General features: G+C 46.8%; 3 protein-coding genes across 5 annotated transcripts; 1 reads left to right on the forward strand and 2 right to left on the reverse strand.

Annotated features, from left to right (window-relative positions):
- Positions 1-13,101: 13,101 nt before the first annotated feature.
- SPRING1 (SREBF pathway regulator in golgi 1) lies at positions 13,102-29,110 on the reverse strand. 2 transcript variants are annotated; one of them, XM_070386095.1, is made up of 5 exons: positions 28,924-29,110; positions 19,449-19,605; positions 16,226-16,377; positions 15,729-15,842; positions 13,102-13,679 (listed from the first exon to the last, which is right to left on the reverse strand). In XM_070386095.1, the coding sequence occupies exons 1-5, from the start codon at positions 29,008-29,010 to the stop codon at positions 13,596-13,598; spliced, it is 594 nt and encodes a 197-aa protein (XP_070242196.1). In that variant the 5' UTR covers positions 29,011-29,110; the 3' UTR covers positions 13,102-13,595. The 2 variants fall into 2 exon arrangements, with proteins under 2 accessions (XP_070242196.1, XP_005888365.3); XM_005888303.3 differs by having other exon boundaries at positions 28,860-29,110.
- A 144-nt stretch (positions 29,111-29,254) lies between these two features.
- RNFT2 (ring finger protein, transmembrane 2) lies at positions 29,255-88,429 on the forward strand. Of its 2 annotated transcripts, none has more exons than XM_070386096.1 (11): positions 29,255-29,415; positions 32,536-32,755; positions 33,206-33,264; positions 38,777-39,258; positions 42,145-42,221; positions 45,711-45,811; positions 48,964-49,117; positions 82,100-82,249; positions 83,723-83,788; positions 83,929-84,030; positions 88,141-88,429. In XM_070386096.1, the coding sequence occupies exons 3-11, from the start codon at positions 33,218-33,220 to the stop codon at positions 88,273-88,275; spliced, it is 1,314 nt and encodes a 437-aa protein (XP_070242197.1). In that variant the 5' UTR covers positions 29,255-29,415; positions 32,536-32,755; positions 33,206-33,217; the 3' UTR covers positions 88,276-88,429. The 2 variants fall into 2 exon arrangements, with proteins under 2 accessions (XP_070242197.1, XP_005888366.1); XM_005888304.2 differs by having other exon boundaries at positions 32,536-32,714.
- A 4,611-nt stretch (positions 88,430-93,040) lies between these two features.
- On the reverse strand, positions 93,041-117,733 carry HRK (harakiri, BCL2 interacting protein). Its single transcript, XM_070385589.1, has 2 exons — positions 117,291-117,733; positions 93,041-97,845 (listed from the first exon to the last, which is right to left on the reverse strand). The coding sequence occupies exon 1, from the start codon at positions 117,620-117,622 to the stop codon at positions 117,347-117,349; it is 276 nt and encodes a 91-aa protein (XP_070241690.1). The 5' UTR covers positions 117,623-117,733; the 3' UTR covers positions 93,041-97,845; positions 117,291-117,346.
- Positions 117,734-121,896: the final 4,163 nt, after the last annotated feature.

Below are 121,896 nucleotides of genomic sequence, written 5' to 3' on the forward strand. Positions count from 1 at the left end.
GCTCATTTACACACTTTAAAAACAGCTTTATTGGGATATAGTATAAAATGCACACCCATTTCAAGTATATTTTTAGTATATTTCTTAGTATATTCAGAGTTGTGCAGCCATCTCTACCATCAACTTCAGATCATTTTCATCACCCTCAAAGAAATCCCACATCCATTAGCAGCCACCCTTAATTTCCCCCATATAGTAATCTGCTTCCAGTCTCTATAAATTCACTTATTCTAGACATTCTACATAAGTGGAATTACATAACACATGGCCTTTGGGGACTGGCTTCTCTCACTAAGCATCACATTTTCAACAGTCACCATGCTGTAGCTTGTGCCCATACCTCAGTCCTTTTTGTGGCTGACTCATGTTCCACATTTTAAGCTGTCCACCTGTTGATGGGCATTTTGATTGTTTCTACTTTCTGGTTGTTGTGACTAACACTGGTATGAATATTTGTGTAGGTGTTTTTCTGCACATTCTTTCAATAATCATTTTTACTCCTTTTATTAAAGACTGAAAGTTATAAACACCTGTTCTCTCATTGAACAACAGTGCAAATATTCATTGAAATGACTGAGGCATTTACAATAGAAGCAGCAGTTGGGTGTGGTGAAGGGAAAGTAGGTCGGGAGTCAGGACACAGAATTTCTTTTTTTTTCTTCATTCAATAAAGATTTATTAAAATAGAGTATAAGGCATTATATTGGATACTGAAGATTGCACATCGTAACTGTTCCATCATTTATTAAAAAAAAAAAAAATTGTTGCCCATTCTGTCCTAGAAAACAAAGATCATTCACTTATCTTCCTAGGGCCTCACGCTCATCAGCAGTGGGAACAAGACCTAGACCTGGGTATACCTGGGGGGCTGGGCAAAGCAGGCAAAATGGTACACCCGAGAGAGTCCTAGCCTATCAGGGACTCAACAAACATAATAATTTGACCCAGATGACACGAGAAATGACTTGTATTCATTTGCCTTTCCACACTGAAGGTAAAGAAGTGCTTCCTACTCAATAGTAAAAATGTTCAACACACTGGGAATTGCCTGTAGAATGAGAAACACACAAGCTTTGCTGCCTTATAGAAAACAGGTTCACTTTTTGTAAGTGGTTGAATTTTTAAACATTACCTCCAAAGGTGAAAAGACCTTAAAGCAACAGGAGTAGGTCAGAATGAAAAGAATTAATTGGTACCTGACAATCTGCCATGGAGAAAGGAAAAAGCAAAAAGACCTTCCGTAAAACCTTCAAGTTTCTGGCATTGCACTTTTCCGACTTTGCCAGAAGATGGCGACGTGGACCCACAAGGTTGCATTACTGCAACGCTGGCGATCGAAGGACAGGGACTTAGAGGGCAGCTAAGTTGTGCTGTATGGAGACTTCTGCTCCTTGTCAGTTGCACTGCAGAGGTCTAGGCACCACTAAGCACATTCGTAGGGGAGGAAAAAAGGACATGTGGAACAATGATGTGTTTACAAAGGCTACAGGAATCTAACGCAATTTGCAAACAGCTTGAGGTATAACTCCAGATGTCACCAGAATAAAGATATTGGGGGTGAGGGTGGGCATGACGACACTAAAACAAAGAACATTATGCAATTAGTATCAAACAATTATCTTTTTATGCTACATCTATTCCAAGGAATATTATCATTCATTAAAAATCAATTAGTATCACAATATGACACCAAAACCACAAGCAACCAAAGAAAAATGAAATTGAACGTCATCAAAACTAAAACTTTTATGCTTCAAAGACCACCATCAAGAAAGTGAAATGACAATCCATAGAAATAGGAGAAAATGTTTGCAAATCATATACCTGACAAGGGGCTCGTATCTAAAATACATAAAGAAGTCTAACAATTTATAAAGACAACCCAATTTTAAAATGGGCCAAGAATTAAGATAGACACCTCCCTAAAGATGTCCACGTGGCCACTAAAGTACATGAAGAGATGTTCAGCATCATGAGCCATCAAGGATACGCTAATTCAAAACCCCCAACGAGATACCACTTCATCATCATTAGGATGGCTACAATAACAAAGACAAGTGTTGGCAAGGGTGTGAAGTAATCAGAATCCTCCTACACTGCCGGGTGGGAATGTAAAGTGGTACAACTGCTTTGGAAAAGTCTGGAAATTCCTCAAAAGATGAAACCCATACCATATAACCCAGTAATTCCACTTCTAGGTATATGCCTAGAAGGGAATAGAAATCATATGTCCACCTAAAATTTGTACACAAATGCTCAGAGCAACATTATTCACAAAAATGCCCATCAACTGATGAATGGATAAGCAAAAGAGGGTCTATCCATATTGTGGAATATTTAGCCATAAGAAGGAATGAAGTACTGACACATGCTACATGAGTGAACTCTGAAAACATGCTAAGTGAAAGAGGTTAGTGACAAGAGACTACATGCTGTACAATTCTATGTATGTGAACTATTCAGAATAGGTCAATCAGTAGAGACAGAAGGTAAATTGTTCCCACAGGCTGGCAGGGAGGAAGAATAAGGAATGACTGCCAATAGGTATGGGGTTTCTTTTGGAGGGATGAAAATATTCTGGAATTAGTGGTAGTGGCTGCACAGCTTTGTGAACAGGAAAAAATACTGAACTGTATACTTTAAAAAAGTGAATGAACTGTATATGAACAATTCAACTAGGAAAATAAATTTTTAAAAAAGAACAAAGTACTGATACATGCTATAATTGGACAAGTCATGGAAACATGATGATATGTGAAAGGAGCCAGTCCCAAAAGATCATATATGATTCCATTTATATGAAATGTCCAGAATAGGCAAATCTATAGACTAAGTAGATCGGTGGTTATCTAGGGCTGGAAAGATCAGGGGAAATGGGAGAGTGATAGCTAACAGGTACGGGACTTCTTTCTGGGGTGATGAAAATGTTCAAAAATTGATTGTGGTGATGGCTGCACAGCTCTGAATAACACACTAACATCACTGAATTGTACACTTTAAATGGCTGAACTGCATGGTAAGTGAACCACAGCTCAACAAAGCTGCTACAAAAAATAGAGTTCCAGGGCTGCTGGGTCACACAAGGGGGAGGGGCGGAGGGCTGACACGAAATACACCATTCTGGTACTACTCGAATGATGCCCTCTGGAGTTGTGAAATGTGGGTGTTCACCCATCTCCCTGGATCAATGCATTCTTGGTAGGCAGTGACCCTGGTCACCTAACTCCACAGCCAATCTGGCATGCAGACATCTTTCTCTGCCTTGTGATCACCAAATTAGAGGTCAAAGCCCCATTCAAGGGCCATTCATTTAGTGACAAAATGGTAAAATAGGTTGCAATTTTCTTTTTTGTTAAATATAAATATGTGCGCATGTGTACAAAAAGAGACGTATCACATAGTGGTTATCTACAGATGGAAGAATTATGAAAGTTTTTATTCTCTTTACTTCTTTCTATAATGTAATGTGTCACTTTGTAATTAGGAAAAATGCATATATGGATTTACACATCAACTGTGTTGCTGTCTCACATCTACATGTTGGCATTCCACTTTAAAAGCATCACTCAGTCACATCCGACTCTGCGACCCCATGGACTATAGCCTGCCAGGCTCCTCTGTCCTTAGGATTCTCCAGGCAAGAATACTGGAGTGGGTAGCCATTCCTTTTAAACTGGTTCTACTAATCAGTACTGTATATAAATACATGGCTTCCTCAAATCTTTTCTGCTTTTTTTCATATTTACATTTATTTATTTGGCTGCACCCCACCAGGTCTTAGTTGGGACATACAACATCTTTGATCTTCGTTGAGGCACGAGGGATCTTTAGTTATGGCATGCAAACTCTTGGTTGCGGCATGTGGGATCTAGTTCCCTGGTCAGGGATCAAATCCAGGTCCCTGCATTAGGAGCAGTCTTAGCCACTGGACCACCAGGGGAGTCCCTCCTCCAATCCTTTATAAAAAGAACCAAGCTGACAGGGAAGCCTGACACGCTGCAGTCCATGAGATCGCAAAGAGTCGGCCATGACTTAGCGACTGAACAACAAAGCTATACTAGCGTAGGTCTGTGAATGAGGCAGGATTCAATAAATGATGCTTGGCTGTCCAAGCAAAAAACGCTCTCTGGAAATCCAAAGTGACAGTTTATCCTAAGGAGGATGGTAACATCATCACCTAAGAATGTTTAGGTATTAATACCATGTTCCCAAAACCAGAAGCTTAAGATCAACACGACTTTCAATCCCAGGAGACTCTTCCAGGTCTCTGCCCTCCCTAGCACAGAGCTAGGTAGACAGTAAGTGCTAAGCGAGTACCTGCTGAACGAATGACCGGAGCTGACAATCCCACATCACCCTCATTCGCAGGGCAACAACGCTGAACCCAGGGTTTCTCTACCTCGACCCTGCAGACACTGGGCGGTGGACAACCCTCTGTGGTGGGGGCTGTGCAAGGCACACAGACACACACGTCATGACAACCAAAACTGTCTTCATACATTGGCTTATGTCCCCTGGGGGGCAAAATGCCCCTCTGGTTAAACACCACAGGTTTAAAAGCAGCACTTTTCAGGTCTTGAGGCTAGACCCTAAAACTAGAGCCCCTGAAGGCCAGGGCTGGAAAGGCATGCTCTCAGGCACACTTTCTTAGAAAAGAAACATACTGGAGCCAAGACGACTCCAGCGGTGCAGCTCAGTGTTGCTACCCGCCATGCCATCCTTTGGGTTTGCATGGTAACTCAGCACCATTTCCTTCAAGGATTGTTATCAGTCACCGCAGGCTGCCCTAAAAAGATACCACAGACTGGGGAGCTTAAAGGACAGGAATTCATTCTCCTGCAGTTCTGGAGACCGGGAATTCTGAGATCAAGGCGTCAGTAGGTTTGTTTCTCCTGAGGCGTTCTTAGATTGCAGATGGCGGCCTTCTTAAACCCTCTTTAAGGGCTTTCTCTCCCTCTTAAGGACATAGTCCTAGTAGATCAGAAGCCACCCTCACAGCCTAATTTTAACTTAATCACCTCTTCAGAGGCAGTTTATCTGAACAGATTACACTGTAATGCACTGAGGGTTGGGAATTCAGTATATAGATTTGGGTAGGGGGAAATATTATATTATATATTATAATGGGCTCATTATAAGGACTCTGATCAGGGTGAAAAAGGAAGTTACCAGAGCTGTGCTGAAAGGCTAAAATCCTCTTTCAGGGCATTCTTCAAACACTCTTCCTGGCAGGACCAGCAGCAAGAAGGTGAAACATTTTGCTTAAATCAAAGACGATCCAAATCCTAGACCAAATAGCAAGCTTTAAAGCAAATAACCCCTCCTCCGTCTCGACCTCCTTCTCAGCACTCAGCCCACAGTGGCACTTACATCACAGGGGCTAAAAGTCAAGGTCCTGGAGCAAATAAAGATCCAGGTTCAATCACTATCCTGGTTTAAACTACTAAGGCGATGTTTCCCCAGACAAAGAAATTCATCTCTGAGTTCTGTAGAATGAGGATAAAAAGACCTACAACTTTATAAGCGTGGTTGTTGAGATTAAACATTTCTGGAGTCTTTAGCTCCAGAAATGATTGGAAGACAGTTGCTGCAATCACAAAGTGCCTAGGCTGGGCACGTGTGCACCTTCCGGGGCTCTGAAGCTGGCATCTATAACCTGGAGAAAAATATAACCTGTGTCAGAGCCTGGCTCCTAAAAAGAAGATGAGAAAGAACACCTGCCTCAGGACACACTGCTGTGTGAACGTGATGGGGCCAATGCAGGATGGTACGCTGTAAGCAGTTCCATGTTTTTTGTCAGGGTAGGACCAGTCAAGAGACTATCCTACTTTTCACCTCAACAAATGGGAGGGGAGGAAGAAAGGGACGGTACGGGCCCCCAGCCTGAGGTCTTCAATGGCACCAGCAGCAGATTTCCTTTTCTTTGCAAAAGGATATGCCTGAGTCCCCGTGCACAAAGTCGACGGGGCTCTGGGAAAGAGTCCTGATTCGTCGTCACCACCAGATGGTCCCTCGTCTACAGAACAGCTTCATTGTCTCAGTGAGAGGGAGCCCACGTGGGCACAGGTTTCACGGTCTCCCAACAAGGGCTACGCTGAGGACAGAAAACCTAAGTAACTGGTGCCCCCAAGTGGCACAGAGAGCAACTGTTGGCGTTTGTGCCCCCAACACCTCCTGCTCTCTCCTCTCCCCTTCCTCCCATCTCTCCAGCTTCTCTTTCCCCTTTTTTCCTTGAGAGAGTGCCCATGAGCATCATTTAACTCGGCAGTCATCCTTAAAGGTCGGAAAAGACTGCGATGAAAAGACAGGGCTTTAAGACCATATTGGACTTGACTCCATAGTTCCTCCCTCTGTTAAATCAGGTCAATGAGCTTATTTGTGTCAAATAAATGAGCCTAGCTGACTGCTAAGCGGCTGCAAGACCATTTATCTCAGGCCTCCAAGCTGGCACGCAGCAGGCTGCAGGCAGAGCTCAGGACGGGCACGGGTGTCAGGGCTTGCACTCTCAGAGCACGCCCTGGATTGCTGCCCAGGCAAAAACTTCCTCAGAGAAACTGAGTCCAGCACATGCGAGGGACTCCAGGCCTCTTGAGGCTCTGGAGGGAAGCACAGAGGATGCCAGCTCCAAATAGCAACCCATGGAGCGTCTAGAACATCTTTAGAAACTGACATCCCTCTTGCCCTCAAAAACCATCACCATGGGCCACAAACTTGACAAAACTTGGCTGCTTTAAACTCACATCATCCTTTTCCCAAAGCAGGTATCCAGAAAGATGGTCCCCCTGTGTCCTTCCCAGCCATTTTATAATTTTTTTTTTAATTTCCTTAATTGCTGCACTTAGTGATTCACTGAAATGAATGGCATAGTTGGGGAGATTTAGAGCAGGGCTCCCCCCATCTTTTTTCTTTAGCTCTCTCGAGAAAGTGGGGTTCTGCTGTGACAGGTTTCAACCTCCTCATGCTTCGTGTAGGTCAACTCTGGCTGAGGTAGGATGCCTGTAATTTATTTGTGAGGAACACAAAGACTTGTCTCCCCACTGTGTAAAAATCAGACAAAGAAAAGGGATGTAGAAAGCCAATGCCAAACTTGTGTGCAGTTCTAAAAGGGCTTTCAACCCTACCCTGACTTTATGTTAAGAGGCCGAGATGATACAATTAAAATGTACACTTTTCCCACTCTGTAAATTAATTAGCTATAATTGAGTTAAGCCAACCCAATAGGAACTGTTTATTTTAAAATATTATACAGCAAGATTCTACCTTTATGTACTAAGACAAAATATACATTTATGTACAAAAAAAGGAAAAACTTTACACCAAAACTTTAATTAGTGGTTATCTCTGGGGGGTGCTGGGGATCTGATAATTTAATATCTTTGTAATTTCCTATATTTTGAGATTTCTGCCTAGTGATCCCAAAAGATACGAAAGGGAAACCTTTTACTGAGCAGTGACTACTGCTACTGCTAAGTCACTTCAGTCGTGTCCGACTCTGTGCGACCCCATAGATGGCAGCCCACTAGGCTCAGAGGCCTTAATAGGAATTCCAAGATGCTCTGAGCATCTCAGGTTAAGCATGTCTAAATAATTTAACACTGTATTAAGGTATAGCTACAAACCACGTTCTGGGCCTCTCTGCCAAAAGGCAGCTGTTTTTATGACGGAAAACACAGCAGCTGTCTTCACAGGTGCAGAGCAGCAATACATGATAAGTTGGTCCCAGCAGAGAAGAATATGGTGTCTATTTAATATTTGAGGAGAAAGAGGCAGAAAATGGTGAGCCCCAGCTGAAATCTTCAAGAGAGGAGAAGCCCCGGTCTGAAGAAAACAAGCTCCAGATGGTTGGTCTCCACTTACCCTCTGAGAATCAGAGCCAAGGACCAAGTTGCTGGGCTCTGGTCTTGCTTCATATGTGGCAGGATCTTTGGCACAAAAATCAGAATTTTGGATCTGCAAGATATCTTAATAATCACCTGCCTATGACAAATGACAAAACCAAAGCCATAAGAGGTTAATTTACTTAAGGCCACTAAATGTCTGTGCTCTCATCAATAAAATTAGGATGCTACTCACACACTGCTGTTACACTTATAAACACACATACTCCTCCTCAGTAATAGTGACATGTGGCCACCGTAGACTGAGATCTTGAATTTCACTGATAGCCAATACCACTTTTTCTCATTTAGCAAACATTTCTGACTTTGATAACCCGGATGCAAGCTGACCAGAGCTTCCCTAAACTATGCTCCTTAAAAATATGTAAGAATTTTAAAAGTCCAAAGACTGGAGGAACTACTGCTGCTGCTGCTACTGCTAAGTCGCTTTAGTGGTGTCCGACTCTGTGCGACCCCATAGATGGCAGCCCATCAGGCTCCCCCGTCCCTGGGATTCTCCAGGCAAGAACACTGGAGTGGGTTGCCATTTCCTTCTCCAGTGCATGAAAGTGAAAAGTGAAAGTGAAGTCGCTCAGTCGTGTCCGACCCTCAGCGATCCCATGGACTGCAGACTTCCAGGCTCCTCCGTCCATGGGATTTTCCAGGCAAGAGTACTGGAGTGGGGTGCCATTGCCTTCTCCAGAGGAACTAATGACCCTACCAAAAACTAGGAAAGCACCCACTTACAAATAAAATACACTGATAGCAGTGATCTGGTTTTGATTTTGGTTCCCTCAAAGACACTGACCTTACAGTCCTGGGAAACAATATAGGACCCCTGTTTAAAAGTTTGAATGACAGTTGGGCCCACTCACTTTAAGTGGCTAGATGTTTTCTTTATAATATTAAAGGCTGTACTTCTATTTTTAAAATGTCCACCACTGCAGCTCTACAGCAGAGGTGAATCGAGTCGTACACATGAAGGTATGCGGCGAGGGGCTACCAGGACATGGAGCCAGCTGCACGAACACGATGACCCCCACGGTCCCCACTCAGGCCTGAGGGGGCCACCCGTTCCTCTTCCCACCTGTGAAAGCAAACCAGACGAAGAACATCGCAGCCACGTGACAGTGAAAACAGGGAACCCGGCACCCCAAACCGTCTTCACACTGTGACAACAAACCCTGCAGGAAGAGTCCACACAGGCAAGGGGCTTGGAAGGCAATGGACTGACGACACAGATCAGGGAAAGTGCTGTGCAGGAAAGAACTCTCACAATTCCACCAGCTTTTCCTTTTCATTATTACTATTCACTTATGTGGTACTTTTTTATAGTAGAAGGACCAGTTTTCTGAATGGGATCTGTAGTGACATTTCCCTTCCCCCTTATCCCCCAAAGCCCTCCTTGCAAAGGGCTGCTGCAGGAGAACAAGGACGGGAGGGGGCTGTGAGTAAACCTGAGGTTATTCTGCCCACAGGAGGGTGTCTGTGCTCGGACTGTGTCAGCATGCAAGGGACGCCGATGCACAGTAATAAGCCAGTTCCTGGAGGCAGCACTGGGCTGGTAGAGACCAGTGAGGAAGCCGTGTGTCCTGTGGGATTTCAAGGTAATTTAATCAGCAGCACTTGGGCACAACAGAAGGCAAGGGCAAGGAAATAATCAAGTCAGCTCTCAGCTCCTGGTAGTTTTTTCTCTTTAACTGAAAGGGAGGAAATGTGACCAAGAGTAGGGCCTCTCCACATCGGCACCACTGACGCTTGGAGCCGGATCATTCTGTGTCGCAGGGGCAGTGGGGTGTTTAGTGGTATCCCTGGTCTCCGGCCATCACACCTACTGACCACCTGGCAATCTGGACTTTGCCAACTGCCCCCATTTGCTGCCCTAGATCAACTGGAAAGGTTAGTTTGTTAACAAACAAGCCACTTGCCTCTGAGAAACGCAGGGCTGAAAAAGACAAGAAAAGGGGTTTAAGGTCTCCTTCAGTGAAAAACGCTCTGTAAGATAAAGACCAATGAGAGAAAAACTGGCCAAGGTCACAAACAGCAGTTCACTACATCTGAATGATAAGATGACCAATCAAAATATGGGAAGAGATCAGATAAACATCAATTAGAACACTGAGATCCATCGGCAAAGAGTTAAACAATACCATGGGGTTCTTGGGTATACATGAAGAGACACTCATCACATACATTAGGTGGGAGTATAAATTGGTGAAAATCATTCTCAGATAAACATACAATCGTGCACGTGAAAGCGTATCATCAGTGCATTACTTACAGTAGCCAAAAAAAAGTAACAAGCTAAACGCCCTCAGCAGGAGATTAATAACATTACTGTATATCCATGAAACTGACATGTGATCACTAAAGATTATTAGATAGGCCTGTATGTCACATAGAAGAATGTTCATCAGAGGACTGCTTTCAAGAGGAAAAAGGGTTCTCATCTGCCTAGAAAGTCATGAGGAAGAGAAAAAAACAGGGGCTGATCTCTAGATTGCGTGATTTTAAGTAATTATTACTTTCATCTTGACATATTTCTAAATTACCTCCATTTTAAAAATTATCTTTAGCATGAGTTCTTCTAAAAATTGTAATGAAAACAACACCCAGAACTCTGTAGTTCCCATCCTTCCACCTGAGGGGCCTACCCATTCCCAACCTTGTTGCCCACCTGATGCTGGGCCCCTGATGGGTGGCAGATGTGGACTTTGTGCCCAGGACTGAGCCCTCACTCACGCCGACACCTCACAACAACCCCATGAGGAGCCATCGGATGTGATCCCGTATCACAGAGCAGGGCCTGGGACCTAAAGAGGAAAGAAGACTACCCGAGGCCATGCCTTAGTAACAAGCAGAAGTTACTGACTGCAAGGCCACACTCTCTCCAGCCAGTGAAAAGCAGATTAAAGCAGCAACGTCTCTGCCCATTTACAATTTACCTGCAAATCCCAACGATGGGAACAGCTTGCTCGGAATCTTGCACACAGCTCCCACAGCACCTGTGCAGCCTCACCAACTGAGGCACTCCCTAGACAGCCTCCGAGTCAGTCTGGGAACAGGCTGAAAGCTGCAAACCCTGTTCGAAAATCCTATCCGCCGCTTTTATAAGAGCTGCAGAGTTGTTCCTTCGATACCAGCTCCAGCGCTGCCGGGTCCAGGGCCACCCTGAATCCCAGGCTGCGTTGAGGCGGGTGGCCCTTTCTGTACAGCACCCTTTTCACGGAACGTTTCTTTCCCTATCAGGACATATCTTTACAGCTCCACCAACAAGCACAGCAGTTAAGATTCAGAACTGGGGGAAGTGCTTTAAATTAGCCAATTACCTTTCACCCCAAACATTCAGAATTTAATACATTTTCTTCTAAAGGAATTCTCATTTCATCTTTGATCTTTTCCTAAAACCCAATGTGTATCACACACTTTGCTGAGCTCTGGGCATACAAAACTAAGACAAGATTCCTAATTGTGGAAACTTGCAATTGAAGGAACCAGAAACAAACCAGAGAGGGGAGTAGAGAGGGGTCCAGGCTGGAAGCCTGGGGAGGCCCATGATGTTCCAGGTCCTTGGGAGGCTTCGCTACACAGTCTGCAGTACCCTGAGTTTCCCAAAACAGTTAACACACCTCTCAACTGACTACAGTACAGAGAAACACATTCCAGGACTGAATGAAAATGACCTTTGGATTATCGACCCAATCTGACTACTTATGCCACCTCTCCTCTCTTCTGGCCTGGACAATCCAGATCTATATGCTCTCAGGGGAGTGTTTATAGATGAGTCAGCACTGGAGCAGGCGAGGGGCACCGGGAAGGACAGTGGACCACCGAGCAGCAGATGAAGGTCATGTTCTGGTTCTGTCGTGGAGACCCAGGGAAGTCACTTCACTCTATCACCCCATCTAGAAGGTGGGAACAGACAGCTTAATTTTCTGCTTAAGTTACAAAGACCTTGAAAGCAGTGAAAATGCAAAACATGCACACCAATGTTCAAATACAGAGTAAACAGACACGGCTGACCTTTGATATAAACTATTTCCACAGTAAATCTACTGTGAGTTATTGCTCAAGGGTTCAAATAAGCTCAAAGGAGAGGCTTGTCAGTGACAACCACCAGGAGACAGGCTGGGTTACCAAAAGCAGTGAGATGACGAAACAGTAGACGTACTCACGCTTCCACAGAACACACACAAAAGCCAGAGCCTGATGCACACTAAATAAACTTCCTGGGATCTAACATTTAAAAACAACTGCCAGATAGTTTACCCTCTAAGAAAGTGGACTTAGGGGGACAACTAGCTTGGGAAGATAAGGGTGAGAAATAATGCGAAAGAGTTAAGGGAAATTCCCACTATGCAGACTTCAGAGATACAGAAAGGCAAAGCTCCACTGAAATAAACACGCTGAAAGCGGGCTGTAAAACCTATGCTCTGCTCCAAGGGCAGCAGCTGAACAACCGACAAAGAACAAGGGAGACCTTGACAGATCCAGAGGTTAGTGAAGGGCTCTGGGAAAGAACTGTGTATGATAGCATGACTTCTGAGAGCAAAGAGCTGTATTATGTGACAGTCACGATGTCTTGATCTAAGCCCCAAATACTGCTGGCATTGACCAGAGGGGGTTGTTGTACCAGAAGCACAGGAGGCCCCAAGTAAGCAGACCAGCGCCTGTGCATCCTGAATCCACCGAGGGTAGATGTCTCCTTTAGCACCTTGACAGAAACTTGAGTTTTGTTCTTCGTCTCTGTAAATCATAGAGAAACCAAACGTCTGTACCTGTTACATCTCCTGAAGCTGAAAGCAATAAAAGAGGACCACTTACAGTCAGTTTCGAGATGTATCTTCACTTGGGAATCACCTTAACACTGGGTTCCCATGTCAGGAGAGAAGGAGGCCGCCCCGCAGGTGACTTTCTTGAGACTCCTGATGTTCCAGGGCTGAGAAGACCAGTCATTTCAACCAGGGCGTAGGAAACAATTAACAAAACCCTCCAGGACAACAAGGCAGAATTTCTGGTTAAAACAATGCATGCACATCAGTAAACAAGCATATCCAAACAGACTAGAAAAAAACCTGAGAGCACACAGTGCCAGATGCCAGAAAGTTAGCACAGGATGAGAAGGGAACAGCATCAGAGTTTCTAGACAATTTTAGAAGTCAGGGTGCACTCCTGAAGATGCTGTCAAAACAAAACCAAAAATAAATCAGCTTGAGAGAACATGCAAGTTTTAAGAGGCCAAAGTTTTAGTGGGTGAAGGGACGATTTCACTCATGAAACTCAAGAACACAAGAAAACACCACCAAGAACAACAATCTCCTTGAATATATTCCACTGTCAAGGCAAAACATTTTCCTACAGGAAACAGAATTTTCCCACCACTCCAAAGAAGTCCAATAAATAACTTTACAGTGAAGGGCCCGGGGAGAACACACAAAAGGGCCCACAGGTTCCCAAGCAGCCGCAGGGCTGAGGCGCCCAGAGCGCCGATGCCTCCGCCAGGTCACCCGCCGTTCTGTCTTTCTCGAATTCAACCCGCTGGCGTTTCCAACTGCTTTACGGAGCAAGTCCATCTGGTCAGCCCGGGGGCAAGTGAGGCCACAGAGCACAGCACAAGAAGTGGTCATAATCAAGTCTTCTCTTGAAGACCAGAGAAAAGCTTCAGGCTGCAAGTTCTTCAGCAGCACATCCTCCCAGAGGGCCGAGTCCCCCACAGCGTCACGCGGGGAAGAGCTCGGGAGGGCTCTCTCCGTAGCAGTACTTTGCTATGGGATCCCTATAGGTGTTCTCGTGCTGCACGCTCTGTTGGCAAAACGGAAGAGGAGAACGCTGTGAGAGAGAGCGGGATGGCGGCCAGCATACGCCCCTTGCGGGAGCCCAGGTGAGCCCAGCTCCAAAATGTCACCAGGGCACCCTCTGCAACCAAGGCGGATGCTCGGCATGGAATGCCAACGAAGGGCATGAGAAAGGACAGAGCGTCACAGGACCGTTTCTTTTACACACACGAGTGAGTTTTTTAAAACCCAGCTGTGACTGGGACAACCTGAGACAATAAACTTCCCTCAAATTATTTTAGGTCAGATTAAGATCCAACAGGTGTCTTGCACTTGACCCTGTGCTTCAAAATAATTCGGTCCTTGGCACTGCACCCTGCAGAGATGAAGGAGCTGCACTTCCAATTGCTTCCATCAAGGTTTGTGTATCTAAGGGCTGGCACATGAGCAAAACACCATGGTACCACACAAATGCTTGACCACATCTGGCCAAGCAAATGAAGTGTGACTACAGATAATCAGCCTCAATGACTAATTTTTCAGCAATTTGTTTTCATACAAGCAACTTGAATTTTTGGCTAGTCGAGAATTCATTAATTAGTCTAAGACCAAGGCTAAATATCTAAATTGTAAGTATTAATCCAATTTATAGTCGTGCAGCCAACTCTGCTTCTTGGGACACTGTTATAAAGGCAAATTGGCAACTGGGAATTTTCTCTTTACAATGAAAAAGCAAAGTCAAGAAAGTTTAGCATCTTCAGTCAAGTTTGGTATTAACTCCTGGGTTTTATCAGTTAAGGAAAGAAAACACCTGGCCTTTTTTCTATTTTCCATTTCTCAGAATGAGAGTATGAATCAAAGTCACGGGTTCAAACTTCCTCCACATTTCCTTTAAAGTCCATTCAAATGGAAAGCTCTTTCAGCAAAACAAGGCCATTAGGAATTTCTTCATGTTTCAAATACTCATTATAATCCCTGCAACATTTACCCAACAATGCTAGATGCCGTAAGAGCAGATCAGAGACATACAGAGTGTCATAAAACCCAAAGGAGGACGACAGAAATCTGGCAAAGGGCGTAAGAGTTCCAGAGAATGGCAAATGAGTCATGGATCTCAGACAGAGCCAGGTCAATCTTGGAGACACCATGAAGGAAAGCCAGAGGAAATGTGCTTGTATAACGAACACATTTGGTGATTTTACAGAGAGCCCTCCAACCACCACCCAATCACAAAGGCTGAGAGCAGAGGACGGGAAGTCAAAAGGCAAAAAGGTTCAGACACTTTCAGCAGCTGGTGCCATGTTTAATGCCCAAAGAGCAAAGCATTTAATGACAACATGCTAGAAAGTACTGAAAGCTTAACAACCTACAGATTTATCTGTGTATTTTTCTACACCCACCTGCCCCATGCCCTTGAATCCTAAAATGAACCACATTTTTGTCCCAGAATAACTTAGTACCCACTCTAAATGAGTGGTGGCTTGAAAGCCTTAGTCAAATTTCAGTCAAAGACAGAGGAGAGAGCTTCTCTCAAGAATTTGACTAGTAGGACTTAAAATGCAAACAAGCTAATCAGTCAGGGAACATGCAAGTTAGTTAGACCTTGATTTAAATAAATATAAATATTTTACATCCCTAAATCATATAAATCTCACGTTGACATTCTAAATACAGTCAGCCCTCCGTATCCACAGGGTCTGCATACATGGGTTCAACCAACGGCAGATCAAAAGTATTTCAAAAAACTCCACAAAGTTCCAAAAAGCAAAACATGGCCTTTACACTGTATTAGTTATTATAAGTAATCTAGAAATGCTTTAAAGCATACGGGAGGATGGAGGGAGGTAATATGCAAACATTATGCCATTTTATATGAGCATTTAGGAATTTGGGGTCCTGGAACCAAATATCCTCAGATACCAAGGGATGACTGTACAATCAATCCCCCAAAGTTCCATTTAAATCTCTTCTCCATTATCACCCCACCAAAGGGCCCCCAGTGTGGATTTTCAAGTTTTCTTCCAGACGTTGATTCCCACTGGCCCACCCCGCCACCAGAGGCATCATGGCTTCTGACCTGGGATGAGGTTCTGCATTTAGCCAAACACAATTCAAAGTGATCTTCAACTGCCATGAAGAGGTTCTGGAATGCCACAGCTGCCCGGTTGAGGAAGCGCTCCAGGAGGAGTTGCTGTGGAAACAAAAGTTAGTACCTATAATAAATTCCAAACTCAACAGCACAAGGTAACCTTGGAAACTTCTCCTAAAGTAAGAGACTGCTGATGCAGGGAGGGGAGGGAGAGAAAGAGAGGCTTACATGAGCAGGAGGCTGGTGTCCTATTCTTTAGACATCTGACTGGGAATACAACAGCCCACTCTACCAAGGCATAGCTGGAGGAAAGAGAACTACCTCCTTCCCTTGCAGACAAAGGCTACCTCACAGCAGCCATTTCTGACACCTACACCAGGTTCTCTTCTATTTTCAAAGAATCCCACAGAAAGATTCTAATGCTCAATGTGAAATGCAAGCAGAAAAATGAAAGGAGATGCAGCACAAGGAGCAACTCTCCATACCTTGTTGGGCTGCAGGCAGCAGGAGACACAGTACTCGTAGGCGCTACAGCAGCCACTGGACAAGCAGCCGTCACAGCAGTACTGCTTCGTGCCAGGGACGTTGACGTTACAGCAGCCGTTCACCAGCAAATCTCTCCTCTCACAAACGTAACCTGAAAGTCAGAGACTAACCTGAGTATACACCTAGCAGTCCCCTACCTGTCCACCAGGGGCGATCACACGGCAGCAATCAAAGTCCTGCTCCCAAAGAACACACAGCCAGAGTCTGGAGTCAGCAGCATCCTAAAGACCACAGAGTTTGGAATCAGACGGTGTCCAATCAGAGCTTGCTACCTGCATGCAGCAGTTTATAGGAAACACAGACTCCTATTTTATAAGTAGGCTGCTGCTGCTAAGTCACTTCAGTTGTGAACAACTCTGTGCGACCCTATAGATGGCAGCCCACCAGGCTCCCCCGTCCCTGGGATTCTCCAGGCAAGAACACTGGAGTGGGTTGTCATTGCCTTCTCCAATGCATGAAAGTGAAAAGTGAAAGTGAAGTCGCTCAGTCATGTCCGACTCTTAGCAACCCCATGGACTGCAGCCCACCAGGCTCCTCTGTCCATGGGATTTTCCAGGCAAGAGTACTGGAGTGGGGTGCCATTGCCTTCTCCATATAAAAAGTGTGTGTGAAGTTTTTGTTTTGTTTTGTTTTTAATCTAGGAGGATCTCAATTTCAGGAATGAACGCCTTGTTTTTTTTCCTCTCTTCAGGGAAACAAATGCCATGTGATGATTAAATGACCGCAGACTAAAAGGTCATTTAGGTGGATTAGGATGTATATAGCCTAGGCTATATACGAACAAAAAAAACTTCACACACACTTTTTATATGGAGAAGGCAATGGCACCCCACTCCAGTACTCAGGGAAACAAAGGCCTGTTCTAACCTATACAAGCCAATTTTTCATCTATGCTGGAGAAAAATTCATGCTTTTTCGAACAAAAATCTGAAGAGAGGAAAAAATACAAGGCGTTCATTCCTGAAAATGAGATCCTCCTAGATTAAAAACGAAACAAAAAACCAAAACAAACAAAAAAAAACTTAACACACACTTTTTATAAATACCTTTCATATACTTGCCATTTCACATCTAACCTTTAGAAACTGATTTAGGCTGTTTTTAAGTATACAGAGAAGGGATTCAATTAGCCCTCAGCATTAGGGAATGCCAATACTCGATAAGACCAAAGGAATAAAAATCCTAATTTCCTCCACTCATCATCTAAATACACCCCCTCCAACTCAGTTCATGCATTCATATTCAACTTTAAGAAAAGAATCTCCTCACAAAGGTGAACTTATTTTTCATAGCTGCTAAAAACAATTCTCTACACCCTTCTGGGAGTGGGACAGAAAAATATAAGCCTAAGTCCATGAGGGACACCGCCTGGCCCACGGGCAAACTCCCCGGTGCCGGCCCATGCCCACAGGTGCACACAGGTGCAGAGCAGCTGTCCTCACATCCTTCCATTCCAAATGCCCAGCTTCATAATCCTCAGAGAATGAGACCTCGTGAAGCAAGAGGGTGTTTTCAGAAACCATTCTGGAAAACAAAGTCTGTGCAAACGCAGGAGGCAGCAGTAAAACAACAATGGAAGAGGCAAGAAGGGCCCTCGCTCCATACTAGGGAAACAGGCCTCTGAGAAGCCGATCCCACTTATCTGGGTGCTGGTGCTTCTTGTCGTTGCTGTGGTAGTTTTAACTATGTGGTTTTGTCTGCTAAAATAAGAGAGGATGATCCTAATGCCACATTCAATGTTTCTGGGATTCTTCCTAACTATTCTTACTCATCATCTTCATAGGAATTACAAATTAAAAATCCAAATAAGCCAGCATGTTCTTTAAAATTCTGCCCCAAATGATACAGAGCATCTTATCATGAAATCTGTCAGAAAGATGTAAAATATTACCCTTGTGGAAATGATCTTTCTGCCCTTTTCTCTTTTCCATGTTGTAAGTGTTGGCATCTTAGGTCTTCTATTTTTCCCCAGTACAATCTGTCAATATTTAGCTTTGAAACCAGATCTTTGTAACTTCTGGTGAAAGAAAGCCTATCAAGATTTCTCCTTTTGCATCTGGAGAAGCGCACTCTTACAGACATTATTTCCAACAAGGAGTCCTGTGAGATCACAATCTCAGAGTGCGCTGCTCCTGACTGGGAAACCAACTTATAACCATTGCAAAGTTTCTAACTCTATTGGTTGTCTTACTGAATAAGGTATAACTCTGGCAACACTCATGTTGGTGGCATCTGCTCGCTAAAACGCAAAAATCTCCTGCAAGTTTTCTTTATTACACTTTTTATCTCCTCTTGTGTATTCATGGAGCTAATATAAAACATATCGTTCTTGGATTTTTATTGATTAGTTCTTGGAACTTTTTACTTAAGAAATCTGAGAGTCTTTGTCTCATTTGAATTAATCAGAGGGAAATCATTCTTTTGCTAGCTATGACCAAAGGAAAAGACAAACTGTCATTTATAACCTAATATTAAATAATAAAGTCAAGGCATAAGATTTCAAGCTTTCTCGCTGGATATCATACAAACTAAAGTCTGTAAGAAAAAAACACTGAATTCCAACTTCAGTCCTGGTCTTAGTCCTAGGTCTACCCCTGACTAACTAGCTGGGTCATATTGTAGAAGTAGCTTCCCTTAACTGAACTTTACTCTATTAAAACAAAACACATGTTATTTGCAATTTAATCTGCTTTTTCAATGTAATCCTAAAAACAGAGCTCAACACTGTTTAGTTTTCCTGATTCTTTCCTTTAATCCCAAATAACCTCATATGCTCTGACACCTTTGAGATCTTTTAGGAAAAGTTTTTTTTCTTAATTATTTTACTGGGGTTGCAAACTTTAAAACACACACACATATGCACTGTAGTCTCATTTTAAAGACAGTACCTGTCTTCATTTTGTTGAGCTTCATCATGTATCAATGAAGACTCTAATTCAAGGTTACTGTTATCAATTTCAGCACTGTTAGATTTATAATTCATTTGTTCTGAGACTGAGAGCAAAATTTACTCTTGTAAAACAAACCAGATTATTTGCAAACCACCAGCTGAAAAAGGAAAAAGACCCACAAAACTACTGAGGAATTCTGACCACCATTTGGATAGTCGACATTAAGGAAAAGCAGCACCAGACTGCAGGAGAGGAAGGGAGCCAGCCTTACCCAGTTCATCTGTGATGAGGTGTTTCCCCTGAATGGAGTTACGGCACTGGTTGCTGGGCCGACTACTATTGCCCAAATTAAACTGTACTTTCCATGGGATGGGTTGATCGTGATCTTGGACCTGGAGGAGATTCCGATCTCTCACTGCCCTCTCTTCCTACAAAGAGACCATAAATGAGAAGGTTAAACTATAGTTTCTTGCATTTTCACCAATTTTTCATATAAACTACAGTAACAGGACAAAAACAATATAAAAAAGCTTGCACAACAGGAAACCTCACTTGGTATAAGAAAAGTCTGGGCCAAAGTCATTTTTTAAAAAATGCAAAGTAAACCTGAAGGAAGAAGTAATAAATTAGGGCTATGCTTCAATATTTACATAAATGCCCCTGGATTAAGTACACATTATAAATGTGTACAAAAGCATTAATTTCTTAAAAAAATTTGGAGGGGAAGAGTTTTGAACTTTCTGACAGCAAATCATTTAAAACATTTTTTATGCTAAAGTAAACATTTACATTGGGGAATAGAATGTAAAATCTGAATACATTTTTAAAAGAGGAAATTTCAAAGAAACTTTCCAACTGTCATTTCAGACAATACTGGAACATATCACAGGTAACAAGGTTACTTTAATCTGCAGTGAGGAACAGTCGTAAACTAATGGGAACACTGAATTAAGAGCTTGATTTTAGGTGCAAGAGCATGGAAACTTGTAACTTTTTTCTATGAAAAAATCCTGAGTACATGACCCTTGGGGCCTCCCAGGCTGCGCCAGTGGTAAACAACCTGCCTGCGAATGCAACAGACGTAAGACACGCAGGTTTGATCCCTGGGTCAGGAAGAGCCCCTGGAGGAGTGCACGGCAACCGACTCCAGTATTCTTGCCTGGAGAATCCCATGAACAGAGGAACCTGGTGGGCTACAGTCCACTGGGTTGTAAAGAGTCGAACATGACTGAAGCAACTTAGCAAGCAAGCAATGTGACCCTTAGAATATATATCTTTCTTTACAAAAGACACCCACGTCAGACAGCCTTTACCTGGACACGCAAAGTGAAGAGCTTCTCTAGAGGCAAGAGTTTAGACCTTTTCTCCTAGCCCCCACGCCGCAGTTAGACTTTCCAAACTGCCTTGTTATACTCTTAAGACAAACTAAGTAAGGTGCCCAAGAGCCAAAACACAGACCATGCCATCTTCTGATTCAGGAGACAGCCATCTTCTGAATTACTCAATCTATCTATTGCTGGAAAACAAAACAAGGATAAGACTCCCTCTGAGAGACGCTGTGTATATGGGTGTGTATATACGGGTCCCTAGTGGCTCAGTGAAGAATCTGCCTGCAACACAGGGTTCAATCCCTGAGTTGAGAAGATTCCCTGGAGAAGGGAATGACAACCCACTCCAGTATTCTTGCCAGGGAAGTCCCATGGACAGAGGATAATTGAACCATTCTACCATTTTAATAGAGCTCTGTGGCTTCTGCCATTGAGAATGACCTGTCATGTGTCATTGAGCAAAAGGGACTAAGCTTGAAGGTTGATGACAAAGGTTATACTTTAAGACAACAGAAAAGAGTTATTTTTCTGGGAAGAGTTATTTAATATTTACAACATGCATATCCACATATACTTTGGCACAGCAAACACATTTTTGAAACCTAGCCTTTAGAAAGTACCAATGTGTAAGGGTGTATTAGGATGTCCACTATGGACTGTTTATGTGATAGAAAAAACAAACAAACCAGGAACCCCAACCACAAAGAAATGACTGAATAAACATGGATAGCTATGGCTATTACCAAAAAAAAAATAGACATGACTGATGTGTATTTACTTACAGTAGGAGTCCTTAAACATGACTTGCACATTAGATTATATAGGACACTTAAATTCTGATTCCTGAGTCCAACTCCAGACTGAGTAAAAACCTCTGTGGGTGGGACCTGGAAGTCATTATTTTTTCAAAGCACTCAGATGATATTAATAACAGGGTTGCAGATCACTGATGTCCTTAGTACATTAAGCTAAAAAACAAGTTACAGAATACTGTGCATATTACCACATGTTGTATTAAAATAATAACTGTATTAATGTATACATACAAGTTTGTAAGAGCTGAGATAAAGGCATGGAAAGATACACTACAGACCATTAACATGGAAAGGACTGGTGATTATTACCATCTTTCATCTTTGGAAAAGTTTCATTTTTAATTTAAAGTAAAATGATAAGTTATTAAAAACATGATTAACAATAGGCGACACTAGTGAGGAATCTATAGGAACTCTACCCTTGAAACTTCTCTGTAAACCCATAATTATTCCAAATTAAGTTTATTATTTAAAAAAACCATGATTACCAATCTGAAAGACATAAATATCCCACAATCCCATTACTTAAATAAAGCTGTAGCCATTTCTGCATATTAACTTCTAGCCTTTGACCCCAGCATTTATACTACAAATTAGGATGCTTCACATTCAGCTCCTCTTGACATTAATTGGATGGTAAACGATTCAAGTACCTACATTATCTTGATAATCATTTTCAAGGCTATATAATAATCCATCATGTTGATATGCTGTAATTTAGTAAACACATCCTCTACAGATCAATGTTTCAGCCTGCCCCAGGTTTTTGTTATCATAAACAGCACTGCAATAAAAATGGAGACCTTTTGCTTATTCTCTTGCATCATTTATGGTAGGAATTATTATTAGAAGTAGAGTCAATGCTATAATTCATTTCAGTCAGTCGTGTCTGACTCTTTGTGACCCCATGGACTGCGTGCAGCACACCAGGCTTCCCTGTTCATCACCAACTCCCGGAACCTACTCAAACTCGTGTCCATTGTGTTGGTGATGCCATCCAACCATCTCATCCTCTGTCACCTCCTTCTTCTCTTGCCTTCAATCGTTCCCAGCATCAGGGTCTTCTGACCTGACTGAATGAATCAGTTCTTCGCACAGTGCTAGATAATTTTCCAAAAGTTATATATGCCACTTATAACATTACCAGCATTTAAATAGCACTGTGCCACAGCAGTACTGAATTTTGTTCCTTAATTTACTAAAGGTAAAATAGTCCTGCCAGGTGGCTTTAATTTCTATTCTCCCAGCTGGTAAATAATCCACCTGCAATGCACGAGACCCCGGTTCAATTTCTGGGTTGGGAAGATCCCCTGGAGAAGGGATAGGCTACCCACTCCAGTATACTTGGACTTCCCTGGTGGCTCAGCTGATAAAGAATCTGCCTGCAATGTGGGAGAACTAGATTCAATCCTTGGGTTGGGAAGATTCCCTGGAGAAGGGAACAGCTACCCACTCTAGTATGCCGGCCTGGAGAATTCCATGGACTGTATAGTCCCTGGAGTCACGAGTCAGATATGACTGAGCTACTTTCACTTTCCCCTCTCTTTTTTTTTCTTTTGAACTAGCATCAGCATGAACAAGAAGGGTTATACAAAAACAACATCAGTATTACTTGGTTGGGGGAAGAATGGGAGCTAAATGCAGAAGCCTTGGGAATATGGACAAATCACTTAGGTGCACACTGCTTAACCACCTGTAAATGCATGCTCCTCTGCTCTGTTGGGGCTGTATCAGTTAACGAGATAATCAAGCTATGTGCAAGCTAAACTGCACTAAAATGCTACCCTAGATAAATTAATAGCCATAAAGACTTAAGAGGCTGGTCAAAGTACAGTAAACTGGATTTACAGTATAGCAAGGTTGAAAGTGCTCTTCAAACTACTCTCAAACTTTCCTGTTATTCCTCCTGAAAGAAAACAAGCGTTCACGGACAAGGGCATTCCAGAAGGACCTCTTCCACATTACTATGATCCTGGTAAACAGAAAGGCAATGCTCCCAGCATTTGAGATTGTTTTCAAACCTGAATATTCACAACCTTGCCAAAAGACTGGGTCAGCGTTGTACAACCAGAAAAGACTGTACAAGACAGTGTGTAGGACATAATGACAAGTGTAATGAATTAGCACACAGTTGTTTTTCCAAAGGTCCACTTTTACAAAGATGTGGTAAAGGGGCACTGAAGGGATTCCTTCACTGAACAAGCAGCTTTAAACCTTTCCCCAGCTGGTCCACCTACCCTAACAGGCTGTCTCAATTTTAAACATCCCCTCCCAATATGTATTTTCTCATTTCAGATCCATCCAAAGGTACCAAGTTCTTACAATAACAAAGGTAGCTGGGTTCTCTATTCTCAAAGCGCCTCTAGAATTTTCATAAACTACAAGCAACAATAGAAATGTTTTATTACTAACGTATATTACTTAACCTCTGATTTAAAAGGGGGTATATTGATAACTGGGGCTTCCCAGGTGGCACAGAGGTAGAGAGTCCGCCTTCCAATGCAGGAGACACAAAAGACATGAGTTTTGATCCCTGGGTTGGGAAGCTCCTCTGGAGTAGGAAATGGCAACCTGCTCCAATATTCTTACCTGGAAAATTCCAAGGACAAAGGAGCCTGGTGGGCTACAGTCCATGGGGTAGCAGAGAGTCAGACACAACTGAGTGCCAGAGCACATGAGCACACATATTAATAACTGTCCTATTTTTCAGGAGCTAGCCTAAGGGTCAAATGAGATACGTGTCCCATGTAAGCAGTAAGGCACCTAAGCATAAGGCGCTGTCATTAAAAGAGTCACTTATGATTCTCAAAAGTAAAAGAAAAAAAGGGAGATAAAGGCCAGAGGGAATCCCGAATGTCCAATATTTGGGGAATCACAAATAAATATAACCTGATCATGGAAAATTTTAGTTATAAAAAATTTATACTTAAAGCTTTTAAAGATGGGGAAAATGCATACATGTTAAGTGAAAAAAGAGTATGCCCCAACTATATGTTTAAAATATGAAAATGAAGAAAGAAAATATGCCCAAATATCATCAGTGAATCCCTCTGGTTGCTGAAATTAAAGTTAACTGTTTTCCTTGTCTAGCCTATGCAGCACTTTACAAACTCTGAAAGGTATATGTACTTTCGTGATCAGTAAAAAAAAAAAGAAGAAAAACACAGATTAGCAACTGTCTCTTATGATTTATTATACTTTAGACAGTGTCTAACTTGAAACCAATTTACATACTTAACTACTTAAAAGATGATGATGTTCACATATTCTCAAGTAGTTATGCAAATAGCCCTGACACTTTCAGAAGTGCACTACTTGAACAACTATGAGAACAGTTATTGACATGAGAGGACCTCTAAGGACCCTTCTGCCTCCAAGACTGGGATTTCTTTCATCTCAGCTCAAACGCCCCAGAGTTAGGCCCACCTTGCTGCTCCAGCATAGTACCTTGTTTTGTTTTCTTTATATTACTAGTTGTTGTGTGAAATAATCCTGCTCATTTGCCACTTCTACCCCTCACCCCTTACAGAATACAGGCTCTTGGAAAGTCAGACTCCATCTGCTCTGCCCTCCACGTATCACCATCATCTAGCAGACACTGCCTAGTGCGGTTGGTTTTGCCTAAAACATTTGTTAAATCAGTGTGCCCAAGTCACTTGGCACCCAGCCCTCTCCCCCAATGGCATCCCCACCAAGGTCACTAATTTCTCTTGTGTTCCCATACCTACAATTTAAACTATCCCCCAAAGCATTAATTAACATGAAAACCAAAGAAAAGAGGAATTCAAAGCTGTAGAGAATAATCAACTATTCTCTAGGCAAAAAATGGCTGCATCTGCTCCAAGAGTTCAGTCTCACTGAAGCAGAGCTAAGGATCATATGAAGCTGTGGAGTTTTTCAGTCTCCTCTCAATTAATTCTAACCACTCCCACCCCACCTTCCTGTCCAATAGCTCTGTTACAGATGGAGCCTGAGTCTAGGCAAAACGGAGCCCACTCGCCTCAAGCCACTGATCTCAGGAGTGCCGAAGACCAAAACGGCAGCAGAGAACAGAGCCGGCAAGCAAACTCACAACGTGTGTAAGAGCATCAGTCAGACTGGGATGATGTTCATCTCACCAAAGTCCACGGACCCTTTATACTCTTAAAAATTATTCAGGACTTCAATATGTGGGTCATTGAGGGTTATGGTTATTGATAGTTACCATATTAGAAATTAAAACATAACTTTTTAAAACATTTATTTTAAATAAGCTATTTGTTTAAAAATAACAATAATGAGCCCGTTACATATCAACAGTTTTTCATGTGCGTGTGAGAAAAGAACAACAAAAATATGTATTTGGTGAGATGAGAAAATGTTTTTACATTTCTGCAAATGTTTTTAATGCCTGGCTCAATGGAAAACAGCTGGATTCTCACAACTCCCTCTGCATCCAATCTATTGCAATACATTGTTCAGGTTGAAGTTTATGAAGAAAATCTATTTCATACAGTTGTGCAGTTGGAAGCAGAAAGAATATTTTAGTGGTTTTTCCAGATAATTATGGATAATCTTTGATAGTACATCAAAAACTTGACAAGTATTGTTTCTTAAAAGTTCACTGCAAATGGTATGGCCACTTTGGAAAACAGCCTGGCAGTTCCTCACAAAGTTAAACAAGTTACCCATCAATTCCACTCCTAGGACCATACCCAAGAGAACTGAAAACCCATTTGCAAACAAAACCTTGAGTGTTCATGGCAAATAGTCAAAAACTAGAAACAAGTCAGTATTCCTGCCCTGAGGATTCCATGGACAGAGGATCCTGGCGTGCTACAATTCATGGGGTCGCAAAGAGTTGCAACTAAGCAACTAACACTTGCACTACTTTCACTTTTTTCAGACACAAGGCAAGTCTCCATCAGACAAAATGTGGTAGATGTCTACAACAGAGTATTATTCAGATATAAACTACTCATACATGCTACAAGATGGATGAGCCTTGAAAACACAGGCTTTTAATTGAAGAAGCCAGACACAGAAGACACACAGTACGATTCCATTTATATGAAATGTTCAGAATAAGTGAATCCATGGAGACAGAAAGTTGACTAGTGGTTGCCAAGGGCTTAATGGGCAGAAATAGAGAGATCATGGCTAACATGTTTTTTAGGCCATGGGGTAATTAGATCCAAAAAAATCTACAAAACAAAAACAGTTGTAAACAGTTTTAGGGACTCACAATCATCTCCCCCCGACACATACACACCCCTATGATTGTGGCCATAGATCAAAAGTTAAAAAAAAAACCAAAAAACTATGTACACCAGAGTAAAAGGTAGTTGTAGTGAGAATTCCCTGGTAGTCCAGAGGTTAGGACTTCGCATTTTCACCCAAGGGCCTGGGTTCAATCCCTGGTCAGGGAACTAAGATCCCACAAGCCTCATGGCATGCCCATCCATACCCACCCCTCAGAAAAGGAGACTGTAGGGAAAGTAACACAGTAGACAGCATCTGAGTCAATACAGGAAAATCAGTAGGAGTGTGCTAAACTGGGAAGAAAGAAAGCCACCCAATTATAAAGATTTGATTGTTCAACCAATATCTGAATAACCACGATAGTGTCTGGCAGTATTCTAGAGACTAGGATTCTATGAACAACACAAAGTCCCTGTTCTCCAAAAAATGATGTTCCAGAAGGGAAAGTGAGGGGAGACAGATAAATAAATGATCCAGAAATCCTCAGTAAGTGATTTCTACCACAAAAAAAATAAAGTACGACTATGAACAAGAAACTGAAGTCACTGAGACTGTGTCACCTGGTGTGGCCTGGGGCAGTAACAGTAAGCCTCACCTGAATTAACAAGACTCACCATGCAGAGATCCTGGAACTGAGCCTGGAGTTTTACCTAAATGCAATGGGGACCCAAAGAAGAATTATATCTTTTTTTCTATTCAGATGATCACCCTCTCCTGCTGGTAGAGAAAAGACTATAGGACAAGAAAGAAAGCAGAGACCTGTGGGTGGGCCCCTGCAGAGGTCCAGGCAGGCTGCCCTAGGGTGGCTGCGGTGACAATTGGGAGAGAAGAACAGATTCGGGATCTGCTGTGGAGGCAGAGGAAATGTTTTGCAGGCGAGGAGTGAGATAAAGTAAAGCAGAAAGCATGTATGGCCGGACTACCTGAGGAACAGTAACTAGTGAGCCTGGGAAGACTGGAGAGGAAGTGCAGGTGCTGGAGAATCAGGAGTTTGGTTTTGGACAAGTAAGAGGAGCTGACAATACATTCAAAAGGGACTCAAGCAGGCAACTGGGCAGAAGAACCTGGGGTTTCTGAATCAGCCGAGGCTGGAGTTAGAAATTAGGATAGCCAACAGCATACAGTTGGTATTGAAACCAACGGTGCTAGAGGTGAGCAACAGCAAGTGGGAGGGAGGCAGGGGGCTGAGTCCCTGCTCACCATGGTACCCGTGGGACAGACAGGGGACGGCATGTGACCATGAGAAGGTGTCTGTGAAGTTGTGAAAACACATGTCCAAGAAGCACTGAGTTCACAGGAATGTCACCCACACATCCTAGTCACCAGAGGAAGCTTATAACACAGGTGAAAGGTGGGATACAGTTCTCTAACTTCCCTTTTTACAGCTTCCCCACCAACCTGTTAAAACTAGGGTGACCATCTCCTTTACTGTTTTTTTTTTTTAAACTTAGAAAATAACTGCTTTACAATACTGTGCTAATTTCTGCCGTACAACGTCAATCAGCCGTAAGTATACATATATTCCCTCCCTTGATTAGTAATTTTCTATTCACTGATACATTCTATTTAGGAACTTGACTCTTGAAAATGAAAAGAGGAGACTTGTTTTAACTCCCATCAGAGCAACAGCATAAAGCAGGGTTGTCCCGGTTACCCTCTGAAGTAGGCTCATTCGTTGTGAAAACCCAAACGCTCCTACCGAATTTCTAAACACCCTGCCCGTGCTCTGGGTAACATTTCCCACCAAAGCTCTCTCTGCCTGTTCTCTCAGAAATTCGCACAGAGAAGAAAAACTCAGGGGGTGGAGAGGTGAAAACAAAATTCCACCCAACCCTGTTTTGTACAGGAAGGGAACCGCGGGGATCCTGAAGTGTCTCCCTGGCGATCACTGAGCCCCGAAATTAAATAAAAACCAGGCACACCGGCGCTGGCCTCGCAGCTTGGCTACTTATCGCCCAGGAATCTCCACTTTTTCCAGTCTCCAGGTTCCCCCACTACAATACGGGGACAGTACACCCCCGCATCCCCACCCCGAACCGCCGTGAGGATGAAAGGAGAAGTGTCAGCCCCGCTCAGCCCTGGGACCGGCAGGTGGGAAGCGCTGAGCCTGGCAGGTAGGAAGCCCTGAGGGTGAAAAGAAGAGCGTTAAAGGCCCATCACAGCGGGCTCGAGTCGCAGCTCTGTCCCAGCCAAAGGGGCAGGTCCCTTCTCCCGTCTCAGCCCCGTTGCGCCGGACCCTCGGGCAGCGCGGCTGCAGAGGCAGGTTCCCTCACCCGGGCAGCCCGGGGCAGCACTGACCTGCTTGAAGGTGCTGGTGAGGAAGTAGACCAGCGAGAGCCCGAAGACCAGGGCGAGCACCCACCTCTTCCGCAGGAGCCGGCGCCACACCATAGCCGCCAGGTTCACCATCCCGGCGCGGAGCGGGGCAGGACCGGGGCCCCGGCGGCATGGCCCCTACACGGCCGGCAGCCCCATGGCTCGCGGCGGGCGCCGGCCCCGCGGCCCTCAGCCCAGCCAGCTCCCGTCAGCCACCTCTCACCTCCCACGTGACCCCGCCCCACGCACCGCCTCTGCACCTCTTGCGTCACCCTCCGGGCCTCATTCAGCCTCCTCCTCATTGGTCCCTAGACAGCGGCGGCCTTTTATTGGCTAAATCTCGGGAAGGGGGTGGGCAATCGTGTGCGTGCGGCCGATGGAGCTATGCCCGGGTCTTAGCGCCGGACCTAGCGACCTGAGAGAAAAACCTGAGGAGAGGCCGGAAGCACTCGGAAGTCAGGTGCTCTCCCGGCCTCGAGAGTGATTGGCTTGGAAGGACGTGAATGATGCCGCTGTGATTGCTGAATCGTTTGTACAGGTAAAAAGAAAACGTTATTTTTCCCCCTCCAGTATGGTCAGAGTAATCAGCCCTTGAAATCCTGGGGCGTTTCGCGCTAAACGTTGCTTGCAGGAATGAAAAACGCCCACGGCATTGTATTCGAAGCGCACCTGCCTGCTTCCAATGCAAGTGCTGCAGGAGATGCGCTCTTGCGTGCATTTTTGTGCAGTCATGTAACGGCCCGGGGGTGCAACTTAAAATCTCCCATACACTGTAAACTCTTGGTAAAATCCTTCTTAGGAATGGAGTGCGATGTATTAAGCAGAGGGTAAAAAAGGCATTTCAATCAGTCATTTCAGAAGCATCCCACATGCAAACGTTTTATTCCAGAATTCAGTATGGGAATAGTTATGTACGGCCTGCTGCCAACACAGAAGCTGAAGCCCCTTCGAAAGCAAGCATCTGAAAGTGGAATCTTGGGTATTTGATTTAGGAGACTGTGGCAAATTTGTGAATGGAAACTTGGGTTGTTTTTTTTAAACAATAATTTGACTGCGCCGGGTCTTAGTTTCGGCATGCAGGATCTTCTAACTTCTTTGTGGCTTGCGAGCTCTTAGTTGCAGCAGTATATGGGATCTAGTTCCCTGACCAAGGATGGAACCTGGGCCCCCTGCATTGGGAGGACAGAGTCTTAGCCACTGGACCACGAGGGAAGTCCCGAAACTTGGGATTCTGTATTTTATTTTCCCCAAGGATTTGTAGGTGATGAGGAATCATTGTGGGGGAGGGGGCATTAAGGCAAGATTGCAGGTTCTTGAAATAGATTTATGGGATAAGTTCAGTTCAGTCGCTCAGTCGTGTCCAACTCTTTGTGACCCCATGGACTGCAGCATGCCAGGCTTCCCTGTCCATCACCAACTCCTGGAGCTTGCTCAAACTCATGCCTATTGAGTCAGTGATGCCATCCAGCCATCTCTTCCTCTGTCATCCCCTTCTCCTGCCTTCAATCTTTCCAAGCATCACGGTCTTTTCCAATCAGTCAGTTCTTCGTATCGAGTGGCCAAAGTATTGGCACTTCAGCTTCAGCATCAGTCCTTCCAATGAATGTTCAGGACTAATTTCCTTTAGGATGGACTGGTTTGATCTCCTTGCAGTCCAAGGGACTCTCAAGAGTCTTCTCCAACACCACAGTTTAAAAGTATCAATTCTAAAGCACTCAACTTTCTTTATGGTCCAACTCTCACATCCATACATGACTAATGGAAAAACCATAGCCTTGACTAGACGGATCTTTGTCAGCAAAGTCATGTCTCTGCATTTTAATATGCTGTCTAGGTTTGTCATAGCTTTTCTTCCAAGGAGCAAGCATCTTTGAATTTCATGGCTGCAGTTACCATCTGCAGTGATTTTGGAGCCCCAGAAAATAAAGTCTCTCACTGTTTTCATTGTTTCTGCATCTGTTTGCCATGAAGTGATGGGACCGGATGCCATGATCTTAGTTTTCTGAATGTTGAGTTTTAAGCCAGCTTTTTCACTCTCCTTTTTCATTTTCATCAAGAGGCTCTTTAGTTCCTCTTTCTACCTTAAGGGTGGTGTCATATGCATATCTGAGGTTATTGACATTTCTCCCGGCAATCTTGATTCCAGCTTGTCCTTCATCTAGCCTGGCATTTCACATGATGTACTCTGCATATAAGTTAAATAAGCAGAGTGACAGTATGCAGTCTTGACATATTCTTCCCAATTTGGAGCCAGTCTGTTGTTCCATGTCCAGTTCTAACTGTTGCTTCTTGACCAGTATACACATTTCTCAGGAGGCAGCTAAGGTGTTCTGGTATTCCCATCTCTTTAAGAATTTTCCAGTTTGTTGTGATCCACATAGTCAAAGGCTTTAGCATAGTCAATGAAGCAGAAGTAGATGTTTTTCTGGAATTCTCTTGCTTTTTCTATGATCCAACAGTTGGCAATTTGATCTCTGGTTCCTCTGCCTTTTCTAAATGCAGCTTGAACATCTGGAAGTTCTCGGTTCGCATACTGCTGAAGCCTAGCTTGGAGAATTTTGAGCATTGCTTTGCTAGCGTGTGAGATGAGTGTAATTATGGGATAAACTTTCCTTCATATATGGAGATGGTGCTACTGACCAGTTTTGTTTTGGTTTGTGTTTTTGGGTGATTTTCCAAAAAGAAAGAAGGCTTCTCTGGTGAATTGTTTCTAATCAGCAGCCCTGGTAACACGAGTACTGTCCCCTGAAGAAGGCTGGTCAGGATCAAGAAATCACTCAACAGCCAATTATGGTGCCCTGAACTAAGCCAGATATCATCTTTTGTTCTGGGACAAGAAAATATTTAAGGAAGCTAAACCTATTCATGTAAAGTCTCTGGCTTTTATTTCTTCTCTAGGGTGAGAGGTCAGGGAAGAAGCAGGGGATATATAGAAAGAGGTAAAGTGAGAGACCCATTGATGTTTTACTTGTTGAGTGCAGCTCTGTGCCAGGCAGTGTTCTAAATGTGGAGGTGGAAGGGCAAACTAGGTAGACAGATCCTTACTTTTATGGCATTTACATTCTAATGGGGGACAGAGCATAAATAAATAAGCAAGCATGTAAATAACTGATCAATGCTATGAAGATAGTTGAACAGGGAAACATATGTTGGGTCAGGAGGGTGAGAAGAGAAGACCTCTAGGAGGAGGTGACATTTGACCTGAGGGAGCTAGCCAGAAGGAAAAGCATTCTGGGGAGAGGGAACAGCAAGCACAAAGGCCCTGAGACAGGAACAAGCTGGCATCTTTGAAAAACGAAAAGACCAGTATGATTGAAGCGGCTTGGTTAAAGGGAGAGTGGAGGCAGGTGAGGTTGGGGACAGGTGAGGCCTGCAGGCCAGGAACAGAACTTCGATTTTATTCTGGTTACAGTGGGTCACCTTTGGAGGCCCTAAAACATGTCTGTATTTCCCAATCAGGACTCAGAGTTTTGACAATAGGGCAAAATATGTTCAGATCATAACTGTCCTCAGGAATACTAATGAGGGATCAATGGGAGGCTAGCAAGGGATAAGGAGGCAACAGAACCATCTGCTTATAGTTCCCCGTGAAGCCCTAAGACTTCTTAGGTTCAAGGCATCCCATGGACTAGTCACTTAAGTGTTCTGTGCCATCCAGGATTTGGAATCTCTGGTAAGCTCCTGTGACCCGTGTGTCCCTTTGGAGAGAAGGAAGAGGGAGAGATCTGCTTTCTCTGGAATCCAGTGGTCACATCCCCACCTGGAACCCTGAATGCCCACCTGAGGTGTCGTCAACATGGAGTTCTGAAGTCCATGTGGTTCCTCACAGTGAACCAGGTGACGTGTCTGCATGGGAATTCACATCTTCATTACCAAATGTGAGGGCTGGAAGGAAGCTCTGGGTTCAGACACTCCACCCTTCTCCCTTTGAACCTATGGGGACTCTGAGGCCACCAAGAGGTTACTGACTTGTCCAGGGTCACACAGCAAATTAAGGGTGGCACCAGTCCAGGATCTGTGTCTCCCAAATGTCTGTCTGCTGCACCTCCTCCAGCACCTCTTTGCTTTATAGTTCACTTCTTTCTCCTCATGTGAAGACTTCCTCCACCTTCAAGTCTCATCCTCCTCATCCACGAATGACACTTTCCTCATGGGACAGAATGTTGATTTGAGGGTTGAATGACATAGCAGACTGAAAAACCCAGTTTGCAAAATGTCAGAAAGCTCTAGGGATATAAGATATGAGTAGTACTTATTTATAGTTACCATGGCAATCTAGGTGCTGGGAATGTTGGGAGACTCTGGTTCATGCCTGTGTTGACTTTTAGGTCTTAAGGAAAATGCAGAGACGCCACAGCAGCAACACAGAAAACGTTCCACCTGAAAGGTAGGCATCACTCTCATTCCATCCGAGGCTCTGAGCTTCAGGTGGTCGGGACAACCCAAAACTGGATTGAATATTACCTGCTCCTCAGGGCTGCTTGTCAGAAGGGTGGAGGAGACCTGATCGGAAACTGCTTTGCACAAAGATGACCTTGTATCTTCAACACACAACAGCTTGCTGTTGCTCTTACGGTAATTCTCAAAGCCTGTGCAGCCAGTGGTCCACTTGACTAACTGTGGCAATGACTGCACCCAGGGGATTTTAATTTATAGAGGTGTCTGGGTGGGAACATGGAGAGGCTGATGACCTTGAAAGAAGATTTTTATTACTTGCACTTCCCAAGAGAAAAGGGCAGTCCATCCTACGCAGGGCCACATGGGGAAGCACCAGGGTCAGCCAGGAGACAGAAAGGAGCAAAGGGAAAGCACAGGTCACAGCTTTTATTGTGTTTTCCACACAAAGTAAAGCAAGGCAGAGGAAACAGCTTAGCGTGGACTAGTTTGAATAATGTTGGTGGCCTCTAGGCTATAGGAGTGGTCTCTAGCTGTCTGGTACCTGGCCCTGGGTGATTTGAGGCAGAGGAAATATTGGCTGAGAATGTGAATTAGATAAAGGAGATGGTTGGGGATATAGGCTCTGGGTCACAGGGAAGCTGTAAACAAGTTTGGCCATTAGTTTGACCCTAGAATGTGTGTGTGAAAGTATTAGTCACTCAGTCGTGTCTGACTCTTTGCGACCCCAGTGACTGTAGCCTGCCAGGCTTCTCTATGCTTAGAGTTCTCCAGGCAAGAATATTGGAGTGGGTTGCCATTTCCTTCTCCAGGGTTATCTTCCTAACCCAGGTCTCCTGCATTGTATGCAGATTCTTTACTGTCTGAGCCACCGGGGAAGCCCCATAATGAGTAGATGCCAAATAGACAAATCCAGAACCTAAGAAAACAACAGTTAAAACACTAATGAACTAGGATTTCTATCTACTTAAGCCAAAAAGAGTACAGACCATGAGGCCCTGTTCTCAGGTTGTAACAGCCTCCCGGCCCCAGCCCTCTCACCATGCTGAAACATACACCCAAGGAGCTGGCAGCCAAGCTTTTCCTATTTCAAGTCCCCTGTGACTCTGAGGTTCGCAGCAAAATCACAAAGTACTCATCAGTGCCAGTGTTGAGTTTTGCATGAAGCCTCCCTGTTCTCTGGGGAAAAAGTCCTTTAGTCAGATAACCCTTCGACAAAATCCCACATCAGTCACTTCCCACTTCGGTGCCTTTGGTAAGCACATTCAGTTCTAGGCTTTAGTTCCCCCATCCATAAATGGCAGATAACAGAACTCAGGGTTGCTTGTGAATGAGTGAAAATACATAAACACAGCACCTGGGCTGTTTGATAAGCTGCGCTGTTGGAGCTTTTTCCAGCCTCCAAAGACAGAACTGCTCTCTGCTTTTAAATGAATGGTGAGGTCTTTGGGGGCAGAGATGACACTGGAAAAATAATGGCCACTGTGACTCGTGTACTTTCTTATGTCACCCTTATATTAGCCTGTGGAAGTCAGGACTGTTTTTATCACCATTTTATAAATGAGGAAACTGGGGCTCAGAGAAGGTAAGTAAGATACCTGAAGTCACACAGACAAGAAGTGGCAGGGCTCAGATTCAGGCCCCAATCTGACCTCTGTGAAGTATGTGCTTTGAGACTCCACATTTCAGCTGTCTCCTGTTTTGGTGGGTTCACTGTCCTTCCAGGTTGCTTCACATTCTAGCCTTTAAGTGGTTAAGTTGGAAGCTCAGCCTCTGCTCCCCCCAAGGATTATTCTTTCCCATTTAGGCTGAAATCTCAACTGCATTCTGGGGAAAGGCCCAGGGAAGGGAGGCCAGCTATAAAAAGGCCCTTGGTGGGTTGAGCCTTCCCTGGTTGTACTAGAGGTCCCCTGAGCCCAGTGAGCTCAGAGTGCTGGTGAGCTTAAGGCAGGCAGGAGGTTTTCCAGGGCCCCTGAGATAGTGGGGGAGAGGGTGGCCTCTGTGGGCACCTGCCAGGACTCTTGCTTTCTCAGTTCAGCTTCTTAAAGTGCAGAAAAAGCTGAAGGCCCCTTGAGGATCATAGCCATGGTGTTAGTTATTGTTATTATTATCTTTATCATCATCCCAAGCTCAAGAAACTAGGCCCACACATTTCCTGGGCTTTTGGAGCCAGCAGGGATGGGCCATGGGAGGAGGGGGAATAGGTAGCCATCTTCAAGTTCCCTCCCTTGCCCGGGCATAAAGTTGGTGGTTTATAATAACTTACCCCCAGGTCAAGTTTGTAAGGCTGGTGAAGCCAGCCCCAAGACTTCTGCAGATCAGTATCTCCCCTGCCGGGTTTCACAGATATTCTTCAAGATGTGAGTAGGTTTTTTGTGGAGGAAAATAATCCTGTGATCAAATAAGTTTGGGAAACACTAGGTTTAAACAAAATTAATTTTTTCAATTGCAGGCCTTCTCAGAGCCTTTCAGAGCCTTTAGTGCACTTATTCATTCATTCTTTCAAATAATACTTATTGAGCACGTTCTGTGTACCAGGTGCATTGTGCTGGGTCATGGCAATCCAATGGAGGCAGACAGTCATGGTCTTTAACCTTATGGGGTACCCAGTCTGAAGTGCCATTCTCAGTCCTGAGTACGTGTTAGAATCACCTGGGGGCTCTGAGGGACTAGAGGTGCTGCGACCCAACCCCAGAGATTTTTTTCAAGTTAGAATTAATATTATAACTTTAATGAATTTGTATACTTCTAAGTGTTTCTTTTTCATTGATTGGGCTTTATCTAGCTGTTTCATCTTCTAATGTCCTAGGCACCTGCTTTGGTCTATGCCGCTGGCTGGGCGCTGAGAATAAAGAAGTGAATCAGATACAGTGTGTGGCCTCAAGGAGCTTACAGTCTAGTAGGAGAACAGGCCATGTAAACATATCAGTGTACTATGTTGTAGCTTGTGGTATACTGTCCAACCCCAAAGATTTTTGATTCAGTTGGTCAACGCTAGGTCCAAGGCCTGTATTTTTCAAAAACTCCCCTGAATGATTATAATGTACACGCAGGGCTGAGAGTCACAGGTAAGGAGTAAAATAACTATGATCAGTCCCATTTTGTGCCTGGATGATAGGAGGTTAGGGTACAATGAGGACAGAGAGCAGAGACTGTCATTGTCTGGGAGGTGGGCAAAGGTCCCCCGAGCAAGAGAGATTTTTGGCTGAAATCTGATGGATCAGTGTAGGTTACCTGGTGGGGCCAGCCAGTGAAGGGGCTGGGCTTGGCAAAGGCCCTCCAGTAGGAAGTGCTTGGGTAGTGAGAAAGGGGCACATGGTGAGATTGGAGTTCAGGGCCAGAGATGATCCAGGCTGTCTGGCAAGTTCATCTCTCTGAGACTGAGTCTATGTGCTGTGCTGTGCTAACAGACTCAGTTTCTTTATCTATAAAATGGGAATGATATTAGTCCCTAACTATGGGATTTATCTGAGACTGCAGGAAGGCATTTAGAATGGGAAGCCCTTTTAGTGGGACAGTGAAATAATTGAATATATGTTGGGGTTTTTTTTATTCACCCTGTTCTCTGAGTGGGGATAATTTGTATAAGGTCAAGTGTGAAGGCAGTGTAAAACCTTCCCTGGAGCCTCCCTCAGGGGCCATTTTGTGCCTGGATGATAGCTGCCGTGCATTTATTAAGCACCTACTGTATGCCCTGGGTTGCAGTGTCCAGAGGATGAGTGGAACTCAGCTCTCACTTGGAGTAAACTCGGGGTGTTTTAGGTATACTGAAGGGGTTCTGGCGTGAGAGGAGGAGGAGAGGGTGGCTCTTTGCCCCTCCCACTGACACAGCACATTAAACTAATCAGTTCCACCTGTTCTGTGGACTGATTCCATTTGAAAAGGACAAGTCCAAGAGAAGACATGACATCAGGGCTCTGGGGCCTGGTGTTTATGGGAAAGGGCACCCAGTTCAAGGCTCTCCATTCTTGGAAGAGTAACTCTAGGCTCTCTGCTCATCTGGCAGTGGCTCTGAAAGAGCATCAGCATGCTTTATCTGATTTCAATACAAGAGGCTGTGCTTGGAACTAGAAATGGCAGTTGGCCCTGGAGGTTTTGCATAGGGATAGAGATGCCTGGAGAATCCCAGGGACAGGAGAGCCTGGTGGGCTGCCGTCTATGGGGTCACACAGAGTCGGACACGACTGAAGTGACTTAGCATAGCATAGCATAGAGATAAGAGTTCCCATTTACTTAGTGTCAGATATATTGAAAGAGGTATTCTAAATTTGATCCCCAGGAATTCTATGCATGAATGGTGTTTATACCCATTTTCCAGGTGAGAAAACTGAGTGTAGGCTTGTTAAGAGCCCTAGAAAGGGTGGAGCTAGGGTTCACATGTGGGCTTCTCCAATTAAGTCTTCTTCCCATCACTCTCTGCTGCCCTCCAAATATCAGCTGTAACCAAGGTGGATCCTCTTGGGAACTGGGAATTATTGAACTTGGAGATGACAGAGCCAGGGGAACCTGAGTTCCTGAGGTTATTCTCAAATCGTAGGTCCCTGCGCTCCCTTTTCAGTGAAGTAAAGTGGTTAAGAAAGCAGACTCCAGAGGTAGCCTTCTGGGTTTGAATCTCCCTGTACCACCCCTTACCAGCTGTGTGACTTTAGACAAGTTACTCTTTTCTGTGCCTCAGTTTCTTGATCTGTAAGATGGGGGAATTATTAGTAAGTAACTCACAGGGTTGATAGGAAGACTTAACGAGTTAAGTTAATGAAAAGCACTTGGAAAAAGTATCTGGCACATAGGAAATTTTCAATAAAGATTATAACCCTATTGCTATTATTACTTGTATTAATTTGCGAGGGCTGGCCATGACAAGGTGTTGTAGACTAGGTGGCTTAAACGACAGAAATTTATTTTCTCACAGTTCTGGATGCTGGAAGTCCAAGGTCAGGGTGTCAGTAGAGTTGGTTTCTTCTGAGGGCCTCTCTTGGTGGCTTGCAGATGGCCACCTCCTCCCTGTGTCGTCATATCATCCACCCTCTCTTGTGTCTGTGTCCAGATTTCCTCTTGTAAGGACAAAAGTCATATTGGATTAAAGTGTCAGTCGCTCAGTCGTGTCTGACTCTTTGTGACCCCATGGACTGTAGACCGCCAGGCTCCTCTGTCTATGGATTTCCCAGGCAAGAATACTGGAGTGGGTTGCCATGCCCTTCTTCAGGGGATCTTCCCCACCCAGGGATCAAACCCCAGTCTCCTGCATTGCAGGCAGATTCTTTCCCATCTGAGCCACCAGGGAACCTGGACAAGGGCTGGCACTAATAATCTCCTTTTAACTTAGTCACCTCTGCAAAAACCCTTCTTCAAAAACAGTCGCATGCTGAGGTACTGGGGGTTAGGGTGTCGATGTATGATTTTCCCAGGGGAGGGGGCACAGTTCAGCCCATGACATTATGGATACTGTCATTTGCCCCCCATCCTCCACTGCCTGACTTGGTGGGACTTCCTCCTTTCTGGTCCAGAAATCGCAGCCAAGCGCTTAGCTCCGAGGCGAGTGTGGACGAAGGCGGCGTCTTTGAGAGTCTGAAGGCGGAAGCGGCCTCCCCACCAGCGCTCTTTTCGGGCTTATCCGGCCTCCCGGCGGGCAGCCTCCCCACCACCCCATTCCCGTCCAGCCTGGTCCTGGGGGCCGCGGCCGGCGGCGGGGACGTGTTCCTCCAGATGCCGGCGTCCAGGGAGGAAGGCGGGGGCCGCGGCGAGGGGGGCGCCTACCACCACCATCGGCAGCCCCACCACCACTTCCACCACGGCAGCCACCGCGGGGGCTCCCTGCTGCAGCACGTGGGCGGGGACCACCGCTCACACTCAGAGGAGGCGGGCGATGAGCAGCCCGGGACACCCGCCCCAGCCTTGTCCGAGCTGAAGGCTGTGATCTGCTGGCTCCAGAAAGGGCTGCCCTTCATCCTCATCCTCCTGGCCAAATTATGCTTCCAGCATAAGCTCGGTGAGTGTGGGGGGGGATGCGGGGTCAACGCCTGCCACTTCACCCAAGGGGTTGGGGGGTCTCCATCCCAAGTGCCAAGGGCAGGCAGTAGAGGTCCTCTTGGTGCAAAGTGCTTCAAAGGCCAGGATTCCGCTTCAGACCTGGGTTCAAATCCTGGTCGATTAGCTATGTGACTTGGGGCAAGGCACTCCCCTTCTCTGAGCCTCAGTTTCCTCATCTGTCCAGCAAGGGTTGTGATAGAAACTTCCTCAGCTGGTTGGGTGACTTGAAGGCATGGAGGAGTTCAGAATGCTCTGGTCTGAACCTGAATTCTTCCTCTTCCTAGCTGTGTGATGCTGGGGACATTATTTAACCTCTCTGTGCTTTAGTCCCATCATCCATAAAATGGGAATTAAAATAGTATTTGTACTATTCAGGGGTCCCCAACCTCCAGGCCGTGGAGCAGTACCTCCTGTCCGCTCAGCGGCAGCATTAGATTAGAAGCAAAGTGCATAATAAATGCAATGTGCTTGAATCACCTTGAAACCATTCCCCCCATCCCTGACCTGTGGAAAAATTGTCTTCCAGAAGTCAGTCCCTGGTGCCAGAAAGGCTGGGGACAGCTGTACTAGTTCATATGTTATTATATAGATATCATAGATACACATTTACTATAATGGTATGTTACAGATGCCATTAAACGTACAGCTTCTGGCTTCATAAGATTGAGTAAGGTTAAATGAGTAAACACGTGTTAAGCCCTTAGGCCAGTGCCTGGCAGAGAATAAGTGCTGTGCAAGTGTGGATGATTGTCTTTATCATATTCATTGTTAGTACCTGTAGAATATTTAACATGGAATCCTGCACTTAGCAAGTGCTCAATAAATACGACCTATTACTAGGAAGTAAAATAATGATTCATGAAGTACTTAGCATAGTACCTGACACATACTTAACATTCAATAAACGTGGTCTCTGGTCCACTGTTATTTATTTCTGTTACTGGTATTAGATCATGGTGTTGCTGTGTCCTGGAGAGTTTTAGGCTATTGTTTTTATCTTATGGTAGAAATTACAGTACAAATTATGTCATAGCCTGGTATATCCCACAAGAAATATCTAGAAGAGGTTAGGCCATCATTTGTGTCTTATTTGCCCCCTTCTGGTATGTTCCAGCTGACCCAGGTCACTTCTTCCTTTTTGGGATGCTACCATATCAGTCCCTTCTTTTTTTTTTTCTTTTTGACCAATTAAAAAATGGTGGGTTTTTTTTTGGTTTTTATAATCTGTATACGCACTGGGTTCTGGGCCCTTCAGCACCTCCTTCCAAGTCTAGCGCCAGCTGGACTAGGGCTCCTGTGGCAGTGGTGCCAGTCCCCTTCTTAGGTGTCTGAACTCTTTCCCCAGGTGCTGTGGACAAAGCCTCAAGCGGGAGGTTCTGCCCCTTGCTTCTAAACTTTGCAAGCTACTGAGCCTCAACCTTTGCAGGCCCCTCCTTTCTCCACCCTCCCTTTCTCCTAATGTAGATAAGGATTATACTGTACACCTACACCTTTTCATGAAAGAAAGTGAAAGTGCTAGTCACTCAGTCATGTCTGGCTTTTTGCAACCCCATGGACTGTATAGCCCACCGACTCCTCTGTCCATGGGATTCTCCAGGCGAGAATACTGGAGTGAGTTGCCATGCCCTTCTCCACCTTCCTTTTTATTCCTAGAAACAGAAGCTGGCCTGTTTCTTCTTACCCTGAATTCCAGCAAACTCACCGCCAAGTTTTATTCCCAAGTTTGGTCATATTCCTCCTCAGTTGTCACGTTTGTTCAGTTGATCAAAGAGTATAAGAAGAGATTTTGGGGTTACTGATTATGGTTTTCTATGTTTTCAATAAAGCAACTCATCTTTTATAAAGTAGATCTGGAAGCATGCATGGAATACATGTACTATTTAAAAAGTAAAAGTGAACTGCAAGCATGGGGAATTCTGTACATTGTGTAAAAGCAGAATCCTGTCCACAAGGAACAAAAAGTAGGATTTGAAAATCCCTGCTCAGGGAGAATTCTGATTGCAGCTTAGCAAATTGTGGAATAAAACTCCGTTCTTTTTCCCCCCTCTCCAAAGCTCATGTTTTCCTGTCAGCTAGGAATTCTTTTCCCTTTTAACATGAAATTTCCATTTCTTACAGTGCTGTGGTCTTTTGCTACATACGCTTTTATTACAAATAACATGCCTCAGATTCTTTTTGAAAATAGAAACACTTTGGCTACCTGATGCAAAGAGCCAGCTCATTGGAAAGGACCCTGATGCTAGGAAAGATTGAAGGCAAAAGGAGAAGTGGGCAGCAGAGGATGAAATGGTTAGACAGCATCACTAACTCAATGGACATGAGTCCGAGCAAACTCCCAGAGTTAGTAAAGAATGGGGAAGCCTGGCGTGCTGCAGTTCATGGGGTCGCGAACGGTGAGACACGACTTCGTGACTGAACGACAGCAACAAACTGCTGGAGATTGTGCCCTGTAAGCAGTATCCCTCCTTGAGTTCAGTTCTGTTATTCTGTTTTTACAGAGGAGGAAACCGGGCTCAGAGCGGTGCAGTGACTAGTCCAAGCTCACACGGAGAGGAGGTGGCAGAACTGAGGTTGAACCCAGATCTTGCCAGACTGCACAGCCCATGCTAACTGGTCCTATAAAATACCCTCCCCCAGTGGCCTCAATCCCATCCCTAAGTCAGGGGCCTCGAGGTTCCCAGCAATATACACAGCAGCCCAAATGCCCCAGAGATGGGATTTTCTCTCTCCTCTGTGGTTAGTGTGTTGACTCTGAGGAGGGAGGTATGTGTCCCGGGTCTCTAGTAAGCCAGGCCAGGCCTGACGCATCTAAGTGGGTGGTCTTGGCACCTCCTCTGCCCCGCAGGCATTGCCGTGTGCATCGGAATGGCCAGCACCTTCGCCTATGCCAACTCCACGCTCCGGGAACAGGTCTCTCTAAAGGTGAGTCACCTAGCAAATCAACCCTCCAGCACTGCTGTAACAGATGACCACAAACTCAGTGGCTTAAAACCGCACAAATGGGTTCCTTGTGGTTCTGTAGGTCAGAAGTCTGAAGTGGATCCCTCTAACCTAAGATCAAGGTGTCCACAGGACTGTCTTCCTTCTGGAGGGTTCAGAGGACAGTCTCTTTCCTCACCTTTTCCAGGTCCTGGAAGTCACTCACGTTCGTTGGCTCCTGGCCCCTTCTCCTCTTTTGAGCCACCCACATTGCATCTCTGTGAACATCCTTCCATAGACACATCCCCCTCGACTCTGCTCTTCTGTCACCCTCTTCTACTCTTAGGGGCTCTTGTGATTATTTGGACCAATCCCCAGGATAATCCAGGAAAGTGTCCCCAATGCAGGGTCAGCTAATTAGCAATCTTAATTCCACCTGCAACCATTATCACCATGGAACCAAACAGATTCACAGGCTGCGGGAATTAGGACAGGAACTCCTTTGGGAGTCATTCTTCTGCCTCCTACCCTGGCAGGTCCCCAGAAATGCCACCCTTCTCCCTTCCAAGAGCAACCTGTCCTCTCATGCCCCTAGCCCAGTCCTCTTACCCTCCTGACATTCAGTCAGTTCACTCATTTCCAACCCACCCTCATGGTTCAGGCCACCCCAGTGGCACTTCTGGGTGGCTGGTGGGTCTTACCACCATCATCCCCAGTGCCTGCTGATACGTGCTGAGCACTCAGTGTGTCCAGCACAGAGCTGGACCCATTTCACAGCTCATCTTGGAGATCTATCCCAGCAACTTGGGAGGCAGGCAGAATCACACTTAATTTATTTTTCCGATGAGGAAACAGTGGCCCAAAATTTCTTGGCTAAGATCTAAGTTTTCTGCCTAAGGCCATACAGCCTGTGTGAAGCATGGTGTCAGGATATGAATCCAGGCATTGTGCCCAGAGCCTGTGCTCCCCCAGGTTCAAATCCCAGCCTCTCCACCCTCCTGCAAGCCCTTGGAGGGGTGACCTCACTGATCTCATCCTCAGGTGCCACCTCTGGGCAAGGAATTGCCACACCCAATTCATTCACCCACTGAGAGGATTAAGCAAGATGGTACGTGGAACATGTTTTGTGCAGCACCTGGCTCATAGGAACAACTTAACTGAGCTATTTTTTTTAACAAGCCTGTGTATTCTGCAGCACGTGGGCTTGTATCATAGCCACAATCTTCTCTGACCCTGCTTTGGGGTCATCTGCTTTCTTGGAAGCACCTAGGCCTCCATGAGATGAAAATGCCAGCTCAGTCTTTATTTTAAACAAATGAGCACGTTGAAGTCAGGAGTAGGGCATGGAGTCAGAGGTTCTTCTTGACCCTCAGTCTTGTCTTCTTCATGCCAACCCCTTTCTGTTAGAACAACAAGTTGGGACTTCCCTGGTGGTCCAGAGGTTGAGAATCTGCCTTGTGATGCAGGGGACACAGGTTCAATCCCTGCTCGGGGAACTAAGATCCACATGCCATGGAGCAGCTGGGCCCACATACCACAACAACTGAACCTGCACGTGGCCACAACCAGGGAGTCTGTGCTCCGCAACAAATGACCACACATGATGCAACCAAGTTCCCACATGCCTCAACTGAGACCCCATGCAGCCAAATAAATAAATAAATAAATAATTTTTAAAATCACCTGAAAGAGCAGCAGGTTGTTCAGTGTCATAGTGGGGCTGTTGGGGCTATATCTTTCTCAGAAGCAGCAACATCCTCATGGTGCCTTGACTTTGAATTTTAAGGACAAAGGGATGCCTGTATCTGTGAATAGGCTTCTAGGGGTCTTTGCACCCTTTGAAGACTCAGGTGATGTTTTGCCTACGTGTGCATATTTCAGTGTCAGTAGGTCTACATGACTCTTAGTTTAGGATCTCAGCTTACTACTGGAGAACTACCCCACTTGTCCTCCAGAGTCTGGCTTCTCAGGGCTTTGCTTATTTCCTCTCTCTTCTACTTTTGGTTCGGATTTACAGGGGATTAAGCTGGAATCTATTATTTATTGGCATAAAAAGGGCTGCTGAGTGGATTAATCACATTGATAAGAGCAGTTGGTTGGTCGGAGGTGGTTTCTCGGGCTGTTAACCTTGACCACTCCTGGAATAATGGGTGGATAGAGATGCATTTATTTTGTCTGCTCTATGGAAATGTGTGTTTTAACAGTGTGTGAAGTACTGAGCTGTGTCTGGAGACTGGAGCATTTACCGAAACCACAGGGAAGGTTACACTGGGAAAGTTATGACCTCATCTTATTCCAGCAATGCAGCCGCCCTGGTCCAGGAAGAGACAGGCTTTTGAGAATCTACAGCACGGGGTCTGATTATGTATCCCAGGGTACACAGGCAGGAACACCTTGCTCTACGCTTCCTCTAGAAATTTCCGGGGTTTGCTCTCAGGCTGAGAGACTACTAAGAAAACAGACCGAGAAGGTTTCCCAGCTTGTCTTCCTGGGGACGAATCAGAAACAAGTCTGAAGAAAGAGAAACCGTCTGGATCGCAGAGGGCTTTGACATCGACGTGTACGAAGCTGACTGTAGTCCTACAAACGTGCCCCTACGCTGAATGGTCAGTCCGGAAAGGTTCATACCACAAAAAGTTAGAACAGCAGTTTCTGACTTGTCGATCTGAATCGAGTGGTGGGTTGTAAAGTTGGAATAACAGGTCTTGCCACTTAGTGACCCTGAAACACGCTCCTGTGCCCGACTGAATGTTTACATTTGTCAAATTTACTTAACTCTTAACAGAACCTCACTTTTGAATAAGGGCACCGGACCTTAAAATATGTGCCCCTAAAGGACTTCCTTGGTGGAGCAGTGGTTAGGACTCCATGTTTTCACTGCAGGGGGCACAAGTTTGATCCCTGGCCAGGGAACTAAGACGCTACATGCCTCACAGTATGGTCCAAAAAAAAAAAAAAGTTATTAAAACATGTGCCCTTGAGCAAGAGTTGCTTAAATTCTCTGTGCCTCAGTCCCTAACAGTAAATATAATCTAACATTTCCTATATGCCAGTCACTGTTCTAAATGGTTCATGTACATTAGCTCTCATGACTTTATAAATTGATATAATATGCACCCTTTTTGCGGATGAGGAAAGAGAAATGCAGCGAGTTTAAGTAATTGCCCAGGGTTGAACAGCCCCCAAGTAGCAGATCAAGGATTTGAAGCCAGGTCATCCAGCTCCAGAATCAGTTTTGCTAACCATGGTGCCCTCCTGACTGGATAGTTCTCCAAGCAGGTTCACACATTTCTGTTACCTCCACTGTAACCATTGCTTGGGTTCCAGTGGGATGGAAAGATGCCAACACTCTTCCTTTCACCATGAGCCATGTTTCCTCGAAACCTTTGTGAAAGGGAACATTTGCCCCTTGTTGGGGAGCATTCTGAAATATTCTGCCAGGTGTACCTTTGACATTTCAGCATCCCCACAGATCTCTCACTTTGTCTCCAGGAGAAGAGGTCGGTGCTGGTCATCCTGTGGATCTTGGCCTTTCTAGCGGGGAACACCCTCTATGTGCTCTACACATTCAGTTCCCAGCAGCTGTATAACAGGTGAGCAGAGGAGTCTGACCCTCAGTGGGAAAGTGGGGAGCTTTGTTGCACTTGGGACCCACAGCCCCTTCATTGGAGAATGATATAGTAGCCCTAAGTCACACTGTAACCTTCAGATCCTACCCTGTTGTTAAGTACACACATGCCTTGAGCAGAATTCTTGAGCAGAAATAGAATGCAAGCTGCATGTATAATTTTGCATTTTCTACTGACCACCTAGTGCACGAGGGGAAAGGACTAGCCAGTGACGGTCTCTAGTACAGGGTTGAAACTCAAGCCAAGCTTTCAGATTATGTCCATCTGTTTTCAAAATGGGCTTTGAGGAGTAAGCAGTTTCACCACTTTCTGGGGCCACCCAAAGTTGCATAAAAGCAATTTGGAGAATTCGTTCCAAGGCATCAACATGCCGCTCACACGCTGCATTAGTTGCCCGGCCCAGAAGATCAAGGTCCTGGTGGAGGGTAAAGGAGATGGAGTTTCCCAGAACCTTGGATGAATTTCCAGCTCGTGCCATTTTCTGGGCATGATCACATTCACAGGCTCAGACCTCTGCGCCCTCATCAGACCAGGGCTGAGTCAAACTGGCAGCACATGAAGAGAAAGAGAGTGGCTTGGGGAAAAGCAATAGAGCTCCTTTTTGATGTCAGTGGTCTAGAGTGTGTTTGTGATACCAACAGCTGTTATCTTACTTTGCTTTCCAAGTGAGCAGGGTATTGCTGTTGCCATTTTACAGGTAAGGAAACTGAGGCTTAATGAAACCCTTTTTAGTGAACCTTAGTCCCGGTAGGTGAAAGCAAGTTTGAATCATCCCAAGATTTGAAGTCTGATGACCAGCGTCAGAAGGTCATAGTCCTGCCACATACCAGCTTGTGCCCTTTGGCAAATAGTGGAACCTTTTTGAACCTCCCTAGTTTCTGCGTTTGTGAAACTGGAAGCAAGTTAATTGCTGCTTTACCCACCTGAACAGGCTAATGATTAGAGAGGCCAAATATTAGAATATGCAGAAACTACTGGGCAAACTGTACAACGTTTGATATGTCCTAATCATGTCATGATGTTATTGTTTTATGATGAATTACTGTACCTTTTGGTGGTGGTGGCTACTGGGGTGGAAAACTGACAATAAAATGTATCCGTCCATTAAAGTTCATAGTGTATCTTAGAAATAAGTGGATGTAGTGATCAATCTGTGGAAAAACACTTTGGCGTCTTTCCGGCGTCAAAGCCAACAGAAAAACACAAAGATGATGAAGTAAAACCCAGGTAGGTGAATGTAACAGATTGGTGTCTCTGGGATAAAATGGAAAGTGGATGGCACATCTTCATTTTTTTGCCATCAGAGATGCATGCATAATAAGAGAAGCAGGGCGTGAAAGTCAGCCCGCCAGCCTGGGATATGCCCAGGGAGGGACAAACGCAGAGACGAAGAGAGGAGCCCAGGGCCACCCGCCTCTCCCCATATCGTAACCTGGGTGCGTCTCAGACTTGGAGACGAGGCATCCCATGGAGATGGGGCTCAGATGTGGAAGGACACTGACGGTATCATGAGAGATTGCCAAAATAGATTGTTTTCATTGATTTAGCCCATAGTCTAGCTCTTCAAAGATCTTTATTATAAATAGAAATCGATTTTTAAAAATAAAAGTAAGAAAACAGACCATTTGACTCCTAGAATGCTCTCATCAGGGGACCTCAGTTTGCACTGTTGTCTGCCAGCCCAGGAGAGTATGTTGGAAGAGTTTAGAAAGCACTCAGTCTGGGCTGTGTGCACTGTCTTCTGCTTTTTGGGGGACAGGCAAGACTCGGAGTGGCCTTTGCTTGGAGCCTCTAATCCAGCAGAAAGAAAAGCGAGGGGCCCAGCACAATTTGGGTGCTGGTTCCAATCCTAGCTCCACATTCTAGCTGAGATACTGTGGACTCCATGATGTCATAGAACTCCGGACTCCCCAGCTCAAAATGCGATAATCATAGTGTCTACCAATTAGAGCCCTCGGGAAGATGAAATGACTTGAGACACATACAGCAGGTGGAGTAGGGCCAGCATGATGTAAAGAACCAAGGTATTATTAACATGAACAGTACCGTCATCTGCAGGGGTGACAGACAGCAGTGCTGCTCCACATGTGGGCCATGGACCAGGGTCAGTTTGAGAATGACTTTTTGTCTGTCTCCCGTGAGTGAAGTACAGAAGTTGAGTGTGAGGTTGCCTTACCTGGTCACGGATGGGTAAGAGGAATTACACACTCCAAGCAGCACTACTGTGGAGTAAGGACTGAGGGCGGTAATTGTAGCTAGCACACCTGGGTTCAAATCTACCACTCTTCCTTGTATTTGTAGGACTATGTGCATGTTCCTTTACCTTTCTGTGACTCCGTCTTCTCGTCTGCGAAATGGGTAGGTAACAGTGCCTGCCTCATAGAGATGTGGTTATCATTGTCAGTGCTGCTTGGCAGAGTCTGTAGTATGTCTATTACCTCATCAAATCCCACCAATAACCTGAGGAGGGACAGAAAGATTCCCATTTTATTGATGAGAACACTGAGGCTTATAGAAAGAACATGATTTGCCTAGTGTTCAAAAAATGGAGAAGCCTGGATTCAAATTCAAGTCTGTCTGATACTCATGCCTGTATGCTTAGCATGCAATATGACTTTGGGCAACTTACCTTACCTCTCCAAGCTTTAGTGCCTCATTTATAAAGTGAGGGTAAGCAATGCTTACTGCATAGAACAACAAGATACAGTGAGTAAAGGGGTTAGCACACTGTCACACATCAAAACCTTTCTCCCTGCTTCTGTCTCTCCTTCCTTCATGGTGTTGGTCAGCTTTTTTTCCCTCCCTCCCTTCCTTCCAGTTTCTCTTGTGAAGCCTGTTGTGGACCCATAAAACTGGAGGGGACTTTAACTTATGATGTTCTAGGCCAAGCTCATCATTTAACTCTCAGGGGAACTGAGGCTCAGAGAGGTTAAGATAGCCACCCAAGGTCACACAGCAAGTTAGTAGCATATTCAGGAACAGAACACAGATGTCTGACTCACAGTTTAGTGCTCTTTCTACAGGTAATATTTACAAGGCTGCCAGAGTGAGTAGAAGGAGCTGCCAAGGGCCAGTGATCCTAAATGAGCACTCTGACACTCTGACTCCTCCCCTAGCCTCATATTCCTGAAACCCAACCTGGAGACGCTAGACTTCTTTGACCTGCTGTGGATCGTGGGCATCGCAGACTTTGTGCTCAAGTACATCACCATCGCTCTCAAGTGCCTCGTCGTGGCCCTGCCCAAGATCATCCTGGCCGTCAAGTCCAAGGTAGGCACAGGTGGCAGCCCCCATCACACCAATCATGCAGGGGTTCTGGTGCGCCTCCTGGAGAAAGAAAGGTTGGACTTGAGCAGAGCTGATGTCAGGTCATCAAATGAACAGAACTTGAGCTGGTAGATCCAGTAACCCACCTCTTATCGTTGCTTGAAGCTGCGCATCATTCTTTATTGTCATCACCCTCCTGTCACGTCTCTACTCTCCAAGTGCATTCATTCCCTAAGTTATTGTCCAAAGCTGGCCTTGATGCCGTTTTCATCTAAATTTCTCCTGAGAAGGGAAAAAAGCACATCAACATGCCCTGGGTCCTGCTTTTCCCAGGGAAGGGTGGCTCTCACAGGTCTCACTCTTCGTGGCTTCTGTGGCATGTTCTGTAGGGGTAACTGAGGCTCAGGAGGAAAGAACTCTGTGATCTATGAGTGATGCCTGCCATGGCTGGGGGAAGAGAACTGGTGACAAGGATTCTTTGCAGTGTCATCTCAGGGAAAGGTCTGCAGCAGGTGTTGGTATGAAGAGATCTTGGGGGATAATCATTGTAATTCAGAGAACTGGGCACTGTTAGGAAGAGACATCATCATTAGGTCAGAAAGCTCAAAATTTGTCCCAGGCCTTGGTTGGCAGAAGAACAAGTTGGAATTGACCATTCGTTTTCAGTGACAGCTGGTCAAATCACTGGCCAGGTGTGTAGGAAAAACACACTGTTGTGTTTCTTCTGTACACACACATGCTCACTACCTCTGACACCAGACATGCGGGTTTTCCACACATCATGTAATTCTCTGACACCAGCTGGGTGTCCAGCAGTTTATCTAGTTCTGACACCATCCACCTCAAGATAGTATCAGATCCCACGGGAGAAGGGCTTAGTCCCACCAGACGTCTCCTGTCCCTTCAGATGGCCAGTCCCAAGCCTCAGGTTGTCACCTGTGCTTCTCATCAACCAGCCACAAAACAGAGTTCCACAACCCCCTCCTTGGGTTCAGTCACTTCTAGATGCCCTGAGCCTTTTCCTTCATAGCATTTGTGACACTTTGTGGAAGGCAGGAGATGTGAATCCAGGCATGTGAGGAAGCTGGCTCAACACTGACAGCCTGGAATAACAGTGGCTTGCAATTATTGAGCACCGACTGTGAACCTGAGACTGTGCTGTGCTTAGTCACTTAGTCGTGTCCGACTCTTTGCAGCCCCATGGACTGTAGCCCGCTAGGCTCCTCTGTCCAGGGAATTTTCCAGGCAAGGATACTGAAGTGGGTTGCCATGCCCTCCTCCAGGGGATCTTCCCAATCCAGGGCTTGAACCCAGGTCTCCCACACTGCAGGCAGATTCTTTACCATCTGAGCCACCAGGGAAGCCCAACAATACTGGAGTTGGTAACCTATCCCTTCTTCAGGGGATCTTCCTGACCCAGGAATCAAATTGGGGCCTAAGAGCACTTTATGTATGAATTCCTTTTGTAGCCTCTTCAATTCCTCCCAGGGAGATACTATTTCTCTCATTGGTGATGAGACGGAAGGACAAGCAGCTGTTACGTGGTAAGGGTTGGGACTCCAGCCCAGAACTTCAGCTTCAGGGCCCAAGCTCTGCCTCAAAGTAGCTAGGGGAGGAAGATAAGGAAAACAGGCAGAGGATGGTCACTCATCACCTAATACCTTCTGCTTCTTGCTAGATTCTTTTCTATGTCTTGACTTGTGTAAGGCTCTCAGCACCCCTCTGAGAGAGAGAGAGAGAGATTATGATCAACTCTTGCCAGATGAAAAGCTGAGTATAGTCACCCCTCAGTATCTGTGACGGGTTGGTTCCCGGATTTTCCTCAGATAGCAGAATCCGTGGATGCTCAAGCCACTTACGGTTGTCCTCCTGCATCCATGGTCCCACATCCTTAGATTTTCTACATGAGATTGGCTGAATCCACAGACGAGGAACCTGTGCTTCCTCTAGACCAGACCCTACTTCTTTCATTTCTTTCCATACACCAGCTAGTCCCAATCTGACATGTGGCAGATGCTCTTATCCCATTTTCCACATGAGAAACCTTCAACACAGAGATGCTAAGTAACTAACCCATACAGCTTCCAGAACCGGCTCTGTGCTACCCTTTCTCCTACCCACTGATCCTTCTATCTCAAAGACCTTTTTCCTTTCTTGTCTCAACCAATTCATGCTCCTCCTGCAGATCACAGCCTCTTAGACATCTGCCTGCCCTTTGGATGAGGGATGGAGCCCCTGCTGGGGCTGTCCTAACGCCTTGTTCTCCCCCGTTCCAGCACTCACCACTCTGACCGTAATTGCTTGTTTAATTGTCTGCCTGCTCTGCTCAACTGTAACCTCTGTGACAACAGGAAATGAATGCATTTGGTTTCTTTGTTGATAGATCACCAGCATCTGATATGCACTCAGAAATGTTCATTGTATGTAGATATGCAGAGTAGATGGATGGATGAATGGCTATATAGGTAAATGGATGAATTGAATCGATAGCTGGAAAGGTTGGTGGATATGTGGATAGATGGATAGTCAAGTGATTGTGTGGATAGATGGATGGATGGATATTTGGATGTTGGATGGATATGTGAATGGATGGATGGATATTTAGATGATGGATGGAGATTTGAATGGATAGATGGATGGAGATTTAGATGGATGGATGGATGGATATTTGGATGGAGATTTAGAAGGATGGACAGACAGGTAGGTAGATGGATGGGTGAGTTGATGAGTTGATAGTCTAGCTAGCTACACTGACTCTCATCACCTCCTCTTGTAACTTCAGTGAGAGCTTAGACTCCATTGTCAGCTCAGCTCAGACTTCTCATGTCTGGTAGATGTCCAGACACCCTGTTGTGAAGACACCAAAATCTGCAAGGCAAAGTAGTACTCACTTCCCTGTGCTAGAAAGGAACACGCAGGGGCCTTCAAAAACTACAGCCGCCAGACCAATAGTAATACATACAACTAAACATTGCTGAGCAACCACCAGGAACCAGGCCGTGTTTAAGTTAAGCACTGCCGTTTGTTCAAGAACAGTTGCTAAATGCCAGCTGTGTGCCAGGCACTGTTCTAAGCACAGGGGTGTATCAGTGAACAAAGTAGACAAAAATCCACACGCTCATGGAGTTGATAGTCTGCTGAAGACATTGTCTTGTTTAATCTTAACAATCCTGGTAGGTCGATACTGTTTATATCTCCTTGCATGCACGGAGCAGACACTGAGTTAAATAACTTGCCGGAGATTGCAAACCCCAGTATAATAATGCCCATGGCAGTAGGAACAGCTGATGCAGAGTCAGGCCTTCATGTGGGCCAGGCCTGGCTCTAATTCATTTTCCTCTGACATCTGTTCTAGAAGGCAAGTGCTGTTGTTTTGTGGGTTTTTAAAAATTGAGGTAAAATTCACATAACATAAAATTAACCAGTAATTATTTAAAAGTGTGTGATTCAGTGACATTCAGTACATTCACTGGCAACCATCATCTCTATCTAATTTTAAGACATTTTCATCACCCCAGAAGGAAACCTCATACGCATTCAGTCACTCCCCCTTCCCTCTGACAACCACCAATCTGCTTTGTGTCTGTATGTATTTACCTTTTCTGGGCACTTCATATAAATGGAATCATACATTTTGTGACCTTTTATGTCTGGCTTATTTCCCTTAGCATCTTATTTTCAAGATTCATCCACATTGTAACAGATGTCAGCACTTCATTTCTTTTTATGGTTGAATAATATTCCATTGTGTGGAGAGACCAGCGTTTGTTTATCCATTCATCTATTGACAGACATTCAGGGTACTTCCACTTTTTGGCTATCAGGAATAGTGGTGCTTTGAACATTTGTGCAGAAGGATCTCTCTAAACAGTTTTTCTGGGTAATACTTAAGAGTGGAATGGCTCGGTCATATGGTAATTCTGTGTTTAACTTTTTGAAGAACCGCCACACTATGTCCCATAGCGGCTATACCATTTTACGTTCCCAGCAGGTGCTAGTTTTATCCCTGTTTTCCACAGGAAAAAACAAACCCAGTGAGAGGTTAAGAGGAGGCCCAAGGTCACGCAGCTTATATATGGCTGTGTGGGGATTTGAACTCAGGCAGTCTGATTCCAGGATCGCTCTGAATCATTAGACCACACTCCCTCCCAGAGAAGTTCTCTGCATTTGCCTGGGGAAATTCCTGTGTTGACTGAGGAATGATGTCCCCATACACCATCTCTAGAAAATCCCCCCAAGGTTCAAGCAAAGTTTTCTTCACTTCCTTCTTCTTTGACGGGCACTGCTGGGGGTCAGGGGGCGGGGATTGGATTCGGCACCCCTTCTCTGCACCGCCGAGGTGTGGGCGACAGTTATTAATGCCTCCCTGGCAACTATCCAACTCCCTTTTTCTGATTATTATTATTTTATTCGGCGAGATTAATGTGCCAGGTCAGAGCAGAATCCAGCCTGTAAGGAGTGATGTGAATAGTCTCCTCAAGATAAATTGCAGGCTTGGAAAAGGTTCGCAGCCTTTCCTTGCTTGTCTGAGTGCTCTCCCGAATCCTCATCAATCCTTGTCTGGGCAGAAGAAAAGGATGGGTCTTCATTTGCAGCTGGTGAGGGGAGGGGAAGGCACACATCTGTCAGGGACCCTAATAGCTCACAACACAGATGCTCTTTCCTGCACCTCCACGCCGTCCACTGAGAGCGTGGGTTGGTTTTTAATATTATAATCATTGTATTGGAAGGGCTTCTGGAATTTGGATTTGCCTGATGGCCCCACGGTCCCTGATGTGTGAGGCCGGATGAGCCACTGATCCCCCCACATGCCTCCAGACACCAGAGAGTCTGTCCAGGATCTTCTCACACCTGGGCCTCCCAGGATCTCCAGGCTCATTGGCCACCCAAGAAGGGAGGTGGGGTTAACAATGATGACCACCCATCTGTAACCTCAGCCCCAAACCATCACCCTGGCCGGCTGACTAGAGCAGCCACTTACCATCGTAAATCTAGATAACTTATACAACCCATACATCTAGGCCCTGCCCAATCAGACTGCCACCCACTTCTCTGACCTCATCAGCCATGACCTTCTCCTCTCCCTTGCTCACCCTGGGCCAGCCAGCACCTTCCCTCTCAGGCCCTTTGCACTTAACTGCTCCCTCTGCCTGTGGAGGTTTTTCCCTATGTTTCCATGGCTGTCCCATTCCCATCATTCAAGTGTCACTCCAGTGTAACTTCCTCTGAGAGTCTGTCACCTCCCTGACCACTCTGTTCAGAGTGGTGGTCCCCGGCCTGCGTTATCCCATCACCATTCTGTTTCTTCCTGTAGCATGTACCAGTATCTGAAATGACTGAATTGTGTTTATTTTTTTACCTCTGCTACTCGAGTATAGACTCACGAGGACGAGGACTATCAGGTCTGTCTTGATGCAGGAAACACACCTTGGGTATTATGGGCTGAATGAAGATCCTCATGTTAAATTCCTATTGGGAGGTTAAAACCAGGTCTGCTGCTTCCCCCACGTAGAGTTCTTTTCAACCACCTCCCCTTTCTGTCCTCAGTCCCACTGCCATATTTGGAACTTATTTGCTTAAAGAGGCAGTGCTAGACCTTGAGAATATAAAAATGAGTAAGACACCTTCCTTGCCTTCATGCACTCCCTTATTCTCTGCGAGTAAAACTTGCTTTTGTGTTAACCTAACCCAAACCTAGTTACCAGCTTCTCAGGTGGCACTAGTGGTAAATTACTCACCTGCCAATACAAGAGATGTAAGGGACCCAGATTTGATCCCTGGGTTGAGAAGATCCCCTGGAGGAGGGCATGGCAACCCACTCTAATATGCTTGCCTGGAGAATTTCATTGACAGAGGAAGCTGGTGGGCTACAGTCCATGGGGTCGCGGAGTTGGACATGACTGAAGCGACTTCACGCATGGGTAGAGGAAGTACTTGCAGAACTGACATCTACTGACAGCTGAGTCAGTGCTGAGCTGATGAGAAGTTGTAGGGTCAGCAAACCTGGATTCCAATCCTGATTTCCAGACACTTACTGCCTATGCAACCTTGGACGGGTGACCTCACTCTTTGGAGCCTTCAGCTTCCTCATGTCTGAAATGGTCATTTTTATCCCGTTAAGGTTATCAGAAGGTAGAAGAGTGGGTATCCAGTTGCTGGATGGTTAATAGGACTAGCTATGTCAGAAACGAGGAAAAGTTTAGCCAAGCTCTTTCTCCAAAGAACACAGCACGTGACCAACTTCCTGTCTTTTCCCATCAGAACAGGAAAGAGAAAGCCCTTCCCGTGTCTGAAATCATCATAACTGACTCCTAGTGCAGTCTGGATAGCCAGCCCCCGGATGAGAGGTTTCCAGAGGGCAAGATTCCACGAGCTTTCAGCCTGGTGGTTTGTCTCTAAGTACAGGGGAGAGCCCACAAGAGCAGGAAAGGTGCTTTTCTTGGATGTGAGAGACGAGAGGATTCATGAGGCTTTTGGTGCCATTAAAATCCCTCTGTTTTCTGGGCCCTGAACCCAGCACTTTTGCTTTCAGAGTGGTTTCCCATTGATTGAATCACCTTCCCTCCTGGAGGTCAATCATTCCCCTCCACTCCCCTCCTAAGCAGACGCAGGTCTCCACCAGGGCAGGGCTGGGTTCCTAGGTCTCAGCTGTGGTTCTCACAGTACATGATTCTGTGTATGAAAGTGCAGAACTTCTCGATGAGCCAGATGTACTTGGCCCAGCTGCCCACACAGCTGGGCTAGAAGGGGTTCCCAACTAGGGGGACATTTGGTCATTTCTGGAGATTTTTTAAAAAGTATTTATTAATTTGGCTACACTGGGTCTTAGTTGCAGCATGCAGGGTCCTTCATTGGGTGCACAGATTCTCTAGGTGTGGCCCATGGGCTCCGGAGCTCTCAGCCTCAGTAGTTGTGGTGCGTGGGATTCGTTGCTCCATGGCGTGTGGGATCTTAGTTCCCTGACCAGGGATTGAACGCACATACCCTGCATCGAAAGGCAGATTCTTAACCAGTGAACCACCAGGGAAGTCCCTCGGGAGACATCTCTGATTGTTATAATGGAGTTGGGCGGGGGGATGGTATTGACATTCAGTAGGTAGAGAGCAAAGATGCTGCTCAGCATTCTACAGAGCACAGGACAATGCCCTGAGACCAAGGATTATCCAGTCCCCAGTGTTGAGTGCCAGAGTTGAGAAACCCTGGGTTAAATGTTCATTTTATGGACTGAAATGTGTCCCTTCACTAAATCCATATATTGAAGTCCGAAGCCCTAGTACATCAGAATGTGGCTGTATTTGGATAGAGTCTTTAAATAGGTAATGAAGTTTAAATGAAGCTATTATGGTGGGCCCTAGTCTAATATGACCAGTGTCCTTATAAAAAGGCAATTAGGACCCAGACACGCACAGAGGGAAGACAACATAGAGACATAGGAAGGTGACGGCCATCTATAAGCCAAGGAGAGAGGCAGGAAGCAGGCCTTGCCCTTACAGCCCTCAAAAGGCACCAACCCTGCTCACACCCTGATCTCAGACTGCTGGCCTCCAGAACTGTAAGAAAATAAATTTCTGTTGTATAAGCCCTCCATCTTTGTTATGGCAGCCCTAGGAAATTAATACACCTACAGACCAGTTTATCTGTCATTCTGAGTCCTTTTGAGAATGTTTTTTCCATCTATTCAGATGTCTCTCAACTTTTCCCCCATTCCTCTCATTATTGAGGACACCATTTTTTAAATGGGTTATATAATCATAGAGTTCAGAAGTCAAAACAATATATGGTGAAAAGTCTCCTTCCCTCTCCATCCCCCAGACACCCATTTCTCCTCCTGGGAAATAATCATACAATCCTTGAATCTTTTTATAGCTACTCTGCCACATGCAAGCTGACCAATGTGTATGTTCTTCCTACTTTATATATGCACACAGTAATATTCTTTTTCTTAAACTTGGGGGTACAGCCAGTTAACAATGTTGTGATAGTTTCAGGTGGACAGCAAAGGGACTCAGCCATACATATACATGTGTCCATTCTCCCCCAAACTCCCCTCCCATCCAGGCTGCCTCAGAACACTGAGCAGAGTTCCCTGTGCTGTACAGTAGGTCCTTGTTGGTTATCCTTTTTAAATATAGCAGTGTGTACATGCCCATTCCAAACTCCCTAACTATCCCTTCCCGTCATCCTCCCCCCTGGCAACCATAAGTTCATTCTCTAATGAACCACAAGTTCATTCTTCAAACAGTTATATTCTATACATAGCTCCCACCTTGCTTTTCAAAACAACTGCACTATCTGTGTTGGAGATTGTTATAGACAAATACAAATGGAGAACACAGCACAATGGTTAAAAGCCAGACTGTCTGGGTTCAACTCCTGTTTGAGAAGCCCTCTGCCATTTACCAGCTGTGTCACCCTGCAGACTTTCACTTCCTCAACTGTAAAATGAGATCACAGTAGTCCCTACCCTTGTTAGTTTTCAACTGTTGCCTAAGAAATTACCACCAACTCAGTGGCTGAAAAACACCCATTTGTTAGTTCACAGTTCTGTAGGTCAGAAGCCAGGTGGGCTTGACCATGTTCTCTGTATAGGGTCACATGAGGTCAGAGTCGACGTGTTGGCCAGGCTGTGCTCCTGTTGGAGGTTCTGCAGAATTGACTTCCAGTCTTATTTAGTTATTGGCAGAACAAGGTTCTATGTGATTATAGTACTGAGATCCCCATTTTCTTCCTGGCTCTTGGCTGGGGATCACCCTCAACTCCCAGAAACCACATTCTGGGCTATTCCCATGGCCTCCTATATCTTCAAGCCAGAATGGAATCCTTCTTGTGCTTCGTGTATCTGTAACTTACCCTTCTGCCTTCAAAGGGCTCGTGTGATTAGAGTAGACCTAACCTCAGATACAGAGAAGGCAATGGCACCCCACTCCAGTACTCTTGCCTGGAAAATCCCATTGATGGAGGACCCTGGTAGGCTGCAGTCCATGGGGTCACTAAGAGTCGGACACGACTGAACGATTTCACTTTAACTTTTCATTTCTATGCATTGGAGAAGGAAATGGCAACCCACTCCAGTGTTCTTGCCTGGAGAATCCCAGGGACGGAGGAGCCTGGTGGGCTGCCATCTATGGGGTCGCACAGAGTCGGACACCACTGAAGCAACTTAGCAGTAGCAGCAGCAACCTCAGATATGCAGATGACACCACCCTTACGGCAGAAAGTGAAGAGGAACTAAAAAGCCTCTTGATGAAGGTGAAAGAGGAGAGTGAAAAAGTTGGCTTAAAACTCAACATTCAGAAAACGAAGATCATGACATCTGGTCCCATCACTTCATGGGAAATGATGGGGAAACAGTGGAAACAGTGTCAGACTTTAATTTTTTGGGCTCCCAAATCACTGCAGATGGTGATTGCAGCCATGAAATTAAAAGACGCTTACTCCTTGGAAGAAAAGTTATGACCAACCTAGATAGCATATTGAAAAGCAGAGACATCACTTTGCCAACAAAGGTCCATCTAGTCAAGGCTATGGTTTTTCCAGTGGTCATGTATGGATGTGAGAGTTGGACTGTGAAGAAGGCTGAGCGCCGAAGAATTGATGTTTTTGAACCGTGGTGTTGGAGAAGACTCTTGAGAGTCCCTTGGACTGCAAGGAGATCCAATCAGTCCATTCTGAAGGAGATCAGCCCTGGGATTTCTTTGGAAGGAATGATGCTAAAGCTGAAACTCCAGTACTTTGGCCACCTCATGCGAAGAGTTGACTCATTGGAAAAGACTCTGATGCCGAAGGGATTGGGAGCAGGAGGAAAAGGGGACAACAGAGGATGAGATGGCTGGATGGCATCACTGACTCGATGGACGTGAGTCTGAGTGAACTCTGGGAGTTGGTGATGGACAGGGAGGCCTGGCGTGCTGTAGTTCATGGGGTCACAAAGAGTCGGACACGACTGAGCGACTGAACTGAACTGAACAGGACCTCTAGGACCCTGATTAACTTCACTGACCCTCAACATCCCCTTCTTAAAAATGGGAGTATCAGGATTTACCTCACAACCCTGTTGTGAGGGATAATTAAAATAACACAGGTCAAGTGATTGCTGGCTAGTTATTCTTCTTTAAGTATAGTTATTTACAATATTGTATTAGGTTTTAGGTGTACAGCAAAGCGATTTGGCTGTACATATATGTACATTGTTGTTGCTGTTGTTCATTCTCTCAGTCGTGTCCAACTCTTTGAGACCCTATGGACTGCAGCACACCAGGCTTCCCTGTCCTTCACTATCTCCTGGAGCTTGCTCAAACTCATGTCCATTGAGTCGATGGTGCCATCTCACCATCTCATCCTCTGTCACCCGCTTCTCCTCCTATCCTTAGTCTTTGCCAGCATCAGGGTCTTTTCCAGTGAGTCAGCTCTTCATATCAGGTGGCCCAAGTACTGGAGTTTCAGCTTCAGCATCATTCCTTCCAATGAATACTCAGGGTTGATTTCCTTTAGGATTTACTGGTTTGATCTCCTTGCTGTCCAAGGGACTCTCAAGAGTCTTTTTCCAACACCACAGTTCAAAAGCATCAATTCTTCAGTACTCAGCCTTCTTTATGGTCCAGCTCTCACATCTGTACATGACTACTGGAAAAATCATAGCTTTGACCATACAGACCTTTGTCAGGAAAGTGATGTCTCCACTTTTTAATACACTGTCTACAAATCCACTTTTTATTCTTTTCCATTATACTTTATTACAAGATACTTAACATAATTCCCCATGTGCATACTCAGTTACTTCAGTTGTGTCTGACTCTTTGTGATCCCATGGACTGCAGCCCACCAGGCTCCTCTGGCCATGGGATTTCCCAGGCAAGAATACTGGAGTGGGTTGCTATTTCCTTCTCCAGGGGATCTTCTCAACTCAAGGATCGAACCTTCATCCCCTGCATTGCAGGTGGATTCTTTACCAACGAGACACCAGGGAAGCCCAGAGTTCCTTGTGCAATACAGTAAATCCTTGTTGCTGTTATTAGTTATTGTTATTCTAAAGAAAATGGAGAGCATTTACGGTTTAAGGTAAGCAAGAAAGTCAGAATCTAACCATAATCAGATGGAAAAAAATTACTATTTACTAAAATATTATTCTGGGGCCTTCAGTTCAGTTCAGTCGCTCAGTTGTAACCGACTCTGCAACCCCATGCAGCACACCAGGCCTCCCTGTCCATCATCAACTCCTGGAGTTCACTCAGACTCACGTCCATCGAGTCAGTGATGCCATCCAGCCATCTCATCCTCTGTCGTCCCCTTCTCCTCCTGCCCCCAATCAGAGTCTTTTTCCAATGAGTCAATTCTTCGCATGAGGTGGCCAAAGTACTGGAGTTTCAGCTTTAGCATCATTCCTTCCAATGAACACCCAGGACTGATCTCCTTCAGAATGGACTGATTGGATCTCCCTGCAGTCCAAGGGACTCTCAAGAGTCTTCTCCAACACCACAGTTCAAAAGCATCAATTCTTCAGTGCTCAGCTTTCTTCACAGCCCAACTCTCACATCCCTACATGACCACTGGAAAAACCATAGCCTTGACTAGACGGATCTTTGTTGGCAAAGTAATGTCTCTGCTTTTCAATATGCTATCTAGGTTGATCATAACTTTTCTTCCAAGAAGCAAGCATCTTTTAATTTCATGGCTGCCATCACCATCTGCAGTGATTTTGGAACCCCAAAAAATAAAGTCTGACACTGTTTCCACTGTTTCCCCATCTATTTCCCATGAAGTGATGGGACCGGAATGCCATGATCTTCATTTTCTGAATGTTGAGTTTTAAGCCAACTTTTTCACTCTCCACTTTCACTTTCATCAAGAGGCTTTTTAGTTCCTCTTCACTTTCTGCCATAAGGATGGTGTCATCTGCATATCTTAGGTTATTGATATTTCTCCCAACAGTCTTGATTCCAGCTTGTGCTTCTTCCAGCCCAGCGTTTCTCATGATGTATTCTTATAAGTTAAATAAGCAGGGTGACAATATACAGCCTTGACGTACTCCTTTTCGTATTTGGAACCAGTCTGTTGTTCCATGTCCAGTTCTAACTGTTGCTTCCTGACCTGCATACAAATTTCTCAAGAGGCAGGTCAGGTGGTCATTACCATCTCTTTCAGAATTTTCCACAGTTTATTGTGATTCACACAGTCCAAGGCTTTGGCATAGTCAATAATGCAGAGATAGATGTTTTTCTGGAACTCTCTTGCTTTTTCGATGAACCAGCAGATGTTGGCAATTTGATCTCTGGTTCCTCTGCCTTTTCTAAAACCAGCTTGAACATCTGGAAGTTCACGGTTCACGTATTGCTGAAGCCTGGCTTGGAGAATTTTGAGCATTACTTTACTAGCGTATGAGATGAGTGCAATTGTGCAGTAGTTTGAACATTCTTTGGCATTGCCTTTCTGCTTCCTTAGCGAGATATTATTAAAAGGTGTTGCTTCCTAGAAATGGCTTCTGTGACTTTAACTTACATTTCATCGGCCACCGCACAGTCATAATTGCTACATAAGACTTGGAGCTCATCCTACAGCTGGGTTCCAGTGGATCTAAGCAAAAATCATAGTTCTTATTTTGAAGGAAGAAGGGGAGAATGGACCTTGGGAGGCACCAGCACATGCTGTCCCAAGTTGCTTATCCCTGATTTGTAGAATGAGGGACCTGAGGCTCAGCAAGGTATATTCATTTACCCAAGAGTCACACAGCAAGCCTATGGCAGAGCTATAACTTAAGGCTAAGTCTTCAGATGCCAAGGAAGATGCCCCCAGAAACCAAGAATAAGAACATAATCAATATTCTGTTTATGATTATTGATAATCATAATAAGATGATAACTATCATGCAGCAATAACAAATAGCCAGTGTCCTTAGTACTGTTCTGAATGCTTCATAGACATGAACTTTTTTAATCTTCACAACAACCCTATGCAGGAGATACTTACTACTCCCAATTTGCAGATTAGGAAACTGAGGCGCAGAGGGGATAAGTGACTTGCACAGGGCACATAGCTGATGAGTGGCAGAGCTGGGATTTGAACTTGGGCAGTCTAGTTCCCGATCTTCCCCCTCTTCACCACTATCCAGTCCTCTCTTCTCTGCCCATCTTTCCCCACCCCTGCCCTCCTGACTCAGTTTCCGCAGCACAAATAGCGGCAGCAACCCCGCTTTGTGCGGCTTGGGAGGAGCCAGGATCACTCCCCACCAGTCAGGTGCCCGACACCCTCCTCTCCCGGCCCCTCTGGTCCACAGTCTTCTCTCTCAGCTGCCCTGACCCCCTTTCTGTCTCAGAGGCCCCACATCATTTTTTGTTGTTGTTTTGTTTTTTCCCCTTCCCTTCGTTCCCTGGGAGACTCAAGGTCTACATTCTGCCTCCAAGGAATGCAGTACAGACGGGCCAGAGCAGGCACCTGGGATTTCCTGCACCCCCCCTCCTCCGCCCCTGGGGAAAGGGGGGGTCTTTCACCTTATTTATTTATTTATCTAGCCATGCTCGGCTCCACACCCCCCAAGCTGTTGTTCCCCACTGGGAAGATGAAAAATGGCTTCAGACAATGGAGGACAAGGCTTGCCACATGGCCCCCGCAGTTTAATTTCCTTTAATTCATTTTATATTGAACCAAATGATACTGTTTGTTTTTAATGGCAAACACTCAACACGGAGGAGGGGCGGCCAGGCCTCCTCCTGGGGAAATTAGGAACACAGCTGCTATTTAAACTCTCCTCCATCCGCCCCCAGTGCTGGGCCTTTGGAAATCACTTTCCAGGTTGAAAGATGATACCTTTCACTGCTCAGAGTGTCACTGCATACACAGCTAGCTGGCATGGCTCCCTCCAGCTGTAGTCAATCCCTATGAGGGTGGCTGCCCAAGCCCAAGGCCCACCCTCCCCTAGGAATAACTAGATATACGGGAACAGGTCTGCGGCCACGGCTGTTGCTGGGGCCATAGCTGCTGTCAGTGCTCTACTGCTCTGGCTGTCACTGAAAATTTGGGATAGGCACCTGGCCCAAGAAAGACTCATCCGGTGCCCTCACCCAGGGAAAGAGGAACACAGAAATTGAGTACACTCGATCATTCAGCACCTGGGAGCAGCATCATGCATCAGTCTGCATTTTAACTAGATCCCCAGGGAAAGTTGGAAAAACACCAGTCAAGAGGATAGGTCCTTCCACTTCTGCCTTCAGATGATCTGACGATCCCACAGTGAGTCCAGCAGGCCCTTCTGGCTTTGGTGGGAGTCAGTTTCAGTTCCTTGCAGGCAAAGACAACTGTAACATATACACCAGCTCCCTTGGCAGAGGCTGGAGGGATTCACAAGCTTTGTGAATTTGCTTTGTGAATTTGCTTGTGACTTTGGCAGGGGCCAGACCACCATGATTAATGCTCAGTTTGGACATTCCAGTTCAGTTCACAGTCACTCAGTCGTGTCCCATTCTTTGCAGCCCCATGGACTGCATCACGCCAGGCTTCCCTGTCCATCACCAACTCCCAGAGCTTGCTCAAACTCATGTCCATTGAGTCAGTGATGCCATCCAAATATTTCATCCTCTGTTGTCCAACTCCCAGAGCTTGCTCAAACTCATGTCCATTGAGTCAGTGATGCCATCCAAATATTTCATCCTCTGTTGTCGCCTTCTCTTCCTGCCTTCAATCTTTCCCAGCATCAGGGTCTTTTCCAATGAGTCAGTTCTTCGCATCAGGTAGCTAAAGTATTAGAGCTTCAGTTTTAGCATCAGTCCTTCCAATGAATATTCAGGACTGATTTCTTTTAGGATTGACTGGTTTGATCTCCTTGCAGTCCAAAGGACTCTCAAGAGTCTTCTCCAACACCACAATTTGAAAGCATCAATTCTTAGGCACTCAGCTTTCTTTACACCCCTTTTTCTCACATCCATACATGACCACTGGAAAAACCATAGCCTTGACTATATGGATTTTTGTTGGCAAAGTAATATCTCTGCTTTTTAAAATGTTGTCTAGGTTTGTCATAGCTTTTCTTCCAGGGAGCAAGCATCTTTGAATTTCATGGCTGCAGTCACCATCTGCAGTGATTTTGGAGCCCAAGAAAATAAAGCCTGTCACTGTTCCATTGTTTCCCCATCTATTTGCCATGAAGTGATGGGACCAGATGCCATGATCTTAGTTTTCTGAATGTTGAGTTTTTAGTCAGCTTTTTCACTCTCCTCTTTCTCTTTCATCAAGAGACTTTTAGTCCCTCTTTACTTTCTGCCATAAGGGTGGTGTCATCTGCGTATCTGAGGTTATTGATACTTCTCTCAGCAGTCTTAATTCCAGCTTGTGCTTCATCCAGCCTGGAACTTCACATGATGTACTCTTCATATAGGTTAAATAAGCAGGGTGACAACATACAGCCTTGACGTACCTTTTTCCCAATTTTGAACCAGTCTGTTCAAAATTCCGTGTCCAGTTCTAACTGTTGCTTCTTGACCTGCATACAGATTTCTCAGGAGGCAGATAATGTGGTTTGATATTCCCATCTCTTTAAGAATTTTCCACAGTTTGTTGTGATCCACACAGTCAAAGGCTTTGGTGTAGTCAGTGAAGCAGAAGTGGGTGTTTTTCTGGAACGCTCTTGCTTTTTCTGTGATCCAGTGGATGTTGGCAATGTGATCTCTCATTCCTCTCCTTTTCTAAATCCAGTTTGAACATCTGGAAGTTCTCAGTTCACATACTGAGAACTGTCACACATGGACATTGCAGAGGTACCCCAGGACCTCAGAGGCTGGGCTGTACTCCTGGGTTTTCTTGCAGGGGTTGGGTTTTTTTTTTTAGTATTTATTTATTTGGCTGCCCCGGGTTGTAGTTGTGGCGTGTGGGATTTTCAGTCTTTGTTGGGCATGCAGGATGTCTTAGCTGTGGCATGTGGGATCTAGTTTCCCAACCAGGGATCGCACTCGGCCCCCTGTACTGGGAGGGAGGAGTCTTAGCCGTTGGACCAGCAGGGAGGTCCTTCCCTTTTGTTCACAGATTTAGACCCAGAAAGACCTTCTTCTACAGATAAGGAAACCAAGTCTCCAAAGTTACTGCTCCCAGATCACATGATTTATCCTCTCATATATTCATTCTACAAGTATTTATTAGACGTCAGCAGAGTGCCGGGCACCCTGCTAGGCATGGAGGGCTACCCAGACCTAGGACTTTCAAGCTCAAAACTCAGTCTGATGGAGTGACAGGCAGGAAGCGGAGCCCTCTTGGAAAATAGAGGGGTGGGCACCTAAACCAGCCCCCAGCAAAGTCTTCCTAGATAAGGTGACCTTGGAACTTAAGACCTTGGAGGTTTAAAAGATGGTTAGGAGTTAGCCAGGCAAAGCCAAACCAGAAGGGCAGGCAAGGGAGACGGGACAGCCAGGACCACGGCACTGCAGTGGGAATCAGTTTGGCCTGTGCATTTTTCCAGCTAACTGTTGAATGTTTCCCCCTACTGGACTCTAAGCTCCGGGAGGGCAGGGGTGATGTCCACTATGCTCGTGACTAGGCATGGTGACACATGGTAAGTAAGTGTGCAGTGACTCTCAAGTGAACAGATGAGTGATATAAATGGCTGGTGTGAATTTGCATTCGGGGCAGGGCAGGGAGGCCCCGGTCCCTCACTCTCAGGCCCACCGTGTGCCTTTCCACACCATGTTATGGCTGTGCCGTGGCAGCCCCTACTCTGGGGTGCTACGGGGATTAATTAGCCAGCTAATTGGTGATTATTTTGCTCCTCTCCAGCTAAATGATTAGGGAGGCAGCCAGGCTCCCTGAGGTGGCCTCAGAGACATCCCCTTCACCTCCTCCCTCTGGGTGGGCACCTAAGTTTTTCCGGGTAGCTGCCACTCTGCTGGCTTTCTGGGGTTGACTTCCTCTGCTGTGGGTGGGCCTGCCCTGCTCTCATATTTCCCTCAGATACGCCGGAGGCAAGAAAGGGGGTTACAACTGAGATGGTCCAAGGGAGCCCACCACTTACACTTCTCAATTTACGGTGTGTCCAGAAACATTCCAGAGTCATTTGGAAAGAGCTTGCACTCTGGAGGGAGGCAGATTCCTGTTTGAACTCTAGTTCTGCCATTTCTATCAGTATCACCTCTGGCCTGTCACCTCCCTGCTCCGTGCCTCACTTTCCCCATCTGTAAAAAAGGAGATAATGCTGTTTCCCTCAAGGCTTTAGGGGAGATTTGAGCTAAAACAAAATAAATTGAGACAGCACAGGTAGAGGCGCTTTCCGCAGTTACTGACACGGAATAGGTGCTCAGTGTGTGTGTGTGTGTGTGTTTCCTTTTGTGTTTTCTCCCCCGTGACCCTCACAGGTCAGAATTCCACTGGAGCTTGAGATTGGAGGTAAACAAGCTGCTCAGCGGCTGAGAGCTGCTAAGGCTTGACAGACCCCTGCCTCTTCATCTCGGGACTTAGGAATGCCAGGAGTGCCTTCCTTGAATAAGCCAAAGAAGGAGAGATATATTAACACTTCCTGCCCTGGCTGGGTCTTAGAACAGCCAGGCTTTGAATCTTGTTTGCCACTAGCCATGTATCCTCAGAGAAGCAAGTTCAGAGGTTTGAGTTTCCACTGCCTCCTCCGTGTATGGGGCTGATAGACAATGTGGCTCCCGTCAAAGAGGAGCCCAGTTGAGGAGAGAATGAGCTCAAGGATTTAGAAGGCTTAGCACAGAGTTCTCAGTGCCTGCTCAATCTTTGCTGTGAGGATTTTATTTAAACAAGAGGCCCAGCATTTTCATTTCCACCAGGCATTGCAAATTATGTAGCCAGTCCTGGTGATCAGAGAGGCAGCAGGGGACCACAGCACCAGAGGCCACTCCCAGCCCGGAATATGCTTTCTGGCCTCCTCCCATCCTGCCCTAGAGCCAGCCTTTCAGGGAGAGGCCTTAAACTAAGAGTCTCCGACCACTTGGTCCTGACTCTGTCCTCAAGATGGGGGAACTAAGGCAGAGTGTTTTGGTTTCTCTTGCTACTGTAACAAACTGCCACAAATTTAGTGGCTTAAAACAACATAAATTGATTCTCTTACAGTTCTAGAGGTTGGAAGTCCAAACTGAGTCTCATGGAGCTAAAGTCAAAGTGTTAGGTATGGGCTGGTCACTTCAGGAGGCTCCGGGGAGAATATGTTCCCTTGTGTCTTCCGGCTTCTGGAGGCTACCTGTGAGCCTTGGCTTGTGGCCCCTTCTCTCTTCAGAGCACCTCTCTCCAACCTCTTCTTCTTTCACTCTGACACCCCAGCCTCCCTGATAAGGACCTTTGTAATGACATTGCTCCCACCCCTGGTAATCCAGGATAGCCTCCCCTTCTGAAAATCCTTAACATTTAATCACATTGGCACATGCACAGAATTCCTTTTACCACAGAAGGTGACACTGAACATTATCAGGGGATCAGGATGTGGGCATATGGGGGAGCCATTGTTTAGCCTACCACCTCCCCCAATTTGCAGAAGAAGCTGAGGCTCAGAGAGGTGATGTAATGTGGGGAAAATTGCTCCCAGCAAAGGGGCAGACCTGCAGTTGAAGTCCTCGTCCATCTAGTTCCTCTCATGATCGCTAGACCACCAGGAAGGAGGCAACTTCTGCCCTTCTTGGCCACCCCTGCCCCATGTGCACCCACTCACCTCATTCCACCCCCAGTACTTTAGGAGGCAGACAGGCTTGGGAAGTTGCTGCCAGAGCATTTGTGCCTAAGAGTGTAGCTGACACAGGGACAAGTAAGGACATCCATCCCCCTGGGACTGGAATCGAGGGAAGACTGCCTTTCTGCAGCTAACAGGGTCCCAGGCCACTTTGGGCTTCATTGTCAACACCATATAATTGGGCCTCTCCTGGGTCCTGAGGAGCAGGGCCCTGATTGTGAGGAAGCTCCTGATAACACATGTTGCTGGGACACGTGGCCCGGACCCTTCCTGTTCATGGGGCAGAGGCTTTTATTTTTTATTTTTATAATTTATTTTATTTTTGGCTGTGCTAGGTCTTCGTTGCTGCACAGGTTTTTCTCTAGTTGTGGAGAGGAGGGGCCACTCTTCATTGTGGTGTGCGGACTTCTCGTTACTGTGGCTTCTGGTCGCGGAGCACAGGCTCTAGGCGTACGGGCTTCGGGAGTTGTGGCACGTAGGTTCAGTAGTTGTGGCTCCTGGGCTCTAGAGCACAGGGCAGCAGTTGTGGTGCACAGGCTGAGATGCCTGTGGCATGTGGGATCTTCCTGACCCAGGGGTGGACCCTATGTCCCCTGCATTGGCAGGTGAATTCTTTACCACTGAGCCACCTGGGAAGCCCAAGGGTGGAGGTTTTTAAATCAAGGGAACCACAGCCAGTGAAGCTAGACGCCTGACTGCTGCTGTTGAGGGGCAGGTTTCTCCTCACAGCTGAGAGACTCTCTGGGGCCTCAGGCCAGCCCCAAGAACTCTGTGTCACAGAGGCCGATCCCAGCCATTGGCGTGGAAACCGAAGAAGAGAGAGGACCAGTGTAGGAAATTGGAGGTGGGAGGGTGTGGGTGACAGGTGTTTTCACCAGCTCTGCTCTTTAATGACAGGTGTCTAGTTATCAGAAGGCAGGATGTCGTGGTGGGTGAGCACATTCATGTTGACATCAGACAGACCTGGATTCCAGTGCCCCCTCTGCCACTTATCAGCTCTGTGATCTTAGGCAAAATGATGAACTTCTCTGACCCTGAGCCTCAGTTTCTCCCAAGATTCGGTGGTTCAGGCTAGTGGGCAGTGCTGATATTCAAACCCAGGTTCATTTGAGCATAAAGCTTGGGTTTATTTTGTACCTTCTAGGAAACTGGGGTTACTGATTTGCCCCCTGCCTCTTGGTGGTGTTACAGTCAATCACTAGGCAAACAAATGTTCTGCCTGTGGCATTTTTAAGATAACACATGAGATATATATATATACACACACACACACATAAGCATATATATCAGTTCAGTTGCTCAGTCATGTCTGACTTATTGTGACCTCATGGACTGCAGCATGCCAGGCTTCCCTGTCTATCACCAACTCCCAGAGCTTGCTCAAACTCATGTCCATCAAGTCAGTGATGCCATCTAACCATCTCATCCTCTGTCATCCCCTTCTCCTCCTGCCTTCAGTCTTTCCAAGCATCATGGTCTTTTCCAGTGAGTCAGTTCTTCACATCAGTTGGCCAAAGTATTGGAGCTTCAGCATCAGTCCTTCCAATGAATATTCAGGACTGATTTCCTTTAGGATGGACTGGTTGGATCTCCTTGCTGTCCAAGGGACTCTCAAGAGTCTTCTCCAACACCACAGTTCAAAAGCATCAACTCTTTGGCACTCAGCTTTCTTTATGGTCCAACTCTCACATCCATACATGACTACTGGAAAAACCATAGCTTTGATTAGACAGACCTTTGTTGGCAAAGTAATGTCTCTGCTTTTTAATATGCTATCGAGGTTTGTCATAGCTTTTCTTCCAAGGAGCAAGCATCTTTGAATTTCATGGCTGCAGTCACCATCTGCAGTGATTTTGGAGCCCAAAAAAATAAAGTCTGTCATTTTTTCCATTCTTTCCCCATCTATTTGCCATGAAGTGATGGGACCAGATGCCATGATCTTAGTTTTTTGAATGTTAAGTTTTAAGCCAGCTTTTTCGCTCTCCTCTTTCACTTGAATCAAGAGGCTCTTTAGTACTTCTTTGGTTTCTGCCATAAGGGTTCATGTCATCTGCATATCTGAGGTTACTGATATTTCTTCCAGCAATCTTGATTCCAGCTTGTGTCTCATCCAGCCCGGCATTTCGCATGAGGTACTCTTCATATAAGTTAAATAAGGAGGGTGACAATATACAGCCTTGATGTACTCCTTTCCCAATTTGGTTTTTTCCTTTGATCCAGTTTGTGAGAGACATACGTTTAGTAAATGGGAAACAAGTCTTTCCCTGCACGCTGAAAGCTTTCGCTCTTACTTGGGCTTTGAACAGTTTCACACAGCTTTCAGTTAAACTTTGGAAAACATAGGTTTGTAGGTTTTTCCAAACATTTCTCTAGCTACTCCAAGTCCTGGGTACAAGCTCCATGGTGGTTTAGTCACTAAGTTGTGTCAGACTTTTGTGACCCCCATGGACTGTAGCCTGCCAGGCTCCTCTGTCCCTTGGATTTCCCAGGCAAGAATACTGGAGTGGGATGCCGTTTCCTTACATTGAGAGAACAAGCTCCATACATTGAGGGAACAATCTCTGCAAAAACTTTTGTTCGTCTAACTTGTAAGAAACATTAACGCGTAAAAAACATTCATTTTCTCCATGGGAAACAAACTTCTGTGAATGGCCTTCATCTTATCCATGTTTATATATTTATTTATTTTTAATTTTTTGGTTGTGCCGCGCAGCTTGTGGGATCTTAGTTCCCCAACCAGGGATCGAATCCAGGCCCCCTGCATTGGAAGTGCAGAGTCCTGCCTACTGGACCACTAGGGAAGTCCCCTTACTCACCTTTAAGATACAGGAATGTGTGCAGCTTAAGGTGGCTGAGAAGAGCAGTATTACAGATCTCTTCAATAATAGTACGTATATGCATCTCACTTAAAATATATCTTCCATTCAGTGAACGAATATAGTGCATAGTATTTCCTTATTGCAACAGGAAACCATGTGTTCTGTATGTTTGTAAACAACAAAGACTCATGTACCCAGCTTAAAAAGTAGAAAATTAACTCATGGCTTAGAAACTCCCTGTGCCCATCTCCTAGATTCTATCCCTCTCCCTTCCTCCCTTTGTGCATGAGAAACCAGAGTTTTGTGGTTACTACTACCTCATTTTCCTTGAGTCTGCTTTTCTGTAGTTTTAATGTCTCCTTCCTTGCTGAGCTATTATTAAAGCCAGGAGGAGGGGATTTCCCTCATGGTCCAGTGCTTAAGAATCCTCCTTGCAATGCAAAGGACACAGGTTTTATCCCTGGTCAGACAACTAAGATCCCACATGCTGTGAGGCAAGTAAGCCCACACATTGCAACTACTGAAGCCTGTGCACCCTCGAGCCCATGCTCTGCAATGTGAGAAGCCCGCAATGAGGAACCCCATCTCCACAACTAGAGAAAGCCCATGTGCAGCAGCAAAGACCCAGCACAAAAACACTAAATAAATAAAATTATATAAAAACAAAAGACTAGAGCAGGCATAAACATGTATAACTTCCTCCCTTCCACACCTAATTTCTTATCAAGTTCCTCCTCCTGCCCTCTGTCTGTTACCAAGCAAGGGCTCTGCTAGTTGGGAAATCAGAACATCAAACTTGTCAGTTCTGTGAGCATACTTAGAATTAGTAGGCTCTGAGTGAGCACCGGAGAAGGCAGTGGCACCCCACTCCAGTGTTCTTGCTGGAGAATCCCAGGGATGGGAGTCTGGTGGGCTTCCATCTATGGGGTCGCACAGAGTCGGACACGACTGATGCGACTTAGCAGCAGCAGCAGCAGCAGCAGCAGAGTGAGCACCAGAACGGTTTTGCTGTGAATAAAGTTATGTGTACCAAGAGGCTTGGACTTCTTAGAAAGTAAATATAAGCCCAAGCTTAAGCCCAAATGAGCCTGAGTTTGAATATCAGGACTGCCCACCAGCCTAAGCCAACAATTCTTTGCATTCACCCTAAAAACATTTCTTGTGTATCTGTTGTATGACAGGCACTGCATAGGTATGGGAATACAACGGTGAATGAATCAACAGGGTCAGTGCTTTCATTGAGTTGGGAAGAGCACCGTTAAACACAAACTTAAAGCTTCAAACTGCCATAAGCACTAAGAAGAAAATAACACAGAAGTTATGGAGGATTCTTTTAGGAAGATGGGAAGGACTTTCTGTGTGGAAATGATATTGGAGCTGAAGCTGGTACTGCCTTGCCATCTGATTGTAGTTAAAATAAATTCAGTTTTCTCATCTGCAGAATGGAGCTGGTAATGACCCCCTCACAGCTCTGCTCTTGGTAATGGCAGTGACTCAGTGCCTGGCTTAGCACAGCCACTCAGAAAATGTCATCTCCCTCCCTCCCTGTCATCCTAGGCAGTGGATGCTGCTGGAGAGCAAATGATGAGCAGTAAGTGATGGAAAATCTGCTGCTGGCAAGGGAGTTGAGCCACCCTCCAAGAGGCGCTCTCACTAGGCTGTCTTTGACTGCCTTTGATGGCTGACCTAAGGGGGAAGGAGACAGGTGAGAGGGTATATTGTCTACAGTTAACAGGAAAGCATCCCCTTTTGTTGCAGAAGGTAGTGTAGAGTAATACAAAGTCTGTGCTGTAGAATCAAATCCTGGCTCTGCCACAAGTCATTTCACCCCTCTGAGCCTTCTGACTCTTATCCACAAACTAGCCCATATACTCTTAATACCTTTTCCATGGGTTTGGCATGTGGAACTGTGACTTTTAATATAAAGTACCCAGTGCATGGTGGGCACCCAGCAGTGCGGCCATGATCATTGTTTCCACCAGAGCAAGGAGGAACTAGGATAAAAAAGTGGATGTTTGGGGTGCAGCTGCTGCTGCTAAGTCACTTCAGTTGTGTCTGACTCTGTGTGACCCCATAGACAGCAGCCCACCAGGCTCCCCCGTCCCTGGGATTCTCCAGGCAAGAACACTGGAGTGGGTTGCCATTTCCTTTTCCAATGCATGAAAGTGAAAAGTGAAAGTGAAGTCGCTCAGTAGTGTCCGACCCTCAGCGACCCCATAGACTGCAGCCTTCCAGGCTCCTCCGTCCATGGGATTTTCCAGGGAAGAGTCCTGGAGTGGGGTGCCATTGCCTTCTCCCTGGGGTGCAGCTAGAGAGAGCCAAAGGGTTAAAGAGTCCTTGCTGCAACCCTTTCCTAGCTGGGTAACCAGGGGCAGGTGTCCCTTACCCCTCTGAGCGTCAGTTCCCTGTCAGACATCTAAGAATAGAAGTTCTTTCGTTTAACGGCTGTGAAATCACGCGTGCAAGTCGCCTTGCACTGCTCCTGACCTCAAGTTCTGGGGAGCTGCTGCAGTCTCTCCCTGCTAGACATGTGGCCTCAGTGGTGACAGGTTCAAATAAGTGGGCAGGAAAAGGTGCAGCAAGAGTGGAAAAGGTAGCTTTGCCCTTCTGAAACAGCCACCTCCTTTGTCCCCGAAGGCTTAAGAGCCAGGAGCTGAGGGGCTTGCTTGGTACTGATGGCAGGGTGCCCAGAGACCCTGGCAAAGAGCCGGCGCGCAGACCTGGGCAGCCAGGGGCGCGGGGCTGTGACCTCATCGCCCGGCGCCGTCCCGCGGGGCCATGAGATCATGAGATGCCGGCGCTGGCCGTGGAGTCGATTTGTTGGGAGCACGGGGACAGCCGGCTGCCCGTTGCGGTGATCTCATCCGGGCCCGGGGGAGGAGGAGACAGGCGGCCCCACTCGCCCGCGCCACCGGGAAGGGGATTGATGGCCTCCGCCGCCACCGATGACGTCACCGGCAGCGCTTGTTGCCGGGTAACGTGCGGCCGCCTGCCTCTGGCCCCGCCCCTTCGGACCCCGCCCCCCACCCCCCACCCGTCGCGCTCCCATCCTCTATATCCAACCTGGCTCACTCTTATTTCTTTTTTTATTTATTGAGGCATAACTTACATATTGTAAAGCAGTCTAATTATAAGTGTACACGCTCGATGAGTTTTTACATATGTATGTATCCATATGTAAAATATGTATATGTATATCCATATGTTTCAAGATATCACCAGTGCTCTCCAACAGAAATATAGTAGAAGTCACATAAGCAATTTCCAATTTCCAAGTAGTCACATTAAGCAAGCAAAAAGGAATAAGTGACATCAGTTCTAATAATATATTTAACCCAGTATGTGCAAAGTATCATTTAAACATGTAATCAATATTAAAAAATTTAATGAGATATTTTACTTTTTTGTTGTTTTTCTAAGACTTTGAAATTTCCTGTGTATTTCATACTTTCAGTACATCTCAGTACAGATTTAGCCACATTTAAAGTGCTCAATAGCCACACATGGTGACGGGCTACTGTATTGGGTGGCAGAGATATGAAACGCTTCCAGCACCCAAAAATCTATTTCATTCTCTATTCTGGTCAGAACCCCTACAGGTCCCTTACCCCCCACTCAGAGACTCTGTTCCCTAGACTGTCAGACAGCTAAGAATAGAAGTTCTTTCAAAGGACCTCTTATCTGAATCTCATCCTCACTCTTTGGTTTTCTACCCTCCCACACACCTTGTATCTTTTCTTTCTCTCTCCCCTCTCATCTCACTCTTAACTTCTTAACTTAGAGTCTCCTCTTAGAGCACAAAGCACAAGATGGGAAGTCAGACTGGGTTTAAACCTGGCTCTACCGCTGTCTAGCACATGGGAACCCCTCAGAGCCTCTGTTTCCTCGCCTGCTAACTGGGACTGGTAAGAACAGTGTCCATCTCCTAGGGTTGTCAGAATTGGGGGCCAGATGCAGGTACTAAGTGTTCCCAGAGAAACTTTCATCACCAAACTGAGCTGGCCCTTGATCTTCTCTTTTGCTGCTAGTTTCTTGTCTCTTCCCTCTTGTACATATCTCATTAGCTTAGTCTCCCATGCTTTTTTCTTGCCTCCCTTGCGTTTGTTGAGATTTGTCATCCGAGAAATGGAACTGGGTCATAGCTACCCTACCAAGGGAGCATTTGATGTACAATTCTTCGCCCATGATATGTGCTTAATAATGGAATTACTTTCTCCTCCTTGGCCTCCTCTGTGCTGGTCTGTCATTCCTGGGTGCCCTTTTTCTCCTGACCTCTAACTCTGTCATTCCTCCCCGCTCTTCTTTTGGGCACATCCCCTATTTCCCCTCCTGTGTCTCTCCCCTTTCCCCACCCCCTACATTTCTCTCTAGCCTTCTTCTAGTCCCAGTCCCCTCAACACCTCTTGCTCCCAGCACTCCAGGCCAGGCTGTTCTGAAGGCAGTTACCAAGCTCTTTCCCCACCCTTAAGCTTTCTGAAGTCTGAGCTGGCCCTCCTGCCCCTTAGCCGATGGGCACAGCACTTCAGAGGTCAATGTTGTGGCTGTTTTGTTCTGAAGGGCTCTTTCAGCTGCTGTTCCCCTGGTGCAGCCAGCAATCATAACAGACCCACAGGATACCTTCCCAAGAAAACAAGTCTTTGTTTTCAGCCCTTTGCACTGGCCCAGCCCACCCATTTTGGAGCAGGAAGCGTGGCCCTGTCCCTTGAGGCAACCCAGAGCTAACTAGCAGTCCAGGGCAACAGAAGCAAATGAGGGCAAGCACCAAGAGTCTGGACACAGTTACTGTTTATTTTCCCCACATTAAAGGAGGGCTCTGCAATGAGGACTCCCTTTGGCCCTGTTCTAACTTAAACTCAGAGAAGCTTTCTGGCCTCCTTTTCCTGCCACTCCCCTCTCTATGGCGGAAGCACCTCTCCCTCTATCTGTGGTCCTGTTGCGGCTGTCAGCTGTGGCACCCCACCCACTCCTGCCCCATGTGACCAATTTATCTGACTCTTAGCAACCCCATGGACTGCAGCCCACCAGGCTCCTCCGTCCATGGGATTTTCCAGGCAAGAGTACTGGAGTGGGGTGCCATTATAAGGACACTAATCCCATTAGTGAGGTCTCCATCCTCATGAAGCCCTTCATCCTCCTGAAGGGCTCCATCCTCATAACCTAATTACCTCTCAAAAGGCCCCTTTCTCCGGATACCACCATACTGAGGGTAAGGGCTTCAGAGTAAGAATTTTGTGGGGACACATTCAATCCACAGCACTGGCTGAGTATCCTTAGATGAGTACTTTAGTTGTTGTTCTTTCTTTTTTTTTCTTTCTTTTGGCCTCAAACAACCACCATTTCATTATTTCCTATGATTCTGTGGGTCAGGAGTTCAGCCAGGACACACTGAGCACAGCTGGTCTTCATGTGATGTACAGTGAGTCTGGACCATCTCAGATGACTTTTTCACTCATGGGTCTAATGGCTCAGCTGACACGGGTGGGATGAATTGCCCAGAGTCCTATATTTGCTGCCTCAGTTCTCCCTGTTGTTTGGGTTCCTTGCTTCTCCTCCATGTAGTCTTGCTCAGAGCCTCTCCCTCTGCACATGGCCTCTGCATGTAGTCTCCCTTTGGGTTTTTCATAATGTGGTGCTGGAGGAAGAAAGGCAAGCGAGGGGGAGGCCCGGACAGCTACCAGGGCTCATGGGGCCTGGGCATCCCAGATAGCACCTCCGCCTCATTCTACTTCAGTCCTATTTCTTTGAACCTGGGGTGCCCCATCTCTGAAAGAAGGTGACAGTAATAGTGCCCGCATCCCCAGGTCATCATGAGGTTCTCTCCTGGCCCTCATCATGCACTGGGCCCTTTCTGGGTACCTGTATTTTAGGTTCATATGCTCACTCAGTCCTCCCAATCACTGGTGTATTGGAGCCAACTTGCACGGGCTTGTGAGAGTGGATGGTTACATTTTCAGGAAATTTTCCAATAGTCCTTAAACCCTAGGTACCTTGAAATTGGCCTGGTGGGAGTATTTACACCAGAGAAATTGGAAACCTACATATTGGGGCCCTTTTTTGGGGGCGGGGGTTGTTTTCCACTATGTGTGTTTGTTTTCAAGCCCACTTACAGATGAGTAAACTGAGGCTCAGAGAAGTTTAATTATTGCCCTAAGTCAACCAATTTAGTAGGCAGCATATTTGACCCTGGAGCCCCAAATTGCATGCCCTTAACCACTGTGCTGTCCTACTTCTGTAGATGAGAAAAATGTGTATGAAAGAAATTCATAAACAGGTAAGGTCTCATAAATATTCATTATTAATTTTGATGCAGAAAAAAATCGTCTTTCCGTGTCTGTCTAGTGTTTATGTCTTTGTACATTTATGCTGCTAACAACTCTCTACTTAGGTCTCTGTCCCCTTCCTCTTCATCCCTGTAATCCTTCACATCACCCTTCCTAGGTGTGTTTCTCCAGAGTGCTCTTTCTCTGTTCCTTCCTTTGGCTTCTCGGCATCCCACTTGCCTTCACTTCTGACTCCCTTCCAGAGTCAGCTCTCTCTTGTTTCCTAGCTTCCCAGTTCACGTGTGGTCCTTCCCTCCCTCCTCCAAGCAGTAAGAAAGTCAGAACTGAATCTGCCTTCTCCATCTCGACTGTTACTGCCCCCTTTATCAGAATCCCAGCAGCAAACTCTCCACGCCCAAGTTCTGCAGCAATTGCTACTGTTCCCCCTTCACGGGTGACAGGGAGGCCAGACGGCTCATAATCTGATCGCTTTCCTTGTTCTCTGACACCCTGGAGAAACCACACATTCCATTTGGTGGTCGTCAGAAATAACACGCTTAAGCAACCTGGAATTATAAAACTGCTTAATTAGAGAGAGATGGTTTCACTGGGATATGCCCAGTTCTCCCTGGTGGTTCTATCTCCTTCTCCAAGTGCCTCCCCCTACCCCGCCAGCAGCTAATTGCTACCTTTAGCGCTCTCTCTCCCTTTATTTTATTTTCTGTGACATCAGGGCTTGCTTATAAAGAAAAATACTCTCTTCCATGTTCCAATTCTGTTTCTCCATCAGCAAACTCTAGACATTGACCTGAGTAATAAGGGTGGAAATCTTGTGCTTCCAAAGTGTCTAGCTCTTAAGTAAGCACCTACTTTGTGCTGCGTGCTGGTGATATGACCAGGAGCCAAATTATCTTCATGCTGATGGGGCTTACAGTCCAGAGGAAGAGAGAGATAATTTTTTAAATATTGTGAGAGGTGATCTAAAAGAGTGATTTAAAGGGTGTAACAAGAGCACCTAATTAAGTAGTTGGGGAAGAGTCCTCATAGTAGGTGACAGCTAGCTGAGACACAGAAGATATTCAAGTGTTAGCTCGGCAAAGAGTATGGGACCAGACATCCATCTGCAGAGAAGGAGCTTGGCCTTCATAGCAAAGCACCTGAAAGAAGGGCCCAAAAGCTGTTCCCTGAGTCTGCCCTGAAATCTGGGGATATGTTGGGAGCCCCCAGACTTGACTTATCTAGCTTCTGATGTGTAGATCAGGGGTCAGTAAACCACAAACTGCATTGAAATATGCCCCGACACCTGTTTTGGTAGGTAAAATTTTGCAGCCTTGCCTATTTGTCTGTCTGTTGTCAGTAGCTGAGGGGTATAGGGTGACAGAGGCTGTGTGACCTCAAAGCCAGAGTAGTCACTATCTGGCCCGTGGCAGAAGAGAAAGGTCGCTGACCTTTGTTCTGGATTCACTCATTAGGCCAGTGGGAAGTGTGGGGTCTGGGCCAGGGGACCAGCTCTCAGCCAGTGGGGCCTGAGAACTGGGGGATCCAAAGACAATGACAAGGGAACAGAAATGGCAAGGTAGCTGGCAGTAGGATCTGAGTCCAGGCTGTGTGGCTCCTGAGGCTGCACTCTTCCCACCGAGCCGGACTGGTGGTGCAAGATCAGCCTGAGAGGGGACAGGAGGGTCTGTCCCCCAGAGCCAGTCAGAGGAGCAGGCAGGGCTTCCCAGAGACACAGGGACATAGGACCTTTCATGAGGTGGTCATATCCTCACCCACCATGGGGCCAGGTGGACAGAACAGGAGGCTTCCCAGCAAGATAGCCAAAGACTGACCACCTTTTCCATCACCCCTGGGCTTCTGCAACACCTTTCTTCCCTCCTAGTCCCCACGTTACCGCACCGTCCTTCTTCCACTTATCCATTGAAAGAGAGCACACCCGTTACCTGGGAACCTTGTTAAATTACTGATGGTTCTGGGCTTCAGCAGGTCTGGAGTGAGGTTCTGATTCTGCAAGGTCAGACATGGGAGTGAACGGATGACTGGATGCCCGTCCTTGGTCCTTAGCAGATGTGGGTACATCCACTTCAAGGGGTCCCCTTGCGAGTGACCTGTATCCAGGCCATCAAGACAGAATATAGCAACATGGATATAAAGTCTCTATCCATAGCCTCTTACATCATCCATGTGTGGATACACAACATGTTTTTATAACCTTTTTCTCCCTCTAATTTAAACACATCATATGTTCAGTACTGAAAAAATTGGAAAAGACAGAAAACCACAACGAAAATGAGTAGTTTCTGCATTCTGTGGCTTTTCCACTTGGAACTATAATATGAGCATTTCCCTGAATCAATAGATATCTTTTGCCAGGATTATTTCTTTTTTAATTTTTTATTTTGGAATAATTTTCAACTCAGAGCAAAGTTGCAAAAATAGTGCAGAGTTCCCATGTACCCGTTGCTTAGCTTCCCCTAATGTTACATTTAATATAATCATAGTTCAGTTAGCAAAGCCAAGAAATTAAGATCAATTCCCTTACTAGTAGCTAAACTGCAGACCTTGTCACATTTTGCTCATTGTCCCACAGACGTCTTTTTCCTGATCTAAGGACCAAATCTAAGATTCCACATTGCATTAGTCATGTCTCCCTAGTCTTGGCTTAGATGGTAAAGAATCTGCCTGCAATGCAGGAGACCCAGATTCAGTCCCTGAGTCAGTAAGATGCCCTGGAGAAGGGAATGGCTACTCACTCTTGAAGAATTCCATGGACAGAGGAGCCTGGCAGGCTACGGTCCATGGGGTTGCAAAGAGTCGGACATGACTGAGCAACTTTCACTTACCTTCTCCAATCTAACAATTCCTTGGTCTTTTCTTGGTCTTTCGTGAATGTCATGCTTTTGAAGAATGCTGGATAGTTATTTTGTAGAATGTTCCTCAGTTTGGGTTTGTCTCTTGTTTTCTCCTGATTCAATCGAGGTTCTAAGTTTTTGACCAGAATACACAGGAGTGATACTGTGTTCTTCTCAGTGCATCGTATCAGGGGTTTAGGCTTCAGTGATTTATTACTGGGGATGTTAACCTTAATTAACCTTGGTTAAGGCAATATGTCCATGGGATCGCTGAGAGTCAGACACGACTGAGTGACTTCACTTTCACTTTTCACTTTCATGCATTGGAAAAGGAAATGGCAACCCAGTCCAGTGTTCTTGCCTGGAGAATCCCAGGGATGGGGGAGCCTGGTGGGCTGCCGTCAATGGGGTTGCACAGAGTCAGACAGGACTGAAGCAACTTAACAGCAACAGCAAGGCAATATGTGCTGGATTTCTTCACTGCGAAGTTGCTCGTTTTCAGGATGGTGCTTGGCTGGCTGTATGGCTTTGCATTATTGATCTGTATCATAACCAGACCCTCTTTGTACACATTTACTTTGTCACCTGTTTTTTTTTTTTTGCTCTGTTACAATGAATGCTGCAGTAGCCATTCCTACTGACATATCTATTAACCCAAATCCCTGATTTATTAGGATAAATTCCTAGAAGTAGAATTGCTAGAACAAAAATTTTTCACTTTTTAAAAAACACATATTTATGTATTTATTTATTTGGCTGCACGGGGTCTTAGTTGGGATCTTTGGTCTTCACTGTGGCCTGAGGAATCTTTAGTTGAGAACTCTTAGTTGCGACATGTGGGATCTACTAATAGTTCCCTGACCAGGTATCAGACCAGGGCCCCCTGCATTGGGAATGCAGGGTCTTAGCCACTGGACCACCAGGAAGTCCCTGTTCATATTTTTAAGGCTGTGCATGCCTGGGGCAGGGCTGTTTGTTTCTGTTTGTTTCTTTCAGTCGGCTTTATTGAGGTGTAGAACATTGTATATCTGTACAACAAAATACATAGATTTGAAGCACACATTTCAGTGAGTTTTAGCAAATGTACGCACACGAATAACCACCACCCCATCACTGTACACAATATAAAATTTTATATAGACAATCTGAAATTTCTTTCATTCCCCCAAGTTCCCTGATGCCCGCTTACAGTCCGTCCTCCCCCATCTCGCCCCAGGCAACCACTGATCTTGTTTCCATCTTTGCAGTTTACCATGGCCTATTCTAGATCTTCATGTAACTCACAATGTCACAATATGTACTCTTTTGTGTCTGTCTCCTTTGATTGGCTAGAATGTGTGAGACTCATCCAGGCTGTTGTGTATCACAAACATTTGTTCCTTTTTTATTGCTGAGTAATACCCTATTGAATAAATATACCATAATTTGTTTATCCATTCTTCCATGAATGGACGTTTGGGCTGTTTCCAGTTTGGGGATATTATGAATAAAGCTGCCATGAACGTTTACCTGTGAATGGACATATATTTTCCTTTCCCCTGGGTACACACCTGGGAGTGGAGTGCTGGGTCCTAAAGAGGTTTCTGTTTAACTTCATTGAACACGGCAGGGTAGGTTATTTTCATGTCCATTTTATAGCGCAGGCCCCAGAAAGCTGAGGGACTTGAATAAAAGCTGGGAGAGGAAGAGAAGGAGAACCCTAGATACTTTTCCTGTTATTTCCTTTAATCTTCAGAGCCACCCAGAAGGTAGCAGGTGCAATTCCCATTCTGTAGGTGATGACAGTGAGGCTCGTGGACATGTAGCAAGTTGAGGTTCTGAGTCCCCCCAGCCTGAGACCCCAGCCCTGAGTCCATGTTCTTTCCCCACATATGATCCTGCCTCCTTGGAGACAGTAGGCAGGGGAGCTGGGCCATCTTTTCCTCTCCTCTTCTCTGCCTATCCTTCTCTGCATCCTGTGGTCCATCCTGCCCCTGCCACTGAGGGCAGTCACCCACGAAGCTGGGGCCAGCCCCCTAGAGATGAGCGTGATCTGTGTGCAGGGCCCGTGACTATTGCCCCATGATCGGCTTGGAGCCCTCAAAGCCACAGCAGGCACCAGGGAGTGACCCCCACTCCAACCTTCTACCAAAGGTGTCCAGTTTCTGCCTCCCTGAAAGGTGATCCTCAGAGCGTTGATCTCCTGGGCTGGTGGGCAGCGGGCGAGGGCAGCGGGCAGGGGCCTTGTCTCCCCGGCCACATCGCAGGCCCATTAGGAGCAGGCCTGAGTGCTTTCCAGAACTGATTAATGGGCTGGCTGTGACCTGGAATGTCATTACTCCCTGGGCTAGAGGGCCCCTCAGCTGGGTCCTTTGGGTCTTTACTGCTGATAATAATTGATGCTTTCTGTGTGGTTGCAGGGAAAGTTCTATCTGGTCATCGAGGAGGTGAGCCAGCTGTTCCGATCCCTCGTCCCCATCCAGCTGTGGTATAAATACATCATGGGTGATGATTCCTCCAACAGCTACTTCCTGGGAGGGGTCCTGATCGTCCTCTACAGCCTGTGCAAGGTGAGGTGGCCTGGGGGCTAGAGGGCTGGCCTAAGGACGACCCATTCACCAGCTGAACCTGGCAGGTGGGGGGCAAGTGAGGAACCTGGATAAACACCCTCATCTCTTTCTGTTTAACTGAAAAGCAAAATTCACACAATACAAAATTATTTTATCATTTTATAGTGAACAGTTCAGTGGCATTTAGAGTCTAGTTCCAGAACATTTCACAAAGAAATGTCCACAAAGAAAGGTGGCTCAGTAGAAAAGAACCTTCCTGCCAGTGCAGGAGACACAGGTTCAATCCCTGGCTTGGGAAGGTCCTCTGGAGAAGGAAATGGCAATCTTCTCCAGTATTCTTGTCTGGGAAATCCCTTGGACAGAGGAACCTGGTGGATCACAGCCCATGAAGTCACGAAGAGCTGAGCATGACTTAGCAACTAAACAACAGCAGCAGCAACTTGGGAAGCATCACTCCTCATTCTTCCATCAGCCACTGGCCACCACAGGTCTTCTTTCTGAAGACTCTCTGGATTTACGTTTTCTGGGCGTTTTCATGTAAATGGAATCATACACTCTGTGATCTTTAGTGTCTGGCTTCTTTCAGTTTAGGGTCATTTCTGAGGTTCCTCCACATTATACCATATGTCAGTATTTTCCTGCATTTATGGGTACAGCCATCCTAATTTCTTGCCCATAAAACTCACTATATGCCATCCTTTCTCATTGTCTTCATAACAACCCTTCCAGATACATTCCATTATCATGTCAATATTATGGGAAGTGTACTGAGGTCCAGAGAGAAGTAACTTGTCCAGCGTCACTCAGCTGGAGATCACAGAACAAGCATCAAACCCAGGCAGGCTGCCTCCAGAGTCTGGAGATCTCAACCCACCAACAGCACAGCCATGGAATTTGTTTTCTGTTCCTCTTAAATTGCACACCCTCAACTCTGCAAATCAGTATAGACCACTCCTCTTTTCATCATTAGTGCAGAGTCAGATTCCCCACTCCTGACAATAAACACATCCTCCTCTTTCTTTTTCCGCATCTATTTCTGGCTTTAGAGAATCCTGAAAGAATCATGTGTTCCCTTTCTTTAAAGCAGGACTAGCCAGGCAGTCCATGTAGAGTCAACCACTGGGGCTTGTCTTGCCTGCCAATTCTGATCTGCTGGCTGTGGCTGACAGGAGTGCTAGATGGAGAAGGATGATCACAGCCTGGCTCAGAAGAAGAGTGATTGATTAGCAATGCCTGCCCTGGGCTTATGGCGGAGGAAGAGGCAGTAGGCATGCCATATATTCGCCATCCTGGCCCCACTGGCAGAGGAGACTGCTGATGGGTAGCAAGACAAAAGCCAAGTAAAACTGTTGGGAATGGGGAGTTTTAAATGGGAGGATGTACCCTGCAGATGTTCAAAGATGAGGCCCATGATGAGAAAGATCCTGAACCATCCTTGGATAGTTTGTAGCCATCCACTCACTCTCCTTTCAGTCCTTCGACATCTGTGGCCGCGTGGGCGGAGTCAGGAAGGCCCTGAAGCTTCTCTGCACCTCTCAGGTGAGTTGGCTTCTGATGGGCCTCACCGAGCTCATAGGAACCAGGAGCTGGGAACAGACCACACTGTGCTTCCGAGAGTGCCTATCCAGCAAGGGGCCACAGCTGTGTTTGTGTCTTTCTCCCTCCCTTCTGTCAAGCAGAATTACGGAGTCCGGGCCACGGGGCAGCAGTGCACAGAAGCTGGTGACATCTGTGCCATCTGCCAGGCTGAGTTCCGGGAGCCTCTGGTCCTCATGTGCCAGGTAAGCAGGGCCGGGCGGGACCGCTGGAGATGGGCGCCACGGGACCACAGGGCCCTGCCCCATGCAGGAGTCCCAGGTGCCTGTCCCCTGCCAAGCCTCGGGGCGCTGGGCTGGGTTTCTGGCAAAAGTGTGGTGAAGCCTGGAGTCTGTCAGACCCAAGTATAAAACTCAGTTCTGCCTTTCCCAGCTGGCTACCCTGGGGCAGGTTACTTCACCACTCCAAGCCTTGGTTTCATCAGTAAAATGTAGAAAATGCACATTTTGGTATGGTACAGTGTCAGAATGTTCTGCACGTGAATCTTAGCGGGTGTGTGGACCCCAAGTGGCTCAGTCCATCTCCCCAAACCTTGGTTGTTTTCATTTATAAAACAGATATCATAATAGTGCCTACTTCATTTAATCATAAGAGCTATTCTTATCAAATGAAATCATCCCTGGGAAGAGCTAAATTTGAAATATTCAGCCCTAAAACTTTATACTATTACAGTTATTAGTATCATTATAATTATTACTACCACTTGTTTTCATTATTAGTTGTGGGTCACCAACTCATAGTTCTGGTCAGTTACTTTTAGCTGCCTAAACTTACCCCTTCTCCTCCTCCCCCAACCCTTCCCCCTCCCCCGCACCTTCTCCTCCTCCCCCAACCCTTCCCCCTCCCCCGCACCTTCCTGACATGGGGGCGGACTAAGATGTCAATTCAGCAAATGTGTATGAGTCAAAGCATCCTATCAGATACCGGGCAGGGGAGGCAGGGGGCACACAGACCCTGTCCCCTTCTCTAGAAGCACACAGTCACCCTGGGGAAACAGACACATACATAAATAACTATGAAACAAGGCAGGCAGTGATAAGTGCTGTGTAAGAGAGATTCATGCAGCATCCCAGGGGACCGGGCCAGAACGCGATGAGTTGGAGGTTGAGAAGGCTTTGGGGGAGGCATAGCCTGCAGACTGGAAGGAATGGGAGAGCAGACGGCTCTCCCCCTGTCCCCTTGCCCCCACCACCCAGGGGTAGGAGTACAAGAGGTGGGGGCCTTTTATGGCACCAACAAAATTTTTTTGTTTTTGCTGTTTGAGGATGTTTAAGAGGTTCATTTTTAATTTTTAATTGTATTTATTTTTAAAATTGAGAATAAATTTGTGTGACTCAAACATTCAAAAAGGAGATGAAGAAGTCATGATGATTAAATGCAATGTGGGACCTGATACAGAGAGAGGACAGGAGAGAAAAACCAGTGTCGTAAAATCCGAAGAGAGGCTAGAGTTTAGTCCATGGTCATGCCTCTGTGTGGGTTTCTTTCTTGGCTTTGACAAATCGACTATGGTGATGCAAGAGGATGGTACTGGGGAGACTGAAACTGGGGGAGGGGTGTCCAGGAACTTTCCGTACTACCTTTGCAGACTTCCCTGGTAGCTCAGCTACCACCTGCAACGCAGGAGACCCTGTTTTGAAAGACCCCCTGGATAACGGATAGGCTACCCACTCCAGTATTTTGGGGCTTCCCTGGTGGCTCAGTCAGTAAAGAATTGCAATGCAGGAGACGTGGGTTTGATCCCTGGGTTGGGAAGATCCCCTGAAGGGAGGCATTGCAACCCACTCCATTATTCATGCCTAGAGAATCCCCAAACAGAGGCACCTGCTGTGCTGCAGTCCATGGGGGTCACAAAGAGTTGGACACGACTGAGCGACTAAGCACAGAACAGTACAAGATTATTTCAAAGTAAAAAGTTCATTAAAAAGATATTCTAAAGATACAAAAAGGGAAGTGATGACAGGGCTCCTTCACTTATCCCTAGCTCCCTAGGCCCCTAAATACCCACACAGGCAACCATTGTTGCCAGTTACCTTTATATCTTTCCAGAGATGCTCTGAAAAGTTTAAATACACAACACACACCATGAACATATCATTTCCAAAAAGACCTAACTCATGGCCCATTCTGCATCATTTCTTTTTGATTTGAAACTCTGCCTGAAGAGATTGCTCCTTATTTGCATAACATCCCATTTTATGGATTGACCATCTTTGTTCAACCATCCTCCCATTGACAGGCCTTTAGTGGTTCATAGTCTTTTGTTACCACAAGTATGGTTGTCAGGAGGGATCAGGGATAGGGAGATCTGTAGCACCTACCTGGCCTCATTGTGTTGATTAAATGAGTTGATTCAGGTGCTGCGTCTAGAACTACACATGGTCAGGGTTCCATAAACACTAGCTCTCACTGGCACGTATTCCGTTTCACACGTGTGCAAGCTCTTAGTAGGATACACTCCTAGTAGTGGAATTCCTGGGTCAGAGGGTATGCAGTCTGACAGATACTGCTCAGTCGCCTTCCGTAAAGGAGTGCATCTGTTTGCGCTCCCAGTGAGGAGTGTGACGTGCCCTCTTGCTTCACCGCCCTCACCAACACACCACGTTATCAAGCCTTTCCCGAGCCTCGCCAATCTGACAGGTGACAAACGCTCTCTTGGTGCAGTTTTCACTTGCATTTGTCTAATTATGAGAGCAGATGAGCATCTTCTCATATGCCTCAGAGCCATCTGTATTTCCTTCTCGGTAGCAGTGATTATTTGAACATGATGTCAAGGTGAAAGTTTTTCTTCTTCCTTGATGGCAGTCTCTCCAAGCCTTAGTCTGTGTGTCTCTCTCCCATTCTTCTCCTGGTACCAGTATGTGTCCCCATCCCTGGATTAGAATTGGTGGGAGGGGTTGGACAAGACACCGCCATCCCAGAGCTAGGAGCAGTGGCCACATCCAGTGCTGCTGAAGCCCACATACCTGGCCAGGCCCAGTACACGCCTCAGTCTTGCTCTGCTCCTGTGAGCTGGGCTTAGAAGGACAAGGACAAAGATGCCTTCCACAGGGAAAAGGGCCTCAGTAATTCCTAAATGCACCGAATGAATGAGCAAATGGATGAATGAGTCACGTGTTACATCCTCATTAAAGGCTTCCCTGATTCTGTTTCCCCAGACTAGTCAGCACCCCTAGCTATGCAGCCTCCAGATCATATGTTTTTCCTTAAGAGCATCTATCCCAGTTGTCAGCTAGATGGCTAATTGGGCGACTGGTTAGGTCAGGTCTGTCTCCTCTTTGCCAGATTGTAAGCCACTTGGGAGTGGTGACCATGTTGTCTTAGTAGTGTAACCACAGTACTGACTCAGTAAACAATGGCTGGATAGAAGGAATGGGATGGTTGGAGAGATGGATGGATGGGTGGGTGGGACAGATAAGATGGATAGAGCACCTCCTGAGGGCAGGATCTCTCCCAAGTCCACACTCCAGGATACATAGCCAGGGAAGGGTTAACCATCCAGCCCTGCCTGTGATCCCCCACCAACCACAAACTGACCTGATGCTACACATCCCAGCCTGGAAGGACCCCTCTGCCCCCTCCCTCTGTAGACACGCCTTTGTTTCTCTAGATGTGGGAGGCAGTCCTAGGTCATGAACTCCTCCAGCCCTGCCCCTGGGGTCCTATGTGCTTTGAATCTCTTAATTTGGCACTGGATTCTGTCCTGTCTGATTCTCTGAGAAGGAGACCATGAGCTCCTGGAGGCCAGGGACCAGGTCTTCATCATGCTGGTATCTCTAGAATCTTCCACCTAACCTGCATGGGAAGGCATTCATTTGTCAGAGTGCAGGCCGGGGCTGGGCAGTGGGGTTACAGCAGCAGCAGTCACTGCCCTGTGGAGCTGCTGGGCCTGCTGACCCCTGGATCCTGCACTTCAGACCTTGGTGAGAATCTGGGCACAGCCTTCAAGACTCTGCATGGCCTCCTCACCTCCTCCCCCCCACTACCCTACACCCTGTAGCCACTTAGAGCATCTCGAGATTCTCAAACACTTTCCCATCTCAGGAGGTTTGCACAGCTGTTCCCTTCAGCCTGGAATGCTCTAGCCCCACCCCTTCTCTTCCCCCAGTTAACCCCTAAACATCCTTCAGACTTCAACACAAGCATCACCCCGCCTCCAGGAACATCCCTTGACTATGCAGAGCAGAAATCGTCTGTCTTGTTCACTGCTGGGTCTCAGCTCCTAGGACCGAGGCGGGCATGGGGTGGATGCTGGGGGAGGCGACCCCAGTGGTTCTAATTGCTGTCCCCCGCAGCACGTGTTCTGTGAGGAGTGCCTCTGCCTCTGGCTGGACCGTGAGCGCACCTGCCCGCTCTGCCGCTCAGTTGCCGTGGATACCCTGCGCTGCTGGAAGGACGGGGCCACTTCGGCACACTTCCAGGTGTACTAGGGCTGAAGACTGTGGCCCCGGGGCTCGCAGGCACACCAGGGAGATGATGGAGGGTCAACGGTGTCAGGACCACCTCTGAGAGCTTCCTTGAAAACAGCCCTCGGGCCCGACTGCCCTCCCTCCTGCCTCTCTCCATCCAGCCACCTGTCCCCCACCCCACCCCCGCCCTCACCTTCCTCTCTTGTTTGCCTCCACATGGGGACGCCTTCTCACTCACACTTGGTCTCCACCGAGGTCAGTCTCCCTCCTCCCTCCGAGTCAAAGAACTGATAATGGACCAGATTCTACCTGTTGGTGATCATAACCCGTGGTGACCTGACACCTGATGCTGCAAACCGGAGAGAGGCCTTTCAATGCCGCCTCCCCACCAGGGCCCCAGGTCTGCAGATGAGAATCACTGTGAAGTATTTTTCAAATGCAAATGCTGGGCCCCACCTTATACCTACGGGAACTTCGTGTATCAGAACCCTCAGAGTGAGCCAGGCAGGGTCTCGAACTTTCGGCCCAGATGACCTCCTATAACACTCACACCGCCCCAAGGTGGAGGTACTGTTGTCTCCTCTGTGTCACAGATGAAGAAACTGAGCTCAGAGCTCCATGTGGAAACATTCCCAGGTCACCCGGCGAGCAGTGATGGACCAAGCTTGCAGCCCCGGCCTGTCTGGCTTTGGAGCCTGCCTCTTACCTACACACTGATGTGCTGCTCAGACACTGCGGGCATGAGGCCCCTCAGTCATGTTTTTTTTTTTTTTTTTCAACGCACAGGAGGTGATTCTGATGTCATCGGTGACTCAAGTATGTAGTGTGTTTCATTTGGACTGGGTTGAGGATGCTAATAGTGAATGCCAGCTCTGAAAATCTAGTCGTGACTGGGTTCACAGGAAATTTTGGTCCTTAAAGTTGCTGTTTAGCTGGATTCCTGCCAGGATGCTCAGTTGTGATTGGGTATCTTCCAAGTGGCACAGTGGTAAATAACCCATCTGCCAATGTAAGAGACATGGGTTCGATCCCTGAGTTGGGAAGATCCCCTGGAGGAGGAAATGGCAACCCCCTCCAGTATTCTTGCCTGGGAAATCCGATGGACGGAGGAGCCTGAAGGGCTACAGTCCACAGGGTCGCAGAGTCAGACGCGGCTGATCGAGCACAGCACATGGCACATCAAGAAAGGCCGGTTCCAGAGACCTCCCCGGAGGCAGTGGCTAAGACTCTGTGTCCCCAGTGTGGGGGCCTGGGTTTGATCTCTGCTCAGGGCACTGAGATCCCACATGCCATGGGACGTGACCTGAAAATGAAAAAATAGAAAGGCCGCCCCTGGTCCAGATGCGGGTGTTACTGGGTGTCCCCTCCCGTATTTATTTCTCTTCTCCTTTTGTCCTGTCCCTCATTTAAATCTCAGGCTTGTCAACAGCTCCTGTGGCCATTGCCTTCTCCTCTAGTAGCCTTCAGAGCAAAAGGCAAGATCCTTGTTACGGATTTTTTTTCCACAAGCCAGTATGCTGGCAGAGAGCACAGCAGCGATCCATGTTTCCTGGAATGTCTCTACCAGAGCTCCTAATCTCTGTAACACAAGCTCTCCACCCACGAGACCCTCTCTGCTCTGAAATCTGGGAGGAGAAGGCACAAGTGGCCCCTTGGAAGCCACTGGAATCTTGCCTGGCCTACCCACCCTCCCAGCGCTATTCTCTCACTGTCAACCTCAGTACCACAGGTCAGTGCCAACAGCATTAGAGAGAGAGCATTCTGGGTGGCTACTGAGCAGATTAGCAAGAAAGCCCGAGAGAAATGGTGGGAGCCTTACTGCCACCTCACCCTCAGCCAGGATTCTCATGCCCATCCCATCCCCAAGAGATTCAGGGCATTCACCCCTTTTGTGCTATCAAGTCAGGACCTTTCCTTTGCCTGACATCCCTGGCTCTTTGCTGGTACCCAGCAAGACATCCCTTCCAGGGCAGCGTGGCATCTTTCAGGCTCTGTTACTATGGCAATGGCCGTGATGTTAACAATCCCACTTGCCTGGATAATCAAGTCGGAAGGGGAAGTAGGGCCAGGGGGATTTGGCTGCTCTGCCCCCTTCCCCCTCTCCCCCGCCCCCCACCTGGCCACCTTGAGGAAGAACTGAAGGGACACACCAGGAGCTTCTACAGCTGATTTTTATCAGAAGGATCATCCTGCCTGCAGATGCCATCAAAGAAGCATGAGAAAATGCCACTGAAGAAGACTTACTAATGTGCCAGCGTGTGATGGAGCAGACAGAGCAGTCTGCTGGGAGTCAGGCCTGGAATTTTGATTTCAGACTCCACATGGCTTTGGGAAGTCACTTTACCTCCCCGTAGCCATCTCCAGGGTGACAAAGCCTAGTGCATTATCTGTGGGAACCAGGGAAACCAGCAATGTAGATTACAGATGAATACCCCCAACCATTTTGTCAATTACACTCATGCCACCAAAAAAAAATATTGAACGTTCTGCAAATAATGAGCCATGTCTCAGACACTATAAAGACTGTCACATGCGGGGGACATTTGGGGAGGGGGGGCAGGTGGGATGATTTAGTTTCGATTTTATTTATGTATCCCACCCTGAAGTCACATTCTGGAGGTTTCCTTTTGGGGTGGGAGGATTTAACTTCTGCTCAAGGCAGAGAAACAGTGGCCAGGGGCAGAGGTTTCCAGACATCAAGCTGCATATTTTCCCTAACATGAGAAAAGCAGCCAAGAGTCACCATTGGAAAGAAGAACAATGCCACTGTCTTTTATCCACCTCGGCTCTGCAAACTCATTTGTTAGAGGCAGGGTTAATTGAGTGTCAGGTGGGAGAGTCCTGCTCTTAATATTTTATGATTCACTGGCTGAAGTTCCACGGAGTCCTTGGAAATGGCTCTCCTAATGTAAAAGATCTTGAGCGTAATAAATACGAGATGAAAAAAAAAAAAAAAAAAAGCTTTGGACCTGGATGTCATAGGTTCATTATCTCCCTAAGGGGAGCATGTGAGAGGCATGGGAAGACTTCCAAGCTGCCAAGACCTGGGGTTGGAAATAGGAAATGTAAAGTCAGTCCTGGAATCTTAGTATGTTTGCTCTGGGCCAAACAGAGCCGCCTTTGGTGTATTTAACGTCCCCTTAAGTTGCAGTCTGCCAATAAATATGATGTGTTGATAAAAGTTACTTCTGGGTTTTGAGTCTCCATTTTCCTCTTGAAGCCAGGTGGACCTGTTTTAGGACAACTTTGAAGAGATGTTTTGTGCACGGGGTGGTTCTCTGATGGCAGTTTTTCCCCAGAGTGGATCCCATTGAGTTGCACATGATTTATTAAGGAAGTGCTCCCAGGAGAAACCAGTAAGGGAATGGGTGAAACGAAATGGGAGAGGGAGGAGATGCAGCCCAATAAGAGGGCGACTTTCAGAGAAGTCCCAGCTCAGCTTGGTCCCACGGGCAGCTCTGGAGCATGAGCTGCATCTCAGAATTGGTCCAACCCTGAGGTTTCTGTGCTCCCAGCCATGGGCTCATGCGGGAGGTGGGAGGGACTCTCAAGCACTCCACTCAGGAGGCCCCAAGCCTCTGAAAGTGTCAGGTGCCACAGAACACACTAAGATGCAAGACGGCACTGAGAACTGGTAAGAGGGATCAGAAGGGATCTCGGTGTGGCATCTACAGTGCCCACTGCAGCCTTCACTATAGGCTGAATGATACCAGGTGCATGGGCTGATTCAAGAAGGGTGTTCCCGGACCCCAGAGGATGATGGGTATTTAAAATATAAATATCAGTAGTGACACCTGGTGCCTCTCAGGTCAGCATTAGGAAGCCAGCCACACAAGCATCATCAGGCAGAACCTTTTGGTTGGAATCATTGGTAAACCAAGTCAGCTATGTCTTGAATAAAAGGACTCTATTTGGTTCATGTAAGAGCATGGGCTTCAGGTACAGCTGGATTCAGGGGCTCCAGGGACATTAGAATCATGTCTTTCCATCCCTCGGTTCTGTTTTCCTTTGAGATGCTTTGATTTTCAGGCTGTCAGATCCCATGTGTTGGGAAGAGGGCACCCCGAAGCTCTGTGCTTGTGTTCTACCAGCTTCACAACCTCAGCAAAGAGCCCCTGCTTCCCCGAAGCTCCAGCAGGAGTCTTGAGCCTTATTCTCATTAGTTTGTTCCCAAACCAACCATTTTAGCTCTGAGGACTCAGAGCGCTGAACAAGCTTGTATTGGGTGTTGTGCTCTGGACGTCAGAGCAGAGTTGGGTGGGAAAGGAGGTCCATCCCTCCAAATCTTAAGGACTGAGAGTGGGGAAGCAGTGGGTCCCCAAAGAAGAAAGGACCTATTATCTAGAAAAACAACCTGTCCTCAACCTACCATTCTTAGGAAGAAACTAGAACTTGGTCTCTTGGTACGACTCAGACCAGATAAATGCAGGTGAAAGTACCCCACCCAGAGCTGTTCATTCATCCTTAGCTGAAGACATGAGTCTGTAGGCTCACTTGCTTATTATCTACATGATGTCATGCATAAATGATGCTTTTGTGCACTGACCTTGGACTGTTGGACACGTTCCCCCAATCTGTTGCTCAACCCAAGGGTACTGCTTAGGCCAATCCTCCCCTTGGGGTGTTCCCAGGAACCTGACAGGAGATGAGTGTGTGGCCTTCTGTCCCAGGGAAGGGTGGCATGTGCGGCCAGATCCTTCCATAGTCCTTGGGGACCAACCTTCCAAGAGGAAATGAACACGCAAAGGCCTTTGGCTGGAAGCACACAACTAGTTTGTTTGTTTTTTAATAAAGTCATTACAAATATGTACAAAGCGTCTCCAAGGTATGAAATTCCTCTTACAAAAGAGCACAACGAACCAGCAAAGGTAGAACCCGAACGGAATGTCCCCAAGCTTATTGCCCCTCCAGCTGAGTCAGAGGCCTCACTGAGGATCCAAGCAGCCCCACAGCTATCCCCACCACACACGGGGTTCCTGGGCGCTTATAGTGCAAAAGACCTTGAGGGGAGGAGATTGGGGGTTTGAGTTGGGGAGGACACAAGGAGGGGAGAAAAACTTCCCGTGTCCTAGGAAGTAAGTCAAACAGACCTGGTTTGCAAATGAGATTCTTGTCCCAGGGACCTTACAGAAACCAGGAACACAGAGGGCCAGGAACAGATACAAAATCCCCAGCTAAGCCATCCAGCCTGTCCTGGAGTGCCCCCAAATGCAACCTAAGCGGGGCTCCCCTGCTACTTGCTGGGCCCCAGGCATGTGCTTGCCTTTGAACTAGCGATGCTGTGGAAGGAGCTCAGTGGAGCAGGACGGTTAGCTCACGGGCTTGGAGGGAAGTGGGACCGGGGCAGCGGAGGGGGGCGGGGTCACAGAAGCCTGAGTCCAGACCTTGGCTCAGTCACTTCACTCTTCGCATGCAACTTTAGCTAAGTTGCATAGCCTCTCTGAGCCTCAGCTTCCTCAACTGGGAATAATACCAGCACTGTCTTCCAACGTGGGCGTGAGGAATAGCTAAGGGGTAAACGCAGAAAGCACTTAGCACAGCTTCTTTGCTGTGTGAAGCAGCAAGAACCAGCCTTTTCGTGCTGGGAATGAGTTGAGGTCATCGGCTTTTGAATCGCCTTCATGAGAGTGTAGCTCTTAGTAAATATAAATTCTGTAGAACAATCTGCCAGCAAGGCTTGGGGTCACAGCGATGACCTGACAAATCTGTTAAAGACCATGAACCAGACTGGAAAGAGACATTGAGTATCGTCTGGTTCTAAGCGGGTCTACCCCTCCATTATCAATACATAAATCTCTTCCCAGAGGACATTCTACAACCTGGCACGTTGTAGGTGCTCAATAAATAGGTGTTGAATGAATTAGTTAAACTTTTAAAAAGTAAACTTTCGGTTTACACTTTAAAATGACACTTTTGACATCAGCTTACTCCATCAGTTCCCATGGGACTAGGCTAAAGTGTCTAGCCTGCCTCCTTCATCCCCTAAACCAGCTTCTGACCCTGTGATGGGCCCAGGTGGACTTAAGGGGACATTCAGAAAAGGAAATGGTATCAACATAGAAAAACAAAACCTGTGTTCTGATCACTGCAGCCTCTAATACCAGGTGGACACACAACAGTTCCAGAGTGGCAAGCCAGTGTCCCCAAAAGACATCTGTATAGCATCAAAGAGGACTTTCTTAATTTCCCAAGCAAGAGGGGAAGTGATATTTTGTCACTGTCAGGAACATGAAAATAAAGGTAGGCGTGCATGAAATCAGATCCATGAATTGTGAAACCAAAGTCACAGGTCCATTGTTCTGTGACAGTACTGTTTAAATCACCCTTTCCCCCTCCCCAAACTAGAAAAGAACTTTAAAATGAGACCACTGGAAGAAGTGGGGGGAAAGTCTCCAGGATCCCAGTGAAAGAGGAACAAAATGGGAACTGGGTTCTAGGAAATGCACCATCTAGAACCATGGACAGCAGCCAGGGAGGCACAGGGCTCCCCAAAGAACTCTATTACTCAAGCTGTGTCTATGTCCAAGGGAATAGGAAAGGGAACCCCAAATTTTAAAAAGGGAGAAGAGATCGTCTCTGCTCGTGGGAGTTGGGGTAAGGGAGAGAAGCTTCTAGAAGGGAATGGATCTAATCTGGAATGTGGAAGTCCCAAGAGGATTCAATCCCTGTGGCTCCTTGATCCCTGCCTTCTGAGAGCAACCAGAAAGAAGGAGGCCCTTCTGTTTGCTCCTCACCTCATTATGCAGCAAGCTACCTAAACGATGATCTCAGAGGCCTCCCTCTGCTTTGCACGGACACACACACAGACACACACACACACAGACACACACACACACACTCTCTCTCTCTCACTGCTGTCTGCTGAAACCTGATATGAGGTCTTTTTTAAAATTTATTTCAAAGCCTCCCTCCCTCTCTCTCTCTTCACAGACGCTCTGCAGTGCAGCTAATCAAAATCAATGACTCCTTGGCAGCCAGAGAAAAGCAAGGGGGTGGGGAAGGGGGAGAGGGAGGGATGGTGCCAGCACTTTGCATGCTGTGGAAATATTTAAAAAAAAAAAAACACCACCCCACTATCTCATGCAATCCAAGTAATGCAACGGGAGAGACGGTGGAGACAATATATACATATATATCATGCTTCAATTTCCTAATACAAATGTCCATCAAGAAGTCAAATCTCATATAAAAACAAGCATTAAAAACAACCCCTTGTCAAAAATCGGGGCAGTGGAGAAATGCACTCAAATTAATGATGTGCAAGAAAAAGCCAGGGTTAGATAAATACACAGTTTCTAATAATACAAGAGAATATGTACAAGGGACTTGGCTGTAAAGCTCCATCAGGAGGGTCCTGGGTGCCCAGTTCTCTCAGCAGTGTGACTTCATTGAAATGAAAATTGCCCCAAACCCCAGCACTTGGAGTGTGTATCCTCCAGTGGAAATGTCATAAGCTAGTCAGGGTCAAAAAAGGGGATTCTCTGACCTTTAGCCTGTGTCCAGGTAGTCAGCACATCCCCACTGTGGTCTTGAAGGTGCAGCCTTAAAGCAGCAGAGAGCTGTGATCAAGAACAACTATGGTGATGAAAACCCCCTCCCCAGAAAAGGGTCAGCTGGAAAGTCTAGCATCTGCCTAGGAAAGTGACTGACAAAGCAGAGGCTGTATTTCATTTCATTCTAGTGAATTTGCCTTCTCTGAGTTCACGGCTTGGTGGGGATGTCACCTGCCGCTCTCTGACGACTGTGCCTACACACCCATCCCCTGTAAACATAACTGCAGGAAGGGCTCCAGCCATGAGGGAAACAAATCATCTATAAACAAGCTTTCCTTTTGGCTCTGCTGAGTTCCAAGCTGTCGGGGAGGAGAGGGGAAGCTGCCCTCACCTTCAGCAGTTCTGGGTTGCACGTTTCTTTAAAGGGCTATTTAGAAAAACATAAGGCATGGACTTACTTATTTTTCAAAGAAAGAGACAGCTCCCAGTTTGCAGCAGCACTGAAAGCTCCTGCATTCTAAAGGACCTGGTAATTTTCAGCAAAGCCCATGGGAAAGAACTGTTGTTTCAGCCCTTAAAACAGATGATCCCTCTGCTGGCTTCTTGGAAGGGTGTCTGCAGAACAGACCAGGACACCCGCTGTCCACAGGTACTGGGTGGTGATTTGCAAACCCAGCCTTGTAGAATGACTGTCTGGACCTACAGTCTGGTGCCTCACCACCTCAGCTTTAAAAACCGTAGGGTGTACCCTGCACAGAGGAATAATACCTGTTGTTGTTGGATTTTTTTTTTAATGAAAGCAAAAAATAATCATTGCTCCCTGAAGAGTCTTTGCAGCCAAGTCTCAGTCCAGCACACATCTTTTTTCTTTTTTTTTAGCCCTTCTAGAAACTTCTGAAAATAGTAGCTTATCCTGGAGAAAAAAAAAACAACACATCAGACCTTCAGTCAGTGAGATGCTGGTGCATTTCATTTAAATGACCCCGCTCCCTCCCCCAACGTCCCTGGCTTATAAATCACCCTTGACCAGAACTTAGCTGTTTCTTGGCTCTTTAATCCATAAAACCTAAGCCCTGAAATCCCCTTGGGGTGTGGGGGAGGCTGTGGACTGAACTCCCAGGATACTTTTTGTGGGGGTGGAAGAGACAGCAAAAAAGCCGCATGTGAGGTCAGCTTTCTGCCTCGTGACCAGCAAGCCACTCGGTGCCATCAGCGTCCACCTCCTCCCTCCCAGACCCCAAGGTTTGCTCCAAAACACCTCTGGATATTCATCCCCACGCAAAGAAAGAGAAAAGACTCTCAAGTGGCACTTTTGTGACTGATCCCTTTTAAAATAGAATCCGAAACAGCAAAATAGACATCTCTCTCGTTCCCTGGCCTTGCGGGTCTGGCAACAGAACACCATGGCAGCACCAGCAAGAACACGCTTAGCACCAGCAAGATTTAAGTGAAGCACCAGAGACACCAGATTGGTCAGGGAAAAGAAATGCCTTTTGTCTTGATGTGACAGTGGGACTAGCCATCTATCTAGGTAGACAGAGAGAGGCTAGGATTTGTGAAGACAGAAATGGAGGTGTCCCCGGGCTCTGCCCCTACGACATCGGCCCCTGGTCCTCCTAACTTTTTTTTTTCTATTTTGCCTTTTGCCATTTCACCTCTTCCTCCACCAGCATCCCTTCCCAGGCAGTTGGTCGCCTCTGAGGCTAACTCCCACCAGTCTTTGCAAATTTTCTAGGTACACAGTAAGCATCTCTCTTCCAGTGCCCCCAGACATGAAAGAGCATCAGAGTTCACATCGGAAGGTGCAGAAAAGGGAGGGGACCACGTCCTCGACAAGGCATGCACTGAGTAGTAATATTCATATTTTCTTTTTTTTATATATAGAGAGCTGTATGTAAATAGTGTTGGGGTGTCTTGTGTCTGCAGCTGGACATCCAGAGGGCTTCCCCAGTCCCGTTCCTCGTTGCTACTATTGCTCCAGGCGCTGTGTTTATTCTCCACTTCCTTCTCGAAGTGCCAACTGTGGCCTTTCAAGCTCTGGGCTCCCCCTTGGGAAAACAGGAACCAGCTTTCTCCAGGACACAGGGTTTTCACCAACCTGCAGAAATAAAGATTTGTATTTCAGTCAGTAGGCACGTGCAGACAGCCGCTGGGGATGATGTCAGCGCCTTGGACTGCTGCACAGCCAGCCCTGTGTGTTAGGGAGGGGGATGGGTGAGAGCTGCTAGATACCAAAGCTCTGATTTGGGAGGAAAGGTTCCCCCAAAGGTGGTCTTGGTGCTGCCCCTCCCCACAAAGCCCTGTCCACATAGCAGCCTTCTCTAAACATGCATTTGTGAGTGCACACACACACACACACACACACACACCTGGCTCTGCTTTCAGACCTAGATGGGTTTTACATAGGCATCTTCTGTGATTAAAAAAGAGAATGTAAAGACACTACTTTTTTGCTCCTCCATGTCAGGAAACAGGACCTTCATCTCTTCATTTCATAGATCCATCTTCAAGGCAGACTTGTAGGACAGTCTCTGCCTTCATCCATCCACCCACCCATCCGTCCATTTGTTCACTGATGAACATGCCAAGCACAACCTAAGGTGTTAAACATCCAGCGATACAGTTCTTACCCTTCAGGGGCTCAGAGGCCAACAAAGGGAAGATGGGATGAAATCAGTCATGACTGGGTCATGGGAAGAGCCTGCAACCTGGATGAGCGTGGGCTATGAGGGACCAGAGGAGAGGTAGCTTGTGAGGGAGGAGGACGAGTCTGAGAAAAGCCCTCAGAGAAAGAGCAAACAGACCCCTGCTGAGTACTGAGTGATACCAGTGAATTAGCCAAGTTAAGGTATTCTGGGCAGGGCTGAAAAAATAGTACAAACCCAAGAGGGTGGAAGCTATACATCCACAGAAAAACTTGTACACAAATGTCCAGGGCAACATTATCTATTAATGGCCCCAAAATGGACACAATGCAAAGGCCCATCACCTGATGAATGCATAAATAAAGTGGGGTATTTCCATACAGTGGAATATTATTTGGCCATAAAGAGGAAAGAAACACTGATACATGCTACAGTACAGATCAACTGTGAAAGACATGATGCTAATGAAAGAAGCCAGACACGAGAGGGACAAATATTGTATGAGTCCATGTATAGGAAATGTCTAGAATAAGAAAATCTATAGAAACAAAAAGCAGATTCATGGTCACCCAGGGCTGGCAGGAAATGTAAACAGTTGCGGGGGTAAATGCTAATGGGTCCAGGGCTTCTGCTGGGGAAATAAAAATGCTCTAAATTTGACTGGGGGATGGCCTTACAACTCTGGAAATATAATAAACACCACTGATATGTGCACTTTATTTTTTAAAAGATCGCTGTGTGTCTGTGTTAGTTGCTGTCATGTCTGACTCTTTGCAACCCCATAGACTGTAGCCTGCCAGACTCCTCTGTCCATGGGATTCTGCAGGCAAGAATACTGGAGTGGGTTGCCATTCCCTTCTCCAGGGGATCCTCCCAACCAGAGCCACCAGATAACCAGGTTATCATCTGAGCCACCAGACTGCTAGTTTATTTTTAATATTTATTCATTTATATATTTATTTAGCTGTGCCAGATCTTAGTTGCAGCATGCAGGATCTAGTTCCCTGACCAGGGATTGAATTTGGGGCCCTCCGCATTGGGAGTGTGGAGTCTTAGCCACTGGACCACCAGGGAAGTCCCAACTTGTGCACTTTAAAAGGCTATAAGGAGGGGGGAGAGGGAGTAGAGGGAGGGGGAGGGGGCTGAAGGGAAGGAGGAGGAGGAGGAACGGAGAAGAAACAGGACCCGGAGGAATGACGTAGCATGACAAGGTCGGGGAGCTTGATGAGGCTCAAGTGAAGACTGGGCCACGGGGCCCTGGGAGAGATGAGGCTGGAGAGTTAGCAGAGGAGACAAAAACAATTCACACGTTCCTCTACAGCAGGTGGTAGGGAAACTGCCTTGTGCCTGTTACAAACCACATGCGGTAGGAGAAAGATCACTTGATGACCTTCAGGTAGGCAGCAGTCCCGGATTTTGACCTGTCTGAACTGCACCAACAGGCTCACTTGGGCCTGTGGCCTCCTGCAGGGTCTAGTTCTCAGAAGGCAGTCATGGGGCCACAAACAGGGCCACAGATCGGCCAGAGCGCCTGCCAGGAAGCTCTTGCCATAGCTCCTGGTTCCTGTCCTCACCTTTAGGCCAGCCTGCCAGGAAGGGGTGGGGGCATGGTGGTGGAGACGGGACTGCAGACACCCCCACAGATTTCCTAAACCCTGCCCACATGTTGCCATCGAACCTTTACTAAACTCTCCTCTGATAACTCAGTTTGGGGGTGCTCTCTGCCCTTACTTGGACCCTGGTCAATACATAGAACTGTATGAAAGAGGGGAGTCACAATCATGTGGACCCCACAAGCTATTCGAATGACCAAAAAGTCGGTTCGGGTTTGTCCATGAACTCTTTGGCCAACCCAGTGCATCCGTATCAGAGGGTCACAAGGATCTGAACCAGCAACTTCAAACCTTTTGCTTTTGACCGGCTCAGGTAGAAGGAGAAGATCCCTGCAGCCCGCCAACCACCACCCCAACCCCATTCCCCTCCTGTCTCATCAGGGCACAAGCGCAGAAGGCGTTCTATTTAGCCGCTGTGTGTGTTCACGGAATACAGATTCAGAGTCACTGTCAACACAACTGAGAAACACGCTTGATTTAGTTCACGGAAACCAGCTTCTGTAACTCCTAAAAATCTTACTTTGTTGGTGCCTAGTCATACTCATCTATAGAGCCAACGTCAGTGGAACCCTGCATATTAGCCTAAGGCAATTATGCTGCCTTAAATACCAGTACAAAAAAAGAAGGATGGGGGGACTTCCTTGGTGGTCCAGCAGCTAGGACTCCACACGCTCAATGCAGGGGGCCTGGGTTCAGACCCCCGTCAGGGAACTAAATCCCACATGCTGCAACTAAGACCTGGCACAGCCAAATAAAAAAATAAGTATTTTTTTTTTAAAAGAAAGTAAAGAGAGAATGCACCTACTGTGTGCTATCAAGTGTGACTTTGTACTAATAAGCATTGTTCCCTGCTCTAGAAAAAGCTCAGTTTCTGCCCTCAACTGGCCTCCAGTCTTACTGGGGAAGACATGAAATACCAGAGGTCAGGACTGCCAAAGACCATTGTCTGCAGGTGTGTGTAGAGCCTAGAAATCGGGATGCGGTTATATCACCAGGAAAGTTTCAGAGAGGAAGCAGGATTTCATCTGGGTCTTGAAAATACATGGGAAGTTTTTTTCCCTATATTTGGAAGAATGGAAAATGGTTTAGGTGGGGAAGAGGCTGAGCAAGGCTCAAGGACAGTGACAGGTATGGCTCAAACAGGAGACCCTGATGAGCAGGGAACTGCATCAGAGAGTTGTGACAACCGAGACTGTGTTGATACTTGAGTAGAGATGATGAAGGGAAAAAAAGGTGGCATCAGGCAAGAAACGGTATTGTTTTCTTGCAAAACTAGAACCAGCAACTGATTTTCACTTTTCCTACCTATAAATCATTGAGCCAATAATGAGTCTAAGGCTCTCCCAGGGCTGCTAAATGGACAAATTCCTGTACCAGTTGGCATCCTGATTGCAGGCTGGTATCCACAGTGAAGGACAAACATCAGAAGCACCTCTCTGCACTGCATGAAAAAACCAGCGGGCACATCATCACATCACCACGTCCCACAATCAGTGGGTCGGCACTTCGCTTCTGTGCGTACACTTCTAGGGGATTTTAAATTGGACACCCTACACTAGCCCACAGAAGTAGTCACATGAGTGTACCTAAGGATGTCCCCTCCAGCGTTATTTGTAACAAATTCGCAATTTATTACAAATCTGGAATTTGGAAACAACCCATGTGTTTATTTTTATTTATTTATTATTTTTGGCTATGCTGGGTCTTCACTGCTGCACACAAGCTTTCTCCAATTGTGGCAAGTGGGCTTCTCATTGAGGTGGCTTCTCTTATTGCAGTGCACAGGCTTAATTGTGCCAAGGAATGTGGGATCTTAGTTCCCAGTCCAGGGATCAAACTGGTGTCCCCTGCATCGACAGGCGGATTCTTAACCACTGGACCATCAGGGAAGTCCCCTATGTGTTTACTGACAGGAGACTGGACTAACAAGCCTCATGGAAGTTAGAAAGAGGTAAATCTAAATTAGATAGACAGAGGAGGAGAAATATCATATGACATCCCTTATTTGTGGAATGTAAAAAGAAACGATACAAATGAACTCACTTACAAAACAGAAACAGACTCACAGACTTAGAGAACGAATTTGTGGTTGCCAGGAGATGGAGGAAGGATGGGGAGAAGGAATTGTTGAGTTTGGGATGGATATGTACACAGTGCTATATTTAAAATGGATCACAATGGATAACAAGAACGTACTGTATAGCATAGGGAACTCTGCTCAATGTTATGTGGCAGCCTGGATGAGAGGGGATTTGGGGGAGAATGGATACATGTATATGTATGGCTGAGTCCTCTCATTGATACATGTATGGCTGAGTCCTTTCACTGTTCACTTGAAACTGTCACAGCATTGTTAATTGGCCATACCCCAATACAAAATAAAATTTTTTTAATGTACTGAGATAGAAAGTTGGCTATGATTTTTAACTGAAAAGAGCAAATAGCCCAGGTCTTTTTTTTTTCTTTTAACAAATATGTGTATTTGTGTATGTGTATACACAGACATTTATACCTATCTATATATCCATATAAAAAGTATTGCAGAAAGGCAAAAGAGTTTAATGGTTAAGAGCGCAGACTCTGGAGCTTAATACCTGAGTTGGAATCCTGATTCAGACATTTAAAAGCTGTGTGACTTTGGGCCAGTTAGTAACCTCTCTGGGCCTCAGTTTCCTTATATGGAAAAGGAGTGGGGCAGTATGTTGAATCTCATTGTGTTGATGTTAGGACTGAAAGCACCGACCCATTTGTTATTATGATTGTTACTGTGGTTATATGTACATCTAGACTGAAAGTTACACCAGGGGCGTAGCTTTAGGGGCCGAGTAAAAGAACACTACAGTTCTCTATATACTGTACTTCCATATTCTTCCATATTATTTACTTCCCTTTTTTTTTTTTTTTTTTTTGCAAGGAGCAAGGAGTCATTATACAATTTAAAATTAGTTTAAAAACATAGTCCACCACCCGCTATAAGCCCAGTTGTCCTGCCCCTGGGATTTTCTTCTTCAAACTTGGCTCATAAAGCATTTTCTCAAATGCTGACTCACAACCAAAGCTCACAACTGGGGAGATTCATGAAACTTCTGTTTTTCAATGTCCCTGTTTCCACTTTGCACCCACAGAGTGGAGGTGCGGGGTTGGGGTGGAGGTGGGGACAGGAAGCCTGGAGACCCCACCTGCCTGGGCTGAGATATGGCAGGTGGGGAGCTGTGAATCCCACTGCAGCTTTAGATGGGACAGAAGTCTCACTCCCTTTTCCCTACATCAGAGAAGAGTTAGGACTCTTGGGTTCCCTCCTAAGGGGTCCCAGTTTTAAATTAAAAAAAAAAAAACTTTTTTGTTCTTGCTGTTTGCATATGTGGTAAGTTCAGTTCAGTTCAGTTCAGTTCAGTTGCTCAGTCATATCCAACTCTTTGCGACCCCATGAATTGCAGCACGCCAGGCCTCCCTGTCTATCACCAACTCCCGGAGTTCACTCAAACTCATGTCCATTGAGTCACTGATGCCATCCAGCCGAAGTTCCAAATAGCAGAGAAGGATATAGAAATAAAAAGAAAGCTGCCTTCACCTCCACCCCCGAGCCACCCAGGACACCTTCTGTGCATGTACACACCAAGTCTCTCCCTTGATCATGTTTCCTCAGGGCCCAGCAGCATGCCCGGCACACAGTAGGTGCTCAATTCAACCTGTCGAGCGACAGTGGCTAACTGAGCACATGAATAATGGTAGTAACTTCCCAACTTTTCCATCTTTGGGGATTTTTTGTTTAATCTTTAAAATTGATTTTTACTGGAGTATAGTTGATTTGCAATGTCGTGTTAGTTTCTGCTGTACAGCAAAATGAATCAGTTATTATTGTTGTTTTCCAGTCGTTAAGTCGTGTCTCTCTGTGATCCCCATGGACCGCAGCACGCCAGGCTTCCCTGTCTTTCACTATCTCCTAGAGCTTGTTCAATCTCACGTCCACTGAGCTGGTGATGCTCTCCAACCATCTCATCCTCTGTTGTCTCCTTCTCCTCCTGTTATCAATCTTTTCCAGCGTCAGGGTCTTTTCCAGTGAATCGGCTCTTCGCCTCAGGTGGCTTAAGTACTGGAGCTTCAGCTTCAGCATCAGTCCTTCCAATGAATATTCAGGGTTGATTTCCTTTAGGATGGACTGGTTTGATCTCCTTGCAGTCCAAGGGACTCTCAAGAGTCTTCTCCAGCACCACAGTTCAAAAGCATCAATTCTTCAGCACTCAGCCTTCTTTATGGTTCAACTCTCACATCCATACATGACTCCTGGAAAAACCATGGTGGTGGTGGTTTAGCCGCTAAGTCATGTCCAACTCTTGCGATCCCGTGAACTGTGGCCTGCCAGGCTCCTCTGTCCATGGGATTCTCCATAGCTTTGACTATATGGACCTTTGTCAGCAAAGTGATGTTTTGCTGTGATGCTCTGCTTTTTAATCAGTTATACACTCTTTTTTAGACCCTATACCCATATGAGTCATTACGGAGTATTGAGTAGAGTTCCCTGTGCTTTACAGTAGTCCTTATTACCCACTCTTTCATCTCTGGTTTCAACAAGTTGATTGTGACCATGGGGTTCAAATGGTACCAGTAGTAGGTCCTAATGTCTAAGAACCATGGGTACAAAGTTCTTCAAGTGGAATCCTCCTAGAGGGAAGATGCTCTGGTCCATGTTATCATTCAAATCTCCACCTGTGTCACTCATGCTGGCCAGTTAGGAACACTGGGCTCTGAGGAGACAGTGGTTGAGGGGACTAACAGAGCAGAAGGCTAGGTTTAGGGTGTACGAGAAAGGAAGTGGCCATTTATTTGGCAGCTCCTGGAAGAAGTGTTTGCTTCTCTCTGCCTATCTGTCTGCTGCCCCTGTTATCTGTGAATAGTTATCAATTCTATCCGTGAACAGTGTTTCTTAATTAATTGCTGTATTTATTTTTTGCCTGTGCTGGGTCTCCGTTGCCGTGCGGGATTTTCTCCAGTTGTGGTGAGCGGGGGCTATTCTTTGTTGTGGTGCACGGGCTTCTCGTTGTGGCAGCTTCTCTTATTGCAGAGCACAGCCTCTAGAGCACAGGCTTAGGAGTTGCAGTGCACGGGGTTAGTTGCCCCGCGGCATATGGAATCTCCCTGGACCAGGGATTTGAAGCTGTGTCTCCTGCACTGGCACGCGGATTCTTAAGCACTGGACCACCAGGGAAGTCCAGTGAACAGTTAGTGATCACATAAAGTCTGTGGAGAGAGCCCACAGAGCTCAAAGCTCCACCCACTATGAAGTTCTGGCAGGTGGGCCTTGAATGCCAAGCTCACTCGATGTCCAGAAGGGTAAGCACTGAGAAGCTGGGGAGGCCGCGAGTAGCACAGCACAGAACTGACGCCAGATCAAATGTGCAGATCCTTCTTACAGCAATCTCACCACGTGCATCACGGTATCACACACTCATTTTTTCACTCAACAACTTCACCTCTAGGAACTTCACTTTTTTTTTTTGCAAAGTTGTTCAAACAAGAATGTTCACTAAACCTCATTTATGAACTATCAGAAAATGACAACAGTGTAAATATCCCTGGGGAAATGACCAAATAAGGAAATCGTGGTCCATCCAAGCAACTGAACACCAGGCAGCCATAAAAAGAGATGATGAAAACCTCTGTTGACATGGGAACATCTCAGCAACCTATTTTTTTTATTGGGGAAAAAGCAGATTACAAACAGCAGGACCAGAATGATCTCATTTATTTAAAATGGGACGCATGTGTGGGTGTGTCTATGCATCAAGGGACCTCTGGTGGGGTGGTCTCCAAAATCAGGGGTTGTCAATTTAAACGCATCAGATCCAGTGCAGGAGGGGCCACAGTCATTGGACAGTTTGTGTCCCATCTAAAGAGGTTTCTGATGCTCATCTGCAGCCTTTCACTGCCACATGGGACTTGGTATTGTCAGATCTTTCCATTTTTTCAAGAAAAACGGAAAATGTGGGCTTCTATATGGAAGTGCCTGGTTTGTAAGTGTTGGGGAGAAAGCATGCAAGTCAAATAAAACTCAACAGAAGGCCAGTTTCAGCCAGGAGACCACCAGGTTTTGATCTCTGCCTAGACATGAAGGTATTCTTAGACAAGGACAGCTGGCATGTAAGCCCACATCCTTTTAACCCTCAGAAGCTCTCTGAGCCTCAGCTTCATCATCTATAAGGTGAGGAGTTGGGTTTGGTGCTTTCCAAAGTCCTATCTAGCTCTGGCTATGCTTCTGGAACAGTGATCTCTTGGGGTCCTAGATTTTTTGAGACTCAGATCAGAGCTATGATTTCTCTCTGAAGTGGGGGAGATGAATAAAGGAGTATGAATCAGCCAATTGTATGTCTCGTTTCTGGGGGGGTCCCAAATTTACTAGGCCTCTCCCCAACTCATTGATTCATTTACTCATCCATCCATTCATTCAGTAGTTAGTGAATGCTTACTCTGTACCAGTCACCATGCCAGATGCTGGGGATAAGTGATGAATTGGGGTCCCCTGGGGACCCCAGGGCTAGTGTCCCCCAGGAGAGTAGGGGAGTCCTGTCCCCTAGGACAGTTGGGGAGTGGTGGTCTGGAGGTTCCCCCTGCCCTGGTGCAGTGACTTAAGAAGGCTGTTGGTGATCCACAGGGTTGAGGAGGCAGGATTGGCAATTCCTTTGCGCAGAAGGCTCAGAGAATTCCCTTAAGAGCTCCCACCATACATTGAATATGAGCCCATGGACTGAAATTTACACCAAACAAGAACACATATCCTGCACTATCATTTACCACTTTATACCATTTTCTGAACATCAGTGACATGTCTTATACTGCTCAGAAGGTAGAGAGGCCTGCCTACGGTCACACAAGTGGGAAATGGCAGATTAGGACCTGACCTGAGAGTCAGACTGACTTGAAAGTTCACGTCACTTTCCACCAAGCTGTCCTACGTCGGCAAAAAATATGGGTGAGTTAGATAAACAGTTACTAGCAGTTCAATTTTCTGAATCAAGAGTGAGGTTCCACAATGCGCTAACAGGCTAAAACATTTTCAGTCTGGGCTGTCTTTGAAAATGGTGCATGCTGATTGCTAAATCGCTTTAGTTGTGTCCAACTCTGCAACCCAATGGACTGTAGCCTGCCAAGCTCCTCTGTCCGTGGGGATTCTCCAGGTGAGAATACTGGAGTGAGTTGCCATGCCTTCTTCCAGGGGATCTTCCCAACCCAGGGATCGAACCCCTGTCTCTTATGTCTCCTGCACTGGCAGAGGGGTTCTTTATCACTAGCACCACCTCGGAAACCCATGAAAATGGTACCTTTTCTTAACTATCTCATGGCCCCTGGAAAATTCCCATCCTCAGAAGACCCCTCCAAAATCACTTTGTCTAAGATTCCCTGCCATCATTATGTTAGCATCCTGCAGTATTTATTAAGTACCCTGTGCCAAATCGAAGAATATCAGATGAACGTGGTGCCATAATGACAAGTACAGCCCGGCAGGCAGAGAAGTCCTTCAAACTTGGTGACATTGCTATGACTTGTAGCCTTTTCCTGAAGTTGGGAGGGGCACGCCAGCAGTCATCACACTTACGCACTCCAACAACAGCTAGAGGTGTGCTCTATGGAGAATATTCCATAAAAACACAACACAGATTTAGCTGAGGATGGCAACAGCCAGCTCCAGAGTCAAGCGATAACCACATTACGGATAGTGGCCGGTGACATAAATGAGAAATGGGAACAAATGGCAGAATTTATCTAGAACCCACAAGATTTTATACTCCTTAGACATCCTTTATAATAAAAGAATGTTTACGTACACTTCTGATACCAAAGTTCCACCTGTGGGCCTTAAGAAAATCTCTGTGATGTCCCTGAAGAGTGACACCCAAGGACGTTCTGTATGGCAACTGGAAACGATCCAAACCTCCAGTAATAGCCGAGTGAGAAGGCAGATGATGGAAGAGCCAAACAGAGAAATCCTAAGTAACCTCTAAGAAGTGTGTCACGGAAAATACCATAAAACATGGAGAAATGTCCATGATATAATGACAAAGTCAGATTACAGAAAATGTATTTACAGGGATTCCATTTGTTAAACTACTTCTCAGTGCATTTTTTTTTCAGCCATGCCATGTAACATGTGGGATCTTAGTTCCCAAACCAGGGATCGAACGCATGCCCCTTGCAGTGAAAGTATGGGATCTTGATCATTGGATGGCCAGGGAAGTCCCCTCAGTGCATTTATTTTTTAAATGGAAAGAAATCTATCAAAATGTTAACAATGGGTAGCGAGATAAAAACAATCGACTAAAATGTTCCTTTATTCAGTATTTCCCAAGTATTTGACAATGAGCTTGTAATATTTTTCATAATCAAGAAAAAAAGCTATTTTTTTCCTAAAAAGGTAATAAACTTTATTACATAAAGTTTCCCAAAGCTATTTAATTCCATCTTGCCCAAGTCCGTGGCGTGTGGAGCAAAAGTTTAGAGATGGTGATAGTCTGTGGAGTAGTCAATTTTCTCTCCACAGGGCAGGTAAAGGAGCCTTCTCGTTTCCTGGTGTACAGTGCTACTGGAAGGTCACATCTCACTGACCTGGCCCAAAACAGAGATCCCCACCCAATAGCAGGGGCACCAGTTTAGGGCAGGAAGGAGGGAGGGAAGACAATACGGAATTGAATGGTGAAAGTTCTTAGGTGATGGAAATCCAACCTGTATCCACAACCGTCTAAGGGCACTGAGGGTTGGTCATCAGAGAGCCGGTACAGGGACCAGAATCTCTCAGACCTTAAACAACCTAAATAGTTATCAACAGAGGAATGGATAAAGAAGATGTGGTTTCTACACACACACACACACACACACACACATGTATATGTATACACACATGTATATGTATACATACATGTATATATACATGTGAACTGGGCATGGAACAACAGACTGGTTCCAGATAGGAAAAGGAGTACGTCAAGGCTGTATGTTGTCACCCTGCTTATTTAACTTCTATGCAGAGTACATCATTAGAAACGCTGGGCTGGAAGAAGCACAAGCTGGAATCAAGACTGCCAGGAGAAATATCAATAACCTCAGATATACAGATGACACCACTCTTACGGCAGAAAGTGAGGAGGAACTAAAAAGCCTCTTGATGAAAGTGAAAGTGGAGAGTGAAAAAGTTGGCTTAAAGCTCAACATTCAGAAAACTAAGAATATGGCATCTGGTCCCATCACTTTATGGGAAATAGATGGGGAAACAGTGGAAACAGTGGCTGACTTTATTTTGGGGGGCTCCCAAAAAATATTATCACCCTGTGCAGCTGTGAAATTAAAAGGTGCTTACTCCTTGGAAGGAAAGTTATGACCAACCTAGATAGCATAATAAAAAGCAGAGACATTACTTTGCCAACAAAGGTCCGTCTAGTCAAGGCTATGGTTTTTCCAGTGGTCGTGTATGGATGTGAGAGTTGGACTGTGAAGAAAGCTGAGTGTCGAAGAATTGATGCTTTTGAACTGTGGTGTTGGAGAAGACTTGAGAGTCCCTTGGACTGCAAGGAGATCCAACCAGTCCATGCTAAAGGAGGTCAGTCCTGAGTGTTCATTGGAAGGACTGATGCTAAAGCTGAAACTCCAATACTTTGGCCACCTCATGCGAAGAGTTGACTCATTGGAAAAGACCCTGATCCTGGGAGGGATTGGGGGCAGGAGGAGAAGGGGACAACAGAGGATGAGATGCCTGGATGGCATCACTGACTCGATGGACATGAGTTTGAGTAAAATCCCGGAGTTGGTGATGGACAGGGAGGCCTGGCATGCTGCGATTCATGGGGTTGCAGAGTCAGACACGACTGAGCGACTGAACTGCACTGAACTGATACATACACATAAACATGTATGTATACATATACATACATGTATATGTATATGTGTATACGTACATATATATATATACACACACACACAGGGAATATTACTCAACCATAAAAAGGAAAGAAATTGGGTCATTGGTAGAGACATGGATGGACCTAGAGACTGTCATATAGCATGAAGTCAGTCAGAAAGAGAAAAACAAACCATATATCAATGCATAAATGAGGAGTCTGAGAAAATCAGCATAGACCATCTTATTTACAAGGCAGAAATAGAAACACAGATGTAGAGAACAAATGTATAGATATCCAAGGGGAAAGGGCAGACTGGGATGAATGGGACGATTGGGATTGACATATACACACTATTGATGTCTGGTGTGGGCTCAGTTGCTCAGTTGTGTCCGACTCTTTGCAATCCCACGTACTGTAGCCCGCCAGGCTCCTCTGGCCATAGGATTTCCCAGGCAAGAATACTGGAGTGTGTTGCCATTTCCTTCTCCAGGGGATCAGCCTGACACAGGGATCAAACCCGACTCTCCTACACTGGAAGGCAGATTCTTTACCACTGGGCAAACAGGGAAGCCCAGTTCTCTTTCTTGCATCACATCTAATCCTCCGCTTATAAAGCACCTCTTCCTGTGCTGTCAGCACTTATGACTCCCTTTACAGCAGAACTCACCCTCTCTACCATGGCCTGATCTAGCCTGTCTGCCACCTGACTTCCTCTCCCCCTAGTTCATGCGGTCTTCGCCCACTGCTCGTTTTTCTCTTCCTCAAACACACAGTGCAGAATGTCACCTCCCCAGAACACCTTTCTTCCAGACACCACACGGCTGGCTCCTCATCACTCAAGTCACTGGTCTCTTGGTTTCTCCTCGAGTGGCCGTCACCATCCATTGCAGGTAGGAAAGCACCACGCTCCCTCTATGACAGGCGTACGTCAGAGAATTCACAGTTGATTTTGTTTTTTACAAATGGAAGGTTTGTGGCATCCCCACGTTGAGCAAGTCTATTGATGCAAGGTTTCCAATAGTATTTGCTCACTTCATGTCTCTGTGTCACATTTGGGTAATTCTTGCAATATTTCAAACTCTTTCATCATGACTGTATTTGTCACAGGGATCTTTGATCCGTGATCTTTGATGTGGTTATTTCAAAAAGATTACAACTTACAGAAGGCTCGAATGATGGTCAGCAGCATTTTTTAGCAATAAAGTATTTTTTAATTGAGGTGTGCACATTGTTTTTAAAGATATAACCCTAGTGCACACTTAATAGACTACAGTATAATGTAAATGTAACTCTTACATGCTCAGGGAAACCAAAAAAATGCACGATTTGCCTTACTGCAGTGGTCTGAAACCAAACCACAGTATCTCTGAGGCCTGCCTGTACACTATCTCTGTGCGTTACCTTCAGAGCCCACAGCACTTTCTAAAATTCTGTGTTTATACTGCATAATCCAAAGATGGCCACAATATCTTCTCTCCTATTTGCTATTCTAGAACCTTGCCATTCATGGGGTGGGATCTAATTCCACTCTCCTCTAAATCTAGACTGACTTGTGACTTGCTTTTGATCAAAGTGATTTCTTTCTTTCTTTTTAAAACATTTATTTGGCTGCGTAGGGTCTTAGTTGAGGCATGCGGGATCTAGTTGCCTGACCAGGGATCGAATCCGGGCTCCCTGGCCTGGGAGTGAGGAGTGTTAACCATTGGACCACCAGGGAAGTCCTTCGACCAAAGTGATTTCTGAAGCTGGGTCAAAAAAGACAAAGCAGCTTCCATTTGGCCCTCTGAGACGTCTGCCTTTGGAGTTCTAAGACACGGGGTCAGATTCCATCTACCATGAGGCTGCTATGCTGTGGGGAAGCCCAGGCCACAAGAGGAAACTGAGTATAAATGCTCTGATTGGCAGTCCCAGCCGATACCCAGCTTCAACAGCCATACCTTTATATAAATGAAGATCCCACTCCCATGACTCCAGTCCGCCAGTCAGCCTGGAACAGAGACGAGTCACCCCTGCTATGCCTTGTTTGGATTTCTAACCCTTAGAATGTTTGAGCCTAATCAAATAGTTGTGGGGTTTTTTTTTAATGTTTATTTAAATATATAATATTTAAATATCAATTTAAGTATATAATAGTTTAGAATATTTATTTAAAGATTTATTTGGCTGTGTCGGGACATAGTTGCAGGACACTGGGTCTTAATTGCGTTGTGTGGGCTCTTTCATTGCAGCACACGGACTCTCTAGTTGTGGCGCTCAGATTTATTTGCTCTGGCATGTGGGATCTTCCCAGACCAGGGATTGAACCTGCATCCCAGGCATTGTAAGGCAAATTCGTAAGCACTGGACCACCTGGGAAGGCCCTCAAATAGTCATTTTAAGCCACTAAGTTTTGGAGTCATTGGTTACACAGCAGTTGTAACCGGAACAATCTTTAGTGATTTATCATCTGTACTTTTCCCCTAAAATGTAGGCTCCATGAGAGGCAGGGGCTTCTAATGTCTTGGTCGTTCTGTGTCCATCATGCCCTGCACACAGCAGGAACTCAAGAATTACTAGGTGAATGAGTGGAAGAAGCTGAATTTGGGAAACAGTAATACTCATCTGACAGTTTCTGAATGACTCATATACTGTGTTCATCATAGTTATTTTGTATCTACTATGCCACAAGCAAGTTGCCATGAGCTGGGGACAGTGTGGGGCAGCTCGTTGCTCCGGTGAAATCCTACCACACAGAGTGATGACCAGAAGGGAAACCGAAGCCCTCACTATTCTGCGTCCTCCCTTTTGAGAACCAGCATAGGTCTCAAAAGCTGACGTTTCAACAACCAGAGTTGCGGTTGCCAAATCCACCCAGCCCACATCTGGAGGTGTATTTAATTAACCCCGGGTGTGGCTGTGTTTACATCCACAGCTCAGTCACTTGTGCCCTGGCCTCTCGGCAGGCAAGCGAGTGACTCCAGACAGGGACCATGTGGCAGGAGGGCTACCACAGTCCTGCACATCTGGCCCCTTTCTAGGGAGTGGGGGTGGTCCTCCCCAACAGCTGTCTCCCTCCCTTCTGTTCCCTCCTTTCCCTCTCCCCCGCCGAGGCTTTCAAGCTCTAAAAGTCATTCTGGCAGGGGTGCAGCCTGGGAGGGAAGCCTGAGGGATGTGCCTCCAGGTTTAACCACTTAATCCCCAAAGTACCTGCCAAGAACCAGTTAGCATGTCTGGCGGGCAAGCCAGACCGTCATTAATTCATTAAAGCCGGCTCCTGCTGGCCCATTATCTTCCTTGCCGCTGACCACGTCGCCTCTTGGGCGTGCAAGAGTCCCCCTTTTTCCACTTCTCCTTAGTCCTAAGGCAAGATTCTGCCCACCCCTAGCCCCCTCCCCCTGCCAGAATCCTCCTCCTTCTCTTCCCCTCCCCTCCCCCTCCCAGGGCACACACTTCTCCCTAGCACGCCTCCGCCAGCCAGCGCTTACCATAAAGCATCTTTTGTTCCCTCTCCTGTATCTTTGGAGCAGTGACTGGTTAAAACACACCCATTCTCCTCCGGGCCTCCCCAGCCTCCAGGGAGCCTCCCCCCCCCCACTCCCCCGAGGCTCTCTCAGAAAGGGAATCTCTCTAGTGCAGGAATTTGAGGCTCACCACCCCCTTTGCTTGCTGCTCACTATCTTCTCCTCCCTTGCACCCCTCAAGTCATCTGAGGGGCGGCCAGGTGAAGGTCCCTAAAGACAGACCCTCCAATGTGAGTTCTGACTTTGCCCCTGATCCTTCAGGACAACTCAGGTGGATTTTCTCTGCCTCGGTTTCCCCTCTGAAACAATAAGAATGGCATTAACCATTTCATAGCATCCTCTAACAGAGAAGGCAATGGCACCCCACTCCAATATTCTTGCCTGGAAAATCCCATGGGCGGAGGAGCCTGGTAGGCTGCAGCCCATGGGGTTGTGAAGAGTCGGACACGACTGAGCGACTTCACTTTCACTTTTCACTTTCAGGCATTGGAGAAGGAAATGGCAACCCACTCCAGTGTTCTTGCCTGGAGAATTCCAGGGACGGGGGAGCCTGGTGGGCTGCCGTCTATGGGGTCGTACAGAGTCAGACACGACTAAAGTGACTTAGCAGCAGTAGCAGCAGCAGCAGCAGCAGCAGCAGCATCCTCTAAGGATTGAACTAAGTGTCAGGCACTGCACTGGGCATTTGAAATGGATGACCTCTTATTGACCTCCCAGCAATCCTGACAGAGATATAGCTGAGGTTTACAGATAAAGGCTCAGAGAGGTTATGGTTCTTACCCAAGGTCACACTGCCAGGAAGTTCTTGGGCTGGGACTTAAATCCAGTTTTCATCTGATCCCTAAACCCATGCTCTTCACCAATATACTATCTGGGCCCGTGTGGCCCTGATTCCCCAAAATGGCAAGTAGAAATAGTGTGGAACCACCAGCAAGGACAATGGCAAAATGTTGTCTACTTTCAGAAAAAAAAAGGCATTAAATGCACAATCATAGTCAAACACAGGTATTAAATGCACAATCCCTTCTTGATGCACAAGGAGCTGTTTTGGAGCTTTCTGTATATGACCTCATTTTACCCTCTTGACAACACCTATGCATTTAAGTACTGTTACTGTCCCCACATTACATATGGGAAAACTGAGTCTTGGAGGGGAGGTTGGCTCTTTGTTTAATGATGACTTCTGAGAAAAGTATTGGTGGCTCACAGTAGAAGCTCCAGACCACTTTGTTGAAACCGCTGTCCTATGTATAGCTAAGCTTGCCTTTAACGCCTAAGAGAATGGTCTGCTGTGGATGGAGGATTCAGGCCTCCCTGAAACCCCTAAGGTACCCTGTGAGCATTTCCATTTCTCCTCCAGGGTAGGAAATGTGGAGAGGACCACACACAGAACTAAAAAAAAAAAAAAAAAAACCTGACTTTCCCCAGGGGATTTCTTTTCACTTCCTAATTTACCAGAGGTTAACCAAATATGGGTTTCCCCCAGTTAAGCCAAAAGCACAAGAAAGGCCCGAGTGGTGGATAGCAGGGAGAGAAGCCAAGTCCTTGGTATGGGAGCCAAGCCTGGAAGACCCAGCGCAGCGAACCCTGGGATGGTAGTGGTATACACTCTACCATTCTATAGGCGATCTGAGAGGGTTGTGGGCATCCTAGGGTCGGGGCACACAAGGAGGAAGGACCCTAGAAGGGTGTGACTGCTGAGGACACCCGGCAGGGACACACAGGCGGGAGGAGAACCCAGGGATGTGCTGAGGAGGTGGCCTGGAGTCGGGACGCAGCACGAGACTCTGCGGCAGAAATAGAGTGAGGAGAGGGAAATAAACTCCGCGGAGACGATGCTTAGCCGACACCACCCCAGCGAAACTCCTCCCAAACTCCTCTCCGTCCCCCTTCCGGGTGGCATGGGTCCTCCCGCTCGCCCGAGCGCAGAGCGGCGCGCTCCGTCCGCCCCGCGCGCCCTCGCGGAGGTCTCGGGCCACCTCCCCGGCGGCAGCCTTCTCCTGAGGACCCCGGGAGCATCCCCCGGCCCCGAAGCGAACACACAGTCGGGCTCTGGCTGAGCGCCCTCCGTCCCGGGGGTGGGACGCCCAGCATCCCGCACCGTCCAATCCTGAGACGGGAGCGCTTCTCGAACCTCGCCCGGACCCCAAGACTGGAGGAAACGATGTCCTAACCTTCCTCCCCATTTCCACTGGGTTCCTCTCGCTTCCCATCTTTCTCATCCACGTTCCCACTGTCTTGTTCTCCAGGAAGTCTCTCTTTTTCTCCAGCTTCTTCGACTTTCCTCGTCTCGCCGCCGTTTTTTTTTTTTTTTTGGTCTCTGCCTCCTCTCCCACCTTCTTTCCGCCTTTCCCTAAATTACACACTTTGGGCTTCGCGTCTCTTTCTTGGCTCCTTTTCCTGCCGCCCCCCCCCCCCCCACTCCGTGCCCCATCCAAAATTTTTTTCCTGCCCCCAGGATCCGGCAGCCCCCGCCCGGCCCCCTGCAGCCGAGGGTAGCTCCCTGTCTCTCTTTCGCGAGAGGGAGAAGCGAATGGGACCTCCGGGAGCCGTGCAGAGGGCGCCCCGAAGCGCGCACCTCTCTTCGCCAGCGCCGGGGCTGCGCCGGCCCACGCGACATCTGTCACCCGCGCTCCCGGCTCACACCCCGCGCACCCCCGCAGCTCCCCGGGCGTTGCCACCCCCCACGCTCCGGCTGCCGCCTCTCCCTGCAGGCGCCGCGCCAGCTTCCCAGGGTGTTGGCGCACCGCGGGGCTCGGCCGCGACCCGAGCGTTTGGCGTCTGCGGGCCGTGACTTCGGGGCTGGCTTTCTCACTTTCCGGCCCTAGATCCACCTGTGGTGGGCTCAGCCTGATTCTCTCCACCCCCATTCTCTGCAGCTCTCCTCTCCATTCCAGAACCTGAAAAGACAGTCCTGACCTGCTGTCTCCCCTTAAGTGCCTAGCACAGTGCCAGGCACACAGCTGGTGCTCAGCAATTCCCCAACCCAAGGACTTAGCGCACAGTAGATGCCCAGTACCTTTCTTCCACTGGTACCAACCATGCTAGGCGCTCACTACTTACTACGCACCCCCATCACCATCCTGTGCCTAGCATACTGCAGGCTCTCAAACATTCCCTCCAACTACAAGGCCTAGCACCCAGAAAAAGCTCAATGAATGCTCTTTCATTAAGGCCTTCCCCTGGAGTTTCCCTAAGAGCCTCAGATTCCCGCTCATTTGGGGACATCGCCTTCATCTCAACTCCCTCCGTTTGGTGAAGAGGAGGCCGAACTCCTTGAATGGGACACCTCAATGGAGAAGGAGAGAAGTTGGCAGAGCGGAGGAAAAGTGCAAAGTTTTAGGGAGAAAGAGGGAGCCGGCCTGAAACCTGGAGGGGGAGGAAGTCGCGACATGCGCTCCGGGCACCGGAGGAAGGGCTACAGAAACTGGAGAAGGGACACTGAAGGAGAACAGGGTTTGGGGCGGAGGTGATGGAGACGGTGGCTCGTAGGAATGGCAGGCCGCAGGAAGAGGACTGAGGACTCGTCTTGAAACCGCGATAGATGATAATTCTTTGGCGTGGCTTGTAACTCTGTTCTCTGAGCAAGCACACTTTTTTACTTGCACTGTGTGTTTGCTTGAAGGGTTGGTGGGACTTAGGGAGGCTGAAGTCCTCCCAAAGCCCCTCGATGGAGGGAGTGGCAGGATGCGCTTAAGAGGAGTTGGAGACAAGGGGCAGAAACGGTGGACCTGGTACATGGAAGGAGAGATGGGGACTGTCTAAGAAGGGGAAGAAGATCCCTGCGAGAGAAGGGAGCAGAGAAGATGGGAAGCCGCAAACTTGCGGCTCTCCGGCTCCCAAGTCAGCCTCACGTCTCCAGTCCCCAGCCGCCGCGCCCTGGCGCTAGCTCGCGTACCTGTTGCTCGCTCCGGCTGGGTCTCGGCTCCGGCCCCACCAAGAAGCCCCGCGTTCCTACAAGTTCCGCCTGCCGAGCAGCCAGGCCGCCAGCGCTGCCACCTGCGCGGCCGCGCACAGCCAGGGCCAGTAGGTAGGGAGCGCGCCGGGCGCCGGCGCCCTCCGGCTCCGCGCGCGGCGCCGCCACATGGTGCGCTGGTGCAGCTCGTCGCCGAGCGCCTTGAGCCGGGCTGCCGTGAGCTGCGCGGCGGACGAGCGCAGACCCAGGCGGCCGGCGCTGCAGGCGCACACGGCCGGGGGGCCGCGGCCGCGGTGCAGGGGGCACGGGCACATGACCGCTCGCCTTGCTCCCTCCCCGCGTCCGGCCGCCCCTCGCCTCCTCTGCCTCCGGCCTCCGCGCCTGCCTCCGCCGCGCTCCAGTCGCCGGGGGCCTCCCCTGGACACCAAGTTTCTCCTTGTGTTGTGCGTTTGTTGTGCTGACGGCGCTATTATTAATTAAAGTGTCACATGGTGGAGGGGGGCGGGGAGGGCGCGGGGAGGGGGTTACATCATCCGGCCCCGAGGGTGGGGGGGGGGGGCTGCAGGCAGAAGAAACCGAGAGGTAACTTTTAACCCTAACGGCGCCGGCCGCGAGGGGACGCGCGGGTTGGGAGAGGAGGAGCGCGGGGCGCTGGGACGCCTGAAAACACCGCTGGGGTCTCGGGCTGGAGGGGTCGCAGGAGACCCTCAAGGAAGCATGGAGCGCCGGGGGAGGTTTTCTGCTTCTCTTTTTCCCGAATTAAGCTCCGATTCCGATTTGGCGATGGGAACAGGCTTGTTTGCCGTTTTGGATGAAGTGATGTCGAATTCGGCTGCGTTAAAAAAAGAAAGAAAAAAAAAATGTTCCCAAGCTGTTGTTTTGAATGGGAGAGGTGGGTCGGTTCAGAATCTCCTGAGAGGGCCAGATTCAACCCAGCTTGCCTACTTTGGGGTCTGACTCCGCACCTGCAGGCTGCGGATACAAACACACCCGCACACCGCACCCCCCGCCCAACCCCCATCAGAGATACGCCGCGGGACCCTAAAGCGCCCCCAGCGCCTCTGGAAACCTTGATGTAGGCCAGAGGGAGGGCTGGGATTGGCCTTTAGCCTTTGCAGTTTGCAGCGCACCGCGTCTCCACCGGAGAAGGACCCTCACTAGGGGTTTTCCAGGAGGAAACTTATTTTCGTATGTTTCTTTTGTCAGTATTACTTTCCTGCCCAGGTTAGTCTGTAGCAGTGATCTCCATTTAATGCGCAATAGAGACTCTAAGGGATTGGGGATGGGGCGGTGGCGCCGCAGACTTCAGCTTCTTTTTTTCCAGTCCTAGAGTTGCCCCTGTGCCCCTCCAGACTGGAAAATCTGGATCTGTGTCTGCTGGTGAGGGTACAGATGGGCGAGAGGGCCCTCGGTGGTTTCTTTGGGGGAGAATGAGACCCTGACCTACCTTGAATCCACTGGGGATTCAGAAAACTGGGGGAGCCTGGAGAGGGCTCCAAGCCGGCCTTCTAGGTCCTGATGAGGCAGCTCGATCGTCTTCTCCCCAGGAGCAGAGTCTTGCTAAGGCCTGACAAGTCCTTTGGTCACTTGAAAAAGATTCTTTAAGACTATGAACTTAGTTTGGGTCTGGATTTATCATGGAGAGATTTCCCCGTGGCCTGCAGCATGGTCAGGGCTGAGACCCCAGCTCTGCTGTGTGATCTTGGTGCCTCTTTATGTCCTAGCTGCTTCTCTGGTGGTTCAGACGGTAGAGAATCTGCCTGCAATCAGAAGACCCGGCTTCCATCCTTGGGTCAGGAAGGTCCACTGAAAAAGGGAATGGCTACACACTCCAGTATTCTTGCCTGAAAAATCTCATAGACAGAGGAGCCTGGCCGTCTACAGTCCATGGGGTCGCAAAGAGTAGGACACGACTGAGCTCATTTTTGGATCCACTGGGTCCCAATTCTCCTACCCTTAATAATGGTCAACACTTATTGAGTGCCTTCTGTTGTAGGTTACTGGGTCCCTGTCTACACTGCCTAAAGTGAGTTTCCCAATTCTAGGGTGGTGAGAATGTGCTATTACTATCCTTTTTTACAGATGAGGAAACTGAGGCACAGGGAGGTAAAGGCTCTTGCCAGGAAATCACAGAGTTGGTGAGGAATAAACCTGAATCTAAATGAGGGCAGTCTGCTGCAGGCTCTAAGCTCTTAACCATGGTTTTATACTGCCCCCTGTAATCTAGGAATAATAATACCTCCCTCCCAGGATTAGGGCAGAGATTAAATGCGAGAAAAGTGTGCCAAGCACCTGGCAGGCATCGGGCCCTGGATAAACCTTGGTTCCTTTAGCTTCTGGCCAGAACCACTTCCCCATTCTCCCGGGACTCACCTCCTTAATCCCCGCTAGACTTTGCAGAGGGGACCGGATCCGTTGCCCAATGTAGCGTTCCAAGAATGAAGATACATTGTCTATTTAAAAAGCCCTTTGGATTTAAATTGAACAATTCCCTCCTCCTCCCCCTTTTTAATCTGCACGCTTTTAACGGCTCACTTCATGGACATTAATTTTAATGGGACGATTATTACCCTGTTTGGAAGCGTGCCCCTCGAAATGCTGGGCTCATGAGGTGGCGCTGGGTCGAGTCCCAGCAGCTTGGATGTTTTCTGTAGTGGAGAGAGTGCAGTCTTGGCCATGGGGACTGTGGACGTGTTGTCCAGCAAAGGGGGTGATGGAAAAGAGGGGGAAAAGGGAAGATGTCCTTCTCTCCCCCGACACTCTGCAGGTGACAGTCAGTCCCTAACTGTCTCACTTTTGAGAGGGCCCATCATTCACTTACTGGGGAATGTGGCCTTGTGATGAGGCTTTTTGGAGCCTCTGTTTCCTCAACTGTAAACTGAAATTAATAATAGTACCTGCGTTACAGAGTTCAATAAGATCATACCTGGAAGCCCTGAGCACGGTGAGCACTGAATAATAATAGTACCTGCGTTACAGAGTTCAATAAGATCATACCTGGAAGCCTTGAGCACACTGTGAGCACTTAATAAATGTTGGCTAATGTTGCTATTTTAAGGTAAATCATGTATTTGTCAAAAAGTGTGCTTTGAAGAAGGTTTGAGGGCCCACACCTTCAAATATTTTGGGTTGGCAAAAAAGTTGATTTGGGTTTTCCATAAGAGGTGGAATAGGGTCCCCTATTGTGAACTGACAGTTCAGTCACTGGCGATGGGTATTATCTAGAAAGAGCAAAGTGTTTGGGAGATTGGCATGTAACACTCTCCTAATACTTTAGTAAAAATGAGTTTCTGATGTTAACGTTTAGTTTAGTAAACACTTACATGGTGCTAACCCTGTGCCAGACACTGTTCTAAGTGCCTTAGATGTATTAACTCGTTTAATGACCCTTTGTACTAGGATAGGCTTCCCTGGTGGCTCAGATGGTAAAGAATCTGCCTGCAAAGCAGGAGACCCGGGTTTGATCCCTGGGTCTGGAAGATCCCCTGGTGAAAGGAATGGCCACCCAGTCCAGTATGTTTGCCTGGGGAATCCCATGGACAGAAGAGCCTGGTGGGCTATAGTCCATGGGGGTCATAAAGAGTCGGAGGTACGATTCTTAGTCCTTTATTATGGATGAGCACAGTGAGGAGGAGCATTTAATTTGTCCAAGGTCATACCGCTGTCTCACCCCGGAGTGAATACTCTTTAGCATTATGTCACCACTGGGGACTTGGGAAGAGGGAGGGAAGGAGAGAGGTTGTTATGGGCTGAACTATGTCCCCCTAAAATTCCTGTGTGGAAGTCCTAAGCTCCAGTACCTTGGAATATGGCTGTATTTGGAAACTGGGTCTTTTTATTTATTTATTTTGGCCACGTCGCACATGGAATCTTAGTTCCCCGATTAGGGATGGAACCCACGCCCCCTGGATTGGAAGAAGAGTCTTCACCATTGGACAGCCAGAGAAGTCCCAGAAACAAGGTCTTTAAGTTAAAATGAGGTCATTAGATCAGAGTCCCAACCAATATGACTGGTCTCCATATAAGAAGAAGAAGGGACACCACAGGTTCAAGAAGGTAGTCATCTGAAAGACGAGGAGAGAGGCCTCAGAAGAAACCCACCATGTTGACACCTTGATCTTGGTCCAGAACTATGAGAAAATAACTTTTGGATGTTTAAGCCCCCAAGTCTGTAGCACCCTGTTAGGGCAGCCCCAATACAGAAGGAGTGTGTGTGGGGGTGGGGGGACCTGTCCTAAAAGGAAAGCTAGGAGCAGAGATTCACCAGACTGCCCCCACTTTTACTGCTGGCCACGTGCTTGGACATTTTTCTAGGACTGTTGATGTGTTTCCTTCTTCCTCCTTCATGTCCTGTTGGAAACATTTAAGGGAGAAGTTGTTTTAGTGGATTATTTTGAGAAATAGTTTGTGAAATCCAGTTGACACATTTATTCAGAGAAAACTTTCCCTACCAATTGCCAGGATGCATAGCTTCTCTCTCATAAAGAAATGATAGATTTTTCTAGTCCATGAAAACTTCCTATAGCACACAGGTACTCAAAACTGGGTTCAGTGGGACTTCCCTGGTGGTCCAGTGGCTAAGACTCGT

The sequence above is a fragment of the Bos mutus genome, chromosome 17 (assembly GCF_027580195.1).
Source record: "Bos mutus isolate GX-2022 chromosome 17, NWIPB_WYAK_1.1, whole genome shotgun sequence".
NCBI lineage: Eukaryota > Metazoa > Chordata > Mammalia > Artiodactyla > Bovidae > Bos > Bos mutus.

Coding starts and splice junctions, on each gene's coding strand:
- SPRING1 (XM_005888303.3), bottom strand. CDS start 28,970: ATGGTGAACCTGGCGGCTATGGTGTGGCGCCGGCTCCTGCGGAAGAGG. Junction 19,606..28,859: donor TCACCAGCACCTTCAAGCAG/GTCAGTGCTGCC, acceptor GTCTCTTTGTAG/GAAGAGAGGGCAGTGAGAGA. Junction 16,378..19,448: donor CCTCATCACAGATGAACTGG/GTAAGGCTGGCT, acceptor TCTGACTTTCAG/GTTACGTTTGTGAGAGGAGA.
- RNFT2 (XM_005888304.2), top strand. CDS start 32,691: ATGTGGTTCCTCACAGTGAACCAG. Junction 82,250..83,722: donor TCCTCTACAGCCTGTGCAAG/GTGAGGTGGCCT, acceptor CTCTCCTTTCAG/TCCTTCGACATCTGTGGCCG. Junction 84,031..88,140: donor CTCTGGTCCTCATGTGCCAG/GTAAGCAGGGCC, acceptor TGTCCCCCGCAG/CACGTGTTCTGTGAGGAGTG.
- HRK (XM_070385589.1), bottom strand. CDS start 117,622: ATGTGCCCGTGCCCCCTGCACCGCGGCCGCGGCCCCCCGGCCGTGTGC.